This window comes from Maylandia zebra, linkage group LG2, assembly GCF_041146795.1.
Source record: "Maylandia zebra isolate NMK-2024a linkage group LG2, Mzebra_GT3a, whole genome shotgun sequence".
NCBI classification, from domain to species: Eukaryota; Metazoa; Chordata; class Actinopteri; order Cichliformes; family Cichlidae; genus Maylandia; species Maylandia zebra.
This window is the reverse complement of record NC_135168.1, coordinates 44012859-44116540: the sequence shown is the minus strand read 5'-3', so window position 1 is coordinate 44116540 and position 103682 is coordinate 44012859. Positions and strand designations below refer to the sequence as shown.

The following is a 103682-nucleotide window of genomic DNA, read 5'->3' as shown; positions in this document are numbered from 1 at the left end:
TCCACTATTTTGTTTAGTATTGTTTTGTTTGTTTGTTTTTTATTCAATCTGTGATTGTTTTAGAGCATCGTGGGAGGGAGTCTGGTCATTTTAATCATCAGTTGTTAATAAAGTGTTTTTAATTAACTATCCTGCCGTCTCAACCCTGCTACCTTAGGTACCTTTCTGATTTTACAATTCTATGCTTTTAGTAGTTCTTCTTAATAAATTTTGATTTGTAAAATTCATCTGTCTCCTCTCTACTGTTAATAACGAGTCTGTGGGCTTTGGTAGCCAGTGTAACACTTACATTGGATAGAGGAATCTTTCCTGGGGTGTAACTTCCTCCCCCAGGTGACGTTGTCAACATCTTAGTTGCCGTCCCCGGTTATCCCTCATTCGCGCCACCACACTACCATACAGGCCTAATTGGCAGAGAGCTGCAGAAGTCATTGTCCTTCTTAAAGGTTCTCCATACTCCACACAGCAATGCTGGAGCTTTGTCAGAGTGACCATTGGGTTATTGGTCACCTCCATGACAGATGAAGCTCTTCAGCATCCACACTGTTTATGTGTTAAAAGAGAAATGGTTTCATTGTAACTAAAACCAATTCTCTACTCCTAACTGGCACATGAGAGTACATGGTCCAGCAATAAATTCTCCAGCTTTTGTGAAGTTGTTGGGCAAATGGTGACCTTATGGTATGAAATTGTGGGTCTTTCTGTGTGGAGTTTGCATGTTCTCCTGTGATTGCGTGGAAACTCTAAATTGTGCAACTGGTTGTCTGTGTGTTAGCCCTGCGCCAGTCCAGGGTACACCCTGGTGACAGCTGATTTGATTTTATTGTTTATTTATTTGTACAAAGTTTTTTTTTTTTCCTTTTCTGTGGCTTTTCTTTCTATTTGTTTTTATGTATTTAATCTTCTGTACAGCACATTGTAGATTTTTTTTTTTTTTTTAATTTCAGTATCATGTTTTTGTAGATATATTTTTATTTTTTTTAAATTTTCAGTACTGTACAGCACTTTGGTCCATTGTGGTTGTTTTGTGATTCAGAGGCTGCCTTTAATGGCCGATTACATCACAGCCAGGCGACAAAGGCTGCTCCAAATGTGACCCACAAATGCCTCCTCCTTTTACCTGGATTTGAAGGATGGTTCGGGTGTGTCCTTCATGGCCCACCCTATCCCAGGATTCGTAGCAGTGAATAATTTTTTGATTTAAGCTTGTTCTGCAGCTACAAGAGATAGGCACCTTGCAGTTGATGAAATCCTCTGTATGCCAGAGTTTTCTAGAGTCAAATGTGAAGCCACCTGACCGACAGCTAAAGCTTCTCCTAAATTAGGCCATGCAACAGGATAATGACCCCAAGCACAGCAGCAAATCTACAGCATGGAAGTCCAGACCTCAACCTGACTGAAATGCTGTGTATAAAGGAATGCTTGCAAATGTCAATGAATTGAAGTTATTGCTGCTGACTGAAGGTTCTGTAAACTACTCAATCATAGAATGATACGATATTGAACTAAAACAAATGCCTGAACCCTAAATTATGGATATCCTATTGTGGTGATCTAAAACGTAACACTAAATGTGATTAAAACACTAAAACTCTGGACTCCGGGGCTGAACGACCGCGAGGATCACCAGCCCGAGGAAAACACAAAATACACATGACTCCGTGAGAAAGACAATTCATTCTTGAATGAAGACGTGGATCAGACACATTTAAAATGTAGCCAATTGTGTTTATTATTCAATTATTAAGGAAATAGAAAAGGTGGGGGAATAGAAAAGGAGGGGAGGGGTGGGGGGTAAAGAAGAGGGTAAAGGAAAGGGATAGAAAGGAGGAAAGAGATAGAGGTGAGAGAACCCCAACAATGCCCTCTGAGCAAGCACTGGATGCGACAGTGGATAGGAAAAACTCCCTTTAAAGGAAGAAACCTATGACAGAACCAGGCTCTAGAGGGGGCAGTCAACTGTCGGGACTGGTTGGGGGGTGAGGGTGAAAGAGAGAGAGGGGGGGGGGAGTTACAGGGAAATAGGGGAGGGAGAGGTGTCAGGAGAGGTGAAAATTACGATGCAACGGTGGAGGAGGAAGACGGGGTGACATCAGTAGAAGAAAAAGTGGAAAAAGTAGAAAAAGCAGGAGTGCTCTTCCTCCAGAAGAAGCGGAAGCGTTTTTTCTTCTTTTCCACGATCTTTTCCACCAGCACTTTCTTCTCTAGGACGAGGGTTCTTAACTCATCAATTGTTTGTGTATTTTCCTTCTCAAGTTTCCTGCATGTTGTCTCCACTTCTTCTAATTTGGCTTGTTTTTCTTCCAGCCTTTCTTTCAGTTCTTTACATTTGGCCTCCTGCATAAGCTTTGCCTCGTGCATCTCTGTATAACTCTGTTGTAATTTGTTGTGTGTGTCTTGTAGCTGCTGACTTCTCTCGAGTTCTTGAAGTGTACACTGCAGGTCTGTGTTTGTTTTCTCTAGTTGCTGCTTTAACATCTGCACCTCAGTGTTTTTGCACTTCAAGTTGTTGCAAAGTTTCTCCAGTTCTGTGTTTTTTCTCAGCATGTCACTGAGCTTACTCTGCATCTCTGAGCATTGTCTTTGCACTTTTTTCTTTTCCCCCTCCAGCTCAGTTGTTTTGGAGTTCAGTTTGTTATAACGGTCTTGCAGCTGTTGGTTTTTCCTCTCAAAGTCCTGGAGAATTTGTTTTTCTTCTTTCTGCTTTATTTTCCGTTGTTCTTTGTCTTGAAGCAGCTCTTGATATTTGTGCAGCGTTTCATCAAGCTTTACCTGCTGCGCTCTGTATTTTTCCTGCATGCCTCTCTGGTTTATGTCCAGTTTTTCTTTCTCTTCAAGGATTTCTTTATTTTTTTGTAGAGCTTCATCAAGCATTACTTGCAAACCTTGGTTGTGTTTCTTGATGTTCTGAAGCTCACAATCCAGATCTTTCTGTTTCGTGTCATGCTGTTCTTTGTCTTGTAGGAAATCCTTATTTCTTTGCACTGTTTTATCAAGCTTTATTTTCAGCGCGGTGTACTTTTCCTCTACGCCTTCAAGCTTGGAGTCCATTTCTTTCTGTTTAATTTCTAGTTGCTTTTTTTCTTGAAGCAACTCTTTATTTTTGTTCAGTGTTTTATCAAGCTTTGCCTGAAGCCCTTTGTACTTTTCCTCCATGCCTTGCAGTTTGCGCTGCTTTATGTCCATTTGTTCTTTTTCTTGGAGGAGTTCTTGATTTTTTTGCAGAGCTTCATCAAGCTTTATTTGCAAGGCTTCCTTGTGTTTCTCGCTGTCCTGAAGCTTGCAATCCGTATCTTCCTTTTTCATGGTCTGTTGCGCTTTCTTTCGAAGAAACTCAACCCTTCCTTTCAGCACTTTTTGATTTATCTCAGCGCCTTGGAGTTTTATGACCAGTTGTTTCTTCTCTTGGAGGAGTTCTTGATTTTTTTGCAGAGCTTGATCAAGCTTTACTTGCAGCTCCTGAATCTTTTTTTCCCTCTCTTTCTCGTTTTTCTTCTGTTGGAGGATTTCTTCTGTTGGCTTTTCTTGTACTTTATTAAGCTCTGCTTGGAGCTCAAAGATCCTTCCCCGCATGTCTAGGAGTTCCATTTCTTTCTCCTTTTGAATATCTTCCTTATCAAGAAGCTGTCTGAACAGTCTATCTACTTCATCGGTCCTTCTCTCACAGTGCTCTCTCAGTAAGATAATCTCCGTTCGTTGTTTAAAAAAACTTTCCCAGATGTAATTGGTGTACTCTGGCTGGGGCGGGTGTCGCGTATTGTGATTGTTCATGAGATTTTCCTCATGCATTTCTTCCAAGCACATCTTCTGCAGTTGAGTATCGTCTTCTCGATTGCAAAGAGGAGCGCTGGGCTTTACGTTTTCTCTTTTTTTCTGTTTTCTTGGAGACATGTTGGAATCTGTTAACAGTGACTCTGAAAAGGATCCAAAAAAAGGCTTCTCTGGCGAACGTTTGAATGCTGCACACATAAATGCTGCGAATAACGGACTAAAAGTTCTTGCGTCTCACCCCTATTTATAGGTTTTAGGATCAAAGGATCAAAGGATCACAGTGGTGGTAAGATTCTAAATGTGTGTGACATCACAATTCTGTAAGCCAATGAGGTTGTCACATGACATTTGTGGGAGGGCATTCTTTACTTGGACAAATTGTCAATAAGCTTTCAATATCAGTAACAATGGTGACAGTATAATTGTTTATTGTGCTGAACAATAAACAATTCTATTGACAATTATATGTGTCCAGTATGTTGGCTGATTTTCTTTTACTTTTTGCATTTTAAAATAAAAGCTGGGCTGATTTTAACACCATTACAAGAAGTGTTGTTAATTATTCTTTTTGAATCATAATCAGGTTACCACAAATTGTTTTTTAATTTAGTAGAACTTGAAATGTTTGTCAGTGGGTAAAAAATTCATAATGCAAAGTCAGAAACATCAAGTTATTCTTAGAATCAGAATCAGAAAGGGGTTTATTGACAAATGTTGAGCAGGTTTACAACATTAGGAAATTGCTGCGGTGCTTCAGTGCAAACATAGTGTCATAAATAGCACTTAAATAGACATGAAAAAATAAAAGTAGGGATTAGAGCAGGGCGATATGGCCAAAAATATTTATCACGATATATATTTGAAAATTTGCGATAACGATATAACCGACGATATAATTGATGCGAGACAAAATACAACTCCACAACATTACTAGCGCAAAAAGACAACCTTCCATTTATTTTCACTTAAACAAGAAGCTGGTTTTTATGTACATTAAAGCTTTATAAAAATGTAACAGTGCAAATGCAAATTCCTTGCTGAAAGTTTAACCAAAAGGCATTTCCAGTAGAAATGGGCTGACATATCCTGAGCATAACCATGTATAATATCCACTGAAGTTAAAAAGAGGTGCTTTGCAACATTAAACTGCAGTGTGCAGTACGCATTTTTCGGACCATAAGGTGCACGGGATTATAAGGCACATTAAGCGAAACAAAGCAGTCAGATAAATCAAACTTTATTAAACTCATTCTTCTTGCTTCCTCCACTTCTGTACCATTGATTCATTAATGTTGAATTCTCTGGCAGCTGCTCTATTCCCATGTTGTTGCAGTATATTAATGACTAACCTCGTATTGTGGATGGATTATCTCAGTTGTTCTCCTGACTGAAGTTTGGTCCGTTTACAGCATCCTGCCATGCGATTGCATTTGTCTCTAACCATGAAGAACCTTCACGTTAACTTTTATAAGTGGAAAAGTGTTAGTGTTCGTCCTCCAGCTTCACTGTTTATGTTATGCTAACATAGCTGTGTCGCTAGCGATCACGTAGCACATCATTATATACCAGCTAGCCCAACTTCAGTAACCCTACAAACGTCACTGCTGTTTAGTTTCCTGTCTTCATTTATGTTGGAAGTGATAACAGAGCTGTACGTTTGATTTTTTTCAGAAATCTCTCAGTCAGAACATGCAATATCATGCTGAGGTAACTAGCGAAACTAGCGAGCTAACTTCCGCTAGCTTCCTGCTAACTTCTAACTCCGTTAAATGTAATAACTTTTGTTTTCATGGATGCCTGGAAGTTAAACTTTATAGTTACACCTGGTAAAGCAGCAATGCTGATCGTTTTATTAAAGATGAAAGAATTTAGACAGTTTTTAACTCTAAGTGATGCTGCAGTGTTGTTTGACCTGAAGCATACGGAGTTTAGGACCCAGATTACTCCCAGATTTAAGAGCATCTTAGTCCGACAAATACGACAATAACAACGGCCGCTTGCATGTTCTGCAAAAAAAATGTGCTTTGTTGTGTATCTGACGGACAAACACCAAACCAGTTCCACATCACGGAAGTTGCACCATTTTTACAAACCAATTCTGGTTCATCTGTTTCACTCAACAATCGGCCATGTGCGTATGAAAACAAAGGCACTGCGCATGCGCGTTTTACTCCCATTCTATCGCGATATTTCATTTTCCTATCGTTGCCTAACATTATACCGGTATTACCGTGAACGGTATAATATGGCCCAGCCCTAGTAGGGATAAGAATTAAAAGTGCTACGTAGAAAGATATGTGCATGAGCTATACATGAGATATATACATGAGAATAAGAATTAAGAGTGCTACGTTGAAAGATATATACATGAGTGCAGGTGGTGATCAGTGCCAATCATGGAATGATGCAGTGAACACAGCGTAGGGTCATGTGTTAGTAGCGGGAACAGTCATACGGTTATTGTTCATGTGTCCAACAGCAGAGGGGAAGAAACTGTTCTTATGGCGAGAGGTTCTGGTGCGAATGGACCGGAGCCTCCTGCCTGAGGGGAGCAGGTCAAACAGACTGTGTCCAGGGTGAGAAGGGTCAGCTGAGATCCGAGCTGCATGCCGCAATGTCCTGGAGGTGTACAGGTCCTGCAAAGATGGGAGTCTGCAGCCAATCACCTTCTCAGCAGAGCGCACAACACGCTGCAGTCTCTGTTTGTCCCTGATAGTGGCTCCAGCGTACCACACGGTGATGGAGGAGGTGAGGATGGACTCGATGATTGCAGTGTAGAACTGCATCATCGTCCGTGTTGGCAGGTTGAATTTCTTCAGCTGCCTCAGGAAGTACATCCTCTGCTGGGCTTTCTTGATGACGGAGGTGATGGTGGGCTCCCACTTCAGGTCCTGGGTGATGGTGGTACCCAGGAAGCGGAATGAGTCCACAGAGGTGATGAGGGTGTCAGTCAGGATGATGGGGGGGAGTGGGGCTGTGTGCTTCCTGAAGTCCACAATAATCTCCACTGTCTTCTGGGCATTCAGCACCAGGTTGTTGTGGCTGCACCAGGACACCAGACGTTAAACCTCCCTCCTGTAGGCAGACTCATCCCCGTCCGAGATGAGTCCAGTACTGCATACTTGCAATACATAAGTTGTCCTGACAGTCATGTAGGGCATCCGTAGTTCAGGGGGTCGGGAAGCTCATCTTGTAACTGGAAGGTTGCCGGTTTGACCCCCAGCTCTCTCTGTCTTGGTCGTTGTGTCCTTGGGCAAGACACTTTACCTACCGCCTACTGATGATGGCGCGATATGGCAGCCTCGCTTCTGTCAGTCAGTCTCACAAATGCAGCAGAGCTTTTACATCGTTTGTCTCAGGAAATAAGATCACAGTTCAGACCCAGAAATTTATACCACACAGGGATAAATGCTGACAACAGCTTCTGCCACATAGATCCAACCCACAAGTTTCATTTAAACTTGAAGCTCAGAAATGCACCGTATTTGATAGCTTGCTGCGAGACCTCACACCGAGCACATCTACTGCGGGTGTGGTGCCTGTTATCGGACCCGGAGTTAGCAACATCCCCCAAGAACCCGAAGAGGAGAGGCCTGGCCCCTAGCCCTGCCAGTGTAGCAGAAATGATGACGGATGATGATGGCCGTTATACTCTGTGTGAGTAGCTTAATGTTGTTCATGTGTAATTTACATTGAGTAGGCTAACCACTTATTAAATTAATGCATGTAAGGTGAACTAGAAAACACCGTTGTAGTTACATGCGGCTGTCTTCTTGTTTGATGGCAGATACTCCCTTCACCCTAGATACTCTTTGCTCCACATTTAGTTCCACCCTACTCTCCCGAGGCTGATTATGTTGAAGAAGATATATAATGTAATCATTTTTAAAAAGAATGCCAATATTTAACCTCAGCTGGGCAAATCTGGTTAGATAATTGAGACCTAATCTAATAGTAACTTTAACTTTGGACTTCATTTTGTATGACACCTTTTTATAGGCTTGCCATCATGTGATGTCATCTTTTATGGTCTCTCAGTTGTCTTCATTATTACTTCTGTTCCTTTACTTTTAGTCTTTCACTGGTGTGCATTTTTATTGTTTCTATTTTAACTCTCTATTAACTTTACTCATCTCAAGCCCAAATATCTAACTTTTATATGGGGCAGTAAAACTGTTTTTTCTTCTTAATACTGAACTTGTTTAACTCCAAGAGAATTATTTGTAATAGGAGTGAGATTCCAGTTACAAATGGATTTCAAGAATAAAAAGAAAAGTTTAAAGAAGGTTTAGATTCCCTAAACATACATATAACACATCATGTAGTCTTACAGCCTAAATATATATTTGTTTAAGCCTCATTGCAGTTATTTGCAGTCAGTGCTCCTGAATGTGCTTTTAATTCAGTCAGCTCAGGAAATTGCAGTTTTTTTCTACTCCTAGGTCTGTATGATGTCAAAGAGAGAGGGTAGCCCTAATATAGTCATCTCACTCTGGCTGTGACCAGAAGCCTCACCCACTCATGTTCTGTTTACCAGAGGCAGCCAATCAGAAAAAGGTTGCAGGGGATTATTTTGAACTGTGACTCATACAAAGCTACTTCAATAGTCCACATGGAAAACTACGCAGTCTTTTTAGCCCTTTCATTACTTAGACAAAACAGCTGGTGCAAAGTTTTATTAAAGAAAAGTGACTGTGTGAATACTGCTTTAGGCATAAAATCCTTGTTTTACACTGTGATGTCGTGAGGTCCCATGTGTAGGATCTGACCTAACAATTTTCCACTTCATAAAAAAACTTGGTAAATTTTCTGATGTGTGGATCAAATATTAGGGCTGAGTCAAACTGTGGTGCCAAGTTTCTGGAAGCTGGTTTCACTTTGTGGGGCCTATGACATGCATGATTGAACAAGAATTCTGATTTTGAGGTATTTCACTGAAGGAAATCTGCTGACACCATTTAGACTCTTTAAAAAGAGTTGCTAGCAGGCTTCTGGCTGCTTGCAAATGTCAATGAATTGAAGTTATTGCTGCTGACTGAAGGTTCTGTAAACTACTCAATCATAGAATGATACGATATTGAACTAAAACAAATGCCTGAACCCTAAATTATGGATATCCTATTGTGGTGATCTAAAACGTAACACTAAATGTGATTAAAACACTAAAACTCTGGACTCCGGGGCTGAACGACCGCGAGGATCACCAGCCCGAGGAAAACACAAAATACACATGACTCCGTGAGAAAGACAATTCATTCTTGAATGAAGACGTGGATCAGACACATTTAAAATGTAGCCAATTGTGTTTATTATTCAATTATTAAGGAAATAGAAAAGGTGGGGGAATAGAAAAGGAGGAGAGGGGTGGGGGGTAAAGAAGAGGGTAAAGGAAAGGGATAGAAAGGAGGAAAGAGATAGAGGTGAGAGAACCCCAACAATGCCCTCTGAGCAAGCACTGGATGCGACAGTGGATAGGAAAAACTCCCTTTAAAGGAAGAAACCTATGACAGAACCAGGCTCTAGAGGGGGCAGTCAACTGTCGGGACTGGTTGGGGGGTGAGGGTGAAAGAGAGAGAGGGGGGGGAGTTACAGGGAAATAGGGGAGGTGTCAGGAGAGGTGAAAATTACGATGCAACGGTGGAGGAGGAAGACGGGGTGACATCAGTAGAAGAAAAAGTGGAAAAAGTAGAAAAAGCAGGAGTGCTCTTCCTCCAGAAGAAGCGGAAGCGTTTTTTCTTCTTTTCCATGATCTTTTCCACCAGCACTTTCTTCTCTAGGACGAGGGTTCTTAACTCATCAATTGTTTGTGTATTTTCCTTCTCAAGTTTCCTGCATGTTGTCTCCACTTCTTCTAATTTGGCTTGTTTTTCTTCCAGCCTTTCTTTCAGTTCTTTACATTTGGCCTCCTGCATAAGCTTTGCCTCGTGCATCTCTGTATAACTCTGTTGTAATTTGTTGTGTGTGTCTTGTAGCTGCTGACTTCTCTCGAGTTCTTGAAGTGTACACTGCAGGTCTGTGTTAGTTTTCTCTAGTTGCTGCTTTAACATCTGCACCTCAGTGTTTTTGCACTTCAAGTTGTTGGAAAGTTTCTCCAGTTCTGTGTTTTTTCTCAGCATGTCACTGAGCTTACTCTGCATCTCTGAGCATTGTCTTTGCACTTTTTTCTTTTCCCCCTCCAGCTCAGTTGTTTTGGAGTTCAGTTTGTTATAACGGTCTTGCAGCTGTTGGTTTTTCCTCTCAAAGTCCTGGAGAATTTGTTTTTCTTCTTTCTGCTTTATTTTCCGTTGTTCTTTGTCTTGAAGCAGCTCTTGATATTTGTGCAGCGTTTCATCAAGCTTTACCTGCTGCGCTCTGTATTTTTCCTGCATGCCTCTCTGGTTTATGTCCAGTTTTTCTTTCTCTTCAAGGATTTCTTTATTTTTTTGTAGAGCTTCATCAAGCATTACTTGCAAACCTTGGTTGTGTTTCTTGATGTTCTGAAGCTCACAATCCAGATCTTTCTGTTTCGTGTCATGCTGTTCTTTGTCTTGTAGGAAATCCTTATTTCTTTGCACTGTTTTATCAAGCTTTATTTTCAGCGCGGTGTACTTTTCCTCTACGCCTTCAAGCTTGGAGTCCATTTCTTTCTGTTTAATTTCTAGTTGCTTTTTTTCTTGAAGCAACTCTTTATTTTTGTTCAGTGTTTTATCAAGCTTTGCCTGAAGCCCTTTGTACTTTTCCTCCATGCCTTGCAGTTTGCGCTGCTTTATGTCCATTTGTTCTTTTTCTTGGAGGAGTTCTTGATTTTTTTGCAGAGCTTCATCAAGCTTTATTTGCAAGGCTTCCTTGTGTTTCTCGCTGTCCTGAAGCTTGCAATCCGTATCTTCCTTTTTCATGGTCTGTTGCGCTTTCTTTCGAAGAAACTCAACCCTTCCTTTCAGCACTTTTTGATTTATCTCAGCGCCTTGGAGTTTTATGACCAGTTGTTTCTTCTCTTGGAGGAGTTCTTGATTTTTTTGCAGAGCTTGATCAAGCTTTACTTGCAGCTCCTGAATCTTTTTTTCCCTCTCTTTCTCGTTTTTCTTCTGTTGGAGGATTTCTTCTGTTGGCTTTTCTTGTACTTTATTAAGCTCTGCTTGGAGCTCAAAGATCCTTCCCCGCATGTCTAGGAGTTCCATTTCTTTCTCCTTTTGAATATCTTCCTTATCAAGAAGCTGTCTGAACAGTCTATCTACTTCATCGGTCCTTCTCTCACAGTGCTCTCTCAGTAAGATAATCTCCGTTCGTTGTTTAAAAAAACTTTCCCAGATGTAATTGGTGTACTCTGGCTGGGGCGGGTGTCGCGTATTGTGATTGTTCATGAGATTTTCCTCATGCATTTCTTCCAAGCACATCTTCTGCAGTTGAGTATCGTCTTCTCGATTGCAAAGAGGAGCGCTGGGCTTTACGTTTTCTCTTTTTTTCTGTTTTCTTGGAGACATGTTGGAATCTGTTAACAGTGACTCTGAAAAGGATCCAAAAAAAGGCTTCTCTGGCGAACGTTTGAATGCTGCACACATAAATGCTGCGAATAACGGACTAAAAGTTCTTGCGTCTCACCCCTATTTATAGGTTTTAGGATCAAAGGATCAAAGGATCACAGTGGTGGTAAGATTCTAAATGTGTGTGACATCACGATTCTGTAAGCCAATGAGGTTGTCACATGACATTTGTGGGAGGGCATTCTTTACTTGGACAAATTATCAATAAGCTTTCAATATCAGTAACAATGGTGACAGTATAATTGTTTATTGTGCTGAACAATAAACAATTCTATTGACAATTATATGTGTCCAGTATTCAATATTTAAATTATTCTTTTTTGATGTTTTACTTTTTATTTATCAGTGTTCATCACTCAACTACTCTTTAATCCCGAAAATGGTGGTGTTTTTATTTTGAAGGCCCGCGCTCTTATTTTGTAGACTTTTGATCTAACTGACGTTGGCTCTATGCGCCGAGCTTATGCGATGTTATGAAACTGCCCTCCGCTGGTATGTCACCTCTCCTCCTTTAGTCAGCTCTGCTTCTACAACACTCCTTATTTGAAAATGTGTTTGACTTTTATTTTACGTATTTATTAAAACGCCTCTAGTTATACAGTTTTTAACAAGCTGTCGATGACGTAGTTCAACAGTTTAGAGCTAACGCCGGTACACCCGGCTAGCATTAGCACTTCTCTGATAGCAGAACAAAGTGTTCCAGCTGAATCTCATGATGTGGTTAGTCGGCTTTTCTGCTTCACTGATGTGAACATTACACGTAATAACTGATGTGCAAAGCCAGCTGTCATTGTAGCAGTTGAATGTAGTTAACGTGAGTGGGTCAAAGTGAAACACAGGTCGTGTTGTGACCTTTCAGCTGATTGTGAAAGGTGTCAAATTGCCCCCTGTTTTAGTTGTTTAATCCCTTTGAAAACATGTCATTCACCTCATCCCTTTGTTTTGGTCCTCAGTCACGTGTCCACAGATAAGGGAACAGATGCTGACGTCGACATTTTCAATGGGAAGACAGTGAAAGGTAAAATCAGAGAAAACAGGCAGTTTGCAGCTAAGTTGTAGTTGACTAAAACTAAACCAAGTACCCAAGCTAGTGACTGACTAGTACCACACATTACCTACTAAAGAAAAAATAACTAACGTGCAGGCTAATAAAAACTAAACTAAGATATTTTGCCTGTTGATAGGACCCATGTGAGGTGTTTCAGGCAATTATTTAGAACACCTCCTGGGCACATCCCTTTGGAGGCACACCCAACTGGAAAGAGACCCCAGGGTAAACCTACATCCTGCTAGAGAGATTATATATTTCATCTGTCTGGGAATGGTTTGGGATCTCCCAGGAGGAACTGGGTTTATCTGGAGAGAATTAAGTTTGGAGTACTAGAGTACTCCAGATAAGCAGGAATATTGTTTGGATAAATATTTTTCAACAGTAAAATAATAATAATAATAATAATAAAAATTCTATAGTAGTGAAAAAACAGGAGCTTTTCTGTCATTTAATTTTTTACCTATTCATTACTTTAGTGCAGTATGAAGGGCTGTGGGGGGAGGTCTTTGTCAGTAGAATCAGCTGTAAAACTAAAAGAAAAATACTGTTAGTCCAAAATGTATGTCTTCCTTCAGATTTTCCTAAGACTTCATGTGAGCTGTTTTGAAGGTTTCCTGGGCTGATTTATGGTTATGTGGTTGTTTGGTCAAGGCCAATAGTTTCCTTAATTAATATCATGGGCAGTTAGCAAAGACATAAGTCTGCAGCTGTTTCTGTTTTCCAACCTTGGTTTTAGGCTTAACATTTATTTCATAGAGACATTCGACATGTGCTCAGCATAATAAGATAAGATAAGATAACCTTTATTAGTCCCACACGTGGGAAATTTGTTTTGTCACAGCAGGAAGTGGACAGTGCAAAAGTTATGAAGCAAAAATTAGAATACAATAAGAATAAATACAGTACACAACTGTACAGAATAGAATAAAATAAAATACTATATACAGTGGAATCAACTCAATCCTGTTGTTTGCCCAGCGATCTGGTGAGATAAGTGAGCGTAAGCATCTTTACCAGTAACTAAAATAAGTCTCTGACGATCTCATACGAAAGGAGTCTAAAAATTGAAGGTGAGGCAATGTTTTTGTTAAACTTAACAAAAATAAATAGATCTATATATATATATATATATGTATTAAAAAGTATGATGATGATTGTGAAGAATGAATATGAATAAAAATGTTGACGATAATAAAAAGTAGAGTTTTCTCTGGGGAACAATACAGTACAATACAATTTCAAATTTGCTTCCGGTGCTGGGCTACATAATGACTCAAATCTACTTCTCCTTGTTTGTTTTCCTTCTAGTATCACTAGTATCAATGTTTTATTACTAATATATCATATCAGTAATAGCTTCAGAGGCAGTTCCAGGTCAAGATTTATAATAATAAAAAATTGATTCTGTTGCTTCCTGGAAACTGCTGTAGATACACATAACGGTGATATTCTGGATTTGTTTCAGTTATTTATTCACTTTTAATTAATAAAATGCTGATTTTTGATGTTACTTTTACACAACTGTTAAAACGTTGTCCCTTAGAAGCTTCTTCCCAGCATTATTTCCTTTTGATAATTAGACATTTATAACTTTAACATATTTAAATTCAGTATCTGGAGCCCGCCCACTTAGTACTTAGTGCCTTGGCTTTGGGTCTTTGCATTGTTTCATCTGTCCTCTCTGCTCAGGTCCTTGTGTGGAACCGCCAAAAATTTCCATCATGCTGTTGGAGGCTCAGCTACGTCTGTGCCAGAGTTGTTTTTGGTGTTGCAAGAGTGGACTGCGGCTGTTCTCCCAAAGCTATACGCAAAGGTAGACAAAGTGAATGTGTGCCTTTAGGTTTTAGGCAGAGTTGCTGAGAACACCTTGATGATTGTGTTTGTGTACTCTGTGTTTAAACAGGTCTGAGTGCCTGCTTGGTTTTGAGTTCTTTGCTTTCTCACCGCAGAAAAGCTGCGACCTACTACGACCTCCTGGGAGTCAAATCTGATGCCACGTTAGAAGAGATCAAAAATGCGTTTTTTGACAAATCCAAAAAGGTATCATTCCCATTTGGATTTAAATAAAACATGTGGCCACACGAGGGCAGCCTTGCACAGCACATTTTGTGCTTGCTAACTGTTCCCACAGTGGGCTTCCTCACTGTTTGTTTTCAAGCTATGGCTCCCAGTTTAAATAAGGATGGGTATGTGTGTTTACTTTGTGGCTTTGGCCTCATTAAAGGGTGAGAAAGAAGCTTGGTTCAAAGTGCAAAACAAAAATCTATTTGTCATAAAAAGTAAGAACATTTTTCGGTTGTTAATGGTTGCATATTTGACCTGCACCAGATCTTTTCTTTTTTCATGCTTCATGAGGAGAATTTGCTGCTGACTCTGTCCCCTTTATTGTGCAGCTACATCCAGACAGCGACCCGTCAAACCCGGCACTGCACAGCCAGTTTGTGCAGCTGAACGAGGCCTACAGGGTGCTGAGCAAAGATCTGAGTAGGAAGGAGTACGACTTCAAAATACGACAGCCGTATGGTGGTGCTCAAGTCTTCAGATCTGCCTCCACTGACCCCAGCTACAGAGGCAGGTGAGGATTCACCCACATCCATTAGTGTGTTACTGCTTATGAACTTTACATTAACAGTGTGTCATCTTTAAAAGCAGCAAATTTCACACAGGAACCCCAGTGTTTGGGGCTTCGTTGTTTCTAACATGTATAACAGTAAAACAGGAGATTGTCAGCATCAGATGTGTTCAATTAATTCTCTTTCATGGGCTCAACAGGATGTCACACAGACTATACTGAGGAGCATGCAGGGTAAAGACTGTTTAATGTCAGATACAGCTGATACCGTCATTGATGTTCTCATGTACAGCTCTGATGGGCAATGTCTGAAAAGGTTGAAGTGCACATCTGAAAAATTCACCTTTTTTTATATAATGTCAGGCCAGAGCAGCGGTCATCTTAAAGCACCAAGGGACAGATTTAGAAAAGAAACACAGAATTTGTGACTGACGCTGTTGCATATCTATTTCTGGGAGTTCCTTTCTCAAGGCACAAAAAATGGGGACGACAATGTTTAAATCATATACGCCAACTGATTCACAACTTTTGCAACATGGAATTTACTTTCAATTGCCCCGATATTTAATGCCATAAAAAAGCATGTCTTACAACTACACTTGTGTCACACTTGAATTACAGACATTTCTATCCACAGTCCCACAGTTTCGGGGGACTGAGGCCTTTTCTCCTGTTATTCAGGGACTAAATAAGCACATAAAAGATCTGCAGTGTTGAGATTATGTTTAGTACCTGGTCACTGGAATTCTCTTTATGAGGTCCAAGGAGACCGTGATGTAAAAAATAAACTTGTGTTGCTAGTTAAACGAAATAAACAGCTCTGCAAGAAAGGAAAAACTTTAGCAGTGGCCAAATCAACAATCTGTTACATTTATGAAACGAATGAGTCCACTGACCACAGAAGACAAATAAATTGCAGAATTATTTCCATGGTTGAGAAATCATCTTCACAGCATCCAGTATTTTAGACAATGAACTTTGTGTTGTATTCAAGAATTTGAACTTGAGATTGAGCTCATAAACTCATTAGGAAATTGTTTACTGAGGTCAGCGAGTGAGAGATCAGTAGGGTCATTTGCTCATAAACGTCTATACATCTGGACTTTTTGAAGCTAGAGGAATCCCCTCCTGGTGGACATAAAAAAATAAATCTGCTTTGGATTTACTTTGCAGTCCTGGAGCTTCTGGAAGCTCCATCCTTTATATACAGACTATGACTATCACTTGTCATTTTCATTTAATGTTTCTTGAAGTTCAGACACGATTTGTGTAACTGCAAATCAAATGAGCAACCTTAGTTATTACAACAAGTGCTTATTACATTGACTAGTGACATCAGAAACAACGCTCAATCTTCTCATGCCTTTCCTATCAGCATGGATGCCTATGAGAACATCCGTTACTGGGAGCAGGTTCATCACCCTCACACTCCAGAGATGATGGCCGAGGAGAAGCAGAAGAGGAGGAAGAGGAACTTCCGCCTGGTGGCGTATTGTGTCGTCGCTATGATGCTCAGCATAGGAGCCCATGCCGTCCTCTTCAAGTAAAAACCCCACACACGATACCGACTGAGCATTCAGCATTTTGTATTTAAATTTAAACTGTAAATATTAGAAAGAAGTGTGCATTTGGTAAACTTCCTCTTGCTCACATCATGTCCTTCGTTGTCCACACTGTGTCCTTTTATTTGCTGCTCATTCACATCCAGATGAATGAGGAATGTTGCGGACGTGTCTCAGTGCCATGTGTGTTGGCACAACCTCCCAACTCGCGGCCTTGAGTTTGCTTTCACACACTGACGTGGTGCCACATGTGTTTGTTGAGATTCACTTCTTTGTGATGTGAGCAGCTCCTCTAACAGCTGTACAAACCCATAAATAAAGAGCGCTGCTGAGTTCTTAGGTTAAGCTCTCTAAAAGGGAATTGTCTACCTCCCTCTGATGCTTTCAGGAAACTGGAAGAAGTTCACACTAACTTCATGGATGAGAAAGACCGAATCATCATAGAAATTTACAATGAAGCCAAAGAGAGGGCGAGGTGTGTGCACTGAGCTTCAGATTCCTTTTTCCCCCTGCTTCTCTCTGATGTTGTTGTTCTGATGCTGTTTCATTTGCGGTTTTTCAGGGTCAATGGTTTTAAGAAGCAAACGGAAATCCTGCGTCAGAAGCACGCGGAGTTTAAGGAGAAATACAAACGCACCGACGTTGGAGACGACAAGTAGCAGATCCTTCAGCTGTGCTCGGTGATGCCAGCAGGCGGACCAAGCTGGCTGTTGTGTTTTAAGATTATTTATTTTCTGACCTTTTTAAACGTGTTTCCACGCCTCTTTCTGCCCTCAGATGTGATCCTGAAATCTGCAGGGAGTGGGTGTGGTTTAGGGGGAGGGTTCCTCTGGTCATAGATGTTGACCAGGATAAGCTTTTATATTTTATGGGGCTCGTTTGTTCCCAAACCTGTTCACGGTTTGTCCACAGGAGCCATAATGAGCTCTATCAAACTGCCCCTAATGGAGTCTCAGGAACACGCTGTTTGCTGTTTATTGTTCTCAGCCTCATTTCTGTTACAGCTGTGCAGCATCTGGAACTCACATGTGACGGTGAATAATACAACATGACAGCTGATCAAGTTGTGAAGAGAGAGACTCTTATTTGCAGCAATGTTTCATGTTGTTTTAAAAGAAAATGTCTTTCAGCACTCAAGTGTGGACGCTGCTGTTTAAATTGGTTCACACCTGATATATATTCACAAGTGTTTGATTTTTGGACTTTCTGCACTTCCTGCCAACAAATATCGATTTGTTTGACACAGAAAATCTGGAGAAAAAAGTGCCACTGAGTAAGTTATTTATTGCAAACTGTTGTAATATTATGGAGAAATGCATTTAAAGGAAAGATCACACACACAAAGTGAGCCAACATTTACCATTTTGGCCTCTTAGTCTTTATATATTATATTGTTTTATGTTTTTGCTGCCTTGTTGAGTCCCTCTTGGGACATCTGAGAGAAAGCTTTAAAAGATCTCATTAACCATCCTTTGCTTGATTTCACTTTACTTCTACATGCTTCTTGTTATTTAATGTCTTGCTTATTACCATTTCTTCCCATAGTGTCATTTGTTTCCTGTTACCTTTTAACGAGCAGCAGAGAAGAATCGGTAATGATTCAAATAGATAATTATCTCAGATCTTTGTTTTCCATCACGTCGGTGAAAGTGAATCATACATTTTTAACTTTGAAGACAGCAACGCAGTTATGTTTATTTGCATGTTTGCTTTTACAAACAAGAAAATTTCCAGTGATCATCCAGGAAAGGCGACACCCATTATGAAGTCAAGGCTTGGATTCTTTCCTTCTTTCTTTCTTTTTATTTTGGAAGGAATTGTGTGGGTGTGTAAAACCCTGCATCTACAGCGTGAAGTTTGTTTTTTAAGAAAGGATATCGCCCCTTTTCCCTCTCTGTTTTCTTGTCACCAGCGGCCCCTGCCCTGAGACGTCAGCAGGAGATAACATACTGTGTCCCCGCATAGCTCTCAGACACCCTCACCCTCATGTGGCGTGTGAGTACCCTGTCATAACCCAAACACGCCATAATGACTGAGATCCTCGTGTCAGCATGCCTTCACACACACACTGATAGGAGATGAGGCTCAAGAGTTTTCCTGCTAGAGAAGAAAACAGCTCTGGATGCAGTTTTAATTGACTTTTATCTTTAGTTTAATGAGCTGCAAAGAGAAACTGTGTAGAATCATGCTCTGAAATAAAAGCGTGACATGCTCTTTGGAGATTATTTTTTATTGATTAGTTGGATGGGAGGGGCTGAAATCCTTAATTTCCCTCCTTGGGCATTAAAAAGATCATAAAACTGCTCCCAAACCACAATGATCCACCTTCGGGAATCAAAATTGTTTTTATGATTTTAATTATCAGTAAACTCTACTACTGTGCAAAAGTCACTAGCAGCTTTTTTTTTTAATATATATATATTTTGCTTCCAAGCAGGTAGTTTCTTTCTGAAGGTCTTTCAAACTTTGTCTTTGACTGATTTTTCAATGATTTTCAGTTCAGTCTTTGTGCCTGACTTTTTTCAGAGAAACATTTTGTTTTTTGTTAAGATTCATAACACTGACCTATGAGTCAAGCATAAAGCACCTAACTTGAGGGATGAATCACTGTTGTGTGTACATGTAAGAGACAACGACAAAGAAAAGTATTTTGCACCGACATCGTGATTCCCAAAAAGCTATTAACTCAAAATATGGCAAATCTTGTCATGTTGTGCAGTATGTCCTTAAACAATCTGGGAAAGCTGCAAAAGTGAAGGACTAAAGAAGTTGATCCCTCTGCTGTTCACTGAAAGCTCATCAGAAATGTTCTCGGTGAAAGTGTATCTGTCGGGAAACTATTCTTAAGGAAAGGAAACGGTGATAAATGTTGAGGTATGAGAAATTACACAGAACTGGCCAGAAAATCAGGGGAAACAAGTCTGAAGAAGAGATGAATAAATAATTTGAAATTTCTGTTTTAACCCAATCATTGTCAGGATGTGTGGAGGAAGTCAGGAGAGAGGTACAGCAGTGATGGCCTACAGCCATCTTGTGAAACACGGTGGAGGCTCTGTCATGGTTCAGGGCCCCATTTCAGTCAGTGGTGTTTGGGATGTTGTCAAAATTAATGGAATTATGAATAGAGAACAGCATTGTCCAATGTTGACCCATGATGCAATACCAACTGGAAGGGATCTGATTGGCAGCTGCTTCATTTTTCAGCATGAAATAATTCCAAACCCACTGCCAGTGCAGTGAAAGCACACCTGGATAGAAAAACAGTAACTGGAACACTAACAGTGATGGAGCGGCCTCTCCAGAGCCCAGACCTCAACATTATTGAAGCAGTGTGGGATCATCTTAACAGAGAACAGAGCAACAGACAGCCAACGGTTCAAAGCAGAGCACTGAATGTCCTTCAATAAGTCTGGAGAACCGTTCCTGAAGATGACTTCATGAAATGTTGCCTTCAGGTTAAGGCTGCATAAAGGTGGTCAAACCAAATATTGACTTTCAAGCTTGTTAGAATTATACAAACTCTGTTTTTGTCTTATATACTGTATTTCCATGTATGTTTGTAGATGTTTCCATAAATCACTGCACCTTTTTACCATTTCCTCAAAAAAATATAAATATATGAAGTGTTGCCCAAGACCTTTCCACAGTTTATCAGTTATACTTGACACTTTGTTTTGGGCTCTTTTTATTTGAAAAATGCCCCTTGTCATTTTCTTCTCACAGTGGATGGACAGCAAATATGTAAATAATAAAGTGAATAATGGCTGACTTTGATTTACCTGCTTTACTGTCAAGACACAGTGGAACATTTGAAGAGAACAGAACAAATCATTCGTCAGCGTTATTAGTAACACCTAAGCTGCATTCCTACCGCGACGTGTCAGTCTGTGTTTACAAGCAGGGTCACTGTGCATTACAGCCTTTGGTCATGTTGGCTTGTTGAGAAATTCCTTGTAAATAACTTCTATGATTAAACTGAAGAAAATGTTTATCAATCATCAGCTCGTTGCTCTCAGTATGTGTTGGATTGCAGATAAGTGTGCACCAGCTGAACTCTTAAATCATTGGCATTACTTTGATTAAATACAACATTTCACTAAAGTGTAATTTTAAGGAAGTTATTCATTGAATAGAAAAGTTATAAAGAATTTAGATATTACTGTGTCACCATGATGTATTTCCTAGCAAGGACAAGGTGTTCACAAGTCAAAAACACTCTCAGGAATCAAAGTTTGGTGATTAAACACTTCTTCTTTGGCAAAACGTAATCTGTTTTAAGTATACTCTCATAGGACTACATGTTATAAGATGGCATCTTTAAATCACAGTCTTTCTTATGGATAAGTAAGAAAGCCAGTGGACAGCTGGCCCCCTTTAAAAGAAAAATGCCTCAACTGATGCGCACAACAATCACCATTTTCTAAAAATGTAATCCCCTTATTGTTTAGCCTCCATATTCACATGTAAATACTAAAATATGTCCCCTGCCACTGACACGACCTTGGTGTCCTCAATCATACTCCCCACTTACAAGAGGCCCCTGGAGGCCCCCTGACCCCCCGCTGTGGGACCAATAGAGACACTCCACCTGTGTGCAGTGCGCCTATCCTGTCTGGAAAAAGTTGGCAGCGCAATTTACGCTGCGTGCGTCTCAAGGGCAAACAGAAGCGAGGAAACCGATCACAGCAACAAATGAAGGTCTACCTTTCCAGACCTGCCTGTATCTTCGCTCTGACTGCTCTGCTGTAGTCACGCTGTCTGCCACAGCAGCCGAGGATGTTATTCTAGGTTTATTTATAAGGGGAGTGGGGGAAAAAACGGGAAGATGCGCCTGGAGGGGAAACGTCACATTTTCAGTAGGAGCGACGGTGTGGTGAGACTGTGACCGAGCCGGGGAGAGGAATATGCGGCACATACCCTCCGCGCGTCGGGCCAGGGCGTCGGATCTTTTCCGGATTAACGTCCTATAGCTGGATGATGCGATTTCTTTCTTCAGACACACAGGATTTGATGATCGCACCACGTTTAAGCGGGAATCTGTAGCCTGTGTAATCCCCCAGTAACGCCACCCCGGACCCCCCGGACCGGTTTCATGGGAGCCGAACCAAGAGGCGGACTGTGCTCATAATCACTACAGGAAAGCATCACTTTAAAGTTCTATCAAGTTTCTGGAAAAAGGATAAGGATTTGGCTGCTTTGGTGCCACATTTAACATTATAAGAAAGCCATAGTTTGTGCAGGGAAGGTCATTTCAGTCTACAGTGTCTCACTAATAGAGGATTTAACTGTCATAGAGTTTATATAGAGAACTGAGTCCTAAATCATTCGAGCTAAAATGCGACACAATAAAGTTATTGTTACGACCCTGATGATGCCACCCTGGGAGTCCTTTCAGGGAAGGGAGACTGGAGAGTGAAAGCGGGATATCTGCGCCTTTATTCGGACACGGAGGCGACGCAAGGAGGACAAGCCAGCTTCTTTTTTTGGATTGGTCCAAAAAATATTTTTTGCGTGCCCCTTGGACTCCTGCACAATGGGGATTATGCTACAAGTTATTCTAGGAATGTTTCAATTCCTGCTGCTCACCAGAATACCGACTTCTCACGCCAAGGTATGTATGTATGGATCATTTGACCTACTATATATCTATATATATTCCTGGTCTGTTGGAGCCTGGTGGGAAGTTGTAACCTTGTGGAAGTTATCCTCTGGGTCAATGACACCTGTCACTTCTGGTCCCGTGGCAGAAAAACACAACGAAACCCTCCGAGATTAAACGTGGCTTTCAGTAATTACTTTAATGTGACATCCGGCTTCATTGTCTCCTCTCACACCAACATAATTCAGTGATACTTTATATAAAGCATGCTTTCTGGTGAGTGTATTGACTGTTTTGCACACTTTGGCCTGTTAAAGCTAGGTCGATTAATTATAAGCCATTCACAAGGACAGTGATTGAGTTGCCAGGTAGTGGAAAATCCTCCTCCAGCAGCGCAGTTGCTTTGTTTCTGTTAGCTTCATTCATCAAATGAAACCCTTTTGCCTTTTGGGAAGAAAAGATGGAGGACATGGGGACCAGAAAAATCAATTTGTGAGCTCATTATTATTAAAGGAGCCGTGCAATGTGTTGAACTATATGTATCTCCAAGCCCATTAGCTTAACATAAAGACTGGGAACAAAGTGAACAGCTAAGTTACCCCTGCCTACCAGTACTACTATACATTCCTAATTAACGCATCTGATCTCTTTTTGATCTATAGAAATAAATTATACATGATTATGGCTGAGAGCAAGAATCTCCTGGATTCATTTATTACCAACTTACAGCAACAAAATAATGAATATTTATAAATAATAACAGATGCCGATTGCTGGAACTGTGGGTGTGTAGGCTGGGTCAGATGACAGACCTGATCCAATCTAGCCTTTCCAGCGGAAGGCCAAGCTAATGAGGGAGCTCCATGCTTACTGCGCTGACCTGAAGGGCATTAGTATGTTTTCATACATATAGGCGTGTGTGTGTGTGTGTGTGTGTGTGTGTGTGTGTGTGTGTGTGTGTGTGTGTGTGTGTGTGTGTGTGTGTGTGTGTGTGTGAATACGGACCCACTCTTAGTTATTTTATCTGTTTATCAATAGATATCAAGGTTAAAGTAATTGCTATTAAAGCAGAGCCTCTCAGCTTTAATTTAAAGATATATACATCTACATTTTTTGATTCAGGAACTGCTTTATACCCAGATGGATCCTGTTCTTTTCTTACATCGTTTCTTATATCTGGATCAATTAAGGAAGTAAAAGTTTTGGTATTTGCTTTTTGACACAACATGTGGTCAAAGGACCTCTCAATGCTAGTAAACCAGGCCATCATTAGGCTGCAAAAACAAAACGATTCCTAAAAAGAGACAGTGGAAACATCTGGAGTGGCCAAATCAAAAGCTGATTCTGAGATTTCAAAAAAAAAAAAATTAAAAAAGAAGGAACTTGTGAATTTAAATAAACACACACAAGCCTACAGGAGAAAGCAGTAGTGGATGCTCACAGGATCCTTTCCATTGTAAAGGAAATGCCTTCAGAGCATGTAGAAAAGTGCAGAACAGTGTTCAGAAGGAAGGCATGTCATTATCATCAGTCTACTAAAGACTTCACAAGAGGAAATAAAGAGAGCTCTTTGCAAACAAGCCAGCGCTTCAACAGCACGTGAGAAGAAGATTTGGAGGGGCTCCAAATGATGTGACGCATGCAACATCTGTCAAACACAGTGGAGACAGTGTGATGGCATGAACATGCATTGCTTTCAGTGCCAGTGGATCACTTGTTTTTAGAGATGAGACACAGATGTGACAGTACACAGAAGTCGTTGAATGAATTATGAAGTGTTTAGGGAAATACTGACCGCTCAGATTCAGTCAGATGTTTACAGTGGACAGAGAGACACCCAGCAGTTTGAGGGTAAAAAAAAAAAATTGGAGTCAAACACATCAACAGATCTGATTGAACATATATTTAACTTGCTGAAGACAAAACTAAAGGCAGAAGGAATTACAAAGAGACAGCTGCAAGAGACAAGGGGAGTCACTTAAGCTAGTCATAATGAGCACTGAAAATATAGCTGCTTGTAAACTTTTTATACAACATATTTGTTCAACCCTTTGACATAGATATTAAAGTCTGCACTTTAATTAAATCTTAACTAATAAATACACAGCGGTGGCTTGCGGTGCAAAAATTATAATCTCACTATTATCTGTCAAAGTATTTTTTACGTCATTAACATAACACCAGTGCATTTCAGATGTCGTCCCAAGTGCTATCTAAAAAAACAAGAATATATTAAAGGGTGTTTTTCAGTCTGACAGCCTAAAAATGATCAATTTCTTATAGTGTGTGTGAAGTAATAAGAGTCAGGGTTGTGAGGGGGCTGGAGCCTATCCCAGCTGTTATGGGGGAAGAGTTAGTATAGAAATCATTCATAAGAAATTCTCACTGATTGCACTGGCTTGTCCCTCGATGTGGCATATGGGCTCATTTTTCCACCTACACATATAGCAGCTCCTGCCCATGCTGTGTTTTTTTATTTATGTCTGGAGGCTCGTATCAGGAACAGGCAGTGCTCTGAAGTGGATCCAACCCTGACTCTGCGGTGCTGCTCTATAGTGCATGTTTTACACGTTCGTCATCCTAGACACTACATGGCGGACACCAGTGTGCACTCGGAGAGCCTCTTCACCTGCTCACAAGGCTTTCCGCCTTCATGCTGTCTGCCTCCCTGACAGCTTATTTAAAAAGGGGGTCATCCTGCTCCTCCTGCGGTGATGAAGCTCAGTGTGGGAGAGATGGTGGTTAGGTCAAGGGCAGGGCCTTTTTCACACACATACACACACATGGCCCATCTGTACAGTGTGCACAGGGAGTTAGATGTGTTAGACAGACAGGCAGTGCCGGTGCAGATGGCTTTGGGCTGGCACTCAGGAGTGTGTGTGTCAGTCAGTGTGTGTGTGTGCCAGCTCTGTGCAGATATGGCTGCCAAAGGGAGTTAATCTTAGACTCCTCTCTAAGAATGATACAGAGAGGACACATTTACTTCAGCTCATAGTGCTTTCAAAATGGCCCCAGCATAAATCAACACTGTTCAATCAATGTGGGCCTAACCCATGTGTGTATAAGGGGGTGGATCAGTAAAAGGGGGTCAACTGGACAAAGTCTACATTCCCTTTCAAGTGGCCTTGATACAAGTAGAGTGCCATAAAATGCAGGTTCTTCTCATGTGTGTTTATGAGAGGCACAAAAAATCTTTTACAATATAATAAAAGTACTTCATTAAAAGTGCTTGATATATTTATCCCTTGTTAAGGTGACAGATAAGATCTGATTAGTCTGTTTTGTCAGCACGATTATGCAAAAACAACCAAGCCGAATTACATAAAACCCAACACAGATGGAGGTGGAGCTTGAGCAAAGCAAGAACTCGTGAAAACTTGTCTTCTTTTGCTACACTTTCTTCAAAACTGCAAAATAGTGCATGTGGTTTGGTGGTGGATAGGCTCTATCAGTGCCCTTTTTTCCAAGACCTTTTTTTGTGTTGAAGCTGCTCAGTCCATTAGTTCCCAATCAGCGCCGGGCCCCTTCAAATGCTCATTAGATTAGTCTGAGAGGTCGTGAGATGCATAAATATTTTATCGCTTTGGTCCTCAATCAGGTTTTTGAATGAGTTCATGTGGAACTGATAAAAGTCATGAACATCTGCAGAACCACAATAAGATGCTTATTTATTTATGTCAAACAGGTTGAGAAGCACTGGTTTAATATTTAATAACACTTGATATTTTTAGGATATTAATAGAAATTTGTAAGTACTATAAAATTATAACTGCAAAATGAATGGTTGAGATGAGGAAGAAGTACAATGGCGATCGTGGCTTAAGAGTTGGGAGTTCGCCTCGTAATCGGAAGGTTGTCGGTTCGAGCCCCGGCTTGGACAGTCTCGGTCGTTGTGTCCTTGGGCAAGACACTTCACCCGTTGCCTACTGGTGGTGGTCAGAGGGCCCGGTGGCGCCAGTGTCCGGCAGCCTCGCCTCTGTCAGTGTGCCCCAGGGTGGCTGTGGCTACAATGTAGCTTGCCATCACCAGTGTGTGAATGTGTGTGTGAATGGGTGGATGACTGGATATGTAAAGCGCTTTGGGGTCCTTAGGGACTAGTAAAGTGCTATATAAATACAGGCCATTTACCATTTACAATATCTGCCTCTGAAAGTAGCAGAGTTAGACTGCAGGATATAGAGTTCATCAGTCAGATGTTCTAGTGTTTTCACCTCTTGCAAAAATATTTAAATTACATTGCAGTTAAAGCACAGTGTTAAGGTGACAGGTGAGGTCTGAATAGTCTGTTTGTCAGCAACATAACACAAAAACAACAAAGTCAAAACCCGAGACAGAGAGAGAGGGCATGAAAAAGAGAAGAACTTGTGTTATTTTTTGTGCTCCTTTGCATCGGTTTGCTTAAAAGATGCAAAATAGCACATTGGGTTTGATTCAGGACAGGCTCTGAGTGTAATATAGACACGTAAATTTCCAGAAATGGATATCATGAGGGAATATGAAGAGAAGTGGGAGAGGGCAACAAAGTATTTCATTGATATTTAGATCAATGGGTGTCTCCAAAGCTTTGATCGGGTTTTAGCATCTCCATCATCCAGGTAAAAAATATGCGTGAAATTTGATCCTAAACATAAAACTTGCAGCCAAACACACCAAGAGACCTCACCCACACAGAAACTGCTCTCTAACAGAGGAGAGACACAACTCGTACCCTCCTTCAAAGGTATCTCTGTATCAAAGTTCAGCGGTTTCGCTTTCTTCCTGTTATTTCCCTCCACGCTTTATTGAGCTTGTCACGCTCAAACTCCAGGTGTGAAATATTGTGGTGTTCATTAACGGAAATACTTTGATCTGTTGATCTGCACCAGCACACTTTTACAACAGTGTCAAGCAAGAAGTTGCAGATAATAGCTGGAGAGTCAAATAAATGCTGTTTAGTTGATCAGTAACAGCCAATATGTGTTTTTTATCTTGGTGGACAAATTTGGGAGATAAATTTCACATTAAGTCTGATGTAATAGATAAAATGTGAACTTGAGCAATCCATGAACTTGTTTTTTAGGTTGACATAATTACATATAGTTCAGATTTACCCTGTAGATTAAAGGTTATAAGTTGATTTTTTGGTATTTTATCCTACCAACTGTATACAAATGAGTTAATTTAGTGTCTTTTAAACTGATTACTTTTCTATTTTATTTGAAACTGGAATGAAACCACTCATTGTATGACTGAGTTTGTTGCTACCTCTCTCCAGCTTGCTCACTGGCGCCCTGCCGACTCCCCCAAATCCAGAGAAGGTCGAGAAGGTATGTTTATGTTTCTACATAAACTCACGCGTCACGGAGGTGAAAGAGTAAAACAAATAAAACACAGTGTTTGTCCTTGTCTCTCCACAAGTGCGACGGTGGTTGGAGGTGTACTCGCGGAGCGGCTGCGAGCCTCGAGACACTCTGGTGGAGGTTTGGCGGGAGTTTCCAGATGAGACCCACAGCCTCTTCATCCCATCTTGTGTGTCGGTGAGGCGATGTGGCGGCTGCTGTGCTGACGAGGCTTTCGAGTGTGTACCCACGCTCACACACACAGTTACCATGGAGGTACACACGCACACGCACACACATATACAGGAAGTCTGCTCAGATGATAAATACGCACTTACTTTCTTCTGACCTGTGTGCAGCTGATGAGGACGTCCTTTATGAAGCACGAGCTCACTGAGCTGCCCTTCATCGAGCACAGCCAATGTGACTGCAGGTAATAAAAACTCACCCATCTGAGGTTCAGGCGCATACTGGATAATGCTGCTCCACTGACCTTTCATACACTTTTACAATGGCAATTTTTAAATCTGTGTGCAGGTTAAAGGAACACCTCCAGCCAACACCTACATCAAGGTAAAGAACTCCAATCTTTATCTCTGTGTTTCTGGATTCTGCTGATTATCTTAATAATGAGTAGCCGGTAGTCAGACTGGTATTTCAATTACAAGGAAAGGACATCTTGATTAAATCCAAGTAGCTATAGGCTACTGAACAGTCTTTAAAAGAAGTGCTCAGTTCTTTACCTGAAAACTTCTACTTGCTACAAAACTCCAAAATTGCAGAAAAATATCTCACCTGTGCTACGCAACAAATGTCCTTATTCACCTCATTAATGTCCTCGAAACACCAGTGTTTGCTTTCAAATTAACAGTTATAAATGGCAAAGAATGAACATGTTGCTCAAGAATTCAAAGAGCGCGTCACATGAGACCCCAGACTGGGTTAATCCAGTTTAAGAGCACTGACATAGTCGCTCACACCTATAGCTGCTGGAAGCACCCTGACCGGGCTACATTAACTCATTAACTCCAGATTTTTGGGCCTCACTTCACAATTGTGTCCAGAGGCATGCTGGTCAAGAAGGCTCATTTGTCTCCCACTAAGCACCAGACATCCATGAATGTGATTGAGCACAATCATTTAAAAAAAAAAAAAAGCATTCCTTTATGCCTAAATTTGGTTGAATAGTGAAAGATGAAATGTGTTTTTAGGCTCCTACAAAGACTGGAATTTAACCCCATTTCAACCATGAACTCATGTTTACCCACTGAGTAATTTTCCACAGAATAGTGGTCTTAAAAAGCTGTCTGAATGGAACATTGCCATCAAGGCTGAAATTGAATTAAAATGTGATTTGTGTCTGTTTTTTTTTTTTGTTTGTTTGTTTTCTAAATTCAAAAGTTCACTGATTTTTGTTTTGGTGAAACGTTGTGCTGCAATACCCGTGCAACATGCACTCCAGAAATGAGTAATTAAAAAGTTACTTTTAAAGCATTGCAAAAGGCTTAAAAGGCATAATACCTGCAAATAAAAATAATTTAAAGCTAAAAATGTTAACTGTTCATTAAATTAATTTGAAAAATGAATGCAATTTAAGTTAAACATGATTGATGAATTAACTTTTTAAAAGTTAATTAGAAAATTTTTAATTGTTCATGAATTTTAAAAACATTTGTGTATCAGTTTAGAGGTAAGTTTTATGGTGACACCATAATAAAAAAAGAAGAAGAAAATCAAAGTAAGATGAAAATGTAATAGGTATAAAATCTATCATTTTAGAAAGAGTAAATAAACCTCTTACAGTTATTTGGAAGGTCAACAATCAATAAAAAATGTAGTTAATATAAAAAATCTGTGACTTTGTTTTTGTATGGGCAGTTCCCACATACTGAGAATCATGGTGTTACAGTGGTAAGCAATGTCATCTCAGAGAGATAAAGGCCTGCTGCGGGTCTTCTGTGTGGATGTTCTCCCTGTGCCTGCAGTGACTTCCTCCCACAGTCCAAAGACATGCCCGTCAGGTTAATTAATGATTCTAAACTGGTATAGATGTGTTTCCTTAAGCATCTCTGTGATAAGACTGCAGACGCGTCCAGGGTGGAACCAGCTGGGATGCTAATGTGGATAAGCAGTTGGGAAAACAGGAATGGATGGACGGATGGAGCTGAATCAGTCATGCCTTGCATGTATCAGCTCGTTGCAGCATATCATCGCTAATTATCAGCAGCTGTAGTTCAGTGAAATGTTGTGACACCTTGGATAGTACAAGTCGTCTGCATGTAAATGTGGGTGCACTGACTTTGTTCCATTAATGCAATGATTTTCTGCTGCTGCAGAGTGCCTTTAATACACCAGGCAGGGCATATTGTACTTCAGGAGATTGGTGGGGGGATCAATCCAGGGACATTGTGATTACATGGTATGGGTTTGTAATTTATTACCCAACCCCTGTCCTTGTTTTCTTACAGAACAGGGTCATGTGACAGGGTCGGGAAGGACATGTGGTGACTAACAAGACCCAGTCAGCCAGTGAATGTGGGTGTCATTATTTCTAAAAGTCTGCTTTTCCTCTCTGTGCAGACTACTAAGTAATCCCGGAGCTTTCAAAGCCAAACAGCGTCTTCAACAGTCTCTCTTTTAGAAGTCCTAAAATCAGTAAGAGTACTGTGGACACTAGGTTTGAAGCAAAAACACATTAGTGCAATAATGATCCTGTATCTGCTTGGTGATCGGAGAAAATTGCTCTTTATGTTAATGACAAAAATAAAGACGGCTTTCTGTCCAGCACGTAGGGCCAATGTCAGCTGCGGCTGACAGCTGGACGCTGTGAAAGGAGCATTTCTGCTTGATCTCTGCTTCTTGTCTGTGTGCAGGTCCAACCACACAGTCATATGATTGCATCTTTAATGTTTATGTCCTGCTGCTTCCTGTTAGGATGTGAACATAAATAAAGGATTCCAATGTATGTGTGTGTGTGTGTGTGTGTGTGTGTGTGTGTGTGTGTGTGTGTGTGTGTGTGTGTGTGTGTGTGTGCATACAGTTTTCTAAGCCTTTAAAGTTACAGGTTATGTGCCTGTTTGACTCTGTGTTTTTATGAAATTTTATATGTTCTGTGCTTTGTGTTAATACATACGAGTTCTTTCATGTGATGTTGAAAGAGTTAGCATCTGTGTGACTCTCTCCCAGCATCCCCTGGGACGGCTGGCATCCTGTTGTCACCATAGCGATGATTTTATCTCCCCTGCCATGTGGTCTCTCACAGGCTGACGGAGGAGAGTCACGCATCCCTAGTAGTAAATTAGAACTCCAAAAACAACAACAGCAGCAGCAGAGGCAACAGAGTCTGTTAATAATGTCAGGGCTAAGCTGGTAAACATGGTACAGTGCCCATAATTGGATATGATTTAATATAACAGATGGGACTGGAACAGAGGTGAGTTGAAGTTGAAAAAACTCTACAGAGCTGTAGATGCACTTTATTGAAGCCGCCAGTCCACATTAAAGTGGATTAGATTGCGCTCAGTAAATGCTGGACACTCAAAATGATAAAAACGGGTTATCAGTTGACAGTAGAGTGACAGTGACATTTTCTCACCCTGCACTGAGAGTCTGAACTAATTAATTGTTTTGTTTATGTCATGAAGTGTAGGGAGAGTAAACAGTGATTACTGGATTTTTCCATTTACTGTTTCTTTGTAAACCAGTTATGCTTTAAAAACACTGCTAAGATACCACCAGCACCGTATTGGTACAGTGACAGCTTACAAAAGAAGAGGACCCAGATACAGGACAGTCATGTATAAGTCATACAGTTAGCGAGGCAAAAGTATGCTCATGTTTGAAGATATGCTAAATGTCCAATTCTGCAAGACCAGAGAGTGTCTCAGAAGGTTCCTGGATTTAGATCTGGATCAGGATTGACTTCACATACACTAATTAGACACTTTATTAAGTATACCTTTCAGATTCAGTTTCAGATTCACTACCTTAACTGTTTGTGGCATGACAGCATCATACAGTTGGTGCAGAGTTGTCTGCTGCACATCCATGATGTGAACCTCACGTTCCATCACGTCTAAAGGTGCTCTATTAGATTGAGATCAGGTGACTGTCCAGGCCATTTGAGTACAGTGAAGTCACTGTTCAAAAGGATAATTTGAAACGATTGTTACATAATGTGTTATCCTACTGGAAGTGGATATTAGCAGATAGGTGCTATGTGTTCATAAAGGATGGACATGATGAGCAACCATCATCAGGTTGGCTGTGGTCTTTAAACAAAGTTTAACTGGTGCTAGAGGGTCTAAAGTGTGCCAAGAAAATATCCTGCACACCATTAAACCACCAGCAGTCTGAACTGTTGATAGAAGGATCCATGATGCTTATACCAGATCATCTGAATGTGGCAGCATAAGTCAAAATTCATCAGACCTCATACCTTTGGTCATGATAAGTGGTTAATTGACTTGCTGTTGCCTTCTGTCTGAAGCGGTTTGGCCGTTCTCCTCTGACCTCTGTCATCAACATTGCATTTTCACCCAGAGAATTGGATTATATTTCTCTGGAAATATTCTCTTTTTTGGGCTGTTCTCTAGAGATAATTTTGTGGTAAAATCCCAGTACATCAACAGTTTCTGAAATACTCAGACCCGTCCATCTGGCACCAATAATCGTGCCATATTCAGATTGACTTAAATCGTCTTGCTTCTACATTTTGTTTCAGTTTAAATGCATTGGGTTACAGCCATCAGATTGGCCGATTAGATATTTTCTGGAGAGTGTATAATCCTTTATTTATCCAGGTAAAATTCTTTCCAACAAGTGATTGCCCTGTACAAATCTGTATGAACAAATCTGTTCATACGTTTTTGACTAATAAAAAAAAAGAAACAAACTGAAACAATAGCATAACCTCCTTAGTATCTAATAACACCAGATCAACCTCAGCAGAAGTTTTGAAGACCTTTTAACTCACGCTGTCAGATAGCCTGTTGAGTTTTAAAATGATTAACTCTGAATAATAGTGTATTAACAGAAATCCATAAAGGTTCTTAGAATTGAAAAATGTTGCAGTAAATTGAAATAATTATTTACCAACTGCAGGCTCTTTGAAAGGCATTGACCGATGTTAAACTGCAGTTCATATTAAACATATTAAAGCGGACCTATTATCCATTTCTCTCTCTCTCTCTCTCTCTTTCTCTCTCTCTCTCTTGTTAACAGCACATTTGATCTTCAGACTGCTTTAAACTCCCTGTTTCAGACATTTTTTTGAAGTCCTGGGTCTATGTGATGTCACTATGTGATGGAATATTAGGGCCACATTAAGAAAAAGTATTGTTGATAATTTTGAGAAAAAAGTCCATTGTTGTTTCAGGACAAACTGTCGCGCCTGCTGTACTCTCTACAAAATGACGTGTTTGGATGAGTTAGTTAAACAAACTGATGAGCCGTCTTGTGATACAACGTACATCCTCTTTATTGCACGAGGGTGTAACCATCAATACACCCTGGATCTGTCCATGAGTGTTCAGCCAAAGAAAACAATACATTGTCTCTTTTTGGAAGGAGGCAGAAGATGTTTTCTGTTTCAGATCTATGAATGAAGGGTCTCTGATAGGTTCAGAGAATTACAAGCCATTTTAGTTTGTCTTGAAAGTACAACTGTAACGTCCACATTTTGACTTTTTTCTTGAAATACAGCTTTGATGTTTTTCTCAAAATAGAATTACGACTTTAATCTTGAAATTTTGACTTTATTCTCAAAATAGTTGTTAAAAAATTTTTTTCTAAGTGTGGTCCTTTTACCCCTTTCTATGTCATAGAGAGGAGATATCTTTAATTCTGTAATGTTGGGCACACAGCTCTGGCTTTGAGCACAGTAGCTCCACCCACCTGCTGTTCAAACCTTGTGTTTGTGAGAGGCAGCCAATCAGAAGAAAGTTGGGCTTAACAGAAAGGCACTAACATGTCTCTTTTGACAAATGCTAAATAAATAAGGATTGTTTGGAAAGTTGTTGTAAAGTAGAGTTAAGGAGTTTGGTTTCAATGTCATATTTATCTATCTAGTGACACTGAGTGTTTGTTTTTTTTAATTTTTTCTCATGAAAAACCTTTGACCTTTGATGGTTTTATGTTTTGGTAAAGTTCTAGGTTCAAAATGTTTCCATCTCATTTTCCTTCTTGTCCTTCTGTTGCTGCCTGTTCCCCAGTCTCTATTACCATGTTTTCTTTTATGTCTTGTATCCTCTACACCTAATTATCTTGACCTTTGTTAATTAGTTTCACTTGTGTGACATTTACCAGCCGTTTCCTGTCTCTGGTTAGTCTTTTGTTTATATAAATTTATATACCCATTTAGTCTAGTTTACTTTTATGTTATTTTAGATGCTTTTCACACATCTTGTGCAGTTCTTCCTCTGTAGCATCGCACATTTAGGTCCTCTCTCCTGAAACACAACAGTGTAATGAGAATCTGAACATCACATCCCTTAATACTTAAGCCGAATGCACGTCACTAAATAATTTGGGAAATGAAAAGGACAATACCACAAATGTTTTTTGATAATATAACAATTATGTAAAGAATGATCAATATCAATAAAATATTAATTAAAATGACCCACATTGTAAATGGGTATCTTCATATCCCAGACTGTCAGATAAAGGAGCAGATCAACATTATAAAAAGTTATGAAACATTCAAAGAGTTCATCTAAGGACATATTCAGGATGTTCACTCGTTAGTTATAGGATGACTTATTTTGGTGCTTGTTCTTCCAAAAGATTCCAAAACTGAAAACCGTTCGTTTGACATTAACTCCTGTCCGTGTGGGACATTTTGTCTGTTTGGTGCTCCCAGGGCCTTTCTGAAGCCAGCAAGAAAAGGCAAGAAAAAGGAAAGAGGGAGGAAGTCCAAACAGAAGATAACTGGAGCCACCAGAGCTGCGTATGTTTACTATTCAGTGCTCGCTTTTTTTAAACTCAAATTTACTGTCGTTAAATTGTTTTTGTTCAAAATGCAAGGTTTAAGCAGGCGTTACTTGTGTCTGTCGGTGTGTATTCCGGATACTCTCAGTCTCACTGAGACTGTTTGGATTAGAGGAAAACTGGGTTATCTGGCCTCATTATTTCTGAAGGACAATTTGTTTTACAGCTGCGCAGTCAAGGTCTCTCATACACACTGGTGAACACCACAACTGCCATAATCAAAACAGTATTTAGCCAGTATTTATTCAGAAAGAAAGAAAGAAAGAAAGAAAGGACCACAAGTAGGTTGGCTTTCATGAATGAAAGATAAAAGAGTTGTTAATGTTTTCCTCTCGACTCTTTTTCATCTCCTTACCCTTCACTTTGCTGTCAGTCATTTCCGGCCTCTGGGGGCCAGAGGTGGCTCAGCTTTGGTGTGATGTCTCTCTGCACCCATCCATCATTCAAAACAGGCATTGTTCAAACTTTGGCAGGGGTGAAATCTGTGTAATTTGCTTGCAAATCCTACCTCCTCTGTCCCAGCCAGCGACAGGCGTGGTCACCGGGACAGGAACAAAGATGAGCCCTCTCTGCCTCATTAAGTAACTTCATTAAGGCCGCCAGCCTCCCGGGAAAACAGAGGCAGAAGCAGCGGCTGTTAATGGACCAAGTGATGCAGGCAACTTTCTCAAAATGAGATTTCAGAGAGGGAAAGTTCAGGGCGTCTAGAGGAGTTAACTGAAGGCCTCCTATACGAACAAAGCCATGGTAACGGGCAGATGAACAGAAAGGGGAGAAAGTTTGTTGGCAGCTTACGAACGTTATCCCACATTAGTCACACACCTCCCACACACTGCATTGTGTGGGTTAGTTTCAGACTGGCAATGTGCATGTTCAAACAAGCCTGAGATATTTCAGTCTGGACAGCTTTGGTCTGGACTGAAATATCTCTGTCGTGAAATTTTGTGCAGACATTTATAGCCTTCAGAGGATGTTGTTTGATGATCACTTGATGTTTGCACAACGAGGGGGACTTCTCATGATTTTTAAACATGACTAAATGCCTCTAATGTCTCTAATGTATCATCCAAAACTGCCATTAAAAACATTTTTAATCAGTCCAAGCTTTGAATGGTGAAAACTGAACAAAACTAAAAAATTCCCTTGGTGTTTAGTGGTAATGAGCAAACATGGAAGACATTTTAGTCTGCCACGTGTTAGCTGGCTTTCCTTAAACAGTGAATTAATCAATTCAGGATCTAACCATGCTTTTCCTAAATCCCTCTTCCATGCAGAACCCATGCTCCTCCAGTTCCTTCTGCCACATCTTTTCCTTCACCACCATCACTGCCTCCCACCAATATCTCTCCCTCCACCATTTCCTTCCCATCCCCCTCTCCTTCTCCTTCCCCCTCTCCTACGACCCGTTGTCGCCCATGCCGAAGGAGGAAGTGGGCCTTGGATTCGACGACATGCCAGTGCCGCTGCACCGTCACAGCTGAAACCTGCAGCCAAAAAGGCCGAAAGCTCAACCCTCGTCGCTGCAAGTCGGTCCCTTTTTTTTTTCTTTCTTACAAAAAAACCTAACAAGAAAAGTTTTCCTTATCATGCATGATTGCAATTTAGACACAATATGTGGATAATACACAAAAGATACATGGGATGTCCATTGCTCCAAAGAAGCAGCCCTTTAGAAATGTAGAATTTCAGGTCATACTGAATAGTTATAACTAAAAAAATAGCATTCATTGCCGTATCAAAGCTTATCTCAGAGCAGCTGAAATTTGAGTGCATACAGATGTTTAAATGACTTTGAAAAAGACTCTTAATCCCAGATAGCTCCTTATGTGGGTATATTTGACAGAGAAGTTGTTTTAAACAAACAAAATATAAAAAAAAAAATGTACATGCTGCCTTTATAACCACACTCAAATGTCAGACTGAATCCTGTCAGGGACGTTTTTGCGCTGAAACCTTCCTCTTTTAATTGTTTACTGCTCTAGGTGTGAAGCCATGAGGACTTGATGTGTCCGCCCACATTCTTTTTTCGCCTCCATCTCTCTACCAAATCCCTGTCGTTTCATCGCCCACCCTCAGCATCAGTGCCATAGACCATACAGACACTTGGAAAGGCGGCGTCTCAAACTGAGGGGAAGCACACAGAAGAACCTGTAGCAGAGCTCCAGTAAAGCAACAAGTTCATCATCACTGCATACATCTGCTGTGTGCAAACATCTTTCCGCCTCCGTTCTTCTGTGGGAAAGATTCTATCAGTCTGCATGTACATGGCGTGTGCTGACACGTAGCGTCGCAAAACACATCCAATCAGTGGAGGATGAAAGTGGCAACTTTGAGAGGCATGGGAATAGACAGAGAAAATCTTTCTCGGTGTACACAAGCCTGCAGGGGAACGCGCTGCGCTGTTATTTCGGAGGCTGGACTCCGGGAAGTTCCTTTCACCTGCGATTAAACTTGTAAACACAAGAGAATAGTGGAAACGAGAGCTATTATACTCCATGAGAACAACGCGGATGCAGAGGAGTCTTACACAGGTGTCCTCGCAAGGAAGCTGCACATGACAGATTCCAGGGTTAAGTCGAGGCCAGTATTTTGCAGAGGATTAAGGAAACAACAGCAACAGATTACTGATGGACACATACTCACATACAACAGACATACAAGAGTGACATAGGACATGCACATGAACTGGCACCCCAGTGTGCGTGGACCTATAGTTTAGCTGAATGCCCGGATGAAGTATATCTGTGTGGTCTCCCCAGTGAAAGACCCAGATGGGTTAACCGTGCAGCCGCTCTCCCTTTTATTCAAAGCTGGCTCTCCAAGCCGCTTTCCAGCATTTGTTTAATTTCGGCCTTTTGTCTCCGTCTTTCCTCGGTTCCTCGATTGAAAGGAGCCGCATCGCCTCGCTTTGCCTCTCTTTGAGGCAGTGAGGAGAATGACAATAATGAGGCCTGGAGGCTGTCCACTGCTTCGCACACACACACAGATTCACACTTATAATACCAGGAACACAGATGACACACACACACACACACTCACATACAGACACAGCTTCAGCACACACATGCAATGTGAATTGAATGCAGGTAGTCATAAGCTTTTGTTTGTGCAACACCAAGTGTGCAAATACATGTGAGTTGTTTATTTGCAATTTACTGCAAAATCTTCACTGAGTATTGTATTACTTGCCTCTGTTTTATATGTTATTATAATTCTGTTGAGTTGATTTGAAAGATATTCTATATTGCAGAAGTTTTCTTTGTTTTTTGTTTTTTTGTTGGGTTTTTTTCCGTGTTCATCTTTAATCTGCGTCTGTCACACTGGGTGGCCAGCTAATACCCAAATGTATTGAATTGAAACAGAGAAAACTCACACGGGCCACAAATGTGTGAGTCTCACACACACAAAACTCACACAGAAGAGATGGGTGCAGAGACGATACATCATAATGTGTAATTCAGACAGTCAGTGGGGCAATGTTGTCGGCAACACAGAGAAACCAAGCAAATATCCGTCCCCAGTGCAGTGAAAGAAAAACACGGCTGTTGTTGTTGCGTGTTAGAGCCAGGATGGAAAGAGTGTTATTCAGCTGGAACATAACTTGTTTATATTCTGACTGAATCTCTCGGTCTAACTCCATGTTGGTTCATTGCTGCTGGGTGGGAACAGGGATTTGAACCATGCCTGCTTCAGAAAGGACGAGGTCTTGAGCAGCTTGTCAGTCATTGTGAAGAGCTAAAGCCCTGAGCTCTGATGGCCTAAAGTGGCAGGTCATTGAGTTTAAAACCCTGTTTGACACCCATTCATAGCCTGTGTGCTGTGTTAAATTCTACTGAGAGCTAGTGAGCTCTCAGCGCCATGGGAAACGGTAGCTTTGAAACTCCTCGATTCATGTCTTTACTCTGTCCCATGATTCATACAATCCTGCCAGTTGAGGAATAGTCACCCTGAAACAGCGTGCAGTCCAGAGTGTGAATTATTTATGTGTCAGCCTTGATGCAACTTGCATCAGTGGCTGCTGTGATAAGCTTTGTATTTATACTCTCCTTGGATGAGATTACTTTTTTTTGCGCTCGAGTTCATTGTTCAGTGTTTATTACTGTCAATCAATGCTTAAATCACTACCTCTATATCATAACATATTAATGACCAAGTATTAGAGCATTATTGTTACTTTCTCTGTGATATTTCAGACCTCGTCTTAAGATGATGATAGTTTTAGCAATAAACATTGTCTCAGCTGAGACTTGGAGCTGCAGCAGATCTGCAGTGGTCATCACTGGTTTAGAGGGACCTATAGGAGTTTTTATGAAAGGAGAGTTGGACTGGTCCTTTGAGTGCAGACCAGACACTGTGTGATGATGTGCAAACAGGACATGGTTTCCCAAAGCTTTTGTTACCTCAAACTGCTACTGAAATTATAGGAATATTTTGACATTTTGGGAAATACACGAGTTGGATGAGACGATTGTTCCTGCTCTCTGTGCAATCAAAATAAATACAGAGGGGAATAGCCTGTGTCCAGAGGTAAATCGACCTCACTATGGTCTTTGTACAGTTTTACTACACAACATGCTTGAAAGGGTCCGCACTACTAGATTATTTTTTACTTCTGGACCTGTTCAAACCATCTGTTTATGTCACTTTTTAATCTTTAATCAAAACTACTTTGTTTTTGCTATTGGATGGAGATGGTGAAATATCTTATTATCTCCACGTAGACAAAAAAGCACAATTTTTTATTTTAAAAAAAAAAGGTCATTCCCAACAAGACACTTCCACAGGGGCTTGGAGTATGTGGATTGATAAACTTAAGTAATCTGGAAATAAATGAGCAAATGTAACAGTCATTTTAATTTAATTTAACAAAACCACGAGTGAACCATGACTGAAGTTACCAGTTAACCTAAAAGTAATGGATGAGCAGTAGAAAGAGAATTCATAACATATTAAAAGAGATAAGTTACTTGTTAAAACATGAAAACATGGTTGGAAAAAGTGACGTAAAATTGTAAGGTGATAGTGTGGAGAAATGTGAAGTATTAAATTGGACATTAGCTAAATAAAAATATGGTTACCCATTAAAACGTGAGCTACTGGTATAGATTAACATAACACAAATATCTAATCAGCCAATCACATGGCAGCAGGTCGAAGCTTTTAGGCATGCATTTGAAGTTAACACTGGAAATCATTCTTCTTTTTAATAATGGTGTGAAAAAAAGAAAATATCCAGTGAGCTGCAGTTCTCTGTGTGAAAATGCCTTGTTGATGACGGTGTCAGAGGAGAATGACCAAACCAGTTCTAGCAGAAGGTAACAGCAACTTAATTAACCACTAATTATGACCAAGGGTATGCAGAAGAGCATCTCGGTAGCAGAAGACCACAGGATGCCATTTCTGTCAACTAAAACAGGAAGCTAAGGCTTTATTTTGAACAGGTGTAGTGAAATCAAGCAATTGAAGACTGGAAAAATGTTGCCTGGACTGATGAGTCTTGATTTCTCCTGCCACGTTCTAATGGGAGGGTCAGAATTTGGTGTAAACAACATGAAACCATAGAGCCTGCCTACCTTGTATCATGACTCAGGCTGATGGTAGTGATTTAATTGTGTGGGCATTATTTTCTTGGCAAACTCTGGTTCCATTAGTCCCAACTGAGTATTATTTAAGCCTTATTATTCAGCCTGCCCGAGTATTATTGCTGACCATGTCCATCCCTTTGTGACCACAGTGTACCCATCTACTAATACCTGCTTCCAGCAGGAAAACATGCCATTTAACAAAGTTCAGATCGCCTCAATCTGGTATCCTGAAGCAGGCAATGAGTTCACTGGACTCAGATGGCATCCGGTCATCAGATCTCAATCCAATAGAGCACCTTTGGGATGGGCATCCAATTCTATCATGTCAATATGGAGCAAAATCTCTGAGAAATGTTTCCAGCATATTTTTTGATTCTGTGCTATGAAGACAATTCTGAAGACAAAAGGGAGTCAAATTCAGTACTAGTGAGATGAGTGCCAGTGAATGTTGCTAGTAGCTAAAAGTAGTGGTTGAAATAAACTAATACTGCATATACTAGCAAGTAACCACAAAAGATAAATCATGAGGTGAATGTAATTCCTCAGACGTAGTCCATATCCAGTTTATTACAGAAGTGCTTAATACAGGAGATACAGTAAAGGTTCGGAAGCAGTGTTTCAAAGTATTCTTCTAAACTCATCCGTGGCTATTTCTGTCCATCCATTTTTTATTTGCAAGCACTGATACTTCTTCTCCGGTCTTCATTTATTAATAATAGGGAACAAAATGTGCCTGGTGACTGAGGAGACAAATGTTTTGGGAAACCTAAGAGTCCAGGAACCTCAGTACAGATTACATATACTGTAGATTAGTCCAGTGGTGAAAACAATGAGCAAATGGACTCCAATCATGCAGACATGTGTGACTATTTAACATCATTCCACCCACGGGAGTTGTGGTGCTGAGATATCTTTTTGGGTGCCACTCGGGCTCCAAATGTTATTTCTTGTGACCAAATTTTCCTTTGTCAAAATATTAATTCTGAACAATAAAAGCAACAACAGCTCCCCCATGTACTTGCTGCTGTTATTTCAGCATTACAACTCTTTAACCTGTAACACCTGGAAATATTAATATCGTGTTCAGATGTCCTGTGTGAGCATTAAACATCAGTGTGCTTTGTATCTGCACAGTCTACATCGTACTGTTAGCCCTGTTCTAGCCTCCGGTGTCTTAGTGGCCTATAGATACCCCCTACTAACTATATAACTTTTATAATCTCTAATATCCTGCCATAACTATGTGTATGACGTAGTGCATACTCTAGAAATGTATTTGTTACTTCATTTGTATTGCTGTACCTTGCAACGAATCTCTTCTCTGCAAATACATTGTAATACTGTAGCCTACGTATAGAAAATGAAACTACACTCTTTTTTTTGCTGCTACACCATTTGTGCCCTTTTAATATGTCTTTGTAGAAAACAATGCAGTTTTATGTTTCATGTATTAGCATATAAATGCCAATTAATCGATTTTAATGTCCACATTAAAGTGTATACTACATCATCAAATATATTCAACATGATACCAGGATACAGCCGTGATGTTACAGATGTGATTAAAGGAAATGTCTTATTTTTCATAAAAACCTCCGCTTTCCTTGTCTAACCGATGTCCCCGCGCTTTGACCTCATCCCCCGCTGCCTCTCCTCTCCTCCAACCGCCCCATGTTTTTCTTTTGTTTTAATCCCTCAGTTGACGGTAATGAAAGATAAACAGGCATTTTTCATTACAGTGCCACCCAGGGAGTTGGTTGCAAAGACAAAACTGCGTATGTGATGTGACGCGGTGTTGTGAGACATAATATTGTTCTCTCACCTCCTCTCATCTGTGCTGCTGAGTCAGAAGCTGGGGAAGTACAAAGGTGTGCACAGTCCCACACTGTCTGAGTGGAAAATTACACAGGAGGTACTTGCACCTACTTGAGCAGTTTGATTTTATGATGTTTTACTGATTTGTCAGTGAGTCTGTTTAGTTGTGGCCCCAGCAAAGATACTCCAGGAGTTTGTGCTTGCAAGTGTGTAAGAGGCTCTGAGGGGAGATTTTGTGTGTGCATTCTGTGCACATACCTGTCTGCAGCCCTGCTGGTGGTTACTGTGCCTTTCGCCCCCTGACATTTGTGATAAAGATGATGAAATATGCTGGAAATGTTATGTTCAGTGCCTCATTAGAATATTTCATCATACAGAGCAGACTTCAGACCTGAGGCTGGGGATAATGTTAATATAGCTCGTCCGTATCTCATTCTGTACATTTATAGTCACGTCTAAGAGACTTAGTTTTGTTGATTGATGCAGTGCGTGTGTTAAACTTTCACATCTCTTTGTGAACTGCAGATGGATCTCACAGGATCTGCTTTGAGGAAGAGGGAAGGAAAGGAGAGGAAAGACTGGAGAAGAGATGATCTACGTACTGCTGCCAACCTATCTGTCGAAGGGCATAATGCCAAGACTAAATATAGCAGCAAGATTAGTGAGACGGAGAGGGAAAGAGAAAAAGGATAGAGTGAGTCATGAATTTCGATGCACAAAATCCTCAAAAGCGTTTTTTAAAAAGCCACTTGCTCATCAAAACCTGCAAAAACGTTATGAAATGTGCAGTGAGTGCATGTACAATTTATATATTAACTTGACTTCTTGCGTGTTTTCAGCCAGTAGCTACGTGTCTCTCGCTCCATCACTCTGCAGCCGTCACTTTGTCCCTGCCAGTCTTTTCTCCTGTATCAGGCCTTCCTGTATTTTTCCACCTTGCTTTTCTCTGCATTTGGCGTCATTGTTTTTCTAATAACACCAGCCATGGTTTCCTCCCTGCTTTTGTAGCAGCAGCTGTGTTCAAGCAGGTACTGGACGCTATCTGGCCTGTGAGTATTGTGTGTGTTGTTAGATGGTATCAGTTCTCCTGTGTATGTGAGAGAAACATAGATCAAAAAAAAGAGTGAGATTTAGCTCAGTATGTGCAGGGTAAAGAAGATTCCTGTGTGCTTCTGTCGCTCTGATGATCTGACAGGAAAGTGAGTGATTTTTTTAAAGTCTCTTGTGAACACAAATAACTTTTTTCATTTTACAGAATAAACAAACTCTGTTATCTTCAACAGAAACATGGATCCACAGACCTTGTCTTTCTCACTCCAGTGAAGGACATCATGCTTGATAAAAGATTTACGGCTCTTGTAACTACATGGGAAACAGTTTGCATGCAGCTAGGCTGGGAATATAGCAGAAGGATGGTTGTGTTATGAGGAAGTTTAAGTCCTCTTGACTTTGAAAATATACTTTGGTGTCCCTGTGACCAAAGTAATGTGTTATCATGCTAACATGTCCCAGTTATCACTAAAAACTATGTGTAGCAAAAGCTGTTGGGAATGTTTTTAGCTTAAGTACTGGACAAATAAATATAGATTAATGAGTTATTGCAAATAAACTTAAGGGGAATGACAGGATTTCACCACAGAAATTGAAAGACTGCTTGCATGTTCATTCAGGACCATCAAAAAGTATAAAGGTTTTTAAAAATACAAACAATATAACAAAATGTATGATACAATTAAATGTAGCTTAGCAGTGAATGCAATACATACAAAAAAGAAAAAGAAATCACAAAGAGAAGGGAGTGTTTTTTCAGGAGAAACTGTTCTGTCCTGATAAGGGGCTGCTCCCTCCATCAAAGGAGATTAAAACACATAATACAGTCATATTTCAAAGTGGGAGGAAGCAATCCATTTGGTGATTAAAACCGAGGTATAAAAGGTGAACGAGGTCTTGCTGTAGTAGCTGGAGGGTCGCAGGTTGGGGTTTGCGGTTGGGGGTCTAACAGGTAAATGGGAGAGAACATAGTTGTGGTCTGGGCATGCTTGATCCCGTCAGGCGGAGGATGCGGGTACCAGTAGGCATGAGAGGAGATCAGAGAGCCTGCTGGATGTTATCTCGTTCTTTCCATACCATACCTGCAGGCCGGTCGAATCACCTGAGGCAGCAGCCAATCATCTTCCGTGTCTCTCTGTCTGCTCTGTCAATCTCCACTCGCAGAAACTTCAGGATTTAATTTTTCCTTCAGCATTTAAGCGTAACCGCGCCATGTCTTCTTTGACTCTTAAGTTAAAGAAAATCATTGTATCTCTATAATTGTGTGAATTTGTCTCAGGACCTCTTAAAAAAACATCTGGTTGTTAACACGTCTAAAATTTAGGTAAACACAACCTCAAATGAACAACAGAAGTAACATATTACACTGTGTCGTTATGCAGAATCAATGCATGAAAAAATAAATCAAGGGTGTGCTGCTAATCATATGACCTTGGTTAAGGTATCATCAGTTCTGGAGCATTCAGGTGTTTGTTAGCACAACACAATAAGGGCAGGCATCAGCAATTGGCTTAAAGAAGCATTTGGTGCCAGTAATAAGGCCATTTCCAAACAATTTGAAGTCCAAAATTCTCCAGCAAGAAAATTTTTTCATCCACAAGTGGAAAAAAAAATCAAAACGGCTGCAAGTCTTCTCAGGAGTGGACATCCCAGTGAACAAGCCCCAAGGTCAGACTGTGCAATACTCAGAAACTGCAAAAAAGCCAAGAGCTACATCTGAGATTCTACTGGCCCCAGTTAGCAAGTTTAATGTTAAAGTTCATGACAGCACAATTAGAAAAAGGCTGAATAAATGTGGCTTGTTTGGAAGGCTTGCCAACAGAAAGGCTCTTGTCTTTGAAAAGAACATGGCAGCACAGCTTAACTATAAAAGAAAGTTGGCTTAAAGTGGGAGGAGCTAAAACAGCTCGTTTCAGAAAGAAGAGGAACTGGGGAGCTGCACAAAGGCCCAGTAGAAGATAAATAAGGATTACTTGGAATGCTGACTCATGTAAAGGTATTCTAGTCCAAGAATAAAACTACCATCATTTATATGATGTGGGGGTTTTTTATTTAACCTTTATTTATACAGGTAGTCCACTGGGGCTCAATGTCTCATTTACAAGAGAGACCTGTTTCAGAAAACCATATTAAAATATATAGTGCTTTCTGGACCCAAAAGCAGTCACTGAAAGAAACAGGAACAAAGGGGAAATATTTATTCTGACTGATATGAGCCAATAAGTAAAACTACCAAAGACCCCACAAGGAACAGGCAGGGAACTCCAGTAACAAACAGAAATAATATCAGACAAAAAGAAACACACGCGTGAGCTAATTAAGGAGTGAGAATACAGCTGGGGAAACAATGCACAGGTGAATAGAATCCATATAACGAGACAAGGGGGTAAGTAAAAAATAAATACAGAGGACAAGAGACAAAAGATCAGCAGTAGGACTTTGTTTGCTGATGATGGTGTGTTATGGAAAAAAGGAAGGCAAATAAATATGGTGGTTGAGTGGGGATTTGACTGGGGATTCAGGTTTTTGGTGGAAAAGACAAAAATGATGTTCTTTACAAAAAGAAAAGTGAGTGAGACTTTGACATTGAAACTGTATGACGAGGTAATTGGGAAAGTGAGCTCTTTTAAGTACTTAGGTGTTGTGTTTGATTCAAGACTGACATGGAGGGAGCATATTGACCAGATTGAAACCAAATGCAAAAAAGTTATTAATGTTATGAGGTGTGTAGCTGGGAGGGGTTGGGGAGTGAGCTCTTATGCTTTGAAAAGACTTTACCAGGCATTAATTAGATCGGTCTTCGATTATGGGTGTGTGGCATATGGTTCAGCAGCTCCTTCTGTGTTGAGACGTTTGGATGTTCTTCAATCGGAAGCCCTTAGAGCAGGGCTGCCCAATCCCAGTCCTCGAGAGCTACTATCCTGCAGCTTTTAGATGCATCCCTACTCCAACACAGCTGAATCAAATGGTTTGATTACCTCTTCAGCTTGCCATCATGTTTGGCAAAGGCCTGATAACAAGCCATTCATTTGATTCGGGTTCACCCGAAAGACAAAATGCCAAAACACAAACTTAACAATGTGGTGTATGCTGTATAGTGCAGCGAGGAATGCTCAGACCTCTACATTGGAGAGACCAAACAGCCACTTCACAAGCGCATGGCACAACACAGAAGAGCCACCTCCACAGGACAAGACTCAGCAGTCCATCTGCATCTGAAGGATAAAGGACACTCTTTCGAGGATGCCAATGTTCACATTTTGGACAGAGAGGACAGATGGTTTGTAAGAGGAGTGAAAGAAGCCATCTATGTCCACTGTGAGCGACCATCTTTGAACAGAGGCGGGGGTTTACGACACCAACTCTCTGCCATCTATAATCCAGTTTTGAGATCCTTTCCCAGACGCCTTAACGCCCACTCACATCCTGGGCCATCTGATCTCAGGAATTCGCATGATAAGGTGGGGCCAGGTTTCACAATGAACACACCCGAAACTCTGGCTGATTGGGACCCACGCCCAGTTTCACACCTTGGCTCAGGTGATTAGAGGATCATCAGGGGGTCCTTTTGTCCCTCTGTGGGGGGTCACTCCCACTAGGTTTATATCTGGGACTCTCCACCATTTGACCTTAGAACTGAAGAAGCTTCTCGGATGAGAGGTGAAACGTCTTCAAGCAACTTAAAGAAGTCCAGACGCTTTTCTTTCCAAGCTCCTTTGACTACGATGACCTGGATGACTGAGAACCTTCACAGACAAGAAGTCAGAAGGATCATTTTGGAAAGGTGGGGAATCAGTGGGCTAAGGAGTGTCAAGTGTATGAACTTAAAATATGTCCTGCAGTAGTGTTCCCTGTGGTTCCTTCATGGTTATTCGCGACCCCTCCTGTGGACTGGTACTTGCTGGATCTGAAGAGAAAATTGAAAGGAAGAGTCTATCTTGTTTCAGCATTTCATTTTCACAGCTTGAATGAATACCCTGAGTGTATTCATGTGTTCACGGATGGTGCTAAAAGTCCAGATACTGGAATTACAGGGTTTGGAATAGCAGTTCCGTCAAAAAATATTGAAATAAACAGACGCCCTTCGGATGGACTGGCAGTGTACACGGTTGAAATGGTAGCAATTTTGGTAGCATTGAAATGGGTAGAGTGTTCAAAAATCAGGCAGGTGGTAGTATGTTCTGACTCGGCAGCTGTTCTTTAAAGTCTACAATCATTTTGTTCGAAGACAAGGCAGGGTATGCTGTATACTATTCTGGAGACTATAAGCAGAATTAAGTGTTGTGGTAGCAATATTGGCTTTCTTTGGGTGCGAGATCATGTAGGAATGAGTGGAAATGAAAAGGTGGATAGGTTGGCAAAAGGAGCGTTGACTAAAAATAGGACTGAGATGGAAATTAAAAGCAGCGGATCTGAAGCAAAAGGTATTGTTTGGAGGCAAGTTGTTCAGGAGTGGCAGAAGCGGTGGGATTCAGGGAGTAAGGGCAGGCAATTGTATCATAAGGAGGTGGCAAGGTGTCAGTTGTATAGGGGTAATAGGAGAGAAGAGGTGGTCATTACCAGGCTTAGACTGGGACATTGTGCATTAAATAAAACACTACAGATGATAGGAGAACATGAGACGGGGCTTTGTGGAGTGTGCCAGGAGGAGGAGATGGTAGAGCATGTAATACTGCGGTGCAAGGGTTATGATGTGGAGAGGAAAGTTCTGCAGAATAGATTGAAGGAGCGGGGAATTGGGAATTTAATCTGAAGAGTGTGTTGGAGGGTAGTAGGGCACAGGTGAGGGAACTGGTAGGGTTTCTGAAGGATATAGGTGTTTATGAAAGAGTGTAGGGTCTTTTTTTTTTCTTTTTTCTTTTTTTTTTTGTATTGTTTTTTTGGAAACAGATTTTAAGCTCACTGTCTGACCCATACTCCGGAACAGTAGGAGGCGGTAATGCTCCTTTACGTTGGTTGCCAACCGCCGTTAAACACGAAGAAGAAAAGCTCAGTAGTGAAAAACAAAAATTGATGAATGGTGACATTACGTTTGCTGCAGTAAGGTATTACCATTGTAGTTGTAATATTTCAGTTTCTGAGGGATCGGTATAAGTGTTATTGATAGTAGGAATACTGAAAACAAGATTCCTCATATGTTGTGTTTATTTGATTAACAATTCGCCCACCCTCTTTTTTTTCTTTTCTTTTTTTTTACTTTGAGTGCCACAATCAGGTAAATCTCCATTTACAGTTTTACAACAACTTTCTTTTGCAAATTAAAAAAAGAAAAAGGTTGTGGCTAAAGGGATACAGGACTGACATTGGAGGGTTTTTATTTTGAATGTAAACTCTCTGGCCAATGCATTGGGTATACCTGTTTAACCGCTTGTTAACAAAAGTATCTAATCAGAAAATGACATGGCAGCAGCTGCTTTTATGCAGACATGGTCAAGAAGAGCTGCTGAAGTTCAAACTGAGCATCACAGTGGGGAAGAAAGATGACTTAAGTGACTTTGAACTTGGCATGGTAATTGCTGTCAGACATACTGGTCTGAATATTCCAGAAACTGCTATCCAGGGTTTTCAGAGAATGCTTCAAAAATAAAAAAAATCGAAGAATAGCCAAACTATTTGGAGCTGATAAGAAGGCAATGGTAATTCAAATAATTACTTGTTACAACCAAGGTATGCAGGAAAACATCTCTGAACGCACAATATGTTGAACTCCTCAGCAGCTGGGATACAGCAGCGGAAGACCACGCCTGGTGCCACTCCTGTCAGCTAAAAACAGGAAACTGCGGCTTCTTGATGTACACTCACACACCACGTCATTAATTACTCCGTACTAGTACTGGGTTATATTGTTTCTATCTAAATCAGTTGTTTTATTTCTATTCTGGATTATTATTATTTTTTAGTTGTATAAATCATTTTAATATAAGTATTTCAGTGGAACAAAAATTGTTTGGGGAAAAGGTATGACAATACAAACACAAAATGTATTGAAAACGGAAGATTCAGACATGTAGACATTATATTCTAAACATCATATCAATACCTGGTGTGACCAAGTTTGTTTGTTTTTTTAAAAAGTGTCCTTTCTATTTATATTCTTTTTTTTTTTTTTGAGTTGATTTTGTAAGTGGATAATGTTACTTTAGTTGCTTTAGTCTTAGTTTTAATTTGAATTCTAAATAATAGCTTTATTTGTCATTTGCTGACTTCGTTTTCAACTAAATGTCCGCATTTCTTTCTGAACTGAAGCGTCGATTCCTTTGTGCCGCTCACATCAGTAGATTTGTCGACCCCTGGTGGTAGTAACTCGGTACTGCAGACATTTTTCCATGCTCGGTAAAGTAGACGTGGCAATGACGTCAGTACCGGAAATGACCCGGATCGGAACTTTAACTCCTGGGTATACTAGTCTTCACCAGAAACACCGACGGGTCTGATAATATTTTGCGATACCGATTCAGGTGAGTTGAACCCCATCTAGCTTTGTTTATTAAATAAATTTAAAACTCGCACCGTCAATTTTAGTTGGCTTTCACCGAGGTGAGATTGGAGGGACCGTTCGAAAACTCCCGTTAGCTCTCTGGAGCTAACGTTAGCCCGCAGTTAGCCGGTCAGGCCATGATCAGCTGTGTGTCGTGATGGGCGGCCTTCACACAAACAGACCCAGTCCAGGCTCCAAATAATCATCGTTACCTAATGATATATATATTTAACTTGCCTGTTTATTTATATGAGCTTTAGCACAGTTATTTGGGCCTTATTTCCACGCTGTCGCGGTCTTTGTGACTAGCTTTTGGCTACCGAATCTCCTGAATTTGTGTTTTATCTGTTGAATTTGAAGCTGTCGGCCCGGAAAGCTAACAAGTGACTTTTTTTTTTAAATTTCAGACATGAATGATAACCACCTTTCGATGTGAATTTGTCCGTACACCGCGAGGTCTTAGTATTTATCAATCAGACAGACCCCAGGAGGAGGAACCGGCTGCCCGGGTGGTGTTTGATCTATAGCGGGCAGGTGACTCACTATCAGCGGCAGCATGACGTGCCGTGACCGGACACTCGAGTTCCAGTCAGCGTGTAAATCTCTCCAGGGCAGACAGGTATGTTGTGTCTTTAAAAACAAAAAAACAAAAAAAAAACAGCCACGTCCCTACACTCAGATTTATTCTAATTTATTTATTTTTTTGTAGTTATTGGGGTTTTTTTTTTTTTTTTTTCTCAGTTCAATCTATTTACATAGTGGTTTTGCTCGTTTTTGCTTAGTTTTTATTATATTCCATGATAGGTTTACTTGAAGTTGTGCACGATTTGATAAGAGTTACCAGAATCTTTTTAACACATACAGCTAAAATGCAGTGATGCAGATCGGTTTTGGTAGCACTGTATAATTTTGGGCTTGGCTTTTAGTTTTGCTTTTTGTTCCTTGTTTACTCCTCTCGGTAAATCCCCCAAATAACAGTGTCAAAATGTTTTTTACTTTCTTTAAAAAAAGAAGGTAAATAACTATCAGTCAGTGTGTCTGGTAATGCAAACATAATTATGTCAGTGTTTATGTGAGATGATGCAAAAACACATTTGGAAGTGATTTTTGTTTACTGAGAGGTAGAGCTTTTTTCTCTACCTCTCAGTAGTTTTTCCTCTCTCAAAATGGGCCTTTTAGGTGTGACTTCTCAAACTTTGGCTACTTAATATAGAAACATCTATCCCAAAAACACATTTTAAGTGTGTTTTCACATTTAACTTGTGCTGGTTACTAGTTAGAAATATTTCTGTCACAGTCCTGATTATTTTTCTTTGGAGGAAGGTTGATGATTTTAAAAAAAAATGCCAAATTCAAATGATCTTGTGTATCTTATATTTTTAAGTGACCACATTCTCTTTTTTTATTATATTAACACTCCAAATATTATGCCATTAGACATTTTACTTTTTGGCATGTTTAAGTTTTTATTTTTAAAAACAAAAAGTCAGAACAGACTGGATTATTATTTTATCATGATAAAAAAAAAAATCCAAATTCTTTGACTTCTTGATTCATTTAAAATCAATTCTCCAAGTCCTGCTTATCATAATTTGTCTTACCCCCCCCCCCCCTTTTTTTTTTTTTTTTTTTTTTTTTTTTTTTATAAATGTTTCTGGCCATCTCATCTGCTTCTTTGTACCTCCTGTAGCAGAATGGAGTCCAGCCCAGTAAACCGGCACTCAGTGCCCTCAGGCAGCGCAGTGACTTTACAGTTATGGCCAAGTAAGTTCCACAAAGTCTGTTTTCGCATATGTTTCCTCATTTTATGTTTATTTGCGGTTCCTTTATTTTCATATTCACTGTTGAATTAGCTATAATATTCATATAATGAATTTAGCATATAAATGGTTTAATACCCGTTTCTCTTACCTTTAGTTAAAGAGTTGTACTAAAGAGATTTGAAGCAAATATAATTATTGGTTCTGTGACTAGTAGAGAAAGTTTAACCTCTGTTTTTGTCTCCTTGTAGGAGAATTGGGAAAGACTTGAGCAATACATTTGCCAAACTGGAAAAGCTCACAATTTGTAAGTGTTAATTTTAATGTAATTTCAGCTTCATTTCAAATTTCTGAGTGTGATATCATCCAAAGTGCTGACCTAGATGATGTTATTTTCATGTTTTAGTGGCAAAAAGAAAATCTCTGTTTGATGACAAGGCGATAGAAATCGAGGAGCTGACATACATCATTAAGCAGGTGAGTTGAGCTGTCACTCTTCAGTAAAGCATGTCAGTCCTTTTTTATATCTAATGAAACTTTATATTATAACTTTCCCTTCTTTTATTTGTCTTTTAGGACATTAACAGTCTAAACAAACAGATAGCACAGCTGCAGGACTTGGTGAGGTCCCGTGGAGCTCCAGGTGGCCGACACATTCAGACCCACTCAAACACTATAGTGGTGTCATTACAGGTATATTTTTGTACTGTATTTGTGCAAATCCTGCTGCTTTTTGTTGTTGTTTGCGTTTTGTTTTTGCTTATTTGGATCAGAATGAGTGCAAGATGACTGCAGATGAGAGCTCTATCTATATTTTGCACCCTGTCCCCTTCCTGGTCATAACCTTTAGATATGACTTAATTTCTCAGTATCTCATCTCTCATATCTGTAGGTAGTTGGTATATATTCCTAAATATATGTATATATTATATACACTGTATATAGCATATATTCTGTTTTTTATTTCTGTACCAACGTTTTGTTTTGGGGGTTTTTGTTTGTTTTTTTTGCATCAAGACCCCAAGATAAATTAATCATTTGTTTAAAAAATTGACAAAAATTGTGATTCTGATTCTGAATTTGAAGTTGATCTAAAAGGAAACAACTTTGAACCTTTCTGTAAAACTTTGTGTACAATTTTAAAATCAAGAAAAGATGTAGTTATTGACTGAGAGAATGCGAATTTTCTGTAGTTTTGGGTTTTGTTTTTCCTTCTTTTCTTTTTTTAAATGGTAACAAAAGTGAATCGGCACCTCCTTTAACTCTGTCATTCTTTGTCTGTAGTCCAAGCTGGCATCGATGTCCAATGACTTCAAATCAGTCCTAGAAGTCAGAACAGAGGTGAGAGCTGCGTCAGCACACAAAAGCAAACAATGCTAATACCTAAAGCTCTGGATAAGGTGAAGGTTTCTTCTCTCTTTGACTCTTGTTCTTCAGAACCTGAAGCAGCAGCGCAGCAGGAGAGAGCAGTTCTCCCAGCCTCCGGCGTCGTCTTCTCCTCTCATGGCCAACAACTTCAGTAAGTCTCTCCACATCTCAGCTTCACGCTTCAAGTTGCTCATTCAGATTTTTAACAAGGGTCTCATATGAAAGTAAATGGCTACAGCAGGTTAACAAAGCATGTTTTGTAGTTTAATTAAGGCGTGTTCACTCTATCCTGAATATTGTTTGTGTGAAAAGTTCTGTCTTAATCGTTTTGTGGACCTTTAATGTTGCACATGTATAAACTGACGTGCAGCGCTAGTAATACAGACAAGGGTAAAAGAGGACCGTGAACATGGCTGGCTTCACACTGCCTGCTGTAATGTCACATTTATATCACCTGTATTCTCTGAAAGTGTGAACTTCCCACTAGTAATGAGAATAATCATTACTCAAAGCATACAAAGTGTGTATTAGAGTGAACACACCGTGAGTATTTCTTTGTTGTGTCGTGGAGGAAAATACTCGACGTCTGGCTCCTGCTCAGTTCATCATTCTGCTAAAATGAATGATTAAACGTTTTGCCGAGCAGGCTTCTTAACAGAGACCCTTTAATGAACGCACCGAGCTCCAGTGCTTCCTGTACGTGCATTTACACAGTTGGTAAAATGTTCATAAATTCACTTTATTTTAGCATTTTTGGCCAAATATCAAGCAAAATGCTCATTGTGAATGCCTAGAGATTTTACAAAGAAAAAAAGATGGATATTAAGACTGGTTTCATTATTTTAAATATATAATTGGCTCGATTCTAATCTCTGAAATGATGCACTCAGCATTTAGTTATCTTGATGGATGATGGTATAAATATTTACATTTCTCTACTTGTTTGTGTTATTACCTGCTAAAAGGTACATGGGTATAAACCCTACGGTAGAAAACCATAAGCATAATAAATCACATATTAACAGAATATATAGTTTTTCTGTGCTTGTGCACACATTCCCTTATTTCTGTTTTTGGCGTACTTGCACTGAGCATGTTGTTTGATGGTTAGGTGTTTTGTTTTTTCCTTCATTTTCAAAAACGGCACTGGTTGTGGATAAGTTTTAAATACCAGTGTACTTTTCAAAACAGCAGCTGTTGTGATAGGGAACTGCTGGCAGTCCTTGTGAATGATTATTACTGTATTTGGTCATCTGTAATGCAAGAATTACAAAATATTTTAGGGAGCCGCAAAAAAGGGGCCCAGGAGCCGCATGCAGCTCGTGAGCCGCGCAATGACTACCAGGGCTATACAACCGCAAATTACAAAGGTATTTCCCGGGAACGTCTCGACTCTCCAAGCGGGTATAACTAGCTACTGTATGTGCCCGCTGTTCTTTCTGCTTTCCGCCTGTACCATAGAGGATTTCTGTGATCACGTGTGTGTGTTTTGTGTCTCTGCAGATGGCTCGGTCCTGATGCAGGAAGAGTCCCGGAGCCGGGGGGATGTTGCTATCGATATGGACTCTCCAAGTAATCCTTTGCAGCTTCAGCTTATTGATGAGCAGGTAGGGTGTTGGTGTTTGTTTGCTGAAGTCAGACAGGTGGCTCAAAAAATTTATTCTGTTGTCAAACTTGACTGACTTTTATCCAAGATTAGCTAAATATTAGACTAAAATGCTGTGTTGTGGCAACAGGACTCGTACATCCAGAGCCGTGCAGATACCATGCAAAACATCGAGAGCACCATCGTGGAACTGGGTTCCATATTTCAGCAGCTGGCGCACATGGTCAAGGAGCAAGAGGAGACCATCCAGAGGTGAGGAAGAGATTGAGACAGATGAGGTTCAGTAGGATAAAAGAACGTGTCACACAACTGAAAGAAAGGACTGGAAAAACAATCTTGCTGGAAAAAAAGCCTGAAACATAAAAGCACTTTTTTTTTCTTTTTCTTTTTTTTGGTCCTGTGTTGGGATAAAATTATATAACAAATGTATTCTTGGAACAATTCAGCAAGTAAAACAGATCAGCACGTATTGACTACAAGTCTTCATCAGGGTCTGACAAATACTCATCAGTCAGGATTCATTAATAGCCCTGGAAGGCAATCAACCTACACCAATTTTAACCGCTAGAGGGTGTTAAAATTTAAAAGACAGAAGCCCATATATATCAAAGCAATAACAAATCTTAGCAATTTTCTATTTAAAATAAACAAATAACAAACTAAAGCAGAACTGAAAAAAATTGATTTTATTTATTTTTTTGCATTAATGGTGTAAGTATTGGTGTAATATCTTAGTCTTTGAAATAAAACAAGACTGATTAGAGATAAAAACTCTTCTCACTGCTCCGTTTCCTTCTCACAGGATCGATGCTAACGTGGAGGACACCCAGCTGAACGTGGAGGCTGCCCACACAGAGATCCTCAAATACTTCCAGTCGGTCTCCTCCAACCGCTGGCTGATGATCAAGATCTTTCTGGTCCTCGTGGTCTTCTTCATCATCTTTGTCGTCTTCTTTGCTTAAAGGAATGAGGAACGGGGAAACGGTATCGAATGAGGGAGAATAAAATTAAAGCTAGACTAAGAGGATGTATTTCGAGACTCTTCTATCACGATTTCATGGAGGCTTTTGGGATCCACTCGAATACGGACCTGTCGTTTTGTCCCAAGCCACAAACTTTTCAGTCTTAATTTGACTCTTCAATGGAAAATGAAGATGTTGAACTCTCGAATAAAACAAATAAATGATCTTTGAATCCCCACTTTAAGAGCAGAAAGCTGCTCTGTATCCTACATTGACCAACTATTCATAAGCATTTAATCAAAATGGCTCTAATTTAATGGTTTGATTCTGCAAACTGTCTTATGGTTGTTTTGTTTAACCTCTTTTACCACACGTCATCCTTTATAGTAAGTATTACAAAGCCAAACTTTACAACTGGACTTGCTCCTCAGATTATGTTGCTTCATATTTTACCTGCTTTTTACTGGAACCACATGACTGTCTCTCATTTATCAGCAATTCCTAACCTTCTACCATCCAAAACTGATGTGGATTTTTTTTTTTTTTTTTTAATCTTTATTTGCTGTTTTGTTTCATTTGCCAAATTGGTACCGTTGTTGAACTGTGACACAATACAAGGAAACTCGCTGTGGCACAAGTAGGCAGTCATAGCCAGATGAAGGGAGGTTTGCAGTGTAACTGAAGAGTGAGCTGTGAGAAATGTTATATAACAGCACTGTTTTAAATGAAGCTGTGTGGTGAGCAGCCTTCGCAGAGGTTTAATGGAAGAAAAGGTTTAAACCTCACTCACTGAGTGCTGCAGGAGGATCAGTGCGTATGAAGGGGTAAGCGCTGGTTGTAAAGTCACACGATCGGCCACGTTCCCTGGAAGTGTCTGGTTGGATGCCTGTGCGCATCCATTATCTACCTAATGTACAGGATGTTATTTAAATGACCACAACTTTTTAAAAGAAACATTTTTTCCCTTTTTTTTTTTTTCTTTTGCTCTTTCTTTTTTTTTTTTCTTTTAGCCAAATGCCTTGACTTCAGTGTATAAAGTTGAAATAGTTATGAAGATGTATTGATAAAGTGTGCATTAATAAAACAGTAATGGGGTGCTGGCATTCACGTGTGGGATTTTCTTGGGATAAGAGGATTAGTCAGCAGAGCTTTAATTAGCTGTAACAAATGCTGCAGTTTATATTTGGCCTTTTATTCTTTATTTTCATTTATAACAATGCAGACAGATATGCATTTAAACATTAGCCTCAAATGTTAGCTAAACATCTATTTAAAACAAAAAAAGAAGACATTTTTGTGTAAAAGAAGTGTTTTAATTGCACAGACAAGATCAGAAAATTGGTTATTTATTACCTTAAGTACATGTTGTATTACAGTAAAATCATACGTGAGTCTAATTATTTTCTGCTTTACTTGACGGGAGAGCATCTGTTAACTGAGCTGGTGATCTGGAGCCAAACTGTGGCTGCTGAGTCTGCAGAAGAAAGCTGTCCTGTCTGTTATGTAACAAGTTTTAGTTCATGTGATGTGTTTATGATTCATCAGAGCCCTTACAGTATGGGTTTGAGTTTATAGATGCCATAAGCTTGAGCAAAGTTTAACTCAACATACTAAATAGGCTGTCATGGACATATCCTTATTTTCTTAGGTTTCTTGTACAGTACAGTTATACTGGTTGATGCTCAGACATGGTCTGAGTTTCAAAATATTAAGTTGGTAGCCAGCAATTCAGGATTCAGACTGCTTTAAATGTTCTTTTTTCCACTTCCATATTCTTTAGTCTGTTTCGTGTCAACCCAGCTTGTGGTGGTGTACAACCCAGTGTACTCCTAATGCCAGTCCCAAGTCCAGATAAATGGGAAGGTTTCATCAGGAAGAGAAGGAAGGGTAGAGGTGGTAGTCAAGGGAGTGATAGTGGATATATCAAAAAGGTGTTGAAGATGGAGCTGCCAGGTAGGAGGAAGAGAGGAAGACCACAGAGATGGTCTCTGTGGTCATGAAGAAGGGCATGCAGAGCGTTACTGTGACAGAGGAGCATGGTAGGGATAGGATGAGATGGAGGCAGATGATCTGCTGTGGCAAGGGTCCCGTTAAAAGAAGGAGGATCTGTATTTACCACTTCAGATACAGAAACCTCACCCATCCATTACCAGACAAAAGTGGTTTTAAAGGGAGATGAGCTAACATAAAAACTGGTTCCAGGCCCAGAATGAGACAAAGCAGGATTATTTTGAAATGGAAATCAGGAAAGGGTATTTGAAATATGGAAATGAGCATAACAGGTCGTGTCAGATTTGGAACAGCTATTTATTCCCTTTAGTATTTTTGGTCTTATGTAGGTAAAACAGTATCAGCAGTTTCTAATTTACCCACCAGGACCACAAAAGGCTGCTGACATCTTAAAGCCAGAACCATAATTCTTTTAGATTTACCTAAAGCTGCCAGTGAGCAAATCTACTTAAGTCCTTTCTCTTGAATTTTTTTCTTCATGTTTTGAAATAAGGAAGAAAATAATTTTTTTAAGTTTTCCAGATTTTTATTTGACCCATTTTTTAATGGCAGCTACTTCCACTTCTCCCTTTCTTCCTCATTAATGCTTGTCTTGTACAATCTGGGCTCACCTAGTCTTCTCTGTGACTCTCCTAGTTTCTCCTCCCCTCCCTTGCACATGTCCCTCTGCTTTATTTCTCCCCTGACTCCCCTCACTTCTCTCACCCATGAGCACTCTGCTCTATAGGGGTGATCTCTGGCATGCTCTTACTCCTTCCCTTCCTCGCCCTGGCTTTGATTGCTTCCTCCTCCTCCCCTTCTCCATCCTCCTCCTCATCAGACCATTCCACTTGCTGCTGCAGGTTCCCCCTGGAGCCTCTCAAGTTGCTGCCCTTTGGGAAATACCCCGTGCGGAATTTTGTGCGGAAAGTGACAAAGGAGAGGCTTTTGCTGCGCTGCTGCTTCTCAAACACCACTTCCTGGGTCGGAACCTCATCGTTTCCGTTCGCCTCATCCACACAGTCACGCAGCACTGAGCGAAAGAGCCGAGGAACCTCGTGAACCTCGGGCTCCATCTGTGACACCAGCCTCCTGAACCTGCAGCAAGAGGGATAGAGTAAGTGTAATATGAGCTGACTTTGATTCACACCCCTTTACAGCCAAGGCAAAACAAAAAGGACACAGCCAACAAAGAGTGTAAGGGTGGAGAATGAAGAATAAATTGGAATGTCACTGTAAGAAAAACACTGGTGGTGTTTGAGGGTGGATAGCCTGCATGAAACTTTTTTTTCTAACAGAGGACGTGTTTGCAGAAGTGACTATTAATGATGGAGTCTCATTGATGACTCTTGCTTTTTTGTCAACTTGTTCATATTTTTGAATCCCACAGATTAATAAAACTGAATATTAGATTTTAAAGCCCTTATATTTACTGATCGCTTTGTCTAAACAACTCTGTTCAGTGATAACACCAATAAAAAAAGTCACATTTGCTTTATTTTAACTGAAAATTCATTCATCATTATGTTGAATTAATTATGGGCATTTACCAGTGAGGGGTAGGGTTAGTGCTGGGTCTTATTTACACCACACCAAAGCAAGCATAGTCGCAGAAACTAGAAAATTGTACATGCATCTTGACCCTCCAGTTTTTCTATTCTCAGATTTACATAAGGGGTTGATATGAACCTCACACAGACATTTAAAAGTCAACTTTTATAAGTATGGCTCTGACAGTATCAGCGAGTTATTGCTTAGTGTGTAAAATGGATTAGACTGAAACCCTGCAGCTCTCTGCTATTTGAAAATGATCTGTAGGTCTTTTAGTTATAGTAACAGTTTCACCGTTATCCTGCCAGATCTCTAGCTCTGTCTCTACCTCTGCCTGTTTTTCTTACCTGACAATCACAGGCCCACACTGTGCAGGAGGGATTTTGGCACAGAGGTCTTGCAGCTCCAGCAGGTCATTGGGAGTGAGCTCATAGGGCTGTGGGGTCGGGGTGGTTGCCAGCCAGCTGTAGTCTGCTGTAGAGGAAGAGCTGCGACGGCGGCGACGACCCTCCGTCGCCCTCTCCAAACGGATGCGTTCAGTGCGCTTCACCATGGCCCCAAGCTCTAGCATCAGGGTGTTGGTTACCAGCTCCTCAGTTGTTCGCTGGCCGGGCACTTTAGGCTCAAGGGAGAAAACAGCGGACCAAGGAAACATCTGGAAAAGACACAAAGAGTTGGTGAAGAAGAGACTAAAAAGTATCTGTCATACGATGATATGACCTTCACCATGTTTGAAGCTATAGTGTTTAAAGCAAAAGCATTAAAATCACCTCAGCACACAGTCTGTAGAGCTGTTTTACACTGGAGTTATCTAAAATCCTCTGAAATCTTGATTGTCTATTTAAGTAAAATGTGGTGCATATGTGAATGCAAACACATTGCATACTGTTCTAACTTCTCTCCTTGTTATCAGATATATATAAATCTTTTCTTACCTTCATGAAACAAGGGTTACAAAGCTGTAGTATCTTCTCTTCTGATGACTATCCAACACTTGTCTGGTAAAACCTCTGTCAGCAGTAAAGTGAGCAGCGGGCCTGCACAGGCTCGCGACATTCAAAGTGGATGAAACTCCTGAGACTCCAGCTGGTGGCTCACAGATACCTGACTGCTTTGCTACCGGTGAAGGTCCCCAGCAGACAGTGCGTGTATTTCTGTGAGGGGTGCGTATTGTGTGTGTGCGAGTTTGGGATTGAGAATACAAGTAATCCTGTATTAAGAATGAGTGAGTGACAAGAGGAGATTACCTCGTGACATGAGTGTACGCCTGTGAGAGCCGTGTGCGTTTGTGCTTCTGTGTGTGATGGCCAGAATTCAGGTGGGGTATTTATATAACATTTATATAATATTATATATATTTATATAATATTTATATAACAGCATGGGGACTTAATTTTGTTTTGCCACCTTTCTTTTGCATGTTTTTCATGATTTTATATCTTATCTGACGTTAAAGATGTAGTGAAGGTTGCAGGTCACAAACACCTTTCTCTAAGATATTTCAAACCACTTTCAGAGTCTGACAGACTAATTTCTGGACAGTCATGAAACTTAAACCAGCAGAATTTCTGGTTTCAGGCTGATAGGCATACTATTATACCCAGCACAGTCTTTAAAATAGCATCCAGTGGACAGACAATAATCTTTCAAACACACCTGCAATTACCAGACTGTTGTTGGGCTAATGTTACATAACAACCAACCTAATCTCACTTTCTCACACACTCAGGTGTTAGCAGTCTTTCCCGTCGACTTGTACATGGCATTGTATTGGTAACATAAGGTACAGTCTAGTGCCTGGGTTTCCACACCACTCAGCAATGAGCCACCAAATCCCAGATTACATTCAAATCCATAGCCTACCTGGAAGAATGAGTGGTTGTAATAGCTGACATAATCTAATTACAGCTGCTACACTCAGTGACTGAAGGGAAAACAGTTCTTACTGTTATCAACAAGTGTTGCTTGTTTCAATTTATCTAATGCCAGAAAATGCTGCAGCTAAACACAAGATGAGAGCCTAAAGGGTTACATATATTGTCCTGCCTAACATCTGATAAACAAAGTAAAACCATTCAAATACACATTCAGACAGCAGTGGTGGAAGCTGGCAATTTTCATAGGAGTGGCCAAGCTGGGGCCATTACTTACACTGGGCAGGGAAAGAAACTGACATGTCCTTTTTTTCTTCTTTTTGTTTTTTGGTTGCTGCGTGGCATGTTGCTGTGGGCTAAATACTCTGCTAAAACATTAAGGCCACATCAGCTGCCTTGGTGCAAATAAAAGTGACAACAGGTCCACTGGAGAGGCAACAACAGGACAACCCTCCAACCCTTTAATAACTGAGTGTGAGCAGTAGTAGACTTTTTGACTTCTCACTGGTTTCATTTGCATACTGAGGCCTGGCTGCCATGTAGAATTATTCCATGTAGACTCATAGATTAATATCCTTTTTGTTGCTGTGTTTATACATCCCCAACCAAATGATAGGCAAACACTCAAGTTTTATTCTCTTTTAATTGTTCAGTACAATTTCAATGGTTTGTTGGACTGTTACATAAATTGAACAACAGCAGAAAGAAAGAAAGAAAGAAAGAAAGAAAGAAAGAAAGAAAGAAAGAAAGAAAGAAAGAAAGAAAGAAAGAAAGAAAGAAAGGAAGGAAGGAAGGAAGGAGGGAGGGAGGGATAAAAGTCTGTGCATATCCTGTTAACTTGAGTTGGGTGGAGTGGCCAAACTTCAGGGGTGGATCCTTGCTTTGCTCCTGCCAGACAGTGGCAGTATGAGAAGATAAGATTTTAAGCTTTCACTCTTAAGAAACCTTTATCATTGGGCTATTTTGCTTATTTACTTGTAAGCATCCCAAAATGTATCCACCAAATATTTTTCTATCAATACCATTTTAATCTCTTAAAGTACATATTGTACAACTGTTCAACAATTATACTTAAGGATGTTGTATATTCTTTCATAAATCAGGCAAACTTTGCACTTTATTCACCTACATTTATAATATTTCTTTGCTAATACCATATTTTCTAATGGTGTTTTTGTTTGTGGTTGTTTTTGGTTGGTCAGTGAATATGTGCGCCTCTGCGTGTGTGTTTCTGCTGAGGTTAAATATTGAAAGTGTTATATACCTAATTCCTAATTCATTTACTACAGTTTCAAATATTATTATATAGCGTAATATACTTTGTTATTATTTATTATAATAGTCATGTAATAAAAATTATTATTATTATACACAGTTAAACTAAATATGAGACAAGCAAACACTAAATTGTGGAAAAAGGTCACTTGATCATCATTTAAATAGACATTAAGAAGAAAAATGCCCTGAAACACAACCACAAGGAAACCCACACTCAATAGCTCTTCACTAATCTCCTGTTAACATCAAACAAAAATAATTTTAAACCTGCAGATTGTTTTTTTTTTTAGATTCTATGTATAGTTCAGGTGTGGTGGGTTATGTGCGTTCCTTGGGCTGAAAACTAACTTAAACAATAATGTGCAATCAACAACTTGTTGGAGGTGAAGGGAGGAAGACAGGACAGAAAAAAACTGTCCTAATATAGCATAAAATAAATAATTTTTACTAGTTTTATTTATTTATCATATTAGTATTAAACATAAAAATAAAATATATAAAGAATGTATAAAATTAAAATACAGAGCAGTTTGTTAGCAACAGTTAAATTAGTAGCATCATGTTTCCACTGGCAATGGACGTCGCTAGGGGTCATCAGAGGTTCACACCCCCGCGAGGACTTTTCCCAAAACATTCCGCCTCTACGTCACCAGCTCCCGCCCCGCTCCGCCTCGTGCCACAACGACTCCGGCTTGTCAGCTGCACGAGACGTGCGGCATCTCGTCTCAACCTATGAAAACTGTCAGTCAACGCTAACGTCTAGCTCCTCTCGCTTTAAACTTAAACGTATCTTGGCCGAATAGTGAAGAGCCGGAGCCTGGTTCTAACAGCGGGAACAGAGCCCTGTCACGCCTGCGTGTGTGCGCCTCCCCGGCGGCTGGCGCCCTTTGTAACTGAAGTAGTGAATGGTAAGTAGCTTTACTGCGTGGCTAGCTGGTAGCATCATCGCTACAGTTGTGTGTCATTCAGCGCTCAACAAACACTAATAGGCGGTAGAAAAGTTAGTTTCGGCTGGTCTTACTGCGGCTGTTACTCACTCTCTACCTCCGTGGCTGTTAAAGTGAGATTTAGTTTGAAGTTGTCATTTCTCTCGTTGAGTTTTGAACCTCGTGATCAGGCCAGGGTCCAGCTTCTGGCTCCCTGCCACCACCACCACCACCACCACCACCTCCTCCTCCTCCTCCTCCTCATTATTATCATTATTGTGCTACATCTGCACATGTCCACCTCATTAAGAGACTGCCTGAGACGACGTGCGTTTGTCCCTAATTAGAAATTAATGGTTATATTTCCAAAGTGTGTGTGGATAACATTCATCTTTGAGATTTTTGTTTTATCCTACCTTTATGGGGCTGTTTTGTTTTTGTAATCGTGTATTTTATTTGAGGTATTCTGTTGTAGGTTGTGTTTACGATGAGATCTACGTTATTCCAAAAGCTTGACGTTTTTAGTTGCTATAACGTTGAATTCCAAACGCCTACTTATAAACTTAAATAAGTATGGTGTGACTCGGTGAAATAAAACAGAATACAACAAACGAAATATTCCCGTTATATACAGATTAAAGTCAGATAAGTATAAACAGAAGAAAAATAAAACAGAAATAAAATTGCTTTCTAAATGTAGTGCAAAGATAACAAATATCAGATGACATTATAATGGATCAGTACGACCGAATGTAGTATTCATATTTTATCTGCTGTAATGTACTAATTGTATATCTCATCTCTTTTTTTGTGTACTGACATTCAATACTTTATTTATTAAGGTGTCTTGAGCAATAGCATAAAATGATCACATTCTTTAACATCACATGTTTGATCATGGTCTTTTAATCTTTTAATCCCCTGATGTTTGTTTTTTAAAGAGTTGCTTTCTTTTGTCATGCCATTACTTTTTGTATAAGGCCTTCTGTTTTCTCTGCCTGTTTTAAAGTGAAAAGAAAAAAATAATTTGTTGTATTAATTATTAGTTTGAAGTTGGTGCCTGTTTTCTAACTTGTGGTAGATGAAATATTGAATGGCTTTCTCCATCTTGAAAGAAGAGGAAATAGATATGAGCAGGGGAAAGACAACATATGATGTTTTACTATCATGTGAAAAAGAAAGTATAGTGGTACATAGAGCAGGGCGATATGACCAAAAATATTTATCACGATATACATTTGAAAATTTGTGATAACGATATAACTGACACTAGACAAAATACTTTACAACTCCACAACTTTATTAGTGAAAAAAAATAAATCTATGTATTTTCACTTAAACAAGCAGCTGTTTTTTTTATGTGCATGAAAGTTATATAAAAATTTAACAGTGCAAATGCAAATTCCTTACTGAAAGTTTAACCAAAAGGCATTTCCAGTGGAAATTGGCCGACATATCCTCAGCATAACCATGTATAATATCCACAAAACTTAAAAAGAGGTTATACACACACAATACGGTAACATTATGTTGAAGCTCAGTACGTATCACTTCGCCAGGCTCCTGACTACGATAGCCGTAATGCTCCGACAATCCATCAAGCGGTGCGGGTTCGTAGCTTAGCAAAGTCGTACTAAAACATTTGACAGATTTTCGAGCGCCGTGTACATAAAATCGTTTCGAGGTCAGTAAACACAACCAGAATTCATACATGAGGCCCATTGGATTATAAGGGGCACTGTCGATTTTCAGAAAAATCAAAGGATTGATTTTAAGTGTGCCGTATTTTCCAAAAAACACGATAATAACAACAGCCCACTAGCATGCTCTACCAAAAATAGTGCTTTGTTGTGTATCTGACGGACGAAAGCCAAACCAGTTCCGCACTGAAGTTGCAGCATTTTTACAAACCAATTCTGGTTCATCCGTTTCATTCAACGATTTGCTTTTTCCGACATGTGCGTATGAAAACAAAGGCACTGCGCATGCGCGTTTTACCCATATTCTAACGCGATATTTCATCTTGCTATCGTTGCCCAAAATTATACCGGTATTACCGTGAACGGTATGATATGGCCCAGCCCTAGTGGTACATAAAGTCCTATGACAATTTTGTCACAGGACTGTATGTGCCTGAGACCACTTGTCCACTATTGACTCTTTCTTGACTTTAGGTTGTCTGTGGAACAAAAACACTAAAAAGTTCTGTAATTTCACCCTGACAGTCATGTGCTGTATTGTGAAACGAGCACTGCATGAAAAACCAGATTTTCAACCTCAAGATCACCTGCAGATCTAACCCAATCCTGGCAGTTAACAACTGGTCATGGTCTTTGATTAGAACCTGTAATTAGTAATATGAACGATGTTGAACTATCAAACAGAAAAGTTGCCTAACCCTCCCAGGTCGAGGCTTCTCAAACTCTACTTTTCTTTTATGTTATATTTTTATCGATTAGAAATGTTAATTTACTTTTATGGGGACACTTACACTCTGAGTAATTTAAAATATTAACTATAGCTTAATAGTGATTAATCAGATGAATCCTTACTTAAAGTAATTGATAGTTGCTGCCTTTAACACTACTCAGCTTGTGCACCAGTATACTGTTTTTAGTAATGCTCAGATTAACGTGTCATCCTAATGAAACTGAAAAGACACTTAAGTCCCCTGTACAAAAGTGTTATTGTCCAGTCTTTGTAGTCACTCTGGGTGTTATGTGACTGGCTCCTCTCAGTCATAGTCGGGTATTTCTGCCAGGAAGCAGGTAATTAGTGACGTGACACGTATGCTATGACAGAAACTATGTGAGTTTGGTGTTGACAGCCTTGAGGCTGTAATGCAAGTCCAAACTGAGCTTTTAATAAACCTCTGTGAGTTTGTTTCAGGCCATTTCAGTCAGGCTTTTCTTCATTCCAATGCTCTCATCTTTAATTCTGCTTATCTGTGTCCAGGTGATGTTGTTGTTTTTTGTCTGTATTAACAAAGTGCTTGCAAATGCAATGTTTTGAACAAGAGCCTTTAAAACAGCCATCAGATGTGGCATTGTCTGAGGAAGAACCTTGACGTAAACCTGAAATTTGAGAGAGATTATATTTACTTTCAGCTTTCAGTGATGCATGAGCGTAGCAAGAAGGCTGTGTTGGGAAACACTGAGTCACAGCTGCCCAACAGTGACAACCAGTTTCTTCCTGAGGGTTCAAAGCCTTAGCAACATTCAACACAGGACGGAGTCAAAGGCAGACATGATTGAAGCTTGTTTAGATATACATGCTATCAATTGAATCCTCTGTACCAACACATGCATACGCACTTAACCTTCAAGTTACTACATTTATTTTAGCAGCAGAGTTGATTTAGGTATGACTCGTAATAAATTATACTGTAGTACTATTTGCATTTGATTTACCTACATTGTTTTGTTTATATATGAAAGATTGAAACTTAATCATGCATGGATTTCACAACCTTCCTTTATTCTTGCCACACTAATAGGCCAGTTCATGTTAAATAAAAAATATAAAAAATTGTAGAAGTAGATTGACAAATTAGTGGTAGGAAGCATTTTTATGACTAATTATAACACAGGCCACATATAAGTATATGACTGGGATTATAAATGGCCTATACTTCCTCTTTGTTCTGGTAAATCCCATGTCTTTAGAAGCTGTCTTATTCTGGATCAGCCAACTATGAATAGGAAAGGTTAGGTAGTACCATGCCTTGTGAAGCCATGCACAGTCTGTCACCCCGAGTGCTTAGAAACCAAGTGACCTTTCAGTTTAAAAAGGAAATGTTTTCTTCTGAGGGAATAAAATAAAAATGAACTTTGATTCAAGCTCTTGATATAATTTTCCCACCCTTTCAGGCCCAGGCAGAAAGAAATGAGCTGGGCTGAGGAGGACTGGACAGTAGGGCTGTCTGGACGGGTCCTGCAAAAGGTGAAGGAGCTGCAAATCCATCATGAACGGCTGTCCAGGGAAAACAAGCAGAAACAGCTGCAGCTGGACAACATCCATACAAGCCTTGAGAAGCAAACTGTGAAAGTATGAACACTTATACTGTTCCTCACACAATTTACATGACAAATAACTGAAACACAAGTATTAGTAACTTTGTGATTTGGTACTGTTGACTTTCCAAGTTTAGTTAAGGCTGTAAGAAATCATCTAACTTTGTCATGCTTCTGAACTGGACTGGATTTTTGGAGTCAGCCAGCAGGTTCAACCCAAGAACCTTGCTGCTGTGAGACAGTAGTACTAACTACTGCACCACCTAGTACCTATTATGGTTGATGTAATGCTGCCTTTTCCAAAAACAATATGCTAAATCTAGATTAACATTAGGAAATCTTCTTATTGGAAGCTCAATTTGGAAGTTATCTAAAATTTAACAAGTAGTATCTCTGTGATCAGTGAGAGCTCAGTCTCTCACTGACTGCTGACCATGGATCCACTGGCACTGGCTTAGGAAGCTGCTCCTGCCACCTGCTGTGGCATTGAGCGCTTAGGCAGACCACAGAAAAATTACATAATCTGTAGGAAATTTGTATTTTTTTATGAGTGCTTCTTTAAATGCACACTTTTTCATCGGAATTACACAAAAGAATAAAATCATGCATTAGCTTTTCAAGAAATTTTATGTAGAGAAAAAGTTGACCTACATGTTGCTCTTCAAGGAAATGCAGTTCCTGTAATTTTAATCTTCTCTAAATAACATTGTGCAAATATTGTCATGAAGGGTGAGTCATCTGTAGCAGGATTTCTTTAAATAATCATTAAATATATACTTCTCCCTCTCTCTCCTTTTTCCTCCTTTTTTCTGCCAAGTATGAGGAGGTACGTGTGGAGCTGCAGTCGGTGCAGCGAGAGCTCCAAAACGTTCGGGATGAGGCCACAACAGCGGTGACGAGCAGGGACCGTCTTACGCAGGAGCTTCAGACTAAGCAGGCCCAAGTTTGCTCTTTGGAGGGCCAGCTAGATGCTGCTCGTACCCTCAACAACAAACTCACCCAGGAAATCAAAAGGTCAGCATGAGCTAAAAACCACAGAGGCAAGAAGCTTCTCTCAATTTTAAATTCATCTGGTTTTGGTATTATGTATTGTTTTCACTGAATGTTTGAAATATAGTGACGTTTGGTATTCTTAGGATAACTTAGTTTGAATTAAACTTGATAGTTAAATACAATCTGTCTTAAGGGGGCGGGGGGGGGATTTGGAAGGTAAAACTAAAACTGATTGTTGGAACTACATGCAGCACATGCAGCACTAAAAATCAGACAATAGACATTACATTTTGATAGTATAGGAAGCTGTCTTAAATGGAGATGTCCCAGTCAGCTTTTTGGATGTTGATTGGGTACAGTCCCTATATTATTCAATCTGATACTTGCATTAGCCAAAGTAATTGTTAGATATGTTTTCTTCTGCTCTGTTCCAGTAATTTGCATACAAGTGGCTTTATTTATTTATTAATTAATTGGCGTATTGTACACTAACTGTTTATGGTTACCATACCACTTTGTTTATAATTCACTTTTGAAAAACAACAACAGGTCTGACCAAAGTGCTGTACAATAAAACTAAACATAAAAGATGAACAGAGGCCAGAGGGTAAAAAAAAAAAAAACCTGACACGAATAAGACCTGTAGAAGTTAAACAATAAAGGACTACATAAAAAGCAACTTAAAAACACAGTAAGCATATCACACTGGGTCAAAGGCCAGGGAATAAAAAGTATGTAAACAAGATTTTAAAATGACAAGTTAAGGAGCCTGCTTGGCATGCGGTGGCATATTGTTCCACAGTCTTGGAGCTGCAACTGTGAAAGCTCTATCCCCTCTGATTTTTCATTATATTACCAGGTTATTGTATAAAACAGAAAAGTACTATTGATTACCATATACATGTAAATAAAAACAGAATGCAATGATTTGCAAATCTCATAAGCCCATTTTTATTGACAGTAGAACATAGAAAATGTCATATTTTTCAACTTTAACATTTTACTATTTAGCTTATATTAGCTTATATTGAACTTGATTATCAAAAAGGTTAAGAAGGGTGGTTCTAAATAGCAACAGCTGGAGGAACATTTTGAACTAATTAGGTGAATTGACAGTTTCTCGGAAGTAAAAATGAGCAGAGGTTCACCAGTCAGTAAAAAAACTGCTTATATGTTCCTCAACCTAAAATTCTGAAGGCTCTCTCATCATCTACAGTACATGATGAGTTATGTTAATATTTTTTTTAAATGATTGTTGGATGGCACATATTGCTATGAATTGTGGGAGGGCATACTTTTCTTTCATAAGTGATAGCTTAGTGTAACCTTGACTAAAAGAGTTAAACCACATTTTGAAGGAACAGCTTTTCTCAGTTTGTAGAGAATTCAGCCAGCTGTTATCATTGTTTTTGCATATACTACTGGATCTCGTCCTTCAGCTAGGATGTTTACTAAGCAAATCTGACTTTTTGACCTCAGCCCTCATTTCCTGTAAGAAATATCTCCATTTCTCTTCCCACTCTAAACTCTTTCACTCTGTGTCTTCTTTCTGTGGCAGGCTGGAAGCCGAGCTAGAGAAGCTGCAGAACAGCATCAGGTCACCAGATACCTCTCTGTTTTCTACTCCCTGCTGGAATACAGGCTTGCCCTGGGAACACAATGGTACAGTTTTCTAAACTGTAAAATTATTAATTGGTTTAATCTCTATGGCAGTTTATTTCTAATATTTTATTAAAACTCTTTACAGTTAAGAGAATTAAATAGTTAAACCACCAGAGTCCCAAATGAGCAGTGGATATAAATAAACCCCCTTGAGCTACATTGCTTTCCCAGCCCTCTACTCTCTAAGGACAGTTTGTTTGTCTTTCCTCTCGTCACTAAACCACTTGGTAATTTACAGCTGTTGTTCCTGTTCAGTTTTTGTGATCGGTTGTAGGTACTAAGTTCAGTCCATATGCTTTGTTTTTGCCCTGTAGGGAGCCGACAGGAAGAGAAACAGGGGCACAGAGATGAAGGGCAGAGCCGGGCTCCTCACATCCGAGTAAGTCTGAACATGTTCTCACACTGAGCTATGTGTAAGCTAATCCAAGACTGCTGTGGATTGTAGCTGAAAGCTGATGTTCTCTACTTGGAGGATTTAACTGTCTTATTAGCAAAGCAAAACATCCCTCCTTATTTGATTAGTTTTCCTTTTAGTCTTAAGTAATTAAGTCTTTCCAAATAAGTGGCCCAGATGGCTGTAACTGTTTCTTAAATGTGAACTACTGCAGCACATGGTGCTTTTAAAAAAAAAAAAAACAGATGAAACAACATTGTACTTTATTTCTCTATTTTTAAACATGACAATGTAGTTAAGAGTTTTTATAGTAGGTTAAAGAGCATCAGTGTCTGTTATCAGGGTGTTATTGTATTTTTCAAATTTCATTCTGGCCTTGTGATAAGGACAGGAAGAATTCGTATTTTAAAGTTGTTCTGTCCTTATAATGGAGTTTTTTTCTGGTTAAATTTAGATGTTAAAAACAACACCTTGGCTCACAGCTCTTTGTTTAACAGCAAGGTTCTTTCTTCTAGTAGTCAGCTGAAAGGATAAGATTGGCAGTGTTATCAAAAATTTTAAAGGATGACCAAATCTAACTTTATATACACATTTTTAACTGAAGACCAAAAACTTTAAAAGGTGAGAAATTTATAAGTTTATTCCTAAAAAATGAGACCAGTATTTTTTTAAGAAGTATTACTTTATTTATGGGTTTAATACAAATTACGTTGTCCCAGGTTCATCAATAATAATATGTACTTCAGTGCACCTTCTGTGGAATGTTTTTTTTTTTTTAACTTTGTACAGAGGAATATGCTGTTACAGGCTTTCACTACTCAGACAAGCTACTAAGTTATTGCTGGTTTGAGTGTTTCAGTAAAATTATGCCCTGCTTCACCTGCTTGTATTATTTCCCAACGTTCATCATAGTGTGCTGCTGCATTTGTTTGTACAGGTCTGGCAGGCAAAAGAAAAGTTTTAGGAAAATGTAACAGCAAGTCTGTGCTCTTACATCTGAACATTGACTTTTCTTTTACGATCTCTCATCCTGAAGCAGCATTTGAAATATACTAAAGGTGCTGTGCACGCTGAAGCAATTTCTCTTGAGTTATGAATAAAACAGCAGTTAGTAATTCTTAGTTGCATTAGTCTGATTGTAAAACCTTGAGTCCTTGAGCCTTGTTTTTGTCGAGCCTCTTCCTGCTCATGCTGCTCCTCTTTCTTTTTTGTCTTTGATTAAACCCTCTCTCATCCTTTCAGCAGCGGCTTCAGTTCTCTGAGATACCCACACCTTCATTGCCACAACAACAACACAAGAGCACACGCCACAGCCACTCACCCGTCCAATCGGACACCTTCTCCACTCCCTTGGGTGTGTTTCCATGGGAACGGGATGACACAAAACCTGCAGCAAGGAGGCGACCTCCGCCCTCTCCCTCTTTGATGCCGTCCTCTGATGTCACAAATCATCTGTCAGAGCAGGGGGGTTATGGGAAGGACCGCAGGACAGAGACAGACAGTGAGTGGGGATGGAATTACTCTGTGTTATCCATTTGCAAATTACAAATATATACGCACGCAACTCAGGCCAGCAGCATTTATCCTAAAACAAGATTAAAAACCTAGCTGGATTACCATAACAACAGGAGCCAGTATGGATATGCTATTATCTACTTAACTCAGTACCCCTGCTGTGAAACCACCCTCTGATTTCAAAGTTTAGATTTTCATTTGGATGTTCTGCAGTCTTCAGCAACAAAGCACACACAGCAACTTAATAAGGAGCAGATTTGACTTTTTGTTCTTCTTCTTTTTTAAAATATTACCCAGGCTTTTTTACATTAGCAAAATTAACAAAATCTAAAACTACAATCAGAGTTTGCTTTGGTAATCACAATTTTTCCTTTCCCAATAAAGGCAAAACTTGGTTACCTTGTTTTAGAGAAACCTATGCATTGTCCTGTTATGTCTATAAATTCAATTTAAAAAATGTCTTTTATGCTTCAGTGAATGAAGACTCAGTTAACATAACTGTTTAGTTATGACATTTTTTTATGGTTCTAAAACCTATTTGGAGAGTGCTAAAAATGTATGTATTTATATAATCCCCTCTACGATAACAGTGGTTACCAACTGTCTTTGTTAATCTAGGCTTGGTTCCTTAGGCTTCGTTCGTGCTTGCATAAAAGGGGTCAGTTGACTCTTTAATTTTTTTTTCTTTTCTTTCTTTCTTTCTTTCTTTCTTTTTTTTCTTTTTTTTTTTACAGCTGAACATTAGAGCTCTTAAATTTAAACCCTGGTCTGATATCGTTCCATGATGAGCGATGCATAGAAATCACTTCAATTTCTGATTCAATCAAAGAAATGTAAATTGACTGCAGCAAATCGGGATCCATGTAGGTAACATCTAGATTGCACTACTAGACTGCATGGTTTTCTTTGGTGGTAACACTAAAGCAAGCCTCAACAGGTTGCCTGCTTTCAGCTGAGAATATATATCACAGTTAGAGCAAATTGCCAGTGACTCTTGTGTCCAGTTTTAATCTAAAGTCTTTCCAGTCTCAACTGCGTGCAACAGTTGAAACTAGTAATGGGTAGAAACTCTATGTAATACATAAAAGGTTCGTGTTTTGTATTTTATTTGTTAAACTGTGTCACCCTTATAAAATATATTTAAAGTAAAATAAAATCATCTTAACCTACCGTACATTAAGGCATGTTATGTTGATATAGCCACAGTGATGTCACACTGTTTAAATCACTCAAACTGAATATTTTCACTTTTCCTATCTTGGATGCGAACTCTTACTCTTACGTTATTGATAAGTGGTCAGTCAATGTGCAAACTGGATAATACTAATAATACTAGTACATGCCCATGCAGCAATATTGTTTGGTCTGTTTGTTTTTACAAACTTATATACTTAGTCACAATAAGTCAAGTAAAAGAAATAGGGGTGTTGGTTCTTGCTTGTAAATAACTAAATTGAAGATAAAAAAAATTCTGAGTAGGAAAAATTCCTCGTGTGTGTGCGCGCGTGCGCGCCAGGGTGTTCCTGTGCTGCTCTACTTTATTAATGTAATTTTAGCCTGTTGTTTTGAGGTTTCTCGACAACATCATGACCTGATCTTATCCATGATCCTATATAGATAAGATTCTTCAGAGGCCTGAAATGTACCTGTCTGTCAAGTTTGGTTGCTCCACTCCTATCTTGTAGGAGGAGTTCATGGATTTTATGTCTAATAGTAAGATGATCTGAAACAAGTTACTGAGCCTGTAAAGTCGTCAGGAAAGTTTTTACTGAGGTCACCCAAAGGAGTCACCCTCCTGCTGGACATTTGAAAAAATGCAGCTTTAAGGCACCACTGCATTTGCTTCATTTTTCACTGATGTGCATGCTGCATGCATTATTTGATTTTATCTATGATTATCCAGAAAGTGTTACCACTGTGATCTTTTCATACTTTGTTAGTTTGTTATTTTCAAAACTCCTTTCTAATAGCCAGTCTACCATAATTATACCATTATTCTCTCTTTATAGTACAACCTCTGGTGCTGACATTGCTAACCAACCTTGTGTCTATAGACAGGCTATTCCAGGGCCTGGGTTTATTACAGCAAACACTTAAAGCGAATGGTCAGTTTATACTGAAGGGTTTAATTCTAAGCCAAATAAAGATTTAAATAAAGGACAGATGTACAGCAAACTGAGGTCAGATGAACTCTTATTGTTTAATTTACATAATAACAACAATAGATAAAATTGCTGGCAGGTGCCATAATTAACACTGTGAGGTCTCTCTGTTTGAAATGTGTTGCCCACTTCACTCAAAATATTATTATAAGCTTTGTCCAAATGACGAAATTCTGTCAGTTTTGGTTTACCTCAGAGTGACAGCAACATCAGTAAAAGTGAACAGTGTTGTCACCATGAATCTCATGCACATGTGTAACCTCAGCTGCACTCGTTACATAAGCGGTTGTGTAGAAATGAATGGCCAGAGATTCCTCTGCCTGCTCCCAGGCCAGCTTCATGATGTAGAGTGACTCTTACTGCAGTTTGTAGTTGTGATGTAACACTGTCGCTCTCACCGGGTGTTTTTGTGTTTGTTCAGGGGAGGAAGGAGACAGGTCAATATGAAACAATAAAAGCTGCTGGGACACTGGCATGAGGGGTGGGGGTGGGGTTATAATGTTTACTTTAGGTGTGCCTTTTTGCAGCCATGTTTCTCCTGATAACAGAACATACAGTTTAGGATTTATTCTGGATACTGGGTAGGATTTATACTTGGGGTTGTATGTAGCAAAAAAACATTGTTCCTTTTTAGATTAGCAATGGAAAAAAAAATGTGATTATATTTATGTCTTTGGTAGGTAAATGTATGCCTGGAGAGATTGTAAAATGGGACAGTTAAAATATTGACAATGCATCACAAGCACACAATTGATTTTTATCCTTATTATCAGTCTCCTCCCCAGGCTGGATCTAAGTGCATCATATAGAGTTATAACTTTGATTCATTGCATCAGTGTGTATAGATTGTGACCCTAAGTGTTGTTGACTGTCAGCCATCAGTTTTTGTTTTGTTTTGTTTTGTTTTATCAGAAATCAAGATATTCTTAATGGTCATGGAAATGGATTTGTTTGTTTTTGCAATTATTCATTCACCTGTATTCTCTTGCTCACTCTCCACTCACTCAGCCACCATTCTGCCATTCTATGATCCCAGCTCACTGATTGTGAGCACTATTTTTTAATTAAAGGTGCTCTTTAAATTCGGAAAAAAAGTATAAATATTAGTTAACAAATGCTTATAAATTTTCTCCTATCTCTATGAGACTAACGCAGAATTTAATAAACATTCTCTGGTAACAGGATGATAAGTGGACGAAAATGGATGGTTGAAATTATTAACCATACTTCTTTCTGTCCATCTGTCAGTGTCGCCTCAAAGTCAAAGCCGTATGTCTTCTCTGGAAGAGGAGTTGCTGGTGAAGGACAGGACGTTGAAGTCCATACAGAACGAAATGACGCAAACCAAGAAGGAGCTTGCCGCCAAGGAGCTCAGCCTGCAGAAAGTCTCCAATGAGCTTAGCCTGGCACAGACACGTATGGCCCAGGACAGTGAACGGGTAAACACATGCACATATACTGCTGCTACAGGTAGTGGTGCTTCTAGTACTACTGCTGAAAACAAACATCTCATTTCAGTGATAATGTTCCATATTTTCCTGATGCTCTGGTGTTTTTTTTGACATGGCAGAGGTGTTGATCTTATTTAACAAAACATTTGTCTTCCCTGAAATATTAACATGCTCTTTGAAAAAAACTGGAAAAATGGTGGTCCTTTTTCCTGTTGTGCTGTAAAGCAGCCTAAAACCATCTGGTACGAATAAGTTGTGAGGTTGTGCTTCCCCGATTTAATTAATACCATCTCAGTGTGAGGTCGTTCTGAATCACAGTTGAAAGACTGAAATAAACTAAGCAAGTCAACCAAAGAAAAAAAATGTAACAGATGTGTTAAAAGATATAAATGCAATCCTGGAAGTCACTCATAATTATGTTTTACAAAATGTAAACACAAACATTTGGCCATTTTAAACAGTTTAGTTACTGTGTGACTGCAGTATCTTTCACAAGCACACACATTTAAAACCCACGAAGTTATCTTACTGCTACAGTGTTGTGATTTGGGAGGAGTTCTTTTGTAGGCTTTGTTTTCACGAGGAAAAACCTCAGTAATTTTTCCATTAACAGTGCTAAATGATTAGAGCTGTTCTCACAAATGAATAATAACAGTAATAATGTTTATTTGTATAGCTAAACCAGCATTATGAAGTGTTTTATGCCCTCCATCTATTCATCCATCCAGCTTTTTTAGTGCTTCTCAATTTCAAGGTAGTGGGTGGCTTGAGCCTATCCTAGCTATCATTGGGCAAGACCCGTGTCTAACAGAGGGCCCAGAGAGAGACATACAGCAATTTATGCTCATATTCACACATGGAGTGTATGTGTTAAAACTGCCTATAAGTTGGAACTTTGGTTTGCATCAGGACAAAATTCTCAGAGATTTAATCATCTCAAGTCATAAGCAAATTAAATGCAAAAGATTTGGTTTGGTGATAAGAAGTCAAACACATCAGTTTTCACTGACATTGAACAGTATGTACCTGATGTTAAGTAATATCAGATGTATCATATAGAGCAAAACTCAGGTAAACAGCTGCATATGTTTTCCCATGACAGGCGTCGGGAGCTGAGCAAAGACTGAAGCAACTACAAGAGGAGCTTAAGTGTCAGAGGCAAAATGCAGAAAGCAGCAGACTGCAACACCAACAGCGTACCAAAGAGCTGGAGAAACAACATCAGAGGGTGAGATGAACATCAAAGCAAGGGAAAATCATTTTTCATTTGATTTCCTTTTTTCCATAGATTGATGGATTCTTTTGGGGTTTTTTTTTTGGTGTGTTTCTAGGATTTGACAGAGCTTCAGAAGGAGAGGCAGTGTCTGGAGAAGCAGCATCAACAGGAAGTGAATAAGCTCAACCAGGAGCTTCAACAAGCTAGAACGCTCCACAATGCCCTGCAGGCACAGGCTGACAAGGTACATGCGCACACATGTACAAGTATACGCTCAAAATATTACACATTAACCAGACCAACAAGTCCTCTAACATGCATACAAATGCATTTATCAAGATAAAGTTGCTATCAGCACTGGAAACCAAGGACCAAAAAGATATGACATACTGTTTTTGTTTATGCTATTATTTATAATTATACTATTATACATTCATTACCTTTCCTGTTTTTAGTATTTCCTTTCTCTGTCCTTCTCCCATCTTACCTTTTGCTTGTCCTGGGACTGTTTTTATTATATGGACCCAAGGTCAATGAATTTATCGCACTTTTTCTCCCACACTTTCTGCGTGCCTGTGATGTTTTCTCTCTCTCTCTCTCTTTTTCACTGTCTTCGACTCTGTGTTTCTGATTTCTCTCCCCTCCACCTGCTCTCCTCTCCGCTTCGTCCTCCTCTCCTCTCGGTTTCTCCCCCAGTGGAAAGGTTGAGCAGAGAAGGTAATGACAGTGTGACCGCTCAGTTTTTCTTTGTTTATGGAAGCTTGAACCACTCGGAAACTTGGAACTTGTGTGTGAGAAATGGAGTGCTCAGCAAAAGAAGGCGTGAAACAGTGGCTGTGGGATGACGGTGAAAGATTTGTATGAAGCGTTTTAAGGCATGTTGCATGAATGCAGAGTGCAAATTTTGTTTGTGGTTAAAAACCTTTTTTAAAAATTATACTTTGGAAGTCTTTAACATAAAGGAATGATGTGGCACTAATTTTTTTATTAGATTAAAAAAAATCTCTAAGAAAATAAATTTAGTCCATAACCTTCTGTGTATATATAAATACCGTCTTAACAATAGCTATTCAGTTTTACTAGTGTCCTTTAAACGTTATTGTAAGCTCTTTGTGAACCACACAGGTGTTATCTTGTATCTGATAAAGCTATACTGTGTAAATTAACAATAGAAGCACAGTTTCACATACAAGGTCAGCAACATTCAGCTGCAGGTAATGAGCACTTTATACAGGCCTTTGTGGAATTTGCGTCGTACTATTTGTTTTTTGTTTTTTGTGCATGCATGAAGTTTCAGTTATGAGAATCCAATACCTGATTAATGTGTTTTATAGTTTCTCTTTAATTCTTTTTACATATATTGAAATTCACTAAGTGAGCTGATAAAATCAGTATCAGATATTTTCAGATTTGATTGGTTGTTAAACTACATGTGACATTTCATTGACTGAGAATTACTGGGTCACTCAATATTGTAACAAAACCAAGTGACTAATTAGTGACCAATACAAAAAAGTTTGTCTTTAAAGAGCTACACTGAAGTTAAAAATAATTAATTAGCAAATAATTTACTCAGTACATTACAATATTGCTACATATATACAGTTATATGAGTATAACGTGTAGAATTTTTAGATGAGAACTGGTGGGAAGCTAATCTACTTGAGTCTTTGCTGATAACCCTGAGAGAGGCAGAGGATATGTTAGACACATCGATATCTGTCCTGCTTCCTGTTCCCTTCACTGGCTATGATTCCTGCACCTGAAACAAGGCAAACAAGTCATTCCCTTTTTTTCAGTTCTCCTATTGTTTTTGCTTTTTCTTCCCCCTACTTTAATTTCTTTTTTTAAATACCTTCTCTGTTGTGTTGTTTGGATTCATTCTCACTATTTCGCTATTCCCTCTGTCAGCTTTCTCTACAGAAGCAGGCGCTGGAGAAAGAGTTGGAGACTCTGAAAGAGAAACTGAAATGGACGGAGGGACAGCTGAAGGAGAGCCAGAAGAAAGAAGCACAGACACAAGCCAAACTGACGGTAACACATAGTGATCATCAACTGATACATGCAGACGTTGTTAGGAGTCAGGGCCTGCATTAATTATTCATTAGATGAGCAATGGGTAATGACCATCTTATGTGCCATATGTTAGTCAATAAGTGTGGATCCAGCTCCATCATTATGTTTTATTAAAGATATCGGATTAGCGTTATCCTCACTGTTATTTAGTTGTGTCTTGTAATACTTGTAATACTACACACATCAACACTGACACAAATACAAGAAAACAGCCTTTGAATGGCTGTCTGTTGTAGTGCCCACTAGTGCCCACTGACTTACCTTGGCCAACAGGCCCTGGAATGAACTTTACATGATTAAAAGTCTTAGTAAAGCCTTTCTGATGCGCAAGGACATTTGCTATTGTTGTGCAGGTTCCAAATTAACATTTACTATTGTATTGCACCCCGCTAAGCTGAGAGTGCAGAAGATGTAAAACGCCCACATTTTTAGAATTTGTAGCAGTTCTTTACATGTTCATAAGCTTGCAACATAGTTCGTACTAATACTGCCTTCATCTGTAGCTTGTTTGTGGTTTCTAGCTGTTGAGACACTGTGTTTGGGTTGCTCTTAATCCATTTATATTACACACAGCATGTCCTCATCTGGCAGTCTTCTTGCACAATTGATAACATTTATAGTCCAAATATCACAAGGTCGAAAATATAGACTGACATTAAAGATGTCATGGCAGACATATTTTGGAAATCAATCAAATTTTCTGACAGATATTTGAAAAAGAGGCCTTAAAAGTCCATCGTTGGTCATGAAGATTCCCTCCAGCTAAGCTGAACACTTAAAAATCAGTAAGTTTGATTTGACTGGATTCATCCCACCTCATTTGACTATTTTTGCTCTTTGCATTAGGAAGCTGTGCGTGAGGCAGAGGGCGTGGCTGTGACTCTGGAGCAGAGCAGGAAGCGAGAGCGAGCTCTGGAAGAGGAGGGGAGGAGACTTGCAGATGAGCGAGCTGACACCCTGTGTCTGCTGAAAGAACTACAGGGTGAGGCATAAACTGTGGGGATGAAGCCAAATCTGTTTATTAGTCATGGTAGATTGGAGTATCTTGTCTTTCCTCCCTCCACAAGAGTCAGGGTTTTGGAGTCTCACATGCTTAACATGAGCTTGTTGTACTGGTGTCCTTTAGTGGGCTTATTGTGATAATGCTGCCCTGTAGTAATTTATTATTTTGTGCAGCAAAAAAGGGAGATTGATTACTGAAGAGGGTGAATCCTAGATTGTGCATGACAGTTATATACTCAATGTCTTTCACGCATAAGTCTTATCCCAGTGCTGCTCCCTGCTGGTTAGTGATAGATGAATGTTATCCTTTTAAAAATACACTTAACTTTTCCACTACTGCACATGTTTATTAGAAAGAGAGCACATGTTTATTAAGTTTTTTTGTTTGTACATATTAAAAATGTTTTTCCTTTTAATTCTAGAGCAAAAGTCAGCACCTCCTCCACAATCTGTGCAGTTTTGCCCTGTTGGACAGAGTTTTTCATCTCAGTCTTCCTCATCTCATTATCCTCGACCGTCAGCCCAAACCAAGAGGCCTTCTTCAAACCGAGCTGAGCAGAGGAGGGAAGAAGAGGATGCACAGGAGAGAAGGACAGATATCAGAGCATCTTATCCTTCTGACAGAGAGCCAGGAGAAGGAATTGACTCGGAACACATCAGTGCCCTAATCTCCCCAGACTCCTCAGAGTGTTTAAAGAGAGCAGGAGACAAAGGGAAAATTAATGAAGAGGAGAACAAAGTTATAAATGAGGCAATAGAATGTGACGTCTCTCATACTCCCATCAACAACTCTAACGCTAAAGATCTTGATAGAATGATCAGTCTTGAGCACTCACCTAAGACACAAAATTTGACCCTTTCTGCAGAAAAGACACCTGCTCTCAAGTCTGAGCAGACCGTTCCCTCTGAAGACCTCAAAAAGGAGAATGCAATGCTCCGTTCAGAGCTTCAAGATGTACGAGAAGAACTGCAGAAACGACTAGAGGACCTGGAAGCCCAACGAAGAGCTGAGACAGAAGCCAGGACCCGCCTTAAACAGCTTAGCCGCAAACACACCAGCCAGGCTGCAGAGAAAGAGGAGAAAGAAAAAGAATGGAAGACACAACTGGAGACTGAAAGAGCTGAGACAGAGAGGCTGAGGAGGGCGATGACTGCTTTGGAGGCAGACATAGAGTGTGTAAAGGAGAGGGGAAGCGAGCAGGAGGAAGAGAAAAACAAAGAACAACAAGATAGGGAGAGTGAAATGGTAGAGCTTAATATTCAGCTTAAAAAACAGCTGGCGGAGGTGAAAGCTCAGCTGGCTTTAGAGCGAGAAGAAAAAAAGAGAGAGGAAGAGGAGAGAAGCCAAATAATAAACACAGATGCTAATGTAAAGGAACAGCTGAGCATGATGGTGGCAGAACTTAAAGCTCAAGTGGAAGAACTGAAGCAAAAAAGAAAACACACACAAGAAGAGAAGCACACAGATGCAAACACTCCCCTGACGTATTTGACTCTTCGTGATGACAAGCTCAACTCCAACATCAATAGCTGTGGCCACGCACTCCTGCCTTCACCAGAGCAGCACCTCCTTTTCTGCCAGTCCACCAACCAACACAACATGCTTGTTTCTCAGACAGCAGCAGGCATCATCCAAGAAAAGAGCAATGTGATAGATGCCGAGCACTCTCCTCTGTCAGATGATGTTCAGATGGGCCAAATAGCCTCAGACCCCCAGAAGGCTGAGCCTACAGCCTCTAATTTGGTGAAAGAGGTGGAGCGACTGAAGAATGAGAATTCAAAGGAGACAGAGCGTGCTAATCAGTGTCAGATTAAACTGGAGGCCCTGCAGAGCCAGGTAAATGATGCTGGATATAGAGATTAGTGCACTAAATTTCTCAAACCTAAGTATTTCTGTATTAAACAGTCACTCTCGAATGTTCTGCACTTCTGAACAGCTTAATTCATGTCTCATCACTGTACTTTCGTTTATCGCTAAATCTTGAATTCATACTCTGCTCAAAAAAATTATGGGACACTTTGAAAACATCAGTTGGCACACTGTAGGTCATTTTGTAGCACTCTAACAGTGCACATGCTCTTCCTCATTGCACAAAGGAGCAGATTCTGGTGCTGATGGGTTACAACCTTCTATGGCTCTGTCCAGCACTCCTAGCGTAACTGCACGTCTCCCTCTCTGCTACTTAACCGACCAAATTAATAGTCCTGAAGGTAAAAAAAAAAAAAAGAATAAAGTGTTCCTTTATTTTTTGAGCAGTGTATGAATCGTGTTATTGTAAAGCACAATATTAAAATTAGGATATCACTGATCTCACTGAAGTAAAAAAAAAAAAAAAAAAAAAAAAATCAAACGTTACTTCCTTCTGTAAGTTATTTAAGAAATAAGATGGCCACTAAAGGTTACGAAAGAGTTAATTAAGATTTGCCAGTCAAAGACAAACAAAAAGCAGGCAGTAAAAAAAGAAAAAGAAAATACAGAAAAGTATAGGAGTCAATAAAACAGTTGCAAACTGTTTAAATGCAACCCGAGCAGATAGATAAGAAGACTTCAGGTATCAGTTCAGTGCTAATCTGAGAAGGTAAACATCAGTTCTGATAGAAGCAAAGTAAACTCTGCATATCCAGTAAGGTGACCTGAGTCTCTGTGTGGCCCTGATTTACAAGTGGTCATAATGATTTAAATTTACAACAGCAAATTCACTGCATTTATACACATTTTTCCTCAAGGAAGTAAGATTGGTTAAGAAAAAGGCCTTTGGTTTGCTTTTTTAAAATGTGTTTTGTGCTGTGAGCTGTGACCAGTGAAGTGCAGACCCCAGTGGTATTTTTACTTTCTCTAGTCATCATTTCTTCTTCTTTTTTTTTTTTCAACCTTCTCTTCTTGTCAGGTGACACGTCAGACGCAGCAGCTGACCATGGCCTTTGAGAAGCAGAGTCAGCACATTGCAGGCCTTCTAACTGAGCTACAAGAGAAGGAGAGCGCCCTCCAAAGCCAAAAACAGGAACTACTACAATGCAAGCAAGAGCTGGATGAACTAAAGAATGATAAAAAGGATGAGGTGAAGATGATGGTCAAAGAGGTGGAGGAACAGATACAAAGTGAAGAACAGGGAGATGAGAAGCCGGTGGAGAATTCAGAGCTCTCACTAAAACAGGAAATGGAGAGTAGAGTCACCTGTCTAATTGCAGAGTCACTGCCTGAGAGTGACTTGAAAGCACAGTGTGAGGCAAGTCAGCCAGAGACATGTGATACTCAAACGGCAACACCTGATAGCAGTGAAGAAGCTAATAAAACAGGGGACCAGCATCCTGAATCTATAGACTCGAACAAAACTCAGAGTAACCCTGACTCTGCTTGTGTGATGGTAGAGACTCAGTGCGGTCAAAGCGGTAAAGAAGCAGATATCCTTACTGAACTGCTCACTCTCAGACGGGAGAATCAGCTGTTGAAACAAAGAATTGAGGGCCTGACCATCTCTGACGCACAAAACCCGACATTACAGACTGACGCTGAAAATCAAGAGGATCCAACACAAAGCCAAAACACACCAAACGCTGCACTGTCCTGCTTGGCAGAAGACGGGACACTGAGTCTGCTGAATGACGTCATGACTGAGGGACTGGAGTCAAGTATGAATGAGGAAGAAGATGAAGGACAAGATTTAAAAAAGGAAGACCAAATAAACACAAGAACTGAAGAAGACCTGGAGGAAATGTCTGAGGTGCATGTAACTCAACTACAACAACAGGTAACGGCAGTGATTTTTCTCCTTCAGTTATGTGAAAAGATGAAAAGTGACAAAAATATAATAGGTTAGTTGTATAGGACTTAAAATTATACAGGTGGGCTAATGGAGAACGAGACGCTAGATGGTAGTCTTAACTAGTGGATATATTTGGGTAATGGCACGATTTTCATCATTTTGGCTCTGTACGCTGCCAGAGTAGATTTTATATAAAGCAGTTAAAATCCAGTTGAAGTAGAGTCTTTCTACTCAAGGGCTTAAACAAAAATATAATTTAGAAATTGCAAATATTTATAGATACCCTCCCCTATTTTTAGGGGCTTAAATTGTAATTGGACAAATTAATACGACTCTTTCGCAGTACTGAGTATCAAATGATTTACGACATTAAAATATTCAATAAGATCTGTATTGCTGAATATAGAATTACTTTTTTAATAATATTGTGGATTTTATTTGTTTTATATTTAAGTTTTATGTCCGATTGATTCAGTCTACTGTCATTCTCCTTCTGTCCAGGTGGAGGCACTGCAGATAAGGGTACGAGCTCTCTCTGAGGAGACCCAGCAGCAGGCAGAGGAGCTTGCTGTATGGAGACTGGCCTCCCAAACAGCACCAACATTTGAGGAATGTGAAACCCATGAACTGACCTCTGCTGTGACACAGTCCCAGTCAAACCAGGAGCAAACAGATGAGATGACCCAGTGCTCGCCTCAAACTCTACCTGTTCAGGATTCGGTTCAGACACCCACACTGGATAGACAGAAGAGCCAGGAAACCATCACAGTCATCAGAGAAGACGAGTTACTCGTTTCCTGCTCCTCCAACAGACTTCAGGGCCGCATGTTGTTCTCCAGGTAACACACAACACTCTGTAATCACAGAGATAACTTGTAACTGATCACACCTCTGTGTCTGTGTGTGTTAAACGCATATATTAAGTATATTTGTACAGGTATCAGCTGGGATTAACTTTTGCTTGTTTTACCACAAGACTGCAGAACAGCAACCTTGAGGAACCAAAGAGCCTCCATCCCTTTAAAACTGCTGAAATTTTTCAAGAATACAGACAGGACACTGCCACGGCTGACCAGGTGATTTTTATAAATTGTCACTCACTTATGTACCAGACGGCTAATTGTCATTATGTAATTTAGTGTAAATTACAATGAAAAAAAAGAGTCCTTTAAATTAAATAATTCCAGATAATTGCTAGTGGGATCTAGGAAGTCTTTTAGCCAGTGCACATAAAGGCATTTCTGTAGAGAAGTAAGCCTACATATTTGGGGAAATTTATTTTTAATAATAAATGGGCCAGAACTGAGCTGCTCCTGTTGTAAATAGCAATTCTTATCATATTAGAGAAATTTAAAATAGATGTTTTGTTTACCTATAAAATAAAGCATTTGTACTTTTACACCTGAACTTAAAACACCTGTCTGCCCTCAGTACTGAATAAAATGCAATGGTTTTCAGTTTTATCCTAGGCATATGCGTTTATTTGTTTACCAGATGAATTATTAATTCTTCAGTCACTTTGTTTTGTCTCTTGACTCAGGAATCTGAAAAAGAAAACCAGGAGATTAACTTCACACAATGGTCAGATAATTGTCCAAAAGTAAGAAGAGACATTCAACTCATCCAAATGACATTGGAGAAAATGGCTCAACATCACTCAGGCGAAGTCTGTGAGCCAGATTCGACCAAAACAGAAGCCAAACTAAACACAACGACTAATTCCTCAGACAGCGTTGTCAAGATAGAAATGAAAAGTGTCAGCAGTCAGACAGAGGAGAGTTTGAATCCTCGTGGCATTTCAACAGTATGTGTTAACACTCAGACTGAGGAGGAGGAAGAACAAGGTTCAGTGGATTCCCCTCCTGTGTCTCCTGTCCAGTTATCTGCGGAGGCGGCGTCAGACAAAATCTTGTTTTCTGGTTCCTTCCCCATCCCGGCTGACCCGGCACGTCTGGCTGAAAGAATTCGCCGCAACAGGACGCAGCTGTCAGCTGCCTTTGACGACACAGAATACGAACCCTACGGCCTGCCGGAAGTCGTCATGAAAGGTAACTTTGTTGTTTGTGGGCCTGTAGAGTGAAATATGGAAAAGTAATTAAAGTTATTTTGGAGGGAGTTGCGTAAAACTTTTTTACCAATTAGTACAAAATTCTTCTCACAGCCGAGTCACCAGTTGATATTCATAAGTACATACAGTCTCTGAGTGTTTGATTCCCTGTGGATTTCCTGTTTGTGTTCCTTGTCTCTGTGCTTTCTCGCTCTGATCTATTTTCTACTAACTCTTTTATTTAACCCTCCGTCTTTTTCCCCTCTCCATCCTTTAGGTTTTGCTGACATTCCCAGTGGTCCTGCATGTCCCTATATTGTGAGAAGAGGTTTGTTGGGCACCGCTGTAGTACCTGTCTCCCAGAAAGACGCAGAACAGGACGAGACGGATTAAAACACAGCAAGAGGTAAACTCCAGACACTATTAAAAAAAACAAAAACATTTTCAAATAGATTTAACATCCCAAGATATTAACAAAAAATAAAATAAAAAATCAGGTAGTAAGAATATACCTCCAAGTCCTTGGATCAAGTAGATCCAGATCAACTCTAAAGGTTAATTGGTTCAAACTTCGGTCAACACCCATGTCTGGTCCATAATTGCATATTTTAGTCTCTCTCATTCACTTTATAGGGGGAAGATGAAAATCTGTCATGATAAGTTGGGCAAATGTGATGACTCCCTGTCTCCAGCAGAGGGATCTCACTTACTTTAAGGAAAAAGCTGTTAATACTTGTATTGTCACTACTTTTTGTTGTTTGTTTTGCTTTGTTTGTTTGTTTTTTTTCAGGTTTGAAGCTAATTTGTTTTACTTAGTGCAAACACACAGGCACCAATAGTTTAGAATTTATGTGAAATACAGAAACCAGAAACAAATGTTGATGCTTATCTGGTTGCTTTTAATTTAACAAGATCACCATGTGAGTCATGCGTCTTTTTGGTGGTTTACACCTTTTTTTAAAATATGCTTCTTATTCTAAACAGGGAAAAAATCATCACAGCCTTTAATATTTATCATAACAAAGGAAAATCAGGAGATATTCCATATAACTTGGTTGAATCGGTTGAAAGGGATGTGAATTTGACCCAGGACTAAAGTACTGCCTTAAATGTTCTTGTTTTTGCATACAGGTTTTTTGCAGACCTGTTGGAAACACCTGACTCACCCTGGCTTTACCATGAACCTGAATAATGGACAACAGCCGCTGCACAACAGACTCAAAGCAATTAAAACATTGAAACAAACACAGGAGCAGTTTAAAAAGCTGCAATCAGCTGTGGACTTCTTTACGTGTGTGTGCAGGTAACTAGACCTGCACTGACAGAATAAACACCTCCCCTGTGGATCCAAAAATGTTTTAATGGCCTCTTGTTTATCCACAAATTACCACATGGAGACTTTGCTGTCCATCACAATGGTGTCACTTTACACCCACCTGTATATTTAGGTACTGAGGTGGTGGTTTAGTGATGCTTGTTGATGTTTCTTGAACCACTTTTCCAAAGGGATTGTTTAGTTTTTCGTAACTCAGAATTAAGTTATGGGCCTAGCCCGTTCTTACTTTGCATGAAACGGTGCCTAGTTGGTGTTTTTCTAAACAAGCACTTGTCAAGATAAGTTTGTTTTTCAAAAGGGTCAAGCCAAGGAAGGCCTGTTGTGGCAAATATGTTTGAATCTTTAAACCATTTCAGGTGGCTTATTTTTGGACACTTGAATGTGTTTTCGTAGAGGGGAGGTGTTAGGAAAAAAATGTGTGAAAACATAGTGTGGGTGTATGAATTATTAGCTGTGAATTTGCACCTTTGTGTCCCTATCTTGGTGTTTCTGTTTGTCTCTGTGTGGGGGGGATAGAGAGAGACTGGGATAAGCTTGTCTATGACTCAGTGTAACCTGGATTGGTTTCCGCTCCATGTATGGTGATACACACTGCATTCCCACTCTCCTCCCTCTCCCGCTCTGCTTCTGTGTCTTACACTAAAGCACTCTCAGTAGTTACACAAAACAAAATTCCCATAAACTAAACATGTGAAGCTTTTCTTTGTTAGAATTAGATGAACTAAGCTGGTGTCTTATAATGAATAGCTTTTAATTTATTTTCTTTTTTCTCTTGCACATTTGTAGATAACATGTAAATCGTTTTGTAGTTGAGTTGGGAGAAATGTCAAGTTTGTTATGTACCCTAAAACAGCAGATTTTCACCATTGTGTTTACAGGATTTGATCTGGTAAAGGATAGGTTCTTAATTCTACTTAAAGTTATACTCACAGGTCCTCACGTACATTGAAGGAGTTGCATGTTGTAGTTAAGTTTGGTAAGGTTGGTACCAAAGGTTGGTATGACCCTTGAACAGACTCTGACTCTGTGGAATATTTACTCTAGACACTTGCAGCCATATTTCCAGAACTAATTCATAAAATTTTCTTTGTGTTGCGATAGCTACTTGCGTGCCAGCTGGCTGTGTGGATGCCAGTCAGTCAGAACAGTTCCTGGAGAGTTTCTGTTTTCTCTCGGCTCTTCTGTTTACCCCCTTGACATTTGGCTTAACAGACAAAATGACACCAACACCCATGCTAACTTGCATATTAGTATATCTTACTTGGCTATGTCACTGTAAACAGTTCAGCCACAATAAGGTTCCCTTCTTGCCTTCAACAAAGCTCTCAGCACAGACGCTGGACCTCTGGGGTGTCCATGGTGTTTGGCACCAGGATGTTGACAGCAGATTATTTGAGTGGGGCTTCCATGGATCTCGATTTTTCTTGCATGTCCTGCGGCTTCTTAATTGGATTTAGATGTGGGAAATTTGGAAACTTTGCCATGCTCCTCGAGCTGTTAGAGAAGTTTTCTCAATGTAATAGGGATGGGCAACCATGTTAAGGGTGGTGTTAATGTGTCAAAGTAACACTCACGTGGCTGACAGGACCCAAAGTTTCCCTGGATAGCATTATAATCAGATAGTCAGGTTTATTCTTTTACCTTAGACCAACACTTTTTTTTCTGAAGATATATTCATACCCTTGACTCTCTGTTTGTATCAACTTTTAAGGAAGTTAGATAAAAGTGAATAATGCAACTTTGATAATAAATGATGATTGTGCCCTCCGTTATAAAATTTGTGGGTCAGAATGTTTGGGCCAAAAATGGACCAAAGATAAAGAAAATGCAGAATTATTATGTTGCAAGTACAGTACCTGCTGCAATCCACTAGAATGAATACATGAATTTTTACATTCTGGTGTGACCCACCACGTGGACATCCAAAGTTCATGTTTATAGGTTAGAAAATGTCCAGAGAAAGGTGAGCTTAAATCAAAAGGAAACAAAAGGAGGGAATTTCATTTACAAGTCCAGCTTCCAATTTTAATTTCAGCTTAGCCATTTATGAAATGCTTTGCTGTTAAGGACAGGAGGAAGTGGCCATTTATTTGGTTATATAGATAACAAGATATGAGTATAATTTTAAAGTAAACTATATTAAAAACAGTGAATCTCTCCTTTAACCCTGGCTGTGCTTTCCTCCAGTGATTTTTAGTTTGCGTCACATTTGTTTAAAATGGAGCGATTTTTGTTTTTATGTTTACATTTTATTTAATGGTAGAGTACTTTTTGTTTGTAAAGTTGTGACACACACACGCAAACACCTCACCTCACTCTCAGCCGCCTTCATAACTCTGGGATCTGTAGTCTTTTGGCGCCGAGGTCTGACCCTGAGTGGGGAAACTTAAATTGTATTTGTTGCCTTGTTTTGGACACTTTTATGTGAATGTATCTGTGTTGTGTTTGTGATTAGAATAAAAGGTTTGCTTTTATTAAACCGCTGTCTCTCTGAGCGCTATGTTGGGCTGTGTGCTTTGTATTTCAAGGTCTGTTTAGTTAGCTGTGTGAGAGAATATTTTTGTTTTTACTGCTTGCCTACAATTAAGTCTAAATGAGTACCACGGTCCAATGAAGAGAGCCTCAAAGTGTTTTTTAAGTGGAATATCTTGGTTAAATCACATAAGTATTTCCGCAATTACCAAAGTCCTCTCCCTTTGCCTTTCAGTCATGAATGTGTTGTTGACAAGGTGCTGAAAGCATACAAGAAGCAGACTTGAATCAAACACTTGAACTGAAGAGTTATTCTTTTCCAACTTTAGAGCCTGTGTTGTTTAATGATGCAATTCTGCCCCTAGTGAATGAAAAACTGTGTCTGCAGTAACTGACTGTGAAGAAACAAGTGTCTCTTTGCTTCTTAAAAAGACGGAGAATGGCGAGATGAAGGAATCAGAGAGCCGAACCTCCCCGCCCCCACCCAGATCCAGCTCAGGAAACTCCGGGCCCTCTGCTCTTCCTCTGCGCTGACGGCACTTAATCACACTCGTAGCACTGTAATAGACTCCTCATCCACTCTCACGCCTTGCCCCTTTATCTTCCCCTTCTCCTCCTCCTCCTCATACAATCTGCTGTCCTCTGTCAGAGTGATGTAGAGTCACGAGAATGGGGAAACACCTTCCAAGGAGAAAACACACATGCACAAGTGCCTTCTCACAACACACACACATACACACACACAGCTCCTTCAGTGCTGAAGTGAAACAACTTGTGCTGCATGAACTTGGACAGCAACATTTCTCCAAACTGAAGGTAAGATGTGCAGCAGTGTCTTTCAGGGGACGAACTGTGAGCTATAATGTTAGTGCTTTTTGAGGAGAGACTGGTCTGTTGATTTTAGGTTTGTCATTTAGTGTGTGGTTTAAAAGTCGGTTTACATGTATAGACTGTCACACTGATTTTAAAAAGAGATGATCAGTCCTCCTGCTCCAGCTTATGTGGTCTAAACGCTGACACTACAGACACAATAGTAATTTAACAGCAAAAGTCACTCTTGAGATTTATGCATCAGTGTTCCTGCATGTGCGTTTACACTGTTTGCTAAGCATTTCATTGGAAATATTCTTTCTTAGATTTGTTGCCTCAAAGCAAAATGTCAGGCAGTTTATCTTTTTTTAATGCCGCTTCTCTAGCCCCAAACAGTCCTGTCATTATTTCTGTGGATCATTTTTTCCCAGAGCATGAAACCAGAGATCCAGAGTCGTACCCTGTGATCTCCTTCTGACGTCAGTGTTGGCTCACTTTAAAAAAGGGAAATTCTTTAGGGGGGTAATTACATCTAAAGGAGCTTTATATTCTCCTCACACTGTAAATTCTTTAGCAGATACTACAGTCTTACCCACAGACAATCCTATTCATCTCTGGAGGCTGATTCAGGTTTATGGGTGAGAAAACATCTTTGTTTCTCCAGCTGTGGCAGATACTTGTGTTGATAGATTGTCCTTTTTTGTGTTAATTTCATGCAGTACAAATAATACAGTCACCAAAGCCCCAGTGTCTTGTTAGCATCATCTTTGCTGTGTCCTTTTTTAGGGTTTTACAGACTCCGCTGCTGTAGTTATTTTAATACAACCCAGTGATCACAAAATCTGGATTTTTTTCCCTTATATATATATGTTTTCTTAAAAAAACCTTTCCAAAGTGGCAACTCTTCTGTGTGACAAACTAAAGCAGTGATAGCATCAGTGAATAAACACTCATATTTTATGTTAAACAAACTATGAATAAACACCCTGAAGTCTTTCAAACAAAGAAATGGATGGCATGTTTTTGTACAGTGTGATGTTATTAATGTTTTGGATCGGTTAAACCCTTGAGAGATACAACTCCTGACCCTGACAAACCGTTACGAATCCTTAAAAAACCAAATAGACTTATTTTAGGACTATTAATACTTAGTCTCAGAAACTCCAGTAAGAGGTTTCTTTATGAACTACTTGATGATGAGAATTTATACTTGAATATTTTTACGGTGCAAAGTGTTGTTCATTTTATAGTGTGACAGAGGTCTCCAGCTTCACTAAAAGTTTCTAGTTTACATCTTGGATTTGTAAGTTTCATTCTGCACCCTGTTTTCTAAACTCTCAAAATCCTTGCTATGTGTTAAACTGAGATTCAGGTGGAGCACACAGAAAAAGATGCACGTAGATTATCCTGCAAACTGGAGCTCAAACCTCCAAAGTTAACTAAATGTGTTTGAGTGGAGAAAGATATAAAGCGAGAATTTGTAGCTGTTAAAAGAGGATCTGCAGGACAAAGCCGAAGTCATGACCAATCACATTCTGTAGTGCCTTGTTTCTTAAAGCTGTGAACCTGTGGGCTCAGTAGTGGGCAAGGTCATGCTATAACAGCATTTTTAAATTGGAAGTATTTGGATTATTTTTATTGTTGGTGAGAGACAGCATTTTTGAGTAGAGTTTGAGGACCAGTACTTTAGTTTAACCCTGTTTGGTTAGACTAGGGGTGTCAAACATAATGTCAAATGGCAATGACTCCAATACTGGACAGCTTAGAAAATGTGGAGTGCATGGATTTTGAACTTTTTAACTATATTTTAAGTTTTACAGCTTTTCCTATTGCTTAAGACCCCGCATTGCCATCCATACAACACCAAAGTACAAGGAAATGAATTCATGAAAACCTTATATTCTAAATTATACTTACAGTACAGCAATTAAGCACTAAAACCTTTTCTATAACTTTACATGTTTACCATGTAGTTTAAGTGGTTCAACCCACTTCACATCAAAGTGAGCTGTATGTGGCCAATGATGTGAAGTAAGTTTGACATTCCTGGGTTGGATTTCTTTTATACACCTGCCTTACATGCAAACCGAAGAACAGCATGTACACATCTTGTTCCAGCTTTGTGCCTCTTTCCAAACAGCTCTGTGTATGATTTATTACCCCACCTGCAGCATTGTTTAACTTGGGATTAGATCACAGTCTGTCAGACGCATGCAGTCTCTTTCTCCGTCGCCCTCCCTTCACATCTTAGCAAAATATAAAAATATGCCTGTGTAGGTTTAGACTGTGATAACTAATAATCTGCCAGTGCTGACGCCACGGACAGAGATTTAGACTGTCCACACAAACCAAAGCCAGCAGTCCATTAGCGCAGAATGCTAACAGTTGGCCAAACTCTGGGAAATCTCAGAACACTGTCAAGGTCCACGTGGAGACGACCGGGGCCAGTCGACCCAAAGCATGAAGCTCCTAAATCCCAGTCCTGTTTTTCTGGGTATCCGACTCAAAGGTAAACACGGTTCAAAGTAGCCAAATGAAGATAAGACCTAACCATGTTTTCGATTAATGTCAAGATGTATGTTTGGAGTTCTGGCAAAGTGTAATCATTTGTGCACCCACTGACAGGGTGGCCTGGTGTGTGTCAGTTTTTTCCAGATATTATGACAAACACCCTGCAATGAGAACATTTATTTAATGCCACCCATACCCTGCTGAAAAAGAATTGAGGAGATACGCCAGTTTGGAACTACTCTGATAGATTTACACTTTAGATACTTGATTGTTTTTGACCTGAACTAGTCTGTACTTCTGTGCACCTGAAAGTGTTCAAATGGCTTGAAGGGGAAGGAAATGGACACGCAATCATCCGTTCCTGAACCCTGACGTTGGAGGCATCGCAGAGCGAGCAGAAGAGGAAGAAAAAGAAGGAGTTTCGATATTTCTCTATCAGCTGATTTCTAGAGTTTTAACATGGGATGAGCTCCTGACTCCAGTGAGTTAAGGTACTGTCTTCTTTATTTTTCTCAATTATAAAACATTCATTATCATGGACACTACAGAAAGCATTTTGAATAGCTCCTTTCAATAGGATAGTATCGCTGTTGCTGTATTAGACTATGATCACGCTGGATGCATTTCTTAAAGCGCAGCACCTTTTTTCCATTTCAAAGAACCACATCTCGATTTGGGTTTAAGATATGGTTTGTTTTTACGAGTGTCTCTTGTCACACTCCAAGTTAAACAAGTCCCAACGTCAGTAACATCTCACACTGCGTCAGTGGAAATGATCTTTGTCTAAGCAAAGTTGTCAGTCTACTGATTTTACCTGCCTCTTTCCTCAGTGTAACCTGAGGAAACAGCTGGACAGGCATCTCTGTGACTTGAAATTAGGGCTTATATTTATATTTATCTCATTTACTTTTTACATGTATGCTGAAAAAAAAAATCCAGAATCAATTGGCAAGTAAATGTTGGTCTATGGTGTGTCATTTTCATCAGCTGGCCTTGTAACAGATTGCATGCTATTTCTCAAAGTGCAACATCATGAATGCTCTTTTGTGCCTCACCTTTTAATCTTACCTGAGGGCTTGAGAAACGAGGGCAAAAAAAACAAAAATCCAGTCTGTTTCATGCAAAAAGCTTTTAAAGAACAATTTTGTGATAAAATCTTGTATAACGTTGGGAAGTACCCACCGACACGAACATCTGAAGTCTTATAACACTGTAAACTTGAAAGAGGACGGCTTGTTTGTCACGTATACCTCTTACAATAGCTATCGCATCAGTGACAGCTCTGCTTTTGGACAATCTGGACTAGTTGAATGTTAATTAAAAGACCAGCGAGTCGCTCAGTGTACATGCAGTGTGGCTTAAGGACCCACCTTTAATGCAGAAAACGTTTTGTGCAACAGCTCTGAAACATCCACACTGTGTGCCAACTGTAAGAGTAAACACTTTACAACCTGGATTCACTCAATCACCTGTCTAATAACAGTCATACTAATCAAGCCATGAAAGTCTCACTAAATTAAAGTGCTTGTCATTATTTTCCACCATGTTAGTAGTTTGTCACGTTTGGTGTCAGTGACTCTCAGGTTTGGGCCTGATGCACAGATGCCTTCCAAGAACACTTGTGGTGCTTTTTTTTTTTTTTTTTTTTTATTTTTTATAAAAGATATTTCCGTGCTTGCACATGTAGCACCTCTCTAAAGGAACTTCCTGTTTATGGCCAGTTGTATCCTGACTGAGATCCCAACCAGATCTGGACCTGTGAGCTGAGACCCTTTAACCCTGGAGGGGCAGGGAGAAAGGCGGGGAGAAAATGCGGTGCACTACCCTCACCACCCTGCTGGTGGGAGTCATGTTGTACCTGGTGATGGGAGCGTTTGTTTTTGTCACCCTGGAAAAGCCCACAGAGACCTTGGCACATGAAAAGCTGCTTGAAACCAAGAAAGAATTCCTCATGAAAAACTACTGCGTCACCGAGTCGGACTTTCACGAGCTTGTACAGGTATCAGTGGACACAGTACGTCACTATTATCCCACTCACACTCTGAAGCAGCTTTAAAATATGGTTTATTTACGGTGGCCCTGAGAGGCCAAATGGACTGCAACTTAAGTAAACACCAGCAATAAGAAAAATGCTGCAAAAGCTCACAAAACACAACGGAATTAGGAAAAACGGAAATAGGAAAAAACAAAACAGAAATATCTGGGGTCATATCACCTGTGTGGGATAGGTGGTCAAAGTAAGTAGCACTGAAGTATTTATATTTTTTAGGCTTACTCGATTTGTTTCCATGTAAATGAAGTTATGTCAGCACAGTTGAGCTGTTTTAAAGTGCACACTGTATAACATTAGTGAGTAAATATTTAGAAGTGTGCCGTCAGAAGGCCGAAGCTTCCAGTCTGTATTAGATTAACAGCAAATTAAAGATGCTGAATGTAAATGTAAATAACCAAATTGCTGTAGTAACATTATCGCTCAAACCAGATGGGCTTTTGTAACTTGAATGTTTTAATTTGAAATTGAGCTTCACAAAGTCTGAATTCGAGTGGAACATAATCCTCCAGACTACATGTATTTTTCTTAATCTCACATTAAACAAGGTGTTGAAACACGTCCTTTTAACGATCTTTTTTCTGATTGGCTGTCCCTTGGACAGAAGGGAAACAGAAGGTTTGAACAGCAGGATATATGGGGTGCAACAATACTCTATCGATATTGAACCGTTTGATACAGTGCTTTCGGTTCGGTATGCATATGTATCGAACAATACAAAATTTTTTATTTTATCAACTTTCCTTCTGACGATGCTGTCTGTGTTGAGCGCTCAGTGGATCTGCGTGACTACTCCGCCTAGGCTGCACTGTCGAGCGCAGATCCACTGAGCAGAGCGCAAGCTAGCGAGACAGAACTGCCTCAACGCTACCCGAAATTGAACCTCCACCACCCTCATTCAGATCTGGCGTTTGGAACTATCTCGGTTTTCATGTGAAGCATGACCCTGATGGTAAGCGCCTCATGGACAAAAGTAAAACAGTATGTCGGATGTGCCACGCAATGCTCAATTGGTGGGAACTAGTGCGTTAGCCAGTTAGCTCGTTAAGGTGTTGACGCCATCCAGCCCCACGCACGGGGCCATCCGTGGAGATTTGCCTTATTATGGCGTTAATGTCATGTTTTTATATATATATATATATATATATATATATATATATATATAAAAATAATATATTAGGGGTGCAACGATACACAAAATTCACGGTTCGGTTCGATACTTTGGTGTCACGGTTCGATATTTTTTCGATACAAAAAAAATGTTCATGCCTTTTTAATTTGTCATTTATTAAAATTATAAATATATATTTTAACTCAAAAGTACAGTTTTTAAATTTAACCCTAACCCTTGTGCGTGTTTTTTATTTTGACAGCGAATGCGCACCTGCGGACCACTTATGTGCAGCCCTGGTTATTTAGCTTGTCATATTGCAGCCACAGAAATTCTTTTGTCCATGAAACCATAAAGCTGCACTTTCTTTTTGCCTTATAGTCTGATTTGTCATAACTTCTCCGTTTTGTGGTAAGCTTTTCTTTGGCTGTCACTTCTTCACCCTGACCTGTCTTATTTGGCTCAGCAGAACTAAAATATATATCTGTCTGTGAAGGTTCTCAGTCATCCAGGTCATCGTAGTGAAATATATATCCTGCCGCACTCACATAAGCTCAGCGATTCTCTGCGCGATCAACCTCTCACATGTTTAAGCTGCGGGAGATTTCACTTGTCATGTTTGCATAGTAAGCTAACGATTAATAAGACGATGTCAGAGGAATTGGTGCACAAATTATCATCACTCACAGATCAGTGCTGTCGCTCTCTATACACAGTTCGCACGATTGCAAAGTGAAAGCAAAAAAACAAGCGCAAATTCAAACGCGATTTCAATATGTCACATATTGACAGTGGCTCACCGATGCCAATGACATAATTACCCAGCTACATTTCTGAAAGAATGCAAAAGCATTGACATATATTTTTCCTTCCTACAATAGCCCGACGGGCAGGGAAGAGATAGATTTTGGTAGCCCGACTGAAAAAATCGCTAGCCCCAGGACGTCAGGCTAGCGATATTGCAAGCCCTGTATCTGATTGAGGAATCATGCATCTTTGGAAAAGAGAGTTTATTACAGAGAAATGGCTCTTTCCAAAATAAAAGCTATACTATCCGCTTCTTCTGGGTTACATTCTCAGCAGCATAAGGAGAATCATGTGCTAACAGCTGTCTAAATGACTCGGCTAAAGTTAGTAGCATGCTTGTTGTTTTTGTCTTTGCACTAGGATGATGTCGGCGTAAATGTGCAGTCATATTCGTTGTGTTCCCACTAGTGCTTTCAGGTTAATCTCGTTGAAATGACCTTAACACCACAACATGGCAAATCTCCGTTAACGAGCTACCGCCGATCGCCCCGTGCATGGGGCTAGACGGCCAACACGTTAACGAGCTAACTGCGCTAACACACTAGTTCCCACCCATGTAATTGAGCATTGCATGGCACATCCAACATACTGTTTTACTTTAGTCCGTGACTCGCTTACCTTCAGGGTCATACGTCACATGAAAACCAAAATAGTTCCAAACGCCAGATCTGAATGAGGGTGGGGGAGGTTCAATTTGCTTAACTTCTGTCTCGCTAGCTTGCCCTGCGCTCAACACAGACAGCATTGTCAGAAGGAAAGTTGATAAAATAAATTTAAAAATTTGTATTGTTCGATACATATGCGTACCGAACTGAAAGCACTGTATCGAACGGTTCAATATCGATACGAGTATCGTTGCACCCCTAATAAATAAATAAATAAATATATATATATACACACACACACACACACACACACACACACACACACACACACACACACACACACACACACACACACACACACCTCTCAGGCCAAGGTATTCTGTAGCACAGAGATATTCTCTTTAAGTTCCTACTGTTTACCACGTGCTGCTTTTATTTTCCAGATTTTACTTAATATCGTTCTTTATGTACGCTACGAGGTCCATGCATTATAAATACACCCATAATGTGAGTAAATAAAATGAACAAATAGATAAAACTTGGATGAAAAATTAAATTCCTTCAGGGTTTGATGTCTGCAGTCGAGGCAGGCCTGAATGTGAGCAGAGTTCCTGCCAACTTGACCACTCGCTGGGACATCGCGTCTGCCTGCTTCTTCTGTGGCACCATCATCACCACCATAGGTAAGTGACAGAGCTCACCTGCAGGGGAAACATTGCTCTCTGAGTGACAAAATGATCCACCTGATGCACTGTTGAGATTCTCTTTTCTGAGAAAGTGTTACCTGCATTATTTTCACTGAAGCATTTAAATGTAGTTTGGTATCTAAATTTGCAAGGATTTAGCCTGCAGGTGTTTTTATGGCTTGATAAATGTCACACTAGAGCTTATTTATGTCCTTGTTTCAAAGACACGCTACTTAAAATGTGATCAAACTGTAGCTTTATTTTTCTGGTCAACAAAGTATTCATGAATTGTAGAGTCACAGCTGATGAATATTTTCTAATACGCCCTACTAATTAAAATAATTACACAAGGTCCCTCTTTAAATTGTTTGTGCATGTCAGCTTTTATAACTAGCGTCATGTCTTTTTGATTAATCCTTCAAACAGGCTTTGGGAACCTCTCACCTCGGACGCCTTACGGCCAGTTGTTCTGCGTGTGCTACGCTTTGGTTGGCATCCCCATGTTTGGCATACTTCTCGCTGGAGTGGGCGACCACATGGGCACGGTGCTGCGGAGAGCTGTGGCCAAGATTGAGACCCTCTTCCTGGTGAGAATGGTCTGTCCTGCCCATCAGCCAAAACTTAGGAGTAAACAGCTTTAAACCTACAAGGCACAGACTTCTTATCAGTGCTCTACGCAGTAAACTGTTTGGTTCTCTCTAAGTTGCAAGTTAGAACCATGCAAGAACCAAATGTCTGGGCTCAGCCTTACAGATAAAGTGAAGAGCTTGGTCACTTGGTAGAAGCTCAGAATAGAGTCCTTAACATCGAAAGGAGCCAGTTTGGGCATCTGATTTTGGCAGCTCCTAAATGAGCTGCTTTGTACATGTCCGACTAGGCAGGGAACCCAGGCAGAGATTATGTTTGTCAGTTGGGCTGCAGAGTCCTACCAGAAAAGCTGAACTACTAAATAAAGCTGTTCTTGGAACCTTATTTCTCCACAAAAAATAAAATAAAAATCACAAAAACTGTCTTTGTAAGTGAATTTTCATATAAAACCCGCATTAGAGTCAGATCAGCTGAATCAGCACTTTAGCCACAGCTTAGAGCAACCGGACAGCAGCCTTATTCAAGAGTATCATGGTCACCATAGTCAAGTCATGTTGTACTTGTTTATTCTTTCAGGACTTTTCAAACAGATGGGTATTAAAGCTGCCCCACTGTTACATCTTCAGTCCATGACTTTAGTATAAAGAAAGAAAATAATCCTGAGATGCAGACATGTGATGAAGATGCCAGTGTGGACCAATAAAAAGCTGACAAATCTCAACATTCAGCCTGAATCCAGACAATTCTTTTTCCTTTTTGGTTTAATCTAGTTTAATTCTTGCACTTTTTTGTTACATGTATAGCTGTGTTGATCTTGATTTATTCTGCATCTGTATTGGCTTCTATCTTTCTCTCTGATAGAAACGCAAGGTCAGGCCCACGACTGTGCGTGTCACCTCAGCAGTTCTCTCCATCCTAATTGGCTGTCTGATCTTCCTCGCTGTGCCGACAGTCGTGTTTCAGAAAGTGGAAAACTGGAAGTTCTTGGAGTCGCTCTATTTTGTGGTCATCACGCTTACCACTGTTGGCTTTGGAGACTATGTACCAGGTACAGACCAAACACACACACATTTTAATCAATATGGACAACAAGTTGATGGTTGTTCGTTTTTTTACCTGGTGAAGTTGTAGCAACATACGCTGAACATGTAACCTGGTCTAGAGCAGATTATGTTCAGTGTTTCAGTTTAATGGTGGTGTTATGGGCATTTTCACAGATCCTTTTCCAAATGACAGTCTGTAAGTGTGATCCTCTGCTGAGGGAGTGCTTTTTAGCCCTCTGCCTTGAAAGTCTGATGGGGTATTCTCGTCACCTGGGCGGTGTGGACACCCAAGTTTGTGAATGCGATACCTCAAGTTAGATGATGTAGGCATTTCAAATTGATATCATAGTTGTATTGACGGAACAAATTTGAATAACAGGGCAAGTTTTCTGAAAAAAATGTGAATGCAATAACTTCAGAACGCCGCGACCTAGGCACCTCCGTGCCCTTTTATATGAAACCTCTAATTAACACAAATATGAATTGTTTTTCTGCTCTTTTCTTCGTTATTCTCATGATAAACTGCATATATTTGGGTTGTGGTCTGTTTCTGTCAGAGGTCAAACAGCCTGAACATATCACTCACTCACAATTTATATGACATTTATATACAAATAACCCAAAAACGAGGTTTATCTATCCACCCACAAAGTTACAGCTGTAGTCTCCCCCCCGCTGAGGTTTATTTAATGATGAATGGTCAACTTTGTACAGGACTGCCTCTTTCTGTCATTTCTGTTCTGTGAGGTTCACTGGAACATCACATTAAAAATTAAATCAACTTTCTCTGCATGGAGTTGGAGGTACTGAAGACAACAGCTTCTTCAAGCTTCTGGTGTTGTTGTGGATCGTGTTTGGTCTTGCCTACTTTGCCTCCATCCTCACCATGATAGGCAACTGGCTGAGGGTGCTGTCTAAAAGGACTCGTGCTGAGGTGGGAGACTCCAGAAATGTTATCTGAGAGACACCTAAACTTGTGTCAGTTCTTCTATGTTGTAAAGCTAATGTTAACCTGTGTCCCTGTCAGATGGAGGAGCTGAGGGCCCACGCAACAGACTGGACGCAGAGCATGTCCAAGGATTTCCGCATCCCAAATCCTCTGGAATTTAATGACCCCTTCCTCCTGCAGCGGCGGCGCTGGAAACGTAGCGAGCGCCGACGCATCCGCCGGGGAGCCCAGGGTACACTGGGATACTGGGTGCGAGGGGGACCTGAGAATGGACATCTGTCAAGTCACTGGGCTGGCCTGTCGAGCTCCATGAGTGAACTGCAGGACAATTCGTCCGGGGTGAGGGGAACTAACTCAAAGGCACAGGTGAGTGCAGCTGGAGGGGGAACGGTCCCCATATCAGCAGCAGGGTACAGGGCTGACCCTGCTGGGGTTCTGCAAGGGCAGGGCAGGTCATTTCCTCACCACCTGTCCCGCTCATTCTCCGTCCCCGTAACCCGCTCCGGTTCACAGCTGGATGTTGTAGGGGCACGTATGCAGGAAGGGTCACTCTCCGGATCAGAGTCTGCATTCGACTCCAGGTCAGATGGCTCCTCAGTCTCCTTCTCCTACATGGCACCCCACAAGTTCCAGCCGTGCCAAACCATCGGCAGCATGGAGGAGGGATCAGTAAGACTCGCACATATGGACACATCAGAGAGGAAAGATGAACTGATTCCAGCAGAGAACTATGAATCTGCACCAAACAATAGCCACAATCAGGCACCTGACCCTAGTCCTTCTTCTCGCTCTTCCCCTGTGCCCACATCCCTACCCGAAGTCCTCCTTCCCTCCCCTGACATCACCACAGCCCCCTCACCAAGCTGCCAGCTGCTCGACTTCTTCGGCGAGAACTTGGCGTACATTGACGAGTCCTCAGACACCCTGAGCGACCGCCCCCAGTCCACGAGCGAGGAGAAGAGGAGACGGCCCCGAAAGCCTAAGAAGAAGAGCATGAGGAGACAGCTATCACACAGGTGGAGCTCGCTGCAGGTGAGGAGGCCCAGCAGTGACATGCAGCCACCATCCCATCCTCCAACACCACCTCCAGCATCCTCTCTTTCAGACCTGTCTCTACCTGAGAACCAGACAGATGCAGCTCCTGCACTCTGACAAAAACCAGATGTGGCAGCCGACATCACAGCTGTGGTTCTACACTGCTGCTAGCTAGAAGAAACACGCCTCATGAATGCAGCTGTTGTTCTGGGGGTTTTTTCTTTTCTTTTTTTTTGGTGTTTATAGTTAGCCTCACAAAACCACCTCACCAATATTGCTTTGTTTCTTTTGTGTGACTAAAACGATATAAGATGGGTTTGAGTTTCCAGGACGCTCTGACAAAGAGATAAATCTGCCTTTCAGTGAGGCTAATCGTGCAACTTTAAGTGGACCGCTCCTCTCATAAACAAGGTTCGGGACTGAGTGAGTCACATCATTACCAAGATGTCATTAAACATAATTATCTGCTTTGTTTTGAGCTGCTGAGCTCAGTGGATTCTCGGCACTGACTTGACATTAAATCTGAGATTTAATCTGGCTTTGTGAGGCTAACTTTTGAGGAGCGACTATAAGCTTTAAATTCAGTGCAGGGTTTACACACAGCAATTTACAGAAGCTGTCGGCTGCCTCGCCTGAAAAAAAACCCACTTCCGTTAACATAAGAAAAAAATCTTTTTATGAAATGCAGCCTTAAAAGGGAAAGACATCCGGGGATGTGTTTTGAACAGTAAACGACATGTATTTAAAGTGTGTGAGGTCGTCATGTGCTAACTAAATTGATCAAAAGACAAGATGCGCCAGGATCTGGGTGGCTTACCACCACGAAAATTCCCGGGTGAAAACCCTGCCGTGGGTGGAAAACCAAAACCACAACAACAGCGCATCCGATTCAGAGCACGGCAGGGCCATTACTCTTCATCAGAACTGCACCATTGCACCATGGTGTGCTGTCATTCAGGTCCTTAAGTTGTCAGTCGTTTTAGGGATGATGGAAAGTGACTACTAAAGGATCTTCTGACTATTTTGTGTTTAAAAAGGGTTATAAAAGAAAATCAGATGATTAAACCTGATACAGTCACACCAAAGTTATTTAAGTTAAGTTTGTGCTGCGTACCAACTTTGCAATCAAGTGTCCTTAAATCACTGTTGGTAATATTCTGCTTGTGTCCACTTTTCCACTTAACAGCTACAGTTTTTAGGTTTAATTCTTTTTCTGAACAATAACAAGTTTTATATCCTGTGTAATAACCTTTCATGTCCCATTTTTTTGCCAGTTGATATCTCAGATGTATCTTACAGTGACGCATTAAAGAGACCTTTATTACACACTGTTACCAGACATTAAGTCTTTATCCTGTAACTGTGGAGTTTTCTTTCACTTTTAATGTCACTAAACTTTTTACACTTGGGTCTTCTACTTTATTAATCACAAATTTGCAAATTAGAACATGTATTAATAAAACACTTAGTGGTTTAACACTAAAAGCCTCACAGGGACCCAGAGTGTGTTTTGGTGTCTGAAAGTGAAAGAGATAAACTCTACAGATTGCCTTTACATTGTGCAGTGCCTACATTGCTCATACGGTGATATATACCCAGTTTTTCATTCTTATTATCACCGTGGATATTAGAAGTAAATTTTTTCCATCCTGGCTTTTTTAGGTAGTGACAGGATGGTGAGATGATACGCAGCACATGGCTCTAGGCAGAATCACCACCCAGGCTACAGCAGTGAGGACACAGCCTCTGTACATATGTCAGGCAGGTGATCTATGGGCGTGCCGTAAAGTAGAAGTGCAGAAAAAAAAAGATCCATATTTTTATTCTTGGAATCTGTTAGAAGAGCTTCATATAATTCACAGATTAAAATTATCTTATCGATTTTAAACTGTGCTTTGGTGCAGAACCCTCAGTTCATCCACCGTCTGAAACAAATCAGTTTTAGTTCATCTTCCTTTAAGACGACTTTCTTCTGATTGACCGCAGCTCACAAACAAAAGGTTTGAATATCGGGTGGGTGGGGCTTCCGTGTTCACACCACGAGCTGTGTGCCTGAGATGCTCTCAATGATGTCATACAAAACAGAGAGCAGAAGAAAACTGAGAATGAGGTTTTACAGAGTTAGTTCTACAGTAAATACACTGACCTCATTATTTTAAACTTTGGTCATGATCAATATGAGCGTCCAATTTAATTTACGAAGGACTGTGTTTTTTTAAACACTGCATTACATATGGACTGCGCTCTCATTCGCTTACATAATATATGTTAATTTCTTGTCTGTAAATCTCTAAAGGTTCATTATATTATATTCAGCACACGTTGCAGACAGAATAAGACGGGCACACAGTTGGCGCACTGTGCAGCAGCAGATGTGAAATGACCTGACCTGAAAGTCCTGAATGAACTCAGCTTTGGGTGAATGTGGGATAAATTGCCTCTTCCTGCTTACTCAGAAGCAGGAACTACTACACGAGGCTATCATGGCATTTTGCCCTCCACCAGTGCCAAAATAAGTAACGGACAGAGTCTACACTCAAATTCAGGCTCCTACATATTCTGTCACTTGTTGACAGAAAGCTGGAAGTAGATGGCTCATAGTGGTGCGCTGACTATGAGCCATCAGCAGTAATGTCATTATGAGTCCTGAGTGAGGACGGATGCTTTTTTAAATTATTTATTACTTTTTCTTTTTGTACAATAAAATGAAGGTGGACAGCAAGGATATTATTGGGCTTTATGCTAAATATGTACATAAC

The 103682-nt window shown here is 40.0% G+C and overlaps 6 protein-coding genes across 15 annotated transcripts; 5 read left to right on the top strand and 1 right to left on the bottom strand.

Moving 5' to 3' along the window:
• Nucleotides 1–11631: 11631 nt before the first annotated feature.
• On the top strand, nucleotides 11632–20244 carry dnajc4 (DnaJ (Hsp40) homolog, subfamily C, member 4). Of its 3 annotated transcripts, XM_004545596.4 has the most exons (8): nucleotides 11632–11783; nucleotides 12245–12309; nucleotides 14032–14155; nucleotides 14292–14382; nucleotides 14736–14917; nucleotides 16290–16457; nucleotides 16865–16951; nucleotides 17039–20244. In XM_004545596.4, exons 1-8 carry the CDS (start codon nucleotides 11755–11757, stop codon nucleotides 17133–17135), a joined length of 843 nt encoding a protein of 280 aa, XP_004545653.2. In that variant the 5' UTR covers nucleotides 11632–11754; the 3' UTR covers nucleotides 17136–20244. The 3 variants fall into 3 exon arrangements, with proteins under 3 accessions (XP_004545653.2, XP_076730968.1, XP_076730965.1); XM_076874850.1 differs by lacking the exon at nucleotides 12245–12309 and having other exon boundaries at nucleotides 11711–11783; XM_076874853.1 differs by lacking the exons at nucleotides 12245–12309; nucleotides 14292–14382 and having other exon boundaries at nucleotides 11707–11783.
• Nucleotides 20245–21110: 866 nt separating this feature from the next.
• Nucleotides 21111–43646, top strand: vegfba (vascular endothelial growth factor Ba). 2 transcript variants are annotated; one of them, XM_004545593.4, is made up of 8 exons: nucleotides 21111–22087; nucleotides 27330–27381; nucleotides 27473–27669; nucleotides 27753–27826; nucleotides 27931–27966; nucleotides 34256–34342; nucleotides 35658–35909; nucleotides 36366–43646. In XM_004545593.4, the coding sequence occupies exons 1-8, from the start codon at nucleotides 22010–22012 to the stop codon at nucleotides 36385–36387; spliced, it is 798 nt and encodes a 265-aa protein (XP_004545650.1). In that variant the 5' UTR covers nucleotides 21111–22009; the 3' UTR covers nucleotides 36388–43646. The 2 variants fall into 2 exon arrangements, with proteins under 2 accessions (XP_004545650.1, XP_012773154.1); XM_012917700.3 differs by lacking the exon at nucleotides 34256–34342.
• A 5486-nt stretch (nucleotides 43647–49132) lies between these two features.
• Nucleotides 49133–56110, top strand: stx5a (syntaxin 5A). Of its 4 annotated transcripts, none has more exons than XM_023154825.3 (12): nucleotides 49133–49291; nucleotides 49719–49930; nucleotides 51005–51075; nucleotides 51323–51378; nucleotides 51478–51548; nucleotides 51648–51764; nucleotides 52356–52412; nucleotides 52509–52590; nucleotides 53723–53809; nucleotides 53943–54046; nucleotides 54176–54297; nucleotides 54848–56110. In XM_023154825.3, the coding sequence occupies exons 2-12, from the start codon at nucleotides 49868–49870 to the stop codon at nucleotides 55005–55007; spliced, it is 990 nt and encodes a 329-aa protein (XP_023010593.1). In that variant the 5' UTR covers nucleotides 49133–49291; nucleotides 49719–49867; the 3' UTR covers nucleotides 55008–56110. The 4 variants fall into 4 exon arrangements, with proteins under 4 accessions (XP_023010593.1, XP_014268161.1, XP_023010594.1 ...); XM_014412675.4 differs by having other exon boundaries at nucleotides 51002–51075; XM_023154826.3 differs by lacking the exon at nucleotides 53723–53809.
• A 227-nt stretch (nucleotides 56111–56337) lies between these two features.
• zgc:162144 (RD3 domain-containing protein) lies at nucleotides 56338–59745 on the bottom strand. Its single transcript, XM_004545591.5, has 3 exons — nucleotides 59483–59745; nucleotides 58895–59202; nucleotides 56338–58094 (listed from the first exon to the last, which is right to left on the bottom strand). The coding sequence occupies exons 1-3, from the start codon at nucleotides 59486–59488 to the stop codon at nucleotides 57719–57721; spliced, it is 690 nt and encodes a 229-aa protein (XP_004545648.1). The 5' UTR covers nucleotides 59489–59745; the 3' UTR covers nucleotides 56338–57718.
• Nucleotides 59746–62324: 2579 nt separating this feature from the next.
• Nucleotides 62325–88751, top strand: si:dkeyp-115e12.6 (uncharacterized). 2 transcript variants are annotated; one of them, XM_004545588.4, is made up of 18 exons: nucleotides 62325–62607; nucleotides 66495–66672; nucleotides 67456–67652; nucleotides 69190–69293; nucleotides 69608–69672; nucleotides 70933–71188; nucleotides 74613–74803; nucleotides 75918–76043; nucleotides 76147–76275; nucleotides 77943–78065; nucleotides 78954–79089; nucleotides 79532–80946; nucleotides 81998–82858; nucleotides 83375–83712; nucleotides 83850–83949; nucleotides 84414–84921; nucleotides 85198–85326; nucleotides 86052–88751. In XM_004545588.4, the coding sequence occupies exons 2-17, from the start codon at nucleotides 66511–66513 to the stop codon at nucleotides 85311–85313; spliced, it is 4827 nt and encodes a 1608-aa protein (XP_004545645.3). In that variant the 5' UTR covers nucleotides 62325–62607; nucleotides 66495–66510; the 3' UTR covers nucleotides 85314–85326; nucleotides 86052–88751. The 2 variants fall into 2 exon arrangements, with proteins under 2 accessions (XP_004545645.3, XP_004545644.3); XM_004545587.4 differs by having other exon boundaries at nucleotides 70930–71188.
• Nucleotides 88752–89166: 415 nt separating this feature from the next.
• kcnk4a (potassium channel, subfamily K, member 4a) lies at nucleotides 89167–102249 on the top strand. 3 transcript variants are annotated; one of them, XM_004545586.4, is made up of 8 exons: nucleotides 89167–89544; nucleotides 92362–92540; nucleotides 93771–94048; nucleotides 97188–97305; nucleotides 97735–97895; nucleotides 98758–98944; nucleotides 99737–99873; nucleotides 99967–102249. In XM_004545586.4, exons 3-8 carry the CDS (start codon nucleotides 93860–93862, stop codon nucleotides 101038–101040), a joined length of 1866 nt encoding a protein of 621 aa, XP_004545643.3. In that variant the 5' UTR covers nucleotides 89167–89544; nucleotides 92362–92540; nucleotides 93771–93859; the 3' UTR covers nucleotides 101041–102249. The 3 variants fall into 3 exon arrangements, with proteins under 3 accessions (XP_004545643.3, XP_012773106.3, XP_076730933.1); XM_012917652.4 differs by having other exon boundaries at nucleotides 97735–97904; XM_076874818.1 differs by lacking the exon at nucleotides 89167–89544 and having other exon boundaries at nucleotides 92220–92540; nucleotides 97735–97904.
• The last annotated feature ends 1433 nt before the right edge of the window (nucleotides 102250–103682 follow it).

Excerpts from the sequence above, each read along its gene's own strand:
- dnajc4 (XM_004545596.4), top strand. The coding sequence starts at position 11,755 with ATGCGATGTTATGAAACTGCCCTCCGCTG. Across the intron at positions 12,310-14,031 it reads CAATGGGAAGACAGTGAAAG|GTCCTTGTGTGGAACCGCCA; the intron begins GTAAAATCAGAG and ends CTCTCTGCTCAG. Across the intron at positions 14,383-14,735 it reads TTTTTGACAAATCCAAAAAG|CTACATCCAGACAGCGACCC; the intron begins GTATCATTCCCA and ends TTTATTGTGCAG.
- vegfba (XM_004545593.4), top strand. The coding sequence starts at position 22,010 with ATGGGGATTATGCTACAAGTTATTCTAGGAATGTTTCAATTCCTGCTG. Across the intron at positions 27,967-34,255 it reads CAGCCAACACCTACATCAAG|GGCCTTTCTGAAGCCAGCAA; the intron begins GTAAAGAACTCC and ends TGGTGCTCCCAG. Across the intron at positions 35,910-36,365 it reads CTCAACCCTCGTCGCTGCAA|GTGTGAAGCCATGAGGACTT; the intron begins GTCGGTCCCTTT and ends TTACTGCTCTAG.
- stx5a (XM_014412675.4), top strand. The coding sequence starts at position 49,868 with ATGACGTGCCGTGACCGGACACTCGAGTTCCAGTCAGCGTGTAAATCT. Across the intron at positions 51,379-51,477 it reads ACTGGAAAAGCTCACAATTT|TGGCAAAAAGAAAATCTCTG; the intron begins GTAAGTGTTAAT and ends TTCATGTTTTAG. Across the intron at positions 52,413-52,508 it reads TCCTAGAAGTCAGAACAGAG|AACCTGAAGCAGCAGCGCAG; the intron begins GTGAGAGCTGCG and ends CTTGTTCTTCAG.
- zgc:162144 (XM_004545591.5), bottom strand. Across the intron at positions 58,095-58,894 it reads TGTGGGCCTGTGATTGTCAG|GTTCAGGAGGCTGGTGTCAC; the intron begins GTAAGAAAAACA and ends CTCTTGCTGCAG.
- si:dkeyp-115e12.6 (XM_004545587.4), top strand. The coding sequence starts at position 66,511 with ATGAGCTGGGCTGAGGAGGACTGGACAGTAGGGCTGTCTGGACGGGTC. Across the intron at positions 69,673-70,929 it reads GCCGGGCTCCTCACATCCGA|CAGCGGCTTCAGTTCTCTGA; the intron begins GTAAGTCTGAAC and ends TCATCCTTTCAG. Across the intron at positions 82,859-83,374 it reads TAACTCAACTACAACAACAG|GTGGAGGCACTGCAGATAAG; the intron begins GTAACGGCAGTG and ends CCTTCTGTCCAG.
- kcnk4a (XM_012917652.4), top strand. The coding sequence starts at position 93,860 with ATGCGGTGCACTACCCTCACCACCCTGCTGGTGGGAGTCATGTTGTAC. Across the intron at positions 94,049-97,187 it reads ACTTTCACGAGCTTGTACAG|GGTTTGATGTCTGCAGTCGA; the intron begins GTATCAGTGGAC and ends AAATTCCTTCAG. Across the intron at positions 98,945-99,736 it reads CTTTGGAGACTATGTACCAG|TTGGAGGTACTGAAGACAAC; the intron begins GTACAGACCAAA and ends CTCTGCATGGAG.